Here is a 144,179-nt window from a genome sequence, read left to right as displayed (position 1 = left end):
TTCCGTGTAGGCTTACAGTGAGCTGCGAAAGTATACACCCCCCCTTGTCATTTTTCCTATTTTGTTGCCTTGCAGCCTGGAATTAAAATATATCATTTAATGTACACAACATGCCTACCACTTTGAAGATGCTAAATGTTTTATTGTGAAACACACAAAAATTAGACAAAACAACTGAAAACTTGAGCGTGCATAACTATTCACCCACCCCCCAAGAGAGCCACCTTTTGCAGCAATTACAGATATAAGTATCTTCCGGCATGGCACATCTAGCCACTGGGATTTTTGCACATTCTTCAAGGCACGTCTGCTCCAGCTCTTTCAAGTTGGATCGGTCCGCTGGTGTACAGCAATCTTTAAGTCATACCACAGATTCTCAATTGGATTGAGGTCTGGGCTTTGAGGCTAATCCAAGACATTTAAATGTTTCCCCTTAAACCATTTGAGTGCTGCTTTAGCTGTATGCTTTGGGTAATTGTCCTGCTGGAAGGTGAACCTCTGTCCCAGTCTCAAATCTCTGGAAGACTGAAACAGGTTTCCCTCAAGAATTTCCCTGTATTTAGCACCATTCATCATTCCTTCAATTATGACTGCTTTCCCAGTCCCTGCCGTTGAAAAACATCCCCACAGCATGATGCTGCCACCACCATGCTTCACTCTGGGGATAGTATTCTTGGGGGTGATGAGAGGTATTGGGTTTGCGCCAGACATAGTGTTTTCCTTGATGGCCAAAAAGCTCAATTTTAGTTTCATCTGACCAGAGTACCTTCTTCCATATGTTTGGGGAGTCTCCCACATGCCTTTTGTTTGCTTATTTCTTTCTTTAAGCAATGTTTTTTTTTCTGGACACTCTTCCATAAAGCCCAGCTCTGTGGAGTGAACAGTTTAAAGTGGTCCTATGGACAGATACTTCACTATCTGCTGTGGAGCTTTGCAGCTCCTTCAGGGTTACAGTAACGGGCGGCAGGTAGCCTAGTGGTTAGAGCAGTGGACTAGTAACTGAAAAGTTGCAAGATCAAATCCCTGTGCTGAAAAGGCAAAAATCTGTTGTTCTGTCCCTGAACAAGGCAGTTAGCCCACTGTTCCAAGGCCGTCATTGAAAATAAGAATCTGTTCTTAACTGACTTGCCTAGTAAAATAAAGGTAAAATAATACATATTTAGTCTCTTTGTTGCCTCTCTGATTAATCCTCTCCTTGCCTGGTCTGTGAGTTTTGGTGGGCGGCCCTTTCTTGGCAGGTTTGTTGTGGTGCCATATTCTTTCCATTTTATAATAATGGATTTAATGATACTCCGTGGGATGTTCAGTTCAAAGATTCAGATATTTTTTTTACACAACCCTGATTTGTACTTCTCCACAACTTTTTCCCTTACCTGTTTGGAGAACTCCTTGGTCTTCATGGTAGCTCTTGCTTGGCGGTGCCCCTTGCTTAGTGGTGTTGCAGACTCTGGGGCCTTTCAGAACAGGTGTATGTATGTATACTGAGATAAGGTGACAGATAATGTGACACTTAGATTGCACACAGGTGACACTTTATTTAACACATTTTGTGACTTCTGAAGGTAATTGGTTGCACCAGATCTCATTTAGGGGGTCCATAGCAAAGGGGGTGAATACATATGCACGTACCACTTTTCCGTTTAAAATTATTACATTTTACTTCACCAATTTGGACTATTTTGTGTATGTCCACTACATGAAATCCAAATCCATTGAAATTACAGGTTGTAATGCAACAAAATAGGCAACACTCTGAGGATGAATACTTTTGCAAGGCACTGTACCCTTGTGTGACATGTTGATAACCATTTAAATCTCATACAAGGTGATTTTCATCAATATATTCGGCAGTATTTACTCTCAGATTCGAAAAATGCTAATTTGCGTCAAAATAGGCATCATGCCAGACTCCAAATATACTCCTGTACGTCATCTCTCTGCTAACAGGTATTGTGTCAATTTACACAAGACAGTTCACATAATTGTCCATTTAAAGAAAGGTAGCCAATGTATTCATTACTACATTTAGCTATCATTAGATAGTTAATCCAGAGATTCTTATATGTGCCTCGATTCTGCAGTCTCGTCCAGAACATCATTGCATTTGTAGTTCTTTACGCTAGTCACATTAGCAGATAATTAGCATTTCCTTTTTTTGGGGGGTAAATACAGGCGTATATATTGATAAAAGTCACCTTGTCTGAGAGAGATTTACATGGTTGTCAAAACTTCATGCCAGGGTAAGCCTACACAAAACACGGCCCTTGTTTTATGTGTTTCTAAAATCCCATATGGGAAAAATGAATTGTGAAAAAACTATTGGTACCATTTCCTTGTTTGACCGCTAAGTTTAATGGGTATTATGACTCATAGTGTGGTACTCTATAGCTTGTGCCCCACACATCTGCTCTGCAGGAACAGGAGAATTTCAGCAGCACAGACAGCAGCCCAAATGCCACCGAGTAGGCCTACTTGTAGATAGCGCTACACACACAAAATGCCTAGTAGTCAGTGCTACATGTAATGTGCAAGGGCGCTACTGTAAATTAACACTTGCTTGTAAACAAAGTCCATCCGTCTATCCTTCTGGGTAAAGACATCAGTGACTGTAAAACTTCTTTCTGTTTGCCCTCAGTTTTAAAAGTAAGATATGCGATGGAGATGATGGCTAGAGATGAGAGTCGTTCTTGATAGGTCCGGTTTTGACTGTATGTCTTTATCCGATTCAGCACAGAAAATGACATCTCAATGGATGCTGCTGTGACTGACGGTGAGGACCAGCTGCAGTAACTGTGTTGTCTTGGGACAGTCTGTGTCAGGTCATGCTGGAACTAAAAGCTGAGGAGCTGTCCAGGGGCCTCATTTATAAACCGATCATAAGTACAAAATAGACCCCTTAATGTGCGTGCGCAAGTTTTCACACAAAAGTTAGAATTTATAAAAACTGAACTTGACTTGAGAATGTGCTTTCCTCCACGCAAACTTTAAACCATGCATACACAGTTGAGTGTAGTGTCTGTCCATAGGATCACTTTAAGCCCTACACTCCACAGAGCTGGCTTTACGGAAGAGAGGCCAGAAAAAAAGCCCATGCTTAATTAAGGAACAAAATAAGCAAACACATTTGGTGTTTGCCAAAAGGCACGTGGGAGACTACATAAACATATGGAAGGTACTCTGGTCAGGTGAATATAAAATGTAGCTTTTGGGCAATCAAGGAAAACGCTATGTCTGGTGCAAACCCAACACCTTTCATCATCCCGAGAAAACCATCCCCACAGTGAAGCATGGTGGTGGCAGCATCGTGCCGTGGGGATGTTTTTCAATGGCAGGGACTGGGAAACTGGTCAGATCTGAAGGAATAAATGAGCTTGATACAGGGAAATTCTTGAGGGAAACCTGTTTCAGTCTTCCAGAGATTTGAGACTGAAATAGAGGTTCACCTTCCAGCAGGCAATGACCCTAAGCATACTGCTAAAGCAACACTTGAGGTGTTTAAGGGGAAACATTTAAATGTCTTGGAATGGCCTAGTCAAAGCCCAGACCTCAATAGAATAGAATAGTTATGCAGGCTCAAGTTTTCAGTTTTTTTTTGTCCTTATTTCTGTTTGTTTCACAATAAAACATATTTTACATCTTCAAAGTTGTAGGCATGTTGTGTAAATCAAATGATACAACCCCTCAAAAATCCATTTTAATTCCAGGTTGTAAGGCAACAAAATAGGAAAAAATGCCAAGGGGGTGAATTCTTTCGCAAGCCACTGTACATGTAGAAATTACCTTGACTAACCTGTACCCCACACATTGACTGTGTCACGGAAACCCATGTATATAGCCTCATTACCGTTATTTTATTGTCTTTCTTTTTATTACATTTTTTATTTTTGTTTATTTAGTAAACATTTTCTGAAACTCTTTTTCTTGAACTGTATTGTTGGTAAAGGGCTTGTAAGTAAGCATTTGACACCTGTTGTATTCAGCGTGTGTGACAAATTTAATTGCATTTAATTAGATTAAATTGAAGGCATGTGTAAAGGTTTTCCTCCTCTTCCTTTGAAGAGGTGTAGCAAGGATCGGACCAAGATGCGGCAAGGTACGTGTCCATGGTTTTTAATATGAAAAACTCAACATGAACACAAATACAAAACAATAAACGTGAACAAAACCGAAACAGTACCTTGTGGCGAACAAACACAGACACGGAAACAATCACCCACAAAACAACAGTGAAAACCAGGCTACCTAAGTATAATTCTCAATCAGAGACAACTAACGACACCTGCCTCTGATTGAGAACCATACTAGGCCGAACACAGAAAACCAACTAAAACAAACAAATAACACAAGAACTATGGTCAGAACGTGACAGCATGGCTTTCAGCTAGTTATTTTTGATCACCCGTTAGCGTAAATGTCACTCCTGTTCATCATGTTAAGTTTGTACACGGTAAATGAAAGGTCCCTTGAAGATTTATGCATATTCCAATGTAATATTAACATTGCTTATTACAAACATTAAGAAAGTGGTAGGTTTTCCAACTCTGAGACTTGCAAAGCCTCTTGAGGAAGTCATGCAATTCTGTTAGCCTCATTGAAGCTGCAAAACAGCATTCAACCTGAATATGTGACAAAAAAAATAAAACAGAACAGATGACTTAACAAAAATATAAATGCAACGTGCAAAATAATAAATATTAAAAGGAAATCAGTCAAGTGAAATAAATGCATGAGGCCGTAATCTATGAATTTCACATGACTGGGCAGGGATGAAGCAATGGATAAGCCTGGTAAGGCATAGACCCACCCACTGGCGAGCCAGGTTCAACACCCTCCTCAGAAGACAATCCTTCTGGTCAAGAAGCCAGATGTGGAGGTCCTGGGCTGGAGGTCTGCGCTGGTGAGGCCGGTTGGACCTACTGCCAAATTCTCAAAAAATGTGTTGGAGGCGACTGAGGGTAAAAAATAAACATGTACATTCAATTCTCTGGCAAAAGCTCTGGTGGACATTTCTGCCAATTGCACGCTCCCTCAACTTGAGGCATTTGTAGCATTGTGTTGTATGACAAAACTGCACATTTTAGAGTAGCCTTTTAATGTCCCCAGCACAAGGTGCACCTGTGTAATTATTATGCTGTTTAATCAGCTTCTGGATATGCCACACCTGTTAGGTGGACAGATTACCTTGGCAAATGATACATGTTTACTAACAGGGAGGTAAACAAATTTGTGCACAACATTTGAGAGAAATATGATTTTGTGCATATGGTACATTTTTTAAATATGGGAATTTTTATTTCAGCTCAAGAAACATGGGACCAACATGTTACATATTACGTAAACATTTTTGTTTAGTATACATTGAACCATTGAAGGTTCCTTCCTCCAAGAACTCCTCAACTAACCAGAGGTGTAAATATGAACCATAGCAATGGTTTCTTTAGGAACTTCAGGGGTTTCATGAGGGTTCCTCGAGTCACAACAAATTCTGAGTGTAGGTAGCATTAATTAGCTAGGTCTTTCAAAATCTCACTTTTCTCTTTTACCTTTGCATTGTGCATGTGATTTTCAATCTCAATGCCAGATCTATCCTTAAGCTGCCAAATGTCTTAGGAGCTATCTGGTTTTGGATTTCAGACACAAATTTCTCATGCTTGTTGAGTGCTATAGGAAAGTGCTAAATCTTTCAAGTCACAGAAGCCGGCTCTTGTCCACACGTTGTCGCTGTTGGTGAACAGCAGGCAGGGGAAGCAGTAGAGTCGGATGCTAGTAGCTCAGCCACAGTCTTCCCGTTGATATCACTCAGGTTTAAATTATTGTGTTATTTTCTGTCCCTTCCTTTGATGTTGGTCCCAAAGCTCAGGTGTCCATCCCTTATCACCCACTGTTTCGCTTGAAAATTCAACTTTGAAAACTGTTTCAGATGCATACGTTAGCCATCCTGATCAACTTTAGCTAGCAGTGAAACTAACGTAACCGCCAAAAGGCAGCAGATGACACATAACGTCCACAGGCAAGAGCGAGCTCTGCCTATCCTCCTGTCTGTCTATCTCAATACTTTTTTCACGCCAATACGCGTTCACATTTAAAAGGAATGGGACATGTTGACACATAAAATGCAGTAAAGCCCTATGCCTGCCTTTCGGGCATCTATTATCTAACAGTATAACGTAGAAACATGCATTCGCAAGCCGTTTCAACGCCTTGCATTGAGATTGGAGTTTGAAAGGCCCGAGAAAGGCGCACAAAGCGGCATCCTTTCCCCTTGCCTTTGGGAAGTAAGTACAAAACTCAGCAAAAAAAGAAACGTCCCTTTTTCAGGACCCTGTCTTTCAAAGATAATTCGTAAAAATACAAATAACTTCACAGATCTTCTGTGTAAAGGGTTTAAACACTGTTTTCCATGCTTGTTCAATGAACCATAAACAATTAATGAACATGCATCTGTGGAACGGTCGTTAAGACACTAACATCTTACAGACGGTAGGCAATTAAGGTCACAGTTATGAAAACGTAGGACACTAAAGAGGCCTTTCTACTGACTCTGTTAAACACAAATAAAAAGATGACTAGGGTCCCTGTTCATCTGCGTGAACATGCCTTAGGCATGCTGCAAGGAAGCATGAGGACTGCAGATGTGGCCAGAGCAATAAATTGCAATTTCCGTACTGTGAGATGCCGAAGACAGCACTACAGGGAGACAGGACGGACAGACCACGTGTAACAACACCTGCACAGGATTGGTGCATCTGAACATCACACCTGTGGCACAGGTACAGGATGGCAACAACTGCCTGAGTTACACAAGGAACGCACATTCCCTCCATCAGTGCTCAGACTGTCCGCTATAGGCTGAGAGAGGCTGGACTGAGAGCTTGTAGGCCTGTTGTAAGGCAGGTCCTCACCAGACATCACCGGCAAGAACGTCGCCTATGGGCACAAAACCACCGTCCCTGGACCAGACAGGACTGGCAAAAAGTGCTCTCCACTGAAGAGCATCACGACCATCAACCCTGGTTTTGTCTCACCAGGGGTGATGGTCGGATTTGGGTTTATCATCGAAGGAATGAGCATTACACTAAGGACTGTACTCTGGAGTGAGATTGATTTGGAGGTGGCGGGATCGTCATGTTCTCGAGCAGTGTGTCACAGCATCATCGGACTGAGCTTGTTGTCATTGCAGGCAATCTCAACGCTATGCCTTACAGGGAAGACATCCTCCTCCCTCATGTGGTACTCTTCCTGCAGGCTCATCCTGACATGACCCTCCAGCATGACAATACCACCAGCCATTCTGCTCGTTCTGTGCGCGATTTCCTGCAAGACAGGAATGTCAGTGTTCTGCCATGGCCTGCAAAGATCCCGGATCTCAATCCCATTGAGCACATCTGGGACCTGTTGGATCGGAGGGTGAGGTCTAGGGCAATTCCCCCCAGAAATGTCCGGGAACTTGCAGGTGCCTTGGTGGAAGAGTGGGGTAACACCTCACAGCAAAACCTGGCAAATCTGGTGCATTCAATGATGAGGAGATGCACTGCAGTACATAACTTCTTGGTGACAGGGGGCAGTATTGAGTAGCTTGGATGAATAAGATGCCCAGAGTAAACTGCCTGCTAATCTGTCCCAGATGCTAATATATTAATAATAGTAGTATTATTGGATAGAATACACTCTGAAGTTTCTAAAACTGTTTGAAGGATGTCGGTGAGTATAACAGAACTAGTAGGCGAAAACCTGAGACAAATCCAACCAGGAAGTGGGAAATCTGAGGTTTGTAGTTTCATTTAAGTGATTGCCTATCCAATATGCTGTGTCTATGGGGCCAGATTGCACTTCCAGCAGATGTCAACAGTCTTTAGAAAGTTGTTTGAGGCTTCTACTGTGGTAGGTTGTCGAATAAGAGCTGTTTCAACAAGTGGACTAGGCTGAGGCCAATCAGTTGTTTACTGCGCGGTCACGCAGGCGCGCCGTTCCCTCTTTTTCCTCTGTAATGAATATGCTATTGTCCGGTTGGAATATTATTGAAGATTTAGAAACTGACTGTTGCTTTTGATTTTGACCCCCCTTTGTTCAGGGACACATTATTCCATTTCTGTTAGTCACATGTCTGTGGAATATGTTCAGTTTATGTTTCAGTTGTTGAATCTTGTTATGTTCATACAAATAATTACACATGTTAATTAAGTTTGCTGAAAATAAACCAGTTGACAGTGAGAGGATGTTTCTTTTTTTGTTGAGTTTAGTTCAGAAATGAATTTCATTATGCAGAAAAATACATTATTATTGATAAAATGTATGTTCATAGATTCTTCATTACAGTTATTTTTCATTAATTTCATAGGGTATGCGCTGCCTACCCTGACCGCACGTCACTAGAAAACATGTGTTTTTGGAACACTTTGCGTGTGATCACATTTGAAATAAGTGTTGGAGAGAGTGAGGCAAATTGTGATACATGACAAGGTGTCATTGTGCACTGGATTGCTGTTCTTTAGAACAGTCATATGAAAGGCATACATTTTTTTTCTGAGAACAGGTAAATGTAAATTTGACCTTTCTCAATTTTTCCAATCTTGTCTTGTTTAATATAGTTATTTTACGTAACATTTATCTGCATTCAGAAACGACCTTCATCCTGCTACATGAGAAAAATACAGAGAGCTGTTTTGCAACTCTACTTGCAGGCCTGATGTGTCCTGTATTAATGTTACACTAAGCATAAAAGGTATTTGTGAGATCTACTCTACTCTAACTCTGATAACTCACTCGGTGAAGGCCTTGAGGTGAACCTTGTTCCCTGACTTAGTTTTTTTTCTTCAGCTGCCCTCCTCAGGCCACAATTGACCAGACCAGGACCAGCAGACTGCCAAACACCTGGCGCAGACCAGACAGCAGAGTCACCACAAGAACTAGAGGCGAGGAGTAAGGACCAAAGACACCAACTTACATCTGAAGCGAGCAGACCACAGGGGAGTCCCTCCATTGACTTACGGGTCCCAGTCTTCTAGGTGTGTTTGTCCGCTCTGAGGTTTGTTCTCTCTGCAGGACCGGAACGGACCAAAAAACCACCAACACCCAGCTGAACAAGATGACCTGGCTGATCCCATGAGCAATACGACGCGGTAAGGCTAACGCTAATCTCAAACGAGGAGGCTGCCGAGGACAGAGCCACCAATCACCTGGGAGCAACAACAACTACTACCACCAGACCTGAAAACAGTACCCACCTGGAATTCAGCAGGGTAGTTCTCCAGAGATGTATGGGCTTTTCTCAGAGCATACCTTCTCTCCAAAACAGAATCCAAGGTAGTTACAATACAGTTTCACAATGAATGCATACAGGACTACGACATAAACATTTGGTTAACCGATTCTAAGCCAGGTCTGGGGGTGAATGCTTTTTTTCTTATTTTTTTCTCTAATCAATCTACACACAATACCCCATAATGACAAAGCAAAAACAGTTTATTTTTATTTTTTAAATATTCAGACCCTTTACAGCCTTGAGTCTTTTTGGGTATGACACTGCAAGCTTGGCACACTTGTATTTGGGGAGTTTCTCCCATTCTTCTCTGCAGATCCTCTCAAGCTCTGCCAGGTTGGATGGGGAGCATCGCTGCACAGTTATTTTCAGGTCTCTCCAGAGATGTTCGAAGTCTGGGCTCTGGCTGGGCCACTCACGGACATTCAGAGACTTGTCCCGAAGCCACTCCAGCATTGTCTTGGCTGTGTGCTTAGGGTCATTGTCCTGTTGGAAGGTGAAACTTCTCCCCAGTCTGAGGTCCTGAGCGGTCTGGAGCAGGTTTTCATCAATGATCTCTCTGAACTTTGCTCCATTCATCTTCCACTTGATCCTCATTAGTCTCCCAGTCCCTGCCTCTGAAAAACATCCCCATAGCATGATGCTGCCACCACCATGATTCACCGAAGGGATTGTGCTGACGTGACCCTTGGGATTCAGGCCATAGAGTTCAATCTTGGTTTAATCAGACTAGAGAATCTTGCTTGTCATGGTCAGAGTCCTATAGGTGCCTTCTGGAAAACTCCAAGCAGGCTGTCTTGCCCTTTACTAAGGAGTTGCTTCTGTCTGGCCATTCTATCAAAAAGGCTTGATTGGTGGAGTGCTGCAGAGATGGTTGTCCTTCTGGAAATGTCTTGTGAGGGAAAAATCGGTGCTAAGCTCCTTATGTTTATGCACCTATGCAAAGTATTGAAGGACCTCTTTAATGGTTTGATAAGCTTGTTTTATTGGAACTTTCTTGTGTGTGTGTGTGTGTGTGTGTGTGTTAGCACGAATGCGCTAGGCGAGCTGCTAAGAGCACTGCCTCAGACTTTAGAGGAAAATGCATCTAGAGTGGTTCCTGTTGTTTTGACACCTGTTGTTCTCACTAGAGACTAGAATATCCAGCTGTTGCTGCAGTGTACCCTTTACAAATGGTGCAATTGCACCCCAGTTTCGTCTCGTTTTCCACACACGTACACATACCAAGATGACATTTTATATGCTTGCACAAGAAGTTTGGCTATATAAGCTGTGCCCCAACATTATTCGTTGAGCTCTGTCTTCCACCCCACCTTAGAGTGTATGGTTATTCAGTTTCATTATTGCAAATATTATTGAAGACTAATTGTTTGAAGAGTTTATTCTAATTGATTAGAATTTCCACCACATTCTCCATTCTCCACAAAGGAACTCTGGAGCTCTGTCAGAGTGACCATCTGGTTCTTGGTTACCTCCCCGACCAAGGCCCTTCTCCCCCAAGTTCTCTGTTTGGCCAGGCGGCCAGCTCTAGGAAGAGTTTTGGTGGTTCCAAACTTCTTACATTTAAGAATGATATAGCCCACTCTGTCTTGGGGGCCTTCAATGCTGCAGACATTTTTTGGTGCCCTTCCCCAGATCTGTCTCGGAGCTCTACGGACAATTCCTGTCAACTGTGGGACCTTATATAGACAGGTGTGTGCCTTTCCAAATAATTTCCAATCAATTGAATTTACCACAGGTGGACTCCAATGAAGTTGAAAGATCAGGATGCACCTGAGCTCAATTTCGAGTCTCAAAGCAAAGGGTCTGAATACTTATGTAAGTAAGGTATATATATTTTTTTTAAATAATACATTTGCAAAAATGTCTAAATCTGTTTTCGCTTTGTCATTATGGGGTACTGATGAGGAAAACATGTAATTTAATACATTTTAGAATAAGGCTGTAACTTAACAAAATGTGGAAAAGGGAAAGGGATCTGAATCCTCCATACTGCCCCTCACTTCTCCAGCCTGCTCCCTAGCGATTCAGATACAGACCCCTCGGAACCTCCCGAAACACCTTCACCCCTCCCAGCATCTCCCATTTCATCACCAAGACTATACAGGTTTTCAACAGGCAGTATGCGGGGAGGCATGTCTAGACCAGTGAATAGCCAAGAACCACCCAACACAAATGACCCACTAGAGGCACTCCAAATCTGCAATGGCATAGCCAACACCAGACATGGGCATCTCCCCCAATAACCCATCACCATGACCTTGAGAATACACTCCAAACAGAAGGATTTTCCCCTTATGGCTGTTCATAGTTGCCTCCCCACTAGGGAATCCATCTATAGATGCCACAAAGTACGTACAAAGATCTGCCCCCATTTAGGCATTGAACACACCTACCAACTGTTTGTGAGTTCACCATGGCCAGGTGGATCTGGGCCCCATCCATTGTTCCCTCTGTCTTCCAGCGCCAAGCCTTTCCGACACATAGCTCCTTCTCCAACACCAGCTTAGGCCGATGGATATACCACCCCCACCCCCCTGCTCCCACTCAATCCCTTTCCCCCTTTCTTCCTGTACACTTAGAACCAGAACCGGGAACCATTCATCACCACACCAGAAGAGGCGCGGAGGAAGGACCAACTCTCTAGACCAATGCCCGGATCGAGCAGGCCACAGGGGAGTCCCATCACTGACCTCTGAGTCTTGTGCTTCTAGGTGTGTCTGCTCGCTCCGCAGGTTTCCTTCCTCCCCTCTGCAGATCCAACACTAGTCCCATTCACCAATCCAGATCCCAATGGCCAGTCCCAGGAACAGACCACCAGACCAGGCGCGAAGGAGGGACCAAAGATCAAATCTTCACCCGAGTGAGCTGGCCACAGGGTAATACCACCATTGACCTCTGGGTCTGTGGCTCCCGATAATGTCTGCTTGCTTCTCAGGTTGTCATTCCTCCCCTATACAGACCCAGATCCAGCACCTGCAGTAGTCCCGGTTCCTGGTTCCCGGTTCCTGTTTTTTCCCCGGTTCTCAGCACCACATCCAGCAACAATCCTTGGCCTCCAGTCCTGGTCCAAGCCACAACATCAGCACCAACCCTAGACACAGCACCGAACAACCACAAGCACCAATTCCTTTTAGCAACTACCAGCCCAGACCTCACCCCTTCCCCTCCCATACATAAACACACAAACACATTGTGGACAGACAGACTAATGGACTGATTGACTGACTGAATGGACTGAGTTTGCAGATAGTTTTTGATTGACTGCTTTTGTTTTGTTTTTGTTTGGATGACCATGTGCTTTGCCTAATTTGAATTGTTTACTTCTATTTGTCATTTTAAATGAATAATGGAAGTTGTATAACATTGTAAACTGTAATGAATTTTGGAAAAAGCAAATAAATTGACATAATTCAGATTGCAATCATGTTAAAACATTTAAAGCAAGGCATTCAATAAATGTTGAGTCAATAAATCATAAGTGATCAAATCAGTTATTAAATCAAAAATAGACAAGGAAAAAAAGGCAACAAAAGCAAGCATAAGGTATGTGTGGTCACTGTAAATTATTTTAACCAGCAGGTCAAAAGTGTACACTGTGTTGATCAAAGCCTTGAGTAATGAATGTATTTTCAACAGAATTGTCAGGAAAACCTCAACGTGTCAGGAAGTTTCGATTCACCATCACTATTATATGTATTTATGATAACATATTCACTCTGGATCTCACTTGGTGAAGCTCGTAAGATTGGAAATTGATGAACACCACAATCGTGTCTCTGTCACTGTCAGAAGGTGAGGGTAGCTGGTGCATGAAGTCGGGCGCAGGAGAGTAAAATGAGTGAGCAACGTGCTTTACTCAAACAATAAAGGCACAAGGTAAACAAATACACTTGACCAAAAAAACAACAGTAATATTTACACCCGGGTGAAAAAAGTACCCATCGAAAAACCAGCCATCAGGAACCGAACATAGAAATAATCACTCACAACAAACATGGGGGAAACATAGGGTTAAATACATGAACATGTGATTCGACAATGAAAACCAGGTGTGCAGAAAATAAAGGCAAAACCAATGGAAAATGAAAGATGGTTCAGCGATGGCATTGCTATTTTAACACTGGTTCCAGTGTGTATATGGTCCCACTCTTTCAGTGTTGTCTTAACACTGGACAATTTGCCTTATGGAAACTCAAAGGATAGGCCATAGTTTATGTAAAAAAATACTGCCCTCGGTAAACACACATTTTGCCAAAATAAACATTTTAAGAGCACAAAAACACTTCAAAACTGTGCCAGCCTCTTCTGGGCTAACAAGGGCACCTTTTACATGAGGCCATGATGGGTAATATGTGGATTCAGGATTAGCACCCAGTGACCTAAATCCTGTCATCAACAGGTTAATGCAGAATCTCTGTGCTACATGGCTGTGCTGAGGGGATTACAGTGGAAGCTCTATGACAGCTCATTAGAAACAACCAATCAGTTTCTTTTAATATGCCTTCCATTGAGGTTGTTAGAGCATTGTTGAGAACTGTCAATGTAAATGAGGATAAAGAGGAGGGCAGCTTAACTTTAGAAACAAATATATATATTTTTTTTTTTTCGTTACTTTGCGTTTCCTGAATGATCGAACTGACAGGAGTTCTTTATGTCCGACGTTTGAAAAGAGTATTGGAGAGTGTCTGATATCATTTGCATGATACTTTTTCAATTCTTGGGACTTTTCGCTCTCTTCCAAGACTAGTAGCAATGAGAAACGTTTAGACATTCAGTGTGCCCTCACACTGAGAAGGTCTTCTTAGCTCTCTGCAAATGAACAAAGGGGTGAGTCTGTCTGCACACACAGTGAATTCTTTGAACAAAGTCACATTTGTGGATTTTTCTTTAGAAGGAAACCAATTATTTGTGAATAGTCAATGAGTTTGTGAGAAAGATCAGCAAACAATAATCCATAAAAAGACAGGCAGAGAGATGTCTCCACCGGAAGAGAGCCAAGAGAAACGTAATTAGTCTGTCAAATTTAAGCCAGCTAGCTCTCAGTCCTTCTAGTGAAAATTATGCACCACGCAGGATCAGTGTCATGAGTGTCTTCAGTGTCTTTTTGATTGCTGCATGAATGATACAAATACAGCTTACTTTAGACGTGTCCATGGTGGCCTTCAGAACCTCTTTCTACCCATTTGGAACTACCTTAAGCACTGCTTATTATTGGGAAATACAATTATATGTGGGGGCATTTCCATTATCAATACTTTTAATCCATGTTCTTTAGAAATGTTTTAATTTACAATGTGAATAAAAATGTATCCCCCCCCCCAAAAAAAAACACCCTAATAGCTATCAGGATAGCCTATTACAGGTTTATCCGTCTAATCACCATTTAATCAAAATCTGGAAATGTATGGGTGAATGATCCCATCAATATTCCAATTACTGTATGTGTCTACATAGATAAAACATTACTGTAACAATGTGTTGGAAAACAATATTTCCTCTCTATCCTGCTCTCTCCAGTGTCCCCTGCTGGATCTCCTGCAATAAGGCACAAATCAACACCTCCTGCACCTCGGACATGACACACGCACGCACGCAAGCTCGCACACATGCACACACGCTCGCCCACACACACACACACACATATGCCCGTACACAATCAACTCTACTGGCCCTCTGCGCCCCGTCTGTTGGAACCTGTGGATGTAATCATCCACAGGCAAACATGGCAATGATGTATGAGCAGCCATCTAGGACACTTATGTTGCCATCTCGCATTATGATGAATTACCCGCCGTTAACTCTACACAATCCAGTCATCTGGCTGGGGCAATAAAGATGTGTATACAAAAATAAAGCAAACGTGACACGAGGAGTAGGGAGGGGAAAACAGAAATTGACTATTGTTTTTCGAGGGAAGGAACTGTAGCTTGGGCAGTGATCTATGAGTGTATTTCTCCAGCACACTCATGTATTAGTCGTCTGGTTGTACACTGCACTTATCTGTCTGGCTGCCACAGGTGCTATTTTCTCTGTATAAAGCCAGGGGAGAGAACAATGCCTATATTAGGCCTGCAGATTTGTTTAAAGTTTTAAAAAATATAAAAATGTACTCAATTGAATCTATATACACTACCATTCAAAGGTTTTGAGTCACTTAGAAATGTCCTTGTTGAAAGAAAAGCAAATGTTTTGTCCATTAAAATAACATCAAATTGATCAGAAATACAGTGTAGACATTGTTAATGTTGTAAATGACTATGGTAGCTAGAAGCGGCTGATTTTTTATTCTGCGCATATATACTGTAGATATTCCATAAGAGGCCCATTATCAGCAACCATCACTCATGTGTTCCAATGGCACGTTGTGTTAACTAATCCAAGTTTATTATTTTAAAAGGCTAATTGATCATTAGAAAACCTTTTTGCAATTATGTTAGCACAGCTGAAAACTGTTATGCTCATTAAAGAAGGAAAAAAACTGGCCTTCTTCAGACTAGTTGAGTATCTGGAGTATAGGCATTTGTGGGTTCGATTACAGACTCAAAATGGTCAGAAACAAATAACTTTCTTCTGAAACTCGTCAGTCTATTCGTCTTCTGAGAAATGAAGGCTAATCCATGTGAGAAATTTCCAAGAAACTGAAGATCTCGTACGACGCTGTTTACTACTCCCTTCACAGAACAGCGCTAACTGTCTCTAACTAGAATAGAAAGAGGACTGGGAAGCCCCTTGCACAACTGAGCAAGAGGACAAGTACATTAGAGTGTTTAGTTTGAGAATCAGACGCCTCACAAGTCCTCAACTAGCAGCTTCATTAAATTGTACCCGCAAAACACAAGTCTCAACTTCAACAGTGAAGAGGCGACTCCGGGATTTTGGCCTTCTAGGCAGAGTTCCTCTATCCAGTTTCTGTGTTCTTTTGCCCATCTTCAAATTACATTTTTTGTTGGCCAGTCTTAGAAATGGCTTTTCCTTTACAACTCTGCCTACAAGGCCAGCAAACCCGGAGTTGCCGTTAAGACTGGTGTTTTGCAGGTACTATTTAAAGAAGCTGCCAGTGGAGGACTTGTGAGGCGTCTGAAATTTTGAACGGTAGCAGCGATGCTGCGCCTTCTTCACCACGCTGTCTGTGTGAGTGGACCAATTCAGTTTGTCCTTGATGTATACGCCGAGGAACTTAAAACTTACTTCCCTCTCCACTACTGTCCCGTCGATGTGGATAGGGGGGTGCTCCCTCTGGTGTTTCCTGAAGTCCATGATCATCTCCTTTGTTTTGTTGACATTGAGTATGAGGTTATTTTCCTGACACCTTTCTCTGAGGGCCCTCACCTCCTCCCTGTAGGCCGCCTCGTTGTTGTTGGTAATCAAGCCTACCACTGTAGTGTCATCTGCAAACTTGATCATTGAGTTGGAGGCGTGCATGGCCACACAGTCGTGGGTGAACAGGGAGTACAGGAGAGGGCTCAGAACGCACACTTGTGGGGCCCCAGTGTTGAGGATCAGCGGTGTGGAGTTGTTGTTATTTACCCTCAACACCTGGGGGCGGCCCGTCAGGAAGTCGAGTTTGGAGGGTACTATGGTGTTAAATGATGAGCTGGTCGAACAGCAGTCTCACATATGTATTCCTCTTGTCTAGATGGGTTAGGGCAGTGTGCAGTGTGGATGCGATTGCATCATCTGTGGACCTATTGGGGCGGTGGGTGGTAGGGTGGAGGTGATATGGTCCTTGACTAGTCTCTCAAAGCACTTCATGATCATGGAAGTGAGGGCTACGGGGCGGTAGTTGTTTAGCTCAGTTACCTTAGCTTTCTTGGGAACAGGAACATTTGTGGCCCTCTTGAAGCATGTCGGAACAGCAGACTGGGATAAGGATTAATTGAATATGTCTGTAAAAACACCAGCCAGCTGGTCTGCGCATGCTCTGAGGATGCGGCTGGGGATGCCGTCTGGGCCTGCAGCCTTGCGAGGGTTAATACGTTTAAATGTTTTACTCACGTCGGCTGCAGTGAAGGAGAGTCCGCATGTTTTGGTAGCGGGCCATGTCAGTGGCGCTGTATTGTCTTCAAAGCGAGGAAAGAAGTTGCTATGCAGTGACATACAGTAGCTGTCTTCATTACTTTAGCATCATTATTTGATGTTCAGTCTTTTCCTCCCGTTTAATATGGAAAAAAAGCAGCCATTACTTGGAACCGTCTCCGAAGGAGATGTCTCACCATGACTAGCAGGCGGTCCAAATGATAAAATAAACACTTGTATCTGCTAATTAACAAGAATGCTCTCTGTTGATAAATATTTGGATGATTCATTTCCTTATGTAATTGGAGAGGCACTAGCTGTTTTTTACACATTGTATAGGGCTACCACATTGGTAATGACTGAGACTGTTCCCAGTGGGATGGGGACTGTGGTGACTGTGGCTTTGTTGCAAATGTAACCCAAATTACTAGTCCACTACTTTCCATAGGGTTCTGGTCAAAATTTGTGCACTAAGTAGGGAAAAGGGTACCATTTGGGACTGAACCTATGTATTAAGTCTCATGCTGCTTGGAGGGTTGCAGTGGCTTAAGGACCAGAGGTGAACTCTGTCTGCAAGCAACGTTTTTATAGCCGAGGACACAACTCTGGAGCTGTCTTACTCTTAATTTACTTGAACAATAATGTTGTGTCATTTTCTTCCAAGACAAATCCACAGCAGTAGTTTATTAGCTATCTGACAGTATGAGGCAAACTCTCCCTATCTCTCTGAAGGCTCTAAGAATCAAGGCTGTGAATGATAATGTGCAACATATCATTATATAAAAGCCTGAGTTATTCCAGTAGTACTGGTGCAATATTCCTCAGCCAGAGAAAGCATCTGGTGTAGGAGTGAGGAGCCTTAACCCTCCCAGCAGGCATAGTCTGTGCCACACACACACACACACACACACACACACACACACACACACACACACACACACACACACACACACACACACACACACACACACACACACACACACACACCCCATTTGGGAGGTCCCTCTGGGGTCTGTCTCTAAGCCAGTGATAGACATCCAGGATCCGACAACACCTGAGTACCTTCTGTGGTTAATACAGGATTCACCCATAATCAGGGAAGCACATTTGACAGAAAACTATGGCACAATAGGCAATAATTGGGTCGTTCCAAAAAAAGAGTGCCTTCTGCATCCCTTTGATATTTTAAGCATGTGTCCCTATGGAATTTTAAAAGCATGTCATAAAAAAAAATTAAGTGCCTTTTAACATAGACCACAGGGGGAAATCAATAAATCAGATTTTCAATATGAAAAAAGTGCACCTCCTTGCACCCTCTGTGACTTCTAGGAATATTTTAACCCTCTGAACCCCACTATTTCTGAGTTTTCACCATCATCGTAGAGCTGTAGTTGAGTATAACATGTCAACCCTGTTGCCTATAGATAGACAGGCTTGAAATGTTTGTGAAGCTTGCATTCGATTGCCCCTACTTGTTGCACACAACACGTTTACATTCCCTCTGTCACAAGGGGATTTATGATTGATTTAAGATGAAATCATCAACACTGTTGTCAACCCTGTTACTTTATTTGTTACTTATAGGCACTTACTATTGTCTTTTTTTTTTATCAAACTCACGGTGGCAAACATGTTTTAATGAAGTTGATTATGTGCTCTTTACGACAGAATGTTAAAATGAGGTGAAATCAAATGTTTTTTGGAGCACGTAACACTCTCAAAAGGCACCGATTTGGTGGAAATTAAACCAAATTAATATAAGGCTATTGGTGTACTTTGTTTTAGGCTACAAAAACAGAAGATAGGCTCCTGCGCTGTGGGCTGTTCTGGCTTGGGCCAAGTGTACTTTTTGACCAAAAATTGACTATAATATTTTTTACATGTATTACACAGTATTAGGTTACACGTGAACATGGATCATGGATCTCTTCCAGATCTTGGTAAAACAAAATATTTGTACCTATTTTTTGTATTATGTTGAAGGATGGCATTTCAGCCAGCATGAAAGAAACAATAGTTTTGTTATTTTGATTTACATTAGGTACAGTGCTTTTGGAAAGTATTCAGACCCCTTGACTTTTTCCACATTTTGTTAGGTCTTATTCTAAAATGTATATTTTATTTTAAAATCTCATCAATCTACACACAATAGCCCATAATGACAGAGCAAAAACAGGTTTCTAGAAATTTCAGCTGTTATTACAAAAAAACTGAAATGTCACATTTCCACAAGCATTTAGACCCTTTACACTTAGACCCTTTAAGCTTCTTTGGCAGCGATTACAGCCGTGAATATTTTGGGTAAGATGCTCAAGCTTGGAACACCTGTATTTGGGTAGTGTCTCCCATTCTTCTCTGCAGATCCTCAATCTCTGTCCGGTTGGATGGGGAGCGTTGTTGCACAGCTATTTTAATCTCTTTAGAGATGTTCCATCGTGTTCAAGTCTGGGCTCTGGCTAGGCCACTCAAGGACATTCAGAGACTTATCCCGAAGCCACTCCTGCATTGTCTAGGCTGTGTGCTTAGGGACGTTGTCCTTTTGGAAGGTGAACCTTTGCCCCAGTCTGAGGTCCTGAGGGCTTTCAAGGATCTCTCTGTACTTTGCTCCATTCATCTTTTGCTCGATCCTGACTAGTCTCCCAGTCCCTGCTGCTGAAAACCATTCCCACAGCATGATGCTGCCACCACCATGCTTCACCGTAGGGATGGTGCCAGGTTTCCTCCAGATGTGACACTTGGAATTCAGACCAAAGAGTTCAATCTTGGTTTCATTAGACCAAGATTAGATATTCTGGAAGGATCTCCTATCTCCACAGAGGAACCCTAGAGCTCTGTCAGACTGAAAATAGGATTCTTTGTCACCTCCTTGACCAAGGCCTTTCTCCCTCAATTGCTTATTTTGGCCGGGTGGCCAGCTGTAAGAGAGCCTTGATGATTCCAAACTTCTTCCATTTAAGAATAATGTTCTTGGGGACCTTCAATGCTGCAGAATTGTTTTGGAATCTTTCCCCAGATCTGTGCCTCGACACAATCCTGTCTCGGAGCTCTATGGACAATCCCTTCAAACTCATGGCTTGGTTTTTGCTCTGACAAGCAATGTCAACTGTGGGACCTTAAAGACAGGTGTGTGCTTTTCCAAATCATGTCCAATCAACTGAATTTACCATTGTTGGACTCCAATCAAGTTGTTGAAACATTTCAAGGATGATTGACAGAAACAGGATGCACCTGATGTAAATTTTGAGTCTCATAGCAAAGGGTCTGAATACTTCCATATTTCAGTTTTTTATTTTCAATACATTTGCAAACATTTCTAAAAACACGTTTTCACTTTGTCATTATGGGCTATTGTGTGCAGATTGCCAAGGACATTTTTTTTATTTAATCCATGTTAGAATAAGGCTGTAACGTAAGAAAATGTGGATCCGAATAGTTTCGAGAAAGCACTGTACCTATGCAAATCAAAATAACGAAAAAGTTGTTTATTTCAGGCAGGTTGGAATGCCATCATTCAACATAATACAAAAAAAGGCACTGTCTCTGAGGTCTCATCCAACACAAAACCCAGCCTCTATCTATTTTTTAGTCACTCCACATCTTTCTTCTTTATGCTCTCTCTCTCTATATGCAGTGCAAGGGAAGTCTTTTTCATAGCCACCTTCTGTTCCACTAGTAGACATGCCATGCACACTCTTTCCTAGCTTGTCTCCTGCATTGTCAGAGCAGCCAGTGTGAAAGAACAGTGTAGTTCGATACTTCCTGATTTGATTTATCTGTATATGACTTCTCAAAGAAAATACTAAGAGCAGAATTCTGGCAGCCCATAGCGAGGACATTTGCAACCCTCTTATTAATGGGTGAGACAGGATTGGCAGTCTCTTGTCACTGCTAGTCAGACAGGAAAGTGGAAAGGTACATTGCGGAAATTGAGTTGTTCTGAAAGTAGTTTTATATGCTACTCTCTGCTGCTAGCTACAGTGCCTTTCGTATTTTGTTGCCTTACAACCTGGAATTAAAATACATTTTCGGGGGATTGTTTCATTTGATTTACACCATATGCCTACCACTTTGAAGATGCAAAAGACTTGAGCTTGCGTATCTGTTCACCCCCCAAATTCAAAACTTTGTAGAGACACCTTTTGCAGCAATTACAGCTGCAAGTCTCTTGGGATATGTCTCGATAAGGTTGGCACATCTATCCACTGGGATTTTTGCCCATTCTTCAAGAAAAAACTGCTTCAGATCCTTCTAGTTGGATGGGTTCCACTGGTGTACAGCAATCTTTAAATCATACCACAGATTCTCAATTGGATTGAGGTCTGGGCTTTGACTAGGCCATTCCAAGACATTTAATTGTTTCCCTTTACACCACTCAAGTGATTCTTTAGCAGTATGCTCAGGGTCATTGTCTTGCTAGAAGGTGATCCTCCGTCTCAGTCTCAAATCTCTGGAAGACTGAAACAGCTTTCCCTCAAGAATTTCCCCATATTTAGCCCCATCAATCATTCAATCACATGTATTTATAAACCCCTTCTTACATCAGCTGATGTCACAAAGTGCTGTACAGAAACCCAGCCTAAAACCCCAAACAGCAAGCAATGCAGGTGTAGAAGCATGATGGCTAGGAAAAACACCCTAGAAAGGCCATAACCTAGGAAGAAACCTAGAGAGGAACCAGGCTATAACCAGGCTATGAGGTGTGGCCAGTCCTCTTCTGTGGAGATTATAACAGAACAAGGCCAAGATGTTCATAGATGACCAGCAGGGTCAAATAATAATAATGGTTGTAGAGAGTGCAACAGGTCAGCACATCAGGAGTAAATGTCAGTTGGCTTTTCATAGCCTATCATTCAGAGTATCGCTACCGCTCCTGCTGTCTCTATAGAGTTGAAAACAGCAGGCCTGGGACAGGTCATGGTTCAGGTCAGGGTTCCATAGCCGTAGGCAGAACAGTTTAAACTAGAGCAGCAGCACGACCCGGTGGACTGGGGACAGCAAGAGTCATCAGGCCAGGTAGTCCAGAGGCATGGTCCTAGAGCTCAGGCCCTCCTAGATAGAGAGAGAGAGAGAGAGAAAGAAAGAGAGAGAAAAATAAAGAATTAGAGAGAGAATATTTAAATTCACACAGGACACCGGATAAGACAGGAGAAATACTCCAGATATAACAGACTGACCATAGCCCCCCGACACAAACTATTGCAGCATAAATACTGGAGGCTGAGACAGGAGGGGTCAGGAGACACTGTGGCCCCGTCTGACGATACCACCGGACAGGGACAAACAAGGCAGGATATAAGCCCACCCACTTTGCCAAAGCACAGCCCCCACACCATTAGAGGGATATATTCAACCACCAACTTACCATTCTGAGACAAGGCCGAGTATAGCCCACAAAGATCTCCCCTTCGGGACAAACCCAAGGGGTGGCGCCAACCCGGACAGGAAGATCACGTCAGTGACTGAACCCACTCAAGTAATGCACCCCTCCTAGGGACGGCATGGAAGAGCACCAGTAAGCCAGTGACTCAGCCCCTGTAATAGGGTTTGAGGCAGAGAATCCCAGTAGAGAGAGGGGAACCGTCCAAGCAAAGACAGCAAAGGCGGTTCATGCTCCAGTGCCTCTCCGTTCACCTTCACACACCTGGGTCAGACTACACTCAATCATAGGACCTACTGAAGAGATGAGTCTTCAATAAAGACTTACTGTTTGAGACCAAGTCTGCGTCTCTCACATGGATAGGCAGACCATTCCATAAAAATTGAGCTCTATAGGAGAAAGCCCTGTCTCCAGCTGTTTGCTTAGAAATTCTAGGGACAGCAAGGAGGCCTGAGTCTTGTGACCGTAACGTACGTGTAGGTATGTATGGCAGGACCAAATTGGAAAGATAGGTAGGAGCAAGCCCATGTAATGCTTTGTAGGTTAGCAGTAAAACCTTGAAAGCAGCCCTTGCCTTAACAGGAAGCCAGTGTAGAGAGGCTAGCACTGGAGTAATATGATACAAACATTTGGTTCTAGTCAAGATTCTAGCAGCCGTGTTTAGCACTAACTGAAGTTTATTTAGTTCTTTATCCAGGTAGCCGGAAAGTAGAGCATTGCAGTAGTTTAACCTATAAGTGACACAAGCATGGATACATTTTTCTACATAGTTTCTGGACAGAAGGTTTAAGATTTTTTCAATAGATGGAAAAAAGCTGTCCTTGAAACAGTCTTGATACGTTAGTCAAAAAAGAGATCAGGGTCCAGAGTTGTCAGATTCAACAGAATATATCTTTGTTTCTTGGGACCTAGAACTAGCACCTCTGTTTTGTCCAAGTTTAAAAGTAGAACATTTGCTGCCATCCACTTCCTTATGTCTGAAAAACAGGATTCCAGGGAGTACAATTTTTGGGCTTCACCATGTTTGATCGAACTGTACAGCTGTGTGTCATCCGCATAGCAGTGAAAGTTAACATTATTTTTCCGAATGACATCATCAAGAGGTAAAATATATAGTGAAAACAACATTTGTCCTGTAACGAAGCCTTGAGGAACACCGAAATCTCAGTTGTTTTGTCAGAAGACAAACCATCTACAGAGACAAACTGATATCTTTCCGACAGATAAGATCTAAACCAGGCCAGAACTTGTCTGTGTCGACCAATTTTGTTTTCCAATCTCTCCAAAAGAATGTGGTGATCGATGGTACCAAAAGCAGCACTAAGGTCTTGGAGCACGAGGACAGATGCAGAGCCTCGGTCTGATGCCATTAAAAGGTAATTTATCAACTTCACAAGTGCAGTCTCAGTGATATGATGGGGTATAAAACCAGACTGAAGCGTTTCGAATACAATGTTTGTCTTCAGGTAGGCAGTGAGTTGCTGCGCAACAGCTTTTTCCCAAAAAATTGAGAGGAATGGGAGATTCATATAGGCCGATAATTTTTATATTTTCTGGATCAAGGTTTCGCTTTTTCAAGAGAGGCTTTATTACTGACACTTTTAGTGAGTTTGCTACACATCCGGTGGATAGAGAGCCATTTATTATGTTCAACATAGGAGGGCCAAGCACAGGAAGCAGCTTTCAGTAGTTTAGCTGGAATATCTGCTGTAGTGAAAGCCATCCTCTCTTGGGGAATGCTGCTTTTTAGTTAGCTTTGCGACAGTATCAAAAATACATTTTGGATTGTTCTTATTTTCCTCAATTAAGTTGGAAAAATTGGATGATCGAGCAGCAGTGAGGGCTCTTCGATACTACATGGTACCGTCTTTCTAAGCAAGTCGGAAGACTTCCAGTTTGGTGTAGCGTCATTTCCGTTCCTATTTTCTGTATACCATGGAGATGACAAATGTTTTTTGTTTTTAGGTTAAATTGAGTTCCTCAGTTAGGTGGTTAAATTATTTGTGTACTCTGACGTCCTTGGGTAGGTGGAGGGAGTCTGGAAGGGCATCTAGGAATCTTTGGGTTGTCCAAGAACTTATAACACTGCTTTTGATGATCCTTGGTTGGGGTCTGAGCAGATAATTTGTTGCGATTGCAAACGTAATAAAATGGTGGTCCGAAAGTCCAGGATTATGAGGAAAAAACATTAAGATCCACAACATTTATTCCACTTGACAAATCTAGGTCCAGAGTATGATAGTGGCAGTGAGCAGGTCCGGAGACATGTTGGACAAAACCCACTGAGTCGATGCTGGCTCCGAAAGCCTTTTGGAGTGGGTCTGTGGACTTTTCCATGTGAATATTAAAGTCACCAAAAATTTGAATATTATCTGCCAGGACTACAAGGTCCGATGGGAACTCAGTGAGGAATGCTGTATATCGCCCAGGACGCCTGTAAACAGTAGTTATAAAAAGGTGATTGAGTAGGCTGCGTAGATTTCATGACAAGAACCTCAAAAGATGAAAATGCAGTCGTTTTTTATTGAAATTTGCTGTCGTAAATGTTAACACCACCTCCGTCTTTGCAGGATGTGCCAGATATATGGTCACGAGTGTAACCAGGAGGTGAGGCCCCATTTAACAAAGTAAATTCATCAGGCTTAAGCCATGTTTCTGTCAGGCCAATCACATCAATATTATGATCAGTGATTAGTTATTTGACTATAACTGCCCTGGAAGTGAGGGATCTAACATTAAGTAGCCCTATCTTGAGATGTGAGATATCACAATCTCTTTCAATAATGACAGGAATGGAGGAGGTCTTTATTCGAATGAGATTGCTAAGGCGAATACCGCCATGTTTAGTTTTACCCAATCTAGATCGAGGCACAGACATGGTCTCAATGGGGATAGCTGAGCTGACTACACTGACTGTGCTAGTGGCAGACTAAGCTGGCAGGCTGGCTAACAGCCTGCTGTCTGGCTATTCGACAGGGGAGTTACAGGGGAGTTAGTGCCCAGTCTATGTTTTTAGATAAGATGAAAGCACCCCTCCAACTAGGATGGAGTCTGTTACTCCTCAGCAGGCCAGGAACGGTCCATCCATCATTCCTTCAATTCTGACCAGTTTCCCAGTCCCTGCCAATTAAAAACATCCCCACAGCATGATGCTGCCACCACCATGCTTCACTGTAGGGATGGTGTTCTCGGGGAGATGGGATGTGTTGGGTTTGTGCCAGACAGGCTATGACAGGCTTTCCTTGATGGCCAAAAAGTTACATTTTAGTCTCATCTGACCAGAGTAACTTCTTCCATATGTTTGGGGAGTCTCCCACATACCTTTTGGCGAACACCAAATGTGTTTGCTTATTCTGCAATGGCTTTTTTCTGGCCACTCTTCCGTAAAGCCCAGCTCTCGGGCGTGTACGGCTTAAAGTGGTCCTATGGACAGATACTACAATCTCCACTGTGGAGCTTTGCAGCTCCTTCAGGGTTATCTTTTGTCTCGTTGTTGCCTCTGATTAAAATGCCCTCCATCTCTGGCTTGTGAGTTTTGGTGTGTGTCCCTCTCTTGACAGGTTTTTGTGGTGCCATATTCTTTCCATTTTTTAATAATGGATTTAATGGTGATCCGTGGGATGTTCAAAGTTTGATATTTACTTCTCCACAGCTTTGTCCATGACCTGTTTGGAGAGCTCCTTGGTCTTCATGATGCCGGTTGCTTGGTGGTGCCCCTTGCTTAGTGGTGTTGTAGACTCTGGGGCCTTTCAGAACAGGTGTAAATATACTGAGATCATGTGACACTTAGATTACACACAAGTGGACTTTTTTAATTCATTATGTGACTTCTGAAGGTAATTGGTTGCACCAGATCTTATTTAGGGGCTTCATAGCAAAGGGGGTGAATACATATGCACGCACCCCTTTTCAGTTTTACATTTTTTGAATGTTTTGCAACAAGTAATTTTTTTCATTTCACTTCACCAATTTGGACTATTTTGTGTATGTCCATTACATGAAATCCAAATAAAAATGGGGGTGAATACTTTACAAGGCACTGTATCTGCTAAATCAGTAGCAGAGAATATGTTGAATTGAAGGAAGGATAAAGTATGATCATGGCAACAGAAGAATAGCAAAAGGACATCAAGGTAGTAGACAATGGATGGCATTGTGGAAATGTAGTTGTAAGGGAATAAGTCATTCTGGATATGCGTGTGCTAAATTATCAAAATGGCAAGTGTGAATGTAAGGGTAATTTTGGAGGATGTGTATGACCATGGCAACAGAAAAATAGCAAGAGGACATAATGGAACTAGAGAATAGACTCCATTGAGGGGATGTTGTCTTCAAGGTAATGTTGAAGTTATAAATCACTAATTGTAGCAGCGATAAGACAGCATGACTAGAATTTTATCAGCTTTCTTATCTTGCCAGTCCTGGAGGTGAGCGTAATTGTGGGAGATGAGAATGATTTTGCATATGCCACTTGCCCAGCATCCTTCAGCAAAGTTACTTCACCTTCTCATTGCTAACTACCTGAAAAATATGGGATGCCAACGACGGATTTTATAAACTCATCTATTTGTATTTATTCTGAGTTATGGAGATAATTTCATATTACAAAATACCACAGATTGAACAGATTGCTAATGTTAAACTGATGTGGGAAATCAGTGCTAGAATGTATACTCATCTGACTCACTGTGTCCATTCAATTTTATATCCGGTTTTACACCTAATGTGACATGAAATTATTTGTGAAACAATTTGTGAAACAATATCATATCTTTCCAGATCTGTTGCTGTATTTCACTCATGGTCCAGTGAGGGGATGAGAGTTTTTTCCCTCTTAGAAGTCATGCAGTCAACAGAGTATAAAATACATTATCACATCATTTTCAGATGATACAATTGTTTTTGTTTTTCTCATGATCGGCATGAGAACAAGGACTTCAGAATTCATTAACGTGTCATAGTATAAACAATCTGCTTCAATTTGTTCCATTCCTACACCATTGCTCACATCCTCCTTGTGAAAACAGCCTATCCACACATTATTTGATTTATTTCATGCATGCTTGCAGTCCACGAGACTGAATTATTCAAAATGCACAGTTACATTTAAACTAAAGCTTCAAAAACACAGGATACTCAAATACATCAGAAAAACTAAATACAGGAAGCAGTAAGGAGGCATGGATGCAGCAGAGGGACTGGGGATGTGTCCAAAATGGCACCCTATTCCCTACATCAGTGTTACTCACAACTTGTTGAAAGGGGGCCATTTTGGATTGAGATAGTCATTCAGAGGGCCGCACAGATCTTTAATTTGTTGTACTTTTTCTTCCAATATTATCAATTGAGACCAAATTTAGTGCAAGAGCACATGCACTTGATTTGATGTGCAACATATCACAAATATATACATACACACATCAAATAGACTACATCACATGTTTAAGACTCATATTTAGGGTTTCCTCAGTAGTTGAGGATGAGTGAAAATGTCCCTTCTGCTCCTTGACTAAATTCATTCTAAATTGTGACTCACAGCCTGGATTCGGTCTTACGTAGCAAAATGTAAAATGGTGCTTTTTACTTTGGATAAAAGTAGAGAAATGATATATCATACACTGCATTTGAGGAACAATGGGAAATTCATTCTACTTTAAAAGTTGATCAACTTGTAAACTCACTTTTGAGAAAATCGCCTTTGAATATTTATGGTTTCTAGTGAAGAGCTCTTCTTTGTCTACACCCATTCAGCATTGTTCACACCCTCTTATTAAGCTTTAGACCCACCCATCTTGTTTCGCTCTCGGAGCACATACTTGATGCTCTGGCCGATGATTTGTTTACGTCGGGAAAACATGAAAACAGCCTAACCAGCTCTGCTAGCAACAATTTCATTACACTTTTTTGCAGACGTTTACTGACACTGGCCATATTCAACTGGTGTTGTACACACGTCAGGTAATGTTAGCTAACGAGCCAGCCAGCTAACGTTAGCTAGTTAAACAACAATGAAGAAAGTGCCAACACTGCCTAATATTAGGCTCTATCTAGAAAAGCAACCAGCTCTGAGAAACGAATAATAACGTCCACTATAGAGCCAGCCAGTTAACATTAGCTAGCTAGCTAACAGTACACTTTATCTTATGACATATAGCTAGCTAGCGAGGTAAACAATGAACTTAACGAGGTAAACAACATTTAAGCTCACACACGTTATGCAACGTTAGCTAACGAGCCTGCCAGCTAACATTATCTAGTTAAACAAAAATGAACAAAGTGGCAACAATGCCACAGTGCTGGGAGCTAACCAACCGTGAACAATCTTAGCTAGCTAAAATTAGACTATAACTAGAAAATCAAATGGCTCTTGGAAACAAATAATGTCAGCTAGGGAGCCAGCCAGCTAACGTTTTCTAGCTAGCTAGCTAACAGTAAGCTTTAGCTTGAAATGAAACCACTTTCTGTCAAAATTAGAATATGAAAATGTAGCTAGCTAACACTAGACTATCCTACCTGCATACATCAACATGCATCATGGATGTGTCTCCCTGTCAGGAATGCCATACCATGGTTGCCCTTAGTCTGAAGATGTAATCCAGAGACAGGTGTTTTCTCCATATTTTTAGATATCATACTCTAATTCCACTGATTTAAAAACTTCAAAAATGTGTGTCTCGACGTGATTTTCGTAGTACAGAACGATGATACAATTTCAATTTAATGTGTTTAAGGCTATGCGTCCCGCCAGCGGTACACCTGTCGACAACTTCCGGTGAAAATGGAAGGGCATGCAATTCAAATAAATAATCATAAAAAATATGGAAATTAAACATTTAGGTACATACAAGTGTCTTATATCGGCTAAAAGCTTAAATTATTGATCATCTAACTGCATCATCCTGTTTACAATAGGCTTTAGAGCGAATACATGCCATGCGATTGTTTGAGGAAGGCGCCCCATATATTTTTCAACCAGCACAGGTTTCATAAATTCACAAATAGCGACTAAATATTAATTCACTTTTTGAAAATCTTACTATGATTTGCAATCCAAAGGTTTCCAGCTACAACATGTATATCCTAAAAAGTATATTTAGTTGGCGCCATCAATTTAAGTAATCCACTCGTTCAACATGCAGAGAAAGGAATCCAAAAAACTACACCTGAACTTTGTTTCAACAAGTCAAAATACGTTTCTAATTATATCCAGGTACCCTAAAATGAAATTGAACTACAATATTTCATATGGAAAGAAGTATGTTCAATAGGAAAGCAAAATTAGCAGATGCGCAGATTTCCAAACTGGTGTCTTCATACTAAAACTCATACTTCTTCATTATTCAAGTTAGAAGGCTGAAACCTTGAAAAGACTGTTGATGTCTAGTGGAAGCTATCGGAATTGCAATCTGGGAGCTGGAATTGCATATGCCCCATTGTATGCTTTCCATTGTAAGAGCATAGGCTCTCAAAAACAAAATACATTCTGGTTGTTTTTTCTCCTACCATATCTATTGTGTTATAGTCTCCTACATTATTTTAACATTAATACAAACTTCTGAGTGTTTTCTTTCCAATGTTACCCATTATATGCATATCTTGACTTCAGGGCCTGGGCAACAGGCAGTTTACTTTAGGCACGTCAGTCAGGCAAAAATTGAGAAAAATAGACCCTAGCCTAGCTGTTGTGGCTGAATGGAGTCCCAGCAGCAATGTCCCAGCAGCAAGTCCCAGCAGCAATGTTGCTACATCTAGTGGAAAGCCATCCCATAAGATCGGAGGATGTTAAATCAGCAAAGGGGCGGCCAACTCCATATTAATGCCCATGATTTTGTGATGAGTTGTTCGACGAGCAGGTTTCCACATACTTTTGGTCATGTACAGTGCCTTGCGACAGTATCAATTTTGGTCATGTACAGTGCCTTGCAAAAGTATCAAATCACAATCAAATCAAATTTTATTGGTCACATACACATGGTCAGCAGATGTTAATGCGAGTGTAGCGAAATGCTTGTTCTTCCAGGTCCAACAGTGCAGTAACATCTAACAAGTAATCTAACAATTTCACAACAACTACCTTATACACACAAGTGTAAAGGGATTAATAAGAATATGTACATATAAATATATGGATGAGCGATGGCCGTGCGGCATAGGCAAGATGCAGTAGATGGTATAGAGTACAGTATATACATATGAAATTAGTAATGTAGGGCATGTAAACATTATATAAAGTGGCATTGTTTAAAGTGACTAGTGATACATTTATTACATCCAATTATGAATTATGAAATTGGCTAGAGATTTGAGTCAGTGTGTTGGCAGCAGCCACTCAATGTTAGTGATGGCTGTTTAACAGTCTGATGGCCTTGAGATAGAAGCTGTTTTTCAGTCTCTTGGTCCCAGCTTTGTTGCACCTGTACTGACCTTGTCATGTATTGTCATGTTGTGTCTTGTTTCTGTCCTTTCTCTTCACCCTGTCTCCCTCTGCTGGTCGTATTAGGTTACCTTTTCTTACCCTCCTTCCCCCAGCTGTTCCTTGTCTCCTCTAACTACCTCGTTCACCCCTTTTCCCACCTGTTCCCTTTTTCCCTCTGATTAGGTCTCTATATCTCTCTCTGTTCCTGCTTCTGTCCTTGTCGGATTCTCGTTTGTGTTTCCCATGCCTGAACCAGACTATCGTCGTGTTTGCTGCAACCTTGTCCTGTCCTGTCGGAATCTGCCAGTTCATCTAACCTTGTCCTGTCCTGTCGGAATCTGCCTGTCCATCTGAGCCTACATGTGTTTCCTCATTAAAGAAACGCTGTTTTGTTAATTCGCTTTTGGGTCCTCATTCACGTACCGTAACAGACCTCATATTCTGGATGATAGCGGGGCAGTGGCTTGGGAGGCTGTTGTACTTGATGATCTTTTTGGCCTTCCTGTGACATCGGGTGATGTAGGTGTCCTAGAGGGCAGGTAGTTTGCCCCTGGTGATGTGTTGTGCAGACCTCACTACCCTCTGGAGAGCCTTACGGTTGTTGGCGGAGCAGTTGCGTACCAGGCTGTGATACAGCCCTACAGGATGCTCTCGTAAAAGTTTGTGAGTGTTTTCGGGGACAATTCAAATTTCTTCAGCCTCCTGAGGTTAAAGAGGTGCTGTTGTGCCTTCTTCACCACGCTGTCTGTGTGGGTGGACCATTTCAATTTGTCCGTGATGTGTACGCCGAGGAACTTAAAACTTTCCACCCCCTCCACTACTGTCCCGTCAATGTGGATAGGGGGGCGATCCATCTGCTTTTTCCTAAACTACACAATCATCTCCTTTGTTTTGGTGACGTTGAGTGAGAGGTTATTTTCCTGACACTACATGCCGAGGGCCCTCATCTCCTCCCTGTAGGTCGTCTGGCCGTTGTTGGTAATCAAGCCTACCACTATAGTGTCATGTGCAAACTTGATGATTGAGTTGGAGGCGTGCATGGCCACGCAGTCGTGGGTGAACAGGGAGTACAGGAGAGGGCTGAGAACGCACTCTTGTGGGCCCCAGTGTCGAGGATCAGCAGGGTGGAGATGTTGTTTTTTCTACCCTCACCACCTGGGGGCGGCCAGTCAGAAGATCCAGGACCCAGTTGCACAGGGCGGGGTTGAGATCCAGGGTCTTAAGCTTAATGATGAGTTTGGAGGGTACTATGGTGTTAAATTCCGAGCTGTAGTCAATGAAGAGCATTCTTACAAAGGTACTCCTCTTGTCCAGATCGGTTAGGGCAGTGTCCAGTGTGATTGCGATTGCGTTGTCTGTGGACCTATTGGTGGGGGGGGGTAAAGCAAATTGGAGTGTATCTAGGGTATCAGGTAGGGTGGAGGTGATATGATCCTTGATAGTCATTTAGCTCAGTTACCTTAGCTTTCTTGGGAACAGGAACAACGGTGGCCCTCTCGAAGCATGTGGGCACAGCAGACTGGGATAGGAATTGATTGAATATGTCCGTAAACACCCCAGCCAACTATTCTGCGCATGCTCTGAGGACTCAGCTAGGGATGCCGTCTGGGCCAGCAGCCTTGCAAGGGTTAACACATTTAAATGTTTTACTCACATTGTCCATGATGAAGGAGAGCCCACAGGCTTTGTCATCAAAGCGAGCAAAGATTTTGTTTAGTATGTCTGGGAGCAAGACGTCGGTGTCCGCGACGGGGATGGTTTTCTTTTTGTAATCCGTGATTGACTGTAGACCCTGCCACATACGTCTCATGTTTGAGCCGTTGAATTGTGACTCTACTTTGTCTCTATACTGACGCTTAGCTTGTTTGATTGCCTTATGGATGGAATAGCTACACTGTTTGAATTCGGTCATGTTTCCGGTTGCCTTCCCATTATTAAAAGCAATGGTTTGCCTTTCAGTTTTGGGCGAATGCTGCCATCAATCCACGGTTAGGGAAGGTTTTAATAGTCTCCGTGGGTACAACATCACCGATGCACTTGCTAATAAACTCGCTCGCCGAGTCAGTTTATACATAAATGTTGTTATCTGAGGCTATCCGGAACACATCCCAGTCCACGTGATCAAGCAATCTTGAGGCGTGGAATCCAATTGGTCGGACCAGCATTGAACAGACCTGAGCACGGGCCTTTCCTGACTTTAGTTTCTGTCTATGGACAGGGAGCAACAAAATGGAGTTGAGGTCAGATTTGCCGAAAGGAGGGCGGAGGAGGGCTTTGTATGCATTGCGTAAGTTAGAGTAGCAATGATCCAGAATGCCGCCAGCTTGAGTCGCGCATTCAATATGCTGATAACATTTAGGGAGCCTTGTTTTCAGATTAGAATCTGAAAAAGAAATCCCCAGCTTCAGTAAATGCAGCCTCAGGATATATGGTTTCCAGTATACATAGAGTTGTCAAGGTGTTTGCTTGGGGGGGATATACACGGCCTTGATTATAACCGAAGAGCATTCTCTTGGTAGATAATGCTGTCGGCATTTGATTGTAAGGAATTATCGGTCAGGTGAACATAAGGCCTTGAGTTCCTGTATGTTGTTATGATTACACCACAAATCGTTAATCATAAGGCATACACCCTCGATCTTCTTCTTACCAGAGATATGTTTGTTTCTGTTGGTTCGATGCTTGAAGACACCGGTGGCTGTACCAAATCTGATAACATATCCCGAGTGAGCAATGTTTCCGTGAAAAAGAGAATGTTACAAAATCTGATGTCTCTCTGGAAGGCAACCCTTGCTCGAATTCCGTCTACCTTCCTGTCAAGAGACTGGACATTGGCGAGTAGCATACTCGGGAGTGGTGAGCGATGTGCATGTCTACGGAGCCTGACCAGGAGGCCGCTCCGTTTGCCCCTTCTGCGACGCAATTGATTTGGGTCGGCTACTGGGATTAAATCCATTGTCCTGGGTGGTGGTCCAAATAGGATCCGTTTCGGGAAAGTTGTATTCCTGGCCGTAATGTTGGTTAGTTGAAGTTGCTCTTATATCCAATAGTCCTTCCCGGCTGTATGTAATAAGACTTAATATTTCCTGGGGAAACAATGTAAGAAATAATACATAATAAATTGAAATACTGCATAGTTACCTAAGAATGCAAAACGAGGTGAGCATCTCTGTCGGCGCAATATTATTATCATCCCCTTGGCGTTTTTCCTATGTTGGCCTGATATGGTTCCCAATCAGAGACAGCTGTTTATCGTTATCTCTGATTGGGGATCATATTTAGGCAGGCCTGTTTCCCACTTTCTGGTGTCGGATCTTGTCTATGTGTAGTTGCCTGTCAGCACTCGTTTGTATAGCTTCACGTTTGTTCAGTGTTCAAATAGGAATGTACGCATACGACGCTGCGTCTTGGTCCGATCTTTATAACGAACGTGTCAATATGTTTCAACACAGATCCCAAAAATGCTTGTACGCAATTGAGAAACTGTAAATACTGTATAAATCACCACCCCACGTATATAAAAAAGAGTTATGATTTGTTGAGGTGTACTCACTTGAGGACATAACTGAAGTACATGGTACAAACAAATATTATAAAAATATTCCTATTCAACAAATGTGGGGCAATAGGGCTTGGAATTACTGAAAACCTTTTGAAATATAGTAAAAGATTTCACATTTCATATAACTGTAAAATAATGTAATCAAACTTAGTGACAGTACAATATTGGTCACTATTTATTATAACCAACGACATCATTTTCTTCTAAATGTCCACTGAGAGGCACAGAGACACCATTCAAATGTGTGCAGACTCGTACCAACTTTAGCTTTAAGCACAAAGTGGTTTAGTGCGTGTGTCACCAAGAGAAAGTGGTATTTTTTTTAAAGTCTATGAAATTATTTAGTATTTTTTCATCTTAAGAGCTCTAAATTTGTTTGAGAAAATCACAGCGAGATGGTTTTGCTAGACTGCCACCATCCATATGTTGTTTTCTTGGCTCACTCGCTCAGAGGAAGAGAAAATCGAATCTTTGTTTGGATAAGCCAGAAAATGTGACACATCACTCCCTATGCAAATACGAAGTCTGAAACCTGACACTTCAAGTCAGCTCTGCTGAGACAGTGGGAGAGGAGAGCATACAGATGGGGCTTTCTTGAACTATAAGGCACAGGACCGTACGACGTTCACTTTGTACATCAAAAAGACAGTCGGAACTGGTCCAGAACTGCTTAAATGCAAGCAAAACTAAATGCATGCTCTTCAACCAATCTCTTCCCTTCGCCCGCCCGCACTTCTAGTATCACTACTCTTGACGGTTTTGACTTAGAATATATGAACAACTACAAATACCTAGGTGTCTGGTTAGACTGTAAACTCTCCTTCCCGACTCACATTAAGCATCTCCAATCCAAAATTAAATCTAGAATCGGCTTCCTATTTCGTAACAAAGGATCCTTCACTCATGCTGCCAAACATACCCTCGTAAAACTGACTATCCTGATCATTGACTTCGGCAATGTCATTTACAAAATAGCCTCCAACACTCTACTCAGCAAACTGGATGTAGTCTATCACAGTGCCATCTGTTTTGTCACTAAAGCCCCATACACTACCCACCACTGCGACCCTCGCTTCATATTTGTCGCCAAACCCACTGGCTCCAGATCACCTGTAAGTCTTTGCTAGGTAAAGCCCCGCCTTATCTCAGCTCACTGGTCACCATAACAGCACCCACCCGTAGCACGTGCTCCAGCAGGTATATTTCACTGGTCACCCCCAAAGCCAACTCCTCATTTGGTCGCCTTTCCTTCCTGTTCTCTGCTGCCAATGATTGGAACGAATTGCAAAAATCCCTGAAGCTGGAGACTTATATCTCCCTCACTAACTTTAAGCATCAGCTGTCAGAGCAGCTCACAGATCACTGCACCTGTACATAGCCCATCTGTATATAGCCCACCCAACTACCCCATCCCCATGTTGTTCTTTTTTGTTCTTTCTCTACTTGCACATTCATCTTCGGCACATCTATCACTCCAGTGTTTAATTGCTAAATTGTGATTATTTTTCCTCTATGACCTATTTATTGCCTTACCTCCCTAAACCTACTACATTTGTACACACTGTATATATACTTTTCTGCTGTGTTATTGACTGTACATTTGTTTATCCCATGTGTAACTCTGTGTTTTTTATGTCACACTGCTTTGCTCTATCTTGGCCGGGTCGCAGTTGTACATGAGAACTTGTGAATTTAAAAACAAAAATTAAGAATTATATCCTGTAGCATTAAGATTTCCTTTCACTGGAAATAGGGGGTCTAGCCCGAACCATGAATAACAGCCCCAGACCATTTTTCCTACTTCACCAAACTTTAAAGTTGGCACTATGCATTGGGTTAGGTAGCATTCACTTGGCATCCACCAAACCCAGATTTGTCCATCGAACTTCCATATGGTGAAGCGTGATTCATCACTCCAGAGAACGTGTTTCAACTGCTCCAGAGTGCTTTACACCATTCCAGACGATACTTGGCATTGCGCATGGTGATATTAGGCTTGTGTGCAGCTGCTCGGCCATGGAAAGCCACTTCATAAAGCTCCCAACGAACAGTCATTGTGCTAATGTTAATTCCAGAGTACGTTTGGAACTTGGTAGTGAGTGTTGCAACCGAAGACAGACTATTTTGTGTATGTCCATTACATGAAATCTGAATAAAAATCTATTTAAATTACAGGTTGTGCAACAAAATAGGAAAAACACCAAAGGGGGTGTATACTTTTGCAAGGCACTGTAGCCTATCACTTGTGCACCAGTGATCTCTGAAGAGGAAACGGTAATATGTAAGCTAGTCTAACAACATCACTCGCACTGGTCCTCTGAGATTATAATTCCAAATGACACATTCAAATAATTAGGGTCTTATGACGGTATGCTTATTCAGCTACACCCGTTGCTGACAGGTGTAGAAAATCAAGCACACAGCCATGCAATCTTCATAGACAAACATTGGCAGTAAAATGACCTTACTGAAGAACTCAGTGACTTTCAAGTCAGTTCTTCAAATTTCTGTGCTGCTAGAGCTGCCCCTGGTCAACTGTAAGTGCTGTTATTGTGAAGTGGAGGCGTCTAGGAGCAACAACGTCTCAGCTGTGAAATAGTAGGCCACACAAGCTTACAGAACGGAACCATTGACTGCTGAAGCGAATAGCGCGTAAAAATCGAATTTCATGCTGTGGACATACACAAAATAGTCCAAATTGGTGAAGTGAAATGAAAAAAAAGACTTCTTACAAAAACTTTTTTTTAAATAACTGAAATGTGGTGGGTGCATATACAGTGCCTTGCGAAAGTATTCGGCCCCCTTGAACTTTGCGACCTTTTGCCACATTTCAGGCTTCAAACATAAAGATATAAAACTGTATTTTTTTGTGAAGAATCAACAACAAGTGGGACACAATCATGAAGTGGAACGACATTTATTGGATATTTCAAACTTTTTTAACAAATCAAAAACTGAAAAATTGGGCGTGCAAAATTATTCAGCCCCTTTACTTTCAGTGCAGCAAACTCTCTCCAGAAGTTCAGTGAGGATCTCTGAATGATCCAATGTTGACCTAAATGACTAATGATGATAAATACAATCCACCAAAAAAAATAAACACATTAGATGTTTGCCAAAAGGAATGAGGGAGACTCCCCAAACATATGGAAGACGGTACTGGGGTCAGATGAGACGAAAATCACAGCGTCATGCTGTGGGGATGTTTTTCATTGGCAGGGACTGGAAAACTGGTCCGAATTGAAGGAATGATGGATGGTGATAAATACAGGGAAATTCTTGAGGGAAAGCTTTTTCAGCCTTCCAGATATTTGAGACTGGGACGGAGGTTCACCTTCCAGCAGGACAATGACCCTAAGCATACTGCTAAAGCAACACTTGAGGTGTTTAAGGGGAAACATTTAAATGTCTTGGAATGGCCCAGACCTCAATCCAATTGAGAATATGTGGTATGACATAAAGATTGCTGTATACCAGTGGAACCCATCCAATTTGAAGGAGCTGGAGCAGTCTTGCCTTGAAAAATGGGCAAAAATCCCAGTGGCTAGATGTGCAAAGCTTATAGAGACATTCCCCAAGAGACTTGCATCTGTAATTGCTGCAAAAGGTGGCTCTACAAAGTATTGACTTTGGGGGGATGAATAGTTATGCATGCTCAAGTTCTCAGTTTTTAATTTGTCTTATTTCACAATACAAAATATTTTGCATCTTAGAAGTGGTAGGCATGTTCTAGGTTGTAAAGCAACAAAATAGGAAAAATGGCAAGTGGGGTAAATACTTTCGCAAGCCAGTGTACATTTTGTAATTTCACTGTATGTTCTAAAAGGTTTGTATAAACTTAAAGTGTGTAGGCTAATACATATCACTGGAGTAGCCTATTGGCTTACTGTAAAAAACAAAACACAGTGTCAAAACTCATTGGATCCACCTCACCTATTGAATTAATGCACTATACAGCACAAACCCCACCACATCACCCACCAATATACTCCAGCCTAGACCACCCACTTTACCACTGCTTTGATCTCCCCTCAGCTCAAAGAAATCAGACAATTAAATGAGGAGCACTGCACATTTCGGAAGGAGTTTCATTCCAGTGGCCAGCACTATAGGGGTGGTGTGGGATTGGAGGTTAGGAAAGGTATGTGTTTCACTGTCGCTGTTTGGTTCCTGTTGTGTTTTCTATATGTTTTGTTTAGGCCTATGTGATCTGTGAGAAGTGTTAAGATTTCCTCTTGTCGGACAAACATGAATCTGCATCAGAATTATTTTAACTTTTACGATGTCATGATTCAAAAGTTTAATATTGGGATTATTTTCTCCTTCATGGCATAAGGAGTGCTAGCTCATAAACTGAAGAATATTTATAGGATAAGATTGATTGGCTTCTTTCTCTCGTTGATATGTTTCACACTTTGCCAATCTAAACCAAAACACACATTTGAGTGACAGACATGGGAACTGAATTACTATAATCTGGGATGTCATGGGTATATGCTCTTGTAAAGCAATAACATTAGGAAACAAGAATTTCAACCTACAGCTGTCAAATGGTTTGGTATAAGTTGAAGCAAGCACCAACAGCTTGATAAAAAGTGTAAAACATGTGACTCAATTTCGTGAAACTAGGTGTGTGTCGCGCGTCACCACTTCACAGGAGATACTATTGAACGTAAACATTTTTATTTTTATTGAATATTTAAAGCATACAATATACCTGCAGTGAAGCCGCTCAACAACTACATCACATTAGTCATCTAACAGCCTCCCATCCAGAGCGACATACAGAAGCAACCAGGGTCAACGCCCTGCTCAAGGGCACGTCGACAGATCTTCCGCCAGCCCTCCAAGATTCCCAATAAAGTTCCCCAAGAGCTGTCCCTCAACCATCCAAGACCCCCTCCCACAGCCCCCCCCCCACAATAAAAATAAATAAATACAATAATTCCATTCCCCAAGACCCCCCCCCTAAATCACCAATAACCAACAAAACGAACAAAAGGGAAAAAAAGACAAAGGAAAACAGAAAACAACAATGCAAAAAACTAAAAACATCAAGGACAACAAAATAATTTTGCCACGACTTTGAAAGTTTGCTTGGTGTCATTGTCTATTTGGAAGACCCATTTGCAACCAAGCTTGAGATGTTGCTTCAATATATCCACATAATTTTCCTACCACATGATGCCATGTATTTTGAAAAGTGCACCAGTCCCTCCTGCAGCAAAGCACCCACACAACATTTTGCTGCCACCCTCGTGCTTCACGGTTGGGATGGTGTTCTTCGGCTTGGAAGCATCCCGCTTTTTTCTCCAAACATAACAATGGTCATTTTGGCCAAACAGTTCTATTTTCGTTTAATCAGAACAGATGCAAACCGTAGCCTGTCTTTTTCATGGCAGTTTTGGAGCAGTGGCTTCTTCCTTTCTGAGCAGCCTTTTGTTTTAATGTGGATATAGATACTTTTGTACCTCTTTCCTCCAGCATCTTTACAAGGTCCTTTGCAATGGTTCTGGGATTGATTTGCATTTTCACACCAAAATATGTTCATCTCTAGGATACAGAACGCATCTCCTTCCTGAGCGGTATAACAGCTGCTTGGTCCCATGGTGTTTATACTTGCGTACTATTGTTTAGACAGATTAATTTGGTACCTTCATGCGTTTGGATATTGAACCAAACCAGGATGAATCAGGCTTGTAGAGGTCTACATCTTTTTACTTAGTTCTTGGCTGATTCCTTATAATTTCCCATGATATCAAGCAAAGAGGAACTGAGTTTGAAGGTAGGCCTTGAAATACATCCATAGGTACACTTTCAATTGTCTCAAATGATGTCAATTAGCCTATCAGAAGCTTCTAAAGCCATAACATGCTTTTCTGGAATTTTCCAATTTGTTTAAAGGCACAGTCATCTTATTGTATGTAAACTTCTAACCCACTGGAATTGTGATACAGTGAATTATAAGTGAAATAATCTGACTGTAAACAATTGTTGGAAAATTACTTGCGTCATGCGCAAAGTAGATGACCTAACCGACTTGCCAAAGCTATAGTTTGTTAACAAGAAATGTGTGGAGTTTTAATGACTCCAACCTAAGTGTTTGTAAACTTCTGACTACAACTGTAGTCAGTGGATTAAATAAATAAGTCATCAGATGAATGAAAATAAATTCACAACCTTGTCACAACATAACTGATGGACTCAAACGCATTAAGAAGGAAAGAAATTCCACAAATTAACTTTTAACAAGGCATACCTGTTAATTGAAATTCATTCCATTTGACTACCTCATGAAGCTGGTTAGAGAATGCCAAGCGTGTACAAAGCTGTCATCAAGGCAAAGGGTGGCTACTTCTAAGAATCTAAAATATATTTTGATTGTTATAACACTTTTTAGGTTACTACATGATTCCATATATCTTATTTCATCGTTTTGATTTCTTCACTATTATTCAACGATGTACAAAAAAGTTCAAATAAACAAAAACCATTGAATGAGTAGGTGTTTCCACATTTTGGGCTGGTACTGTATATGGGGACGTGTGTGTAGTGTTTAATCAAGTGTTGTTTTTTGTATCAGTTCATATACTGTACCATGTGCCACAGAATCGGAACATCAAAAATGTCTTCCTAATTATTTTGCAACATGTATGGCGCAGCTATCATTTCAGACAATTGTATCCCTAATACTGTATATTTCAGACAAATAAGTTTTCTACTTTCTCCCTCTTCCATCTGCCTCCATTTTTGTGGTAATGCAGCAATCAGTTGGTTGTAACTTTGGATTGAGCAAGCATTCCCATATATTTTCGATAGCTGCATATGTGACAAATGTGACATATTACACATCTCTTTATTCCAATTAATATTTTTTTAAATCTATCAGTATATTTGAGTTAACCATAATATTTGTTCTGGCCTTTCTGGAGGATAAAATTGAAATTGGACCTAGTTATGTATGGTTTCTTTAAAACTTATCTAGGGTAAGGGGCAGCATTCGGAATTGTGGATGAAAAGCATGCCCAAATTAAACTGCTTGCTACTCGGGCCCAGAAGATATGATATACCATATAACTGGTAGATTTGGATAGAAAACACTCTCAAACTGTTTCAGGGACACACTCTTTCCAAAACTGTTAAAATAGTGTCTGTGAGTATAACAGAATTAATTTGGCAGGCAAAAACCTGAGAAATATCCATTCAGGAAGTTTTTTTTTCTATTTCTTTTTTCTATTCAATGCCACTACAGTATCTATTGACTTAAGACTCAAATCACAGTTCCTATGCCTTCCACTAGATATCAACAGTCTTTAGAAATTGTTTCAGGCTTGTATTCTGAAAAATGAGGGAGTAAGAGCAGTCTTAATGAGTGGACCCTGCCGTGTCAAAGAGCTTTTTCATGCACAATCCCGAAAGAGGGCCTTTCTTGTAAACCTTTTATATTGACGACGTTATTGTCTGGTTTAAATATTATCGATCTATTTAGGCTAAAGACAACCTGAGGATTGAATATTAACATCGTTTGACATGTTTCTATGAATTTTACGGATACAACTTGGTTTTTTTGTCTGCCTGTTTTGACTGCGTTTGAGCCTGTGGATTACTAGAGAAAACGCGCAAACAAAACTGAGGTTTTTGGATATAAAGAGACTTTATCGAACAAAGGCAACATTTATTGAGTAAATTAATGTCTTCTAAGTGCAACCATATGAAGATCATCAAATGTAAGGGATTAATTGTATCTCTATTTCTGACTTGTAACTCTTCTACTTGGCTGGTTACTGCTTGTAATGATTTGTCTGCTAGGCTATGTTCTCAAATAATCGTAAAGTATGCTTTCACCGTAAAGCATTTTTAAAAATCTGACACTGTGGTTGGATTCACAAGAAGTTCGTCTTTAAACCTATGTAAAATATGTTTTGTTTTCTGAATTTTTATAATGAGTATTTCTGTATTTGAATTTGGCGCTCTGCAATCTCACTGGGTGTTGGCCAGATGGGACGCTAGCATCCCATTAATTGAAAATGAAACTTTGTTAAAAGTAATGGGACATTTTTATTTATCTTTATTTAACCTGCTGAGTACCTGATAGCATTTCTATGTTGAAGATTTAAGAAAAATGCAGTGCTTTTTTCACAATTTTCAATCCATTTCACTGAGTTTTTGTAATAAATTCTTGAATAAGTTCCTCCAATTATTTTCGATTTAACTTATTAAAAGGCTAATTTACATTGGGATCCTAATGACTGTTCGGGACCTTTTAAAGCGTAGGAAGCATGAGTCTTTATTCACCAAAGTAACAACACAGTGTGGTCATAGACTTTGCAACTTAGTTGTAGTCACGATCTGGTTACCTATAACTACAAACAAAGTTATGTTTTTGGGGCTTTACATATTTATTTGCTGCTGCACTCAACAATTTCGGAAAGGTTCTGACCAGAGAATATACAAAAGTCCCCATGCAGCAGAAATAGGTGACTGAGCAACCAGAATGGCAGGGACTATTGTACAATCTGTATACTATTGCAAATCCATATGTTATACTGTATGTAGTTATACACACACATACACATTGACAATGTCACACACAGACACGGAAACAGTCACACACACATACACATACACTGAAACACACAAACACATACAAATTAGAGAGGAGTATTTAAATGAATCTACTAACTTAGATGTTATTAAGAGCAGTTGGAGAACACGGAAGGAGTGTTGTATAGGAGGACACATAAACCCTCACGTCCTTGGCTAAAGTGGACCACCAGTACTTCCCACTAAGACATCGCACCGTCCTACCGATCCCCGGGTGACCAGAGGAGGGGGACGTGTGAGCCCACCAAATTAACCTGTCTCTAACCTCCAGCGGAACATACACCCGTCCCGCTGGACACTGTGGTGGCTCAACACGCGATGCTCGCTCAATGTCTGCGTCCACCTTCCACCTCACAGGTGCCACTAGACAAGAAGCCGGGAGGATGGGCGCAGGATTAATGGCCCGCTCCTCCGTATCATATAGTCGGGACAGTGCGTCTGCCTTAGTGTTCTGGGAGCCTGGTCTATAGGAGATGGTAAACCTAAATCGGGTGAAAAACATGGCCCACCTTGCCTGACGAGGGTTCAGTCTCCTCGCTGCCCGAATGTACTCTAGATTACGGTGGTCAGTCCAGATGAGAAAAGGGTGTTGGGCTCCCTCAAGCCAATGTCTCCACACCTTCAGGGCTCTGACAACAGCTAGCAGCTCCCGATCCCCCATGTCATAGTTTCGCTCCGCCGGGCTGAGCTTCCGAGAAAAGAAAGCACAGGGGCGGAGCTTCGGTGGCGCACCCGAGTGCTGGGAGAGCACGGCTCCAACCCCAGCCTCGGATGCGTCCACCTCCACTATGAATGCCAAAGAGGGGTCCGGATGCGCCAGCACGGGAGCCGAGGTAAAAAAGAGCCTTCAGGCGACCAAAAGCCCTGTCCGCCTCAGCCGACCATCGCAGACGCTTCGGCCCCCCCTTCAGCAGTGACGTAATGGGAGCAGCCACCTGACCAAAACCTCCGGTAGTAGTTGGCAAACCCTAAGAACCGCTGCACCTCCTTTACCGTGGTTGGAGTCGGCCAATTACGCACGGCTGCAATGCGGTCATCCTCCATCACCAACCCCGATGTGGAAATGCGATACCCAAGGAAGGAGACGGCCTGTTGGAAGAACGAGCATTTCTCAGCCTTGACGTACAGGTCATGCTCCAACAGTCGCCCAAGTACCCTGCGTACCAGAGACACATGCACGGCATGTGTAGCGGAATAGACCAGAATATCATCGATGTAAACCACCACACCCTGACCGTGCAGGTCCCTGAGAATTTCGTCCACAAAAGATTGGAAGACTGCTGGAGCATTCTTCAACCCGTACGGCATGACGAGGTACTCATAATGGCCGGATGTGGTACTAAACGCTGTCTTCCACTCATCTCCCTTCCGGATGCGCACCAAGTTATATGCACTCCTGAGATCCAGTTTTGTGAAAAACCGTGCTCCGTGAAATGACTCAATCGCTGTGACATTGTGAGGTAGCGGGTAACTATACCACACCGTGATGGAATTTAGACCTATATAGTCAATGCACGGATGCAGACCTCCCTCCTTCTTCACAAAAAAATTAACTCGAGGAGGCAGGTGAGATGGAGGGCCGAATGAACCCCTGCCCCAGAGATTCCGATATGTATGTCGAGGGCGTTCACGCTCTCACCCCCCGAAGGAGCCGGACGAACGGTCGCCAGGTATAAGTCCATCTGGAGTAAGAAGCCCTGGTACCCGGCCGCCGTCCCATCGTACTCCCTCGGGAGGGCGAGTCGAATCCCACTGTGCTCAGGCAATGAAGGAGAGGGTAGTGGTACTGGTTGGGGGGTGGCTGATAACGGTTTGGGACGCCCACCTCTCTCCATCGTCGCCATCACCTGATCCATGGCGGTCCCCAGCCGGTGTAACACTGCCGTGTGGTGTTGAACTCGCTCCTCCACGGACCCTGGGAGTGCGTCTGCTCCTGCTGACTCCTTAATTACGGGTGCAGGATTCTGTGATAACGTGCGTCTCGGTGAGAGGTGTAGGAGTCAGGCGCAGGAGAGCAGGGATTTCTGAGAAGCGTGTTTAATATAGATATATGTATACATAGTCCACCAATACAAAATTGGCCCAGATGAATATCCAAACTGCACTCTCGAAGGAACTCGTGTCAATACACGGACACTACATACACGTACGTAAATGCGAAAACAATAAACAGCATAGAATACCGAACGCAAATACACACAAGCTTAATCCTGCACGAATTAAGGCAGGTAATAGGTGCCCTATATACACACAGAAATAAAAGCAATTGAAACCAGGTGTGAAAAGGAACACAGACAAAACAACCAGAAAAGGAAAAAGGGATCGGTAGCGGCTAGTAATCCGGCGACGCCTAGAGTTACCTTCGGTAAAAGTCGTGACACATATCTTTTGAACTGCTAGAAACAAGACATTTTGTCTGTAGTAATGGTGAAATCAGAACGGTCATGAATCTATGCTCAGTTTATTCTCTATGGCACTCAGAGGCTGCAGACCAGATTTTTTTTCTAGGTTGCACAGCAAGATATTTACAAGCAATTTAGAGCAGGCTAGCTAAGAAAACATGCAGTAATTCAATGTTGGCTAGCAATAATGTTATTTACTGTATAAATAAGTCAAGGTACCTACCCAGAAGCTGCTGAAAATATTCTTCCATTTCACTGCAGTGCCCTACGAGCATACATAAAAAGTAGTGCACTATAAATAAGGTGCCAACAATGGTCTGTAGATATTTCACTGAAAGCTCAGTTCGTTGTGTGGTTCTATATTTTCTCTACAGACCCTTTTTGTGTCCCAAATGGAACCCCTTTCCCTACATAGTGCACTACTTTTGATCAGAACCCTATGGGTCCTGGTCAAATAGGGAATCGAGTGCCATTGGCCCTTACACACTACCTCCTGGCATATACTCCTGGCGAGGTCTGATGAAAGATCACAGCTTCAATAAGGATCAGGGAGCTCTGTGGAGGTGAATGGGAGTGCAAGCTGATAGGATACTGATAGGAGCAGACACAGCGTCTGCTACCCAAATGGCACCCTATTCCCTTTATAGTGAACTACTTTTAATGTAGGCTCATAGGGCTCTGGTCAAAAGTCTTGCATTATATAGGGAATAGTGTGCCATTTGAGTTGTAGAGGACAATTGGAATAGCATCCCTGAAATGCACTTACTTGAGATAGCTGTTGCTGCCCCTGGAATAAAAAACATTGATTAAATGCAACAAATACTCCTCACTACGTAGTAGTAAGTGAAGACACTGTACCAAGAGGTGTTAGAAGAGTAGAGGGCAAGTGACATGGATTGGAAAAGAAAACTGTTTGCCAGGCAGTGGAATACTTTTACTAAGCTAGCTACTGATGTACTTAGAGCTATACTGTAAGTACTGCACCAAGGTGAGTGATTTGTTGGCGGTGTGTGTGAGAGAGTTTTGGTATATTGCAGTTTTTTTTATTTTTTTTGTTTTTGCATGTACATTGATTGATTAATTAATGTTATGCTGCTCAAATATCAGTAACACGTATTTTTCTAAACTATTCCAATCTGTAACTTGGGTTTATTGCACCCGTTACTGAAATTGTTGTTCCAGTTTAAATGTTTAATCAAGGTAGTCCCATATCTTAGTCTTCCCAACCCTGGCAGTCATTTTGAGTGCAGGTTGCAGGTGATTTATTTCCTCCAGATGTTGGATATCCCAACTCTGGCTGGATTCCAATAAGATGAGTTTCAGGGCACTGTATTAGGGTAAAACTATGCACATAAAATAAGGCCTTATGAAATACACATTCTATTGTCTTAAATAATTCAATTTTAATTACAAGGTATTCAAGTAGAATCTCATTTGGGGAAGGGCACAGACTGAAAATGAATGAATTCATCAACCATGTCTCTGTCACCAGTAAACATAGTAATGGGTGGTACTGATAACAACATATTTAAGGATGTAAATGACAAGACAATTAAAACAACTATGCTGTTTATGTACAAAATAGCCTGTTTTTTACACTGGCTTGTTACATACACACACAAATGGGCACACATCGATACGACATGCTCAGGCACACGTACGTACGTACGCACACACACACACACACACACACACACACACACACACACACACACACACACACACACACACACACACACACACACACACACACACACACACACACACTTACCCTATATATCTCTCATGACAGCAGAAACGACACAACTGTAAATGATGAAGGATGTGGACCTGGCTTCACATCAGAGAAAGGCTACCTCAGTGCCTGTGTTAATTAGTTTAGCCTGTTTGCATTTGTATTTATTTATGTATTAGGTACAATTTGTCTGCATCTCAAGTGGCACCCTATTCCCAACATAGTGCACAACTTTTGGCCCATAGAGACGTTGAGTTAATCATCTATCCACACTGATAGTGGGAGATACAACTTGTGCTAGGATGATGGCTAGTGGACTGTCTGCAGATCCTGAGGGACATCCCATGCATTTCAAAATTTCTCCATCACATCATTTATCAGCTCAAGATACATGTATGTGTATTGGCATGTAATGCCTTTTCTCTCTCACTCTCACTCTCTCTCCTCAGCATCAAACACCACTGTGATGGTATATTATCTCTCTCCATTTCCCTCTACTAAATTAAAATGCTGTATCACTTTCAAAAGGGAAATAATGAAAATATATGATGGAGTGCTGCCTGCCTGGACAGACTTCCTGCTCGCACGCACTAAGTTTCATTGCTGGCCGGTTGGCCAAGTCACCAGGCGGCGATGGAGATGGAGGAACATCCTCCCTCTGAGAGGGTTATTTACAACTCATGCCTGGTTTCTCCTTGATTCCACTGTCATTGAAAGGAGATTAGATCGGGACGATTGCTTTAGACATCAAACATCACAGATTCAATCCATAAGAGTAGCTTACAACATCCTAGCTTAGACTAGTGATCCTCCTCTCCACAAAGCTGCCTTTCCCCCTTTCTCCCTGCGTTCACATGGAGATCTTTCTGTGCCACCCAGGAGTCCACCCCCCTTCAGCCTCCTAACCTCCCCATCCTCAATTCTACTGCTGCTATAGTCAACTGTTGGGAGTAAGGTCATTCTCCTTTCCTTGTCCCCTTGTTGCCATTGCTCCTTTTTCTTTTCTCTCTTTTTTCTTCTCCGCTTCAGTCTTCCCGACATCCACAGCAAGATGTGATGCGAGGGGAGAGAGAGGCAGAGAGAGAGAAAGAGAAGTTGGAAAGACAGGGTGGGGGGAAGAGAAAAAAGAGAGGAAGGGGGTGGAGAAATAGAGGAAGGGAGAGGGAGAGTAGCAGGCTGGACAGAGACTTACGCTCACACTCGCTCTCGCAGCACTGTTGTCAGTCTTGGAATGTAAGTGCAGCCGAGAGGATTCAGAATAAGCGCCACCTCTAAGCACTGCTACGTGAGGAGTAGGGACACAGTAACACGACACTCAGAAACACAGATGGACACTACTAAGCTGTAAATACAAAAGGTAAGGTTTCGGATTTTCTGTTCTCTGTTTTAAAGGATATTTTGTCTCACTTTTCTGGATGGTGTGGTGAAATAACCCACCTGCAATAGATAGGTGCTGGATTGTTGCGAACAGGTAAATCAATGCATTACATGTTGTTAACGTGCAGAATTCTTTACTTTGGGCACCTGCCATGCTACAAATAACATATAATCAAGGGGTTGATATCTGGAACCTCTGTGTTGAATATTTTATGAAGTTTTAATCCGACCAAATCTCTGTGGTCAACTTTCCTCTCCATCTCTGTAAAACCACTGCAGTCTTAGGAAACTCCAAAATAGAAAGTGCTAGAAGAAGGACAGTAGCTACATGTATTCAGATACTTTTCTTAAACAAAATCGGATGGACACAGTGCTCGTGTGACAGATTTACAGATGTGAAGGGCAGTAGCTACACACATTCAGATTATTTTCCTAAACAAAATAGGACTGGCAATGTGTTTGCGCATGCAGGGGATTTAGAGATGTGAACGCTAACGGCAGTTTTCTTCCTCCAGTGTATCACTCTGATTAGAAGTGTTTAATGAACGGCCTTTCACCAATAAGCTAAGTGATAACCAGACTTATGTCAGCTGCCAGAGGGATTTGTGTGTGTGTGTTTGTGTGGTAGAGATGGCAAAACGTTACCTGTAATTAAGTGTGAGCAGAATTGATGGTGAGGCACTGTACTACTGATCCTATCTCAGCTCAAATGCATGGAAGGGTGAAGGGGTTGATCATGGGGTTTTGAGCACTGCACTTAATGAGTATGTTAGGATGTCATATGTACCCTGAAGCAAAGAACGCACTTCTCTGTCCGTCCGTCTCTGTCTCCCTCTCTCTTTTTTGCTCTCTCTCTCCCTCTCTTCCTCTCATTCTCTCTGCTGCTGTGTTTTGTGGGGCTTGGTGGAGACAGCTTTATAGTCACACAGGCGATTTATAAGGGTGCATTTTGTACTCGGTCGTTTGTGTAATGCCATTATTGTTTAACACAAATTAAACACTAACATGTTCCCTAAATTATTGTCAGATATGTAATGGCCTTTCAGTGTTGGAATAAAAAATAGCAAATCCCTGTCCTCCCACACACAAAAACTGCATGGCTCTCATACAAACACTAAACCAAATCTATTAACAGCCTCAAAAGTAAACATAACGGATGATCCCTAAATTAACATGTTAGATATAGTTAGGAAAAAACCTCTGTAAAAAAGATATATCATGTGGGATGTCATTGTTCGAAATTGCTGGGATCCTGTAGTGAATTTTGTGTACTGGGGCTCATTCAAAACACATAAAACATTAAAATATGATCAATAAACTCATAAATAGACTGGTAAAGAAAATTTGAATTAAATTATAACCTTCCCCTTATTGTGTCACATTCGGATCAAAATTACAGCTCTAACTATAACTATCTACAGTGATGATTTATTCAATGGGAATCATAATGTCTGTTTATGGCCTCACATATGTTAGAAGTCTACCCCCAGTCTTCAAGTTACAAAGTGAAGAGAGCATTTCAAAATTGCGGCAGATTTCAGAGCATCTATAAAGGGCTGTCAAGCCTTGCCAAAGACTGCAGCCGGCAGCCGTGATGCTAGCGATGTTGGAAAGGTCTAGGGCTCCACCAAGTGGGCACTTTTACAGGTCTGCTGCTTTTTCACAGCTGCATCACCGCCCTACTGTTAGACTAGGCTCTGTGGTGGTCTGTGAGTGTGCAATCAGTAGGCAAGAGCCACTCAATCTGTAAATCACAAAACAGACATTAATAGTTATTATAAATATCCCTTGACCTCAATAGACCACAACTGCCTAAACCTCAAGTGCACATTTTTTATAAATGTTTAGATTTTCAAGTACCACATTTGGTTTTTGTCAAATATGTATTCAAAACATCCACAGGGACATCATATAAACCAAATATCGAATATGTTGTATTTGACCAATTTTTTTTTTATGACGTAATGTCATAAACACAACATTCTCAAATTTGGGGTCATGGGTCCCTTAGTGCCCTTCAATGAGTTTGTTGATGGCAAAGTAAGATACAGTATGTATGATATTAAGTTTGATTATTGCAGAGGGAGATGTGATCATCAGTGTCCACATTATTGTAAAGGTCTAGGGAGCAGTCGATTGTAAAATGGAATGGACCGAGCTGGGCTACAAGTGGTTATATATTCCCAATTAAGGCTGCTGTTGCAGACAGGTTTTTGGATTTCAGGAGAAACGCACCCAGGATACTCATACAGTATAAAGGGAGAGTGCAATTCCACTGACCATGTCTGTTAGGAGTCTAAAAACTTCCAAGTGTGTGTGTGTGTGTGTGTGTGTGTGTGTGTGTGTGTGTGTGTGTGTGTGTGTGTGTGTGTGTGTGTGTGTGTGTGTGTGTGTGAAATAGTGTTTATTCTACTTGCTTTTGCCAGAATGGACAACCACAAATTAAACGCTCTACTCAAAGACTTAACTTGTAAGAGCATATTTAACGATTTTGTCCTTTCATGCCTCTCTCTGTCTGTTTGCATGCCAAGCCTCTCAAGCTTTCTACCACCTAATCTAATCATAAACAACTTTTTTATACACTGTAGGCATTTAATGGACTAATCAAGTCTAGATAATTCAGTGAGCGGAGTCTATAGCATCTGGACAAGAAATCCAGTCAGTACACTCTGCTCATCCTTTAATGGAGGGTTTGGAGGAATTCTAAAAAGACACACTGGCCTAATGCTTAATAGGCATGATGCATCAAAGCTTAATATCCAGAATGCTATTAAAACTCAAGGACAGCCTTGAATGATAATTAGAAAATGCAATCACGGGAATCAGCCCAGATTAATTTCCAGCCAATGTTTCCCGATTTCTGGGATGCTGCGCCCGCCTGCCGCCTGTCATAGTCATGACAAACCCTGGGCACATAGTGAAGTGATAACAGTACATCATCATCAGTTTATGGCTTACTGGCACCCCATGACATCCCCAATGTTCTTGGTTTCATTCTGTATCTGGGGGTATGGAGGGAAAACCACAGTCAATATCAAATGTTCTTGGTTCATACATGTTATCGATCTCATGCTTTGTGAAAATTATGAATTTGTCCTCATGGATTGCCAATTTTTCTGAATTTAGGGATTTTGTATGTTCTGCTGTTTTACTGAGGTTAGACATCTGAAAAACTGGTAGATGGTGGTTTTGCTGACTCTAAATGACCATGAATGGTCTAGTCCCGCTTAATATTTTGAAGTCTTGACCTTGGATGACAGCTGAGACCGTACCAGTATTCCCAATCCTAACTGTCTCTCTCTGATATTGTCATAACCTTTTAACATTTGGATACAAGACATAACCTGTCTGTATGAGAGTCATGGTTTGATTCAGTACAGGCATTAGCTCAATCTCTAATGACATGAATTAAAGAGCTCTTTAAGACTCTTTAATATTTCATTTTTGGATCTCATTAGCTTAATTATTTGATTTGCATTCATGGGATAATATTAATTTACATGTGGCGGTGCTTCAGTTCCATCAATGAAAACCATAATACTAATTTGTTCACAGACAAAAACAGGGTCCTTTGTTCATTCAAATCTAATGCCTTCATTGATATTAGGGTTATTTTTGTTGAACAAAAGTGGGGGAATTGTAAAATCGGTCTTTGTTTGTTCAAGGTCCCTCATTAGATACACAATGAAGGCCTTGCCACCAGTCTCTCACTAAATGGGCTCCACCTACCTGTATCCTCCTCTTGTTTCCAAACTGTCTTAAAAATACCCCCCTATTTATATATATATATATATACTGTATATACACACACACACACACACACACACACACACAATGTATATATATATATATATATATATATATATACAAAAAGTATCCCATGCTTGATAAGAATAATTGGCTTGCTGGCAGTGACATCTAAAGGTACTGTATTATTGGCTTCATGGCATGTTCGATAGAGTACCTAGATGAAGTAAAGTCCCCATCAGGGCCTGACTTGATAGGTAATTTGGGGATTCATACATAATTTATGGTCTTTGGGAAGTTAATCCTAATAAATCTTGTCCTCCTTTTCTAAAAGAGCCCATTTAGTGGGAGGCTAGTGGAAAGGCCATAGTGCCAGTGCCATCCTGACAAGCATTCATTGTGTATATAACGAGGGACCGTGAACAAACAAGGACCAGATTTGATAATTCCACCACTTTTGTTCAACAATCTGAAAAAAGAACCCTAATGTCAACGAAGGCATTAGATTTGAACATACAAAGAACCCTGTTTTTTTCTGTGAACAAAAAGTATTATAGTTTCCACTGATGGAACTGAAGCACCACCACATATAAATGAATATTATCCCACAAATGCAAATGAAATAATTAAGAGAATAGAACTGTTTGGCCAAAATGACCATTGTTATGTTTGGAGAAAAAAGCGGGATGCTTCCAAGCCGAAAAACACCATCCCAACCGTGAAGCACGAGGATGGCAGCAAAATGGTGTGTGGGTGCTTTACTGCAGGAGGGACTGGTGCACTTTACAAAATTGACGGCATCATGAAGTAGGACAATTAGGTGGATATATTGAAGCAACATCTCAAGAAATCAGTCAGGAAGTTAAAGCTTGGTTGCAAATGGGTCTTCCAAATGGACAATGACCCCAAACATACTTCCAAACTTGTGGCAAAACGGCTTAAGGACAACAAAGTCAAGGTATTGGAGTGGCCATCACAACCCCATAGAAAATGTGTGGGCAGAACTGAAAAACTGCGAGCAAGGAGGCCTACAAGCCTGACTCAGTTACACAAGCTCTGTCAGGAGGAATGGGCCAAAATTCACCCAATTTATTGTGGGAAGCTTGTGGAAGGCTACCCGAAACATTTGACCCAAGTTAAACTATTTAATGGCAATGCTACCAAATACGAATTGAATGTATGCAAACTTCTGACCGACTGGGAATGTAATGAAAGAAATAAAAGCTGAAATAAATATTTTATCTGCTATTATTCTGACTTTTCACATTCTTAAAACAAAGTGGTGATGCTAACTGACCTAAGAGGATTACATGTCAGAAGTTTTGAAAAACTGAGTTTAAATGTATTTGGCTAAGGTGTATGTAAACTTACGACTTCTACTGTATATATGTAGCTAAGTAGCTAGCAAGCTAGCTAATTTCCTTTAAATTAATTCTAGCTGGCTGTATTTATTTACTTTATCGCTACCTTTTGTTTCTAGAAACTATACACGTGTTGTCATTTCACAACTGTTTAATCAAAGCAAAAAAACGATGAACAAAACCGCAAATCACGTCATCCAGCTAGCTAGCCAGCTAAATGGTTGTATGCAGGAATGAGTCAGTAACTTATGTTTGCATGAACTAAAACTACTGTGATATGTTTTTTTTACTGGAACTAGCAGGTTTGAGCTAGCATATCAGAGCAAATCCGAGATAAAATGGCAGACTGCCAGTTGAAACTAGAATTCCTTTACTAAGAGAATCAATGAACGCATTTGAAGAAATGTGTAATTTCATCTTGCAGAGCATATAATTCATAATGTTTTATCTATGGAAAAAAACAGTAGCAATTAAAATAATGGCAACGCTAAACAGCTTAGAAGCCAATTTTCTCTTAATATTGGACACAGGCAGGCGATATTACCTTTGGGCGGATATTGAAACAAATTATGTCTACCTGAATTCGATATCATTGTTGCGTTATCTCTCTGATTCACCCTCATTTTTCTTCTTCACAGGGATCAATAGGCTATCAAAGGGAAAAGGACTACAATGCATGATTTGGTGGCGTTGCATTCCAGCGTGCATCCTACCAGAAGCTCATTACCATAACACATTAGTCATACAGAACTCCTTCCCCACGTGATTGGATACCATGATAACCAATCACTTGCAGATTATATTTATGGTCTCCATTCTGCGGCCAATCACTGCCCTGCCCATGGCACCTGGAAATACTGTGAATCTGTTGGGAACATCACCGGAGAAGGATGATGGAAAGATACTCCAGCGCGCCAAACGAGGATGGATGTGGAATCAATTCTTTCTTCTAGAGGAGTACACCGGGAATGACAACCAGTATGTTGGCAAGGTAAGGGTTTTATGTGCTGTTTTTATGGGACATTCTTTGTAGGCTGCCTAGAGATGATCGATTGTGTCATAGTACACTCAGTCAAAAGGACTGTTCCTGTTGTATTGACATAACTTTCAATAGATAGGACATAGAAATTAGAGAGGAGTGCATCACCTGAGAACTCCCTTAATGTAAAGATCAGCTTGTTAAGCTCCATCTCCCAGCAACGCGCAACTAATTCCAGTCTCTCATTCACACAACAATTCAAAAACAACAGTGGAATAAAGAAATCTAAATGAAGAACCAATCACTTAAATTAGCAATTTAACATGACAGATAGAGGAGGAATAGATGTTCCCATTTGTGAGGGTTAACAACAGACAGCATTATCAAATTACATCATGAGGCTAGACAAAATCACTGACCCACTACCTCACATCGCCAATGGCCTGAGCCTCCTCTGTCATGTTGACACAGCTCTTTAACTGATAAGACAGCGCAAAAACATAAATATTTCTCAGAGCTATAACCCCCTACTTTAGATCAGAGGAGCGACTTGTCAAGCCATCCATGTTAGTGCTAAAAAGAGAGCTAGTCACAGTGTTAGAGATGACGCTACATTTATCATCCTGAGGGAGGGGAACAAGGTGACTGTCGAAAGCCTATTTTCTCAGAGGAAGCTGGCTTTCATCACATGCCTCATCCTCAAGAGTAAACAAGTGTCACGGTACAGGGTGGAGTAGAAGGATATGACTACCAGCTTGGCAGATAGCGTCGTCCTGACGCAATGGAGAGAGACAGGGGAACAACAAAAATAAAAAGATGGAGGGAAAGGGGGTGTTGGAGAGAGAAATTATGAATCAATCAAGCCAGGCCAATGATATTTCACTTCACTGTGTTATACGTGATGAGGCAACAAAACAGTCCCGGCTATCCATTGAGGCTATCCACTGATGTTGTCAGTGACTGCTGCATTCTGGCTTTCTTCCTGACTATTTGATGGTCTCTGGCTGGCATACTGGCAAGTTTCCTGGCATGACAGCAATCACATGCGCTGGCCATCGACTCACCCGGTGTCCAATATCATTCACAATCAAACTGCCAGAATGACATGAGGCCGCAATAAATAAAGGGGGAGAAAAAAAACACCCACACGCTGGCTTTACTGAAGAAGCTAGTGTTGATTGCTATCGCTAATTCCATCAGCTTCACTCTGGAATTGTTGTCTGTGAGAAGGAGCGGTGAAAAGCTTGGGCATAAGGACAGACACTTAAAGGCCAGGCACCAAGCTGGGCTTATTTATTTCACATTCAATCAAGTTTCACATGTGAAACGGCAAATGTTTTGCTGTGCTACAAAGTCTGTAGCTTTTTCAGAACTCAATATACAGATTCAATACCTATAATACATCTCTGCACAAAGCAAAAGAGTGCCAATTGCACTGCTATTTTAGTTATCAGTTAATCTGACTGTCATTGATTTAATTGACCTATTTAAGCAATTTGAGGGTTTTCTGTATGGTTGTCTAATGTTGGTGGGGCATACTATTATATTTTCAATGTTAATCCTGAATCACTATGATATTATAATAGTTTTTCTTGAGTGTATTTTTAACAAAGTCCAAAGTCTAGGAATACAGGTGAAATCAGTTATTGACACAGATATGGTGGCATAGTAGGAAGATCGGAAGGCAGTGAACAAAGAGGTTGTCAGTTCAAATCCTAGGTGAGGACATGTTGAATAATAATTACTGTATAAATAAATAAGAAACATTAAATAATGTATGTAAAGTGTGTCTAATATGAAAGCGGTGTGAGGTTCTGGGCACATCCTAACAACTAATGGTTACTAAACCATTGTATCAGTGTTCATTTTGTCAACAATAACTATGACAAAAAAATATTGTCAACAACCTATTTTTCCTGACTAAAACTATGACGATAACATTTGTTTTGTCCAATCATAAGTATGCATGCATGCAATCCTCTCAGTTGCAGAACTGATATCTTTCAGTTTTGTGATCTGATTCTGCCCAGCTCCAACACTGCTCTCAGGCTGTCACGTGAGTCATTCGTCAGTCTTTTGAACTGATGCGGAGCCAAGACCCTTCACATGTAACTAACCTCAACCTGAAACAATAATGTTTACACTCTCTTTCTTTCAAGTAGGCTATTTTTGATTTGAGCACACTGGAATCTCTATTTCCCCATGTGTTCTGTTATTCATTCATCTGTGTTGCCACTCTGGCACCACGGTCTGCAAATGCTAGTTGTGGTTGTGTTTTTACTATAGGAAAAACAAATGCTATTTGTTGAATATTAGTACATTAATACAGTACTTCTGGGATTTTTGGAAAGCTTAAATTCAATTCTCCCCTTTTCAAGGATACCCCTATAATTTAGCCCTCCTTGATGGCGATGATGGAGAAAATCAGAGCTGTTAATTGTTTAACCTGCAGCCAAGGCTTTATTATAGCCTAAATTGTTAAGTATGGTTGGTATTGGTTACAATCTGCCATAATATCAATGTTGCAAGCTAAGGTATACAAGGGAATCTGCTTTAAAGTTCTACCTGTCTTCCTAGTAGCCTACTTGGTGTTGTGAACTGCTTACTGCTATTAACTTGCAGATGATTGTTGACACATCAACCAGGATTAAGGGACAGGGCAATTTGTGACTTATTGTTTTCATAATCAGTGGCTTTATTGGAGGGGGAGTGGTTTCTCCTCTCCTAGGAAATCAGCAATTAGTACCGGGAGGTGTGCACTTCACCTTTTCAAGGCATTTAGCAATTAGTATTTGTACTTCAGTCTCCTCTGTTTTCTCAGCCGTGGCTGTGTCGCAAAACTAAGACCGTCAACGAAACAGCGATGGTTCTGCAGAGTTATTTGAGGAAGGAAAGAGAGAAAGGCTCCACACCACTCTTACTTGAGTACCTTACCTAGTGATTTTCAGAATTTCTAATTTTGCTCTGTTATAACTTTTGCAACTGTCTGTTTTCTATCTCAGTTTTCTCCTCTACATGTAGACTTTTCAGACTCCCTGCCCCCCCCCCCCCCCCCTTGGCTGCAACCCTTCTAATTTAGTGTACCCTGCAAGCACAATCCATGTGGATTTCCTGGTCTCTGGCAGCGTTTAGAACTGCCGATTCTGCGGTCAAGAACGCTAAATTAATCTCAGCCTATGCTGCATTTCAGTCCCTTGACTTTCGGGCCCTGAAGGAGACATGGATCACCCCAGAGAACACTGCTGCTCCAGCTGCTCTCTCTTCATCTGACTATGTTTTCTGTCATTATCAGAGAGCATCTGGTCATTGCGGAGGTGGCACAGGGCTACTAATTTCTCCTAAGTGGAGATATTACATTATTTCACTCTCTCACCTGTCCATCTCCTTATTTGATTTCCATGCTGTCACTGTCACTTGTCTACTCAAACTAACATTGTTCTTATCTATCACCCACCAGGTGTCTGTACCACATACTCTCACAACTGGTGTACCCCAGGGCTCGATTCTAGGCCCTCTTCTCTCTCTACACCAAGTCACTCAGCTCCGTCATATCCTCACTAGGGCTCTCCTATCATAGAATGTGGATGACACTAAGCCACTTTTCTCCTTCCCCCTTCTGACACTCAGAAGGTGATACACATCTCTGCATGCCTGGCAGATATCTCAGCTTGGATGTCGGCCCACCACCTCAAGCTCAACCACGACAAGACAGAGCTGCTCTTCCACCCTGTAAAGCCTGCCTACTCAAAGACCTATCCATTACGGTTGCAACTCTACAGTGTCTCCCTCCCAGAGTGCAAAGAACCTTGGTGTGACCCTGGAAAACACCCTGTTGTTCTCTGAAAAAATCAAAGCAGTGACTCACTCCTGCAAGTTGATGTTCTACAACATCCGTATAGTTCGAACCAACCTCACACAGGTAGTGGAGCAGGTCCTAATCCAGGCACTAATCCCAAACCCTTGCAATTTATCCAGAATGCTGCAGCCTGTCTGGTGTTCAACCTTCCTAAGTTGTCTCATGTCACCCTGCTCCTCCGCACACTCCACCAGCTTCCAGTCGAAGCTCACATCCACTACAAGACAATGGTACTTGCTTATGGAGCAGCAAGAGGAACAACCCCTCCCTACCTTCAAGCTATGCTCAAACCCTACACCCCAACCCGAGCACTTCGTTCTGCCACCTCTGGTCTCTTAGCACTATGAGAGGGCATCTCCCACTCAGCCCAGTCCAAGCTCTTCTCCGTCCTGGCATTCCAATGGTGGACCCAGCTTCCCATAGCACCCACCCCCTAAAAAAGCATTTTGCGAATGAACACTAGAACTTGACTTTTCTCCACCCCTGACTAGCTTTGACTTTGCTGATAGCTACTTTATTGAGGATTTACTATGACTGTGATGTGGTTGTCCTATTTTAAGATGAATGCACTAACTGTAAGTCGCTCTGGATAAGAGCGTCTGGTAAATTACTAAAATGTAAAAGGTTAAAAGGCCTACTTGGACAAGGCTATCTGAACATGCACATGATGGAAGTTAGAGGTAGCCTATTATTTAATAGAAAAAAATGCACGGACTGTCATGTGACTAATTGCTGTGACTCAAACTAGACGAAGGCTGAAATGATGAAAATGTGACTAAAACCAAAAGGTATTTTAAGCCTTAAACTAAATCTAAAATAGCCGCCAAAATTAACACTGCATAATATATGACATGCTTTTAGGGCTCATTATACATACTGTATGTCATAAAGGATTATATTGATGACTACAGGGTGGAACTGTACATGGAACTGAAATGGCTTCTCTTCAAGTTGAACTATATACCGTGCATAGAATGGCCCATATTCACGAAGTGTCTCAAAGTAGGACTGCTGATATAAGATCAGTTTTTCCTTTGAGGTGATAATCAATTAATATAATTACAAGGACGGGGGACCTGATACTAAATCAGCATTATGAAAATGGGCCATGTGTGTTTTTGTCAAACTCCACAAGACGCGCCTCTTGGCGTTGCTGATTCACTATCACCTGATCTTCAGCGAGCCATTTCAGACAGCCATTAGCATGAGGGAGGGCATTTAACAAGCCAAGTCCTCGTGGAGGGAGGCATACTTGTTCAGTATGGCTCTGAAGTGTGAACACTTGCAATGCAATGCAATCAGAAGGCTTGTGTCTGGAGTTTCTTTCTGTAGGGGTGCAGTGACTCACATAAAAAGCTGTTCCATCCCAGCTATTGATGTGGACAAAACCCCTTTAACCTCTTGGTAGTCTGTGATGCTTTGTAAACAAACGCTGCCGCTCTCCAGTTCCCCTGAGCACTGTACTGATCATAGGAAAAATTGAAGAAACTGAAAAAACACTACTGAATGTGTATAATCCTGGAGAACAAGGACAACTAACAATAAAGAGAGAGAGAGAATATAATTATTCTGTATCCGTTTGGGGTTCTATTTTCCTATCTCCCCTCTGCAGCACTAAACAATGCTCACTAGAGACCTGACAAGAATTGCCAATGACTTTGCTGCTTTACTGACTATTCCTCTGTGTTTGTGCAAGGGGACTTAAAGCTAGAATCCTTCATTGAAACAATAAGAAAGCCTTCTCCCAGCCCTTGTTTATGCGAAGAAGCTAAGGGATGGGGCTAGAGAAATTTCATAGGGCTATGGATGCAAAGACTGACCATCCAGTATATCAAATGTATAGTGATAACCATGTTTTGAGGCTATACAGTTTTGCTTACACTTACGTTGTTCACAAACATTGGTGTAAAACTAGCGTATATTTTGGGTTCTGATTGGGTACGACAGTTGAACTAAGCAAATGAGGCCTCTAAGTTATATTGCAGTAGTTGCTTTGGGATAAGTCTCTGAATGTCCTGAATGTCCTTCAACTCCAAGCCAGAGCTTGGAGTTGAAACTGATCGAACATTTCTGGAGAGACCTAAATACACCTGTGCAGCATTTCTCCCCATCCAACATGACAGAGCCTGAGAGGATCTACAGAGAAGAATGGAAGAATATTTTCCAAGCTTCAAGCGTCATACCCAAACAGATTAAAGGTTGTAATCGCTGCCAAAGGTGCTTCAACAAAGTTCTGAGTAAAGGGTCTGAATACTTACGTAAAAAAGACATACACTACAGTTAAAAAATGTTTCCATTTAAATAACTGATTGAAGAGAACTTTTTTTTTCTTCACAATTTAAACATTTAATCCTCGTAAAAATTCCCTGTTTTAGGTCAGTTAGGATCACCATTTTATTTTAAGAATGTGAAATGTTAATAATAGTAGAGAAAATTATTTATTTCACCTTTTATTTCGTTAATCACATTCCCAGTGGGTCAGATGATTACATACTAATTGAGTCTATTTGGTAGAATTGCCTTTAAATTGTTTAACTTGGGTGAAACGTTTTGGGTAGCCTTCCACAAGTTTCCCACAATAAATTGGGTGAGTTTTGGCCATTCCTCCTGACAGAGCTAGTGTAACTGAGTCAGGTTTGTAGGCCTCCTTGCTCACACACGCTTTTAAAGTTCTGCCAACAAATTTTCTATAGGGTTAAGGTCAGGGCTTTGTAATGGCCACTCCAATACCTTGACTTTGTAGTCGTTAACCTCTTGAGTGTAGCGGGCAGTATTTTGATGTTTGGATGAAAAACGCACCAAGGCCCAGAAGATAGAATATGCCTATATTTGGCAGATTAGGAAAGAAAACACTCTAAAGTTTCCAAAACTGTCAAAATATTGTCTGTGAGTATAACAGAACTGATATTACAGGCAAAAACCTGAGGAAAATCAAACCAGGAAGTACTGTTTTTCTGAAACCTCCCTGTTCCATTGCATGCCTTCCCTCCATTTAAAGGGATATCAACCAGATTCCTTTCCCTATGGCTTCCCCATGGTGTGAACAGTCTTTAGACATAGTTTCAGGCTTTTCTTCTGGAAAATGAGTGAGAATGATCACATCGCGTCAGTGGATAGCTGTGTCCCCCCAGAGTTTTGCATGCGCGAGCAGCTTGGAGCAGACCTTTTCTCTCTCTCTCCTATTGAAAAAGCTATCGTCCGGTTGAAATATTGTGGATTATTTATTGTAGAAACAACCTGAGGATTGATTATAATAACGTTGGAATTTTCATCTGCCCGTCGTGACCTGCACGAGCCTGTGGATTACTGAACAAAACGCACCAACCAAATGGATATTTTTGGATATAAAAATAATCTTTATGGAACAAAATGAACATTTATTGTGTAACTGGGAGTCTCGTGAGTGCAAACATCTGAAGATCATCAAAGGTAAGCGATTAATTTTATTGCTTTTCTAACTTTCTTGACCAATCTACTTTGCTGCTAGCTGTTTGTAATGTTTTGTCTGCTGAGAGAGCTGTCCTAACATAAACGCTTGGATAGCTTTCGATGTAAAGCTTTTTTGAAAAATGACATGCCAGAAGGATTAACAACAAGCTAAACTGTGTTTTGGTATATTGCACTTGTGATTTCATGGAAATTAAATATTTTTAGCAATTTAATTTTAATTTGTCGCTCTGCAATTCAGCAGATGTTGACGAAAATGATCCCCCAAAAGAAACCGGTGCGCCAAGAGGTTTTAACTTCAGATGTTGCTTCAATATATCCACCTAATATTCCATCATGATGCCATCTATCTTCTTAAGTGCACCAGTTCCTCCTGCAGTAAAGCACCACCAAAACATACATACAACATACAACATACAATTTATTTCTTAGGTCTTGGCTGATTTCTTTTGATTTTCCCATGAAAATCACAATTTTCATTTTGATATTCCCATGATGTCAAGCAAAGAGGCACTGCGTTTGAACGTAGCCCTTGAAAAACATCCACAGGTACACCACCAATTCACTCAAATTATGTCAATTAGCCTATCAGAAGCTTCTAAAACCATGACATAATTTTCTGGAATTATCCATGCTGTTTAAAGGCACAGTCAACTTGTTGTATGTAAACTTCTGATCCACTGGAATTGTGATACATTGAGTTATAAGTGAAATAATCTGTCTGTAAACAAGGTACAAGGTAAATGTCCTAAACAATTTGCCAAAACTACAGTTTGTTAACAAGAAATGTGCGTAGTGGTTGAAAAACTAGTTATAATGACTCCAACGTAAGTGTATGTAAACTTCCGACTTCAACTGTGAGTGATATATATATATATATATATATATATATATATATACACAAACATTTCTAAACCTGTTTATGCTTTATCAATATGAGGTATTGTTTGTAGATTGACCAGGAAAAAAAAAAAACATTAAATCAATTTTAGAATAAGCCAATCATTTGTTGTAACAAGGTAGGGTTGGTATAGAGAAGATATTTGGTAAAAGTCCATATTATGGCAAGAACAGCTCAAATAAGCTAAGAGAAATGACAGTTCATCAATATTTTAAGACATGAATGTCAGTCAATGCGGAAAACTTCAAGAACTTTGAATGTTTCTTCAAGTGCAGTCACAAAAACCATCAAGCGCTATAATGAAACTGGCTCTTATGAGGACCGCCACAGAAAAGGAAGACCCAGTTACCTCTGCTGAAGAGGGTAAGTTCATTAGTTACCAGCCTGCGTGAATCAGGCCTTCACGGTCAAATTACTGAAAATAAACCACTTCTAAAGGACACCATTAAGAATAAGAAACTTGCTTAGGTCAAGAAACACGAGCAATGGCCATTAGACAGGTGGAAATCTGCCGTTTGGTCTAATGAGTCCAAATTTGATATTTTTGGTTCCACCACTTTGTCTTTGTGAGACGTAGAGTAGGTGAACGGATGATCTCTGCAATGTGTTGTTCCCACCTGTAAATTATGGAGGAGGAGGTGTGATGGCGTGGGTGCTTTGCAGGTGACACCCTCTGTGATTTAATTAGTAGTCAAGGCACACTTAAACAGCATGGCACCCACAGCATTCTGCAGTGATACGCCATCTCATCTGGTTTGCATTTAGTGGGACTATAATTTGTTTTTCAACAGGACATGACTCAACACACCTCCAGGCTCTGTAAGGGCTATTTTCCAAGAAGGAGAGTGATGCAGTGCTGCATCAGATGACCTGGTCTCCACAATTACATGACCTCAACCCAATTGAGATGGTTTGGGATGAGTTGGACCACAAAGTAAAGGAAACACAGCCAACTAGTGCTCAGAATATGTCGAAACTCCTGCTATATTCCTTATACAAACACAGTATATTTTATATTAGTTATCTTGTAGTTTTTTTGTTCTACGCTTCAGCTCTACCCAACCCCTGCCATCTTTCTCTTTAATAATACAATCCATTTTTTATTTATATTTGCCATGTATTTTTCAACTGTGCTGTGATGTTTCACAAAAGTTCTGAACCGTTCTATTCTCATAGTTTCCACAGATTGTATATTAAAGATATTTTTTTTCTTCAGAAAGTTATTATATTCTTGATTGATTTGACTATTTCTTTTCATATCACCCAACAGTGCTACAGTGGGGAGAACACGTATTTGATACACTGCCGATTTTGCAGGTTTTCTACTTAAAAAGCACGTAGAGGTCTGTCATTTTTATCATAGGTACACTTCAACTGTGAGAGACGGAATCTAAAATCCATAAAATCACATTTGTATGATTTTTAAGTTATTTGCATTTTATTACATGACAAAAGTATTTGATACATCAGCAAAGCAGAACTTAATATTTGTTACAGAAACCTTTGTTTGCAATTACAGAGATCATACGTTTCCTGTAGTTCTTGACCAGGATTGCACACACTGCAGCAAGGATTTTGGCCCACTCCTCCATACAGACCTTCTCCAGATCTTTCAGGTTTCGGGCTGTAGCTGGGCAATACAGACTTTCAGCTCCCTCCAAAGATTTTCTATTGGGTTCAGGTCTGGAGACTGGCTAGGCCACTCCAGGAACTTGAGATGCTTCCTACGGAGCCACTCCTTAGTTGCCCTGGCTGTGTGTTTCAGGTCGTTGTCATGCTGGAAGACCCAGCCACGACCCATCTTCAATGCTCTTACTGAGGGAAGGAGGTTGTTGGCCAAGAAGTCGCGATACATGGCCCCATCCATCCTCCCCTCAATGCGGTGCAGTTGTCCTGTCCCCTTTGCAGAAAAGCAACTCCAAAGAATAAAGTTTCCACCTCAATGCTTCACGGTTGGGATGGTGTTCTTGGGGTTGTACTCATCCTTCTTCTTCCTCCAAACACGGCAAGTGGAGTTTAGACCAAAAAGCTCTATTTTTGTCTCATCAGACCACATGACCTTCTCCCATTCCTCCTCTGGATCATCTAGATGGTCATTGGCAAACTTCAGATGGGCCTGGACATGCGCTGGCTTGAGCAGGGAGCCCTTGCGTGCGCTGCAAGATTTTAATCCATGACGGCGTAGTGTGTTACTAATGGTTTTCTTAGACTGTGGTCCCAGCTCTCTTCAGGTCATTGACCAGGTCCTGCCGTGTAGTTCTGGGCTGATCCCTGAACTTCCTCATGATCATTGATGCCCCACGAGGTGAGATCTTGCATGGAGCCCCAGACCGAGGGTGAATGACCGTCATCTTGAACTTTTCCATTTTCTAATAATTGTGCCAACAGTTGTTGCCTTCTCACCAAGCTGCTTGCCTATTGTCCTGTAGCACATCCCAGCCTTGTGCAGGTCTACAATTTTATCCCTGATGTCCTTACCCAGCTCTCTGGTCTTGGCCATTGTGGAGAAGTTGGAGTCTGTTTGATTGAGTGTGTGGATATGTGTCTTTTATACAGGTAACGAGTTCAAACAGGTGTAGTTAATACAGGTAATGAGTGGAGAACAGGAGGGCTTCTTAAAGAAAAACTAACAGTGAGAGCCGGTCTGTGAGAGACGGAATTCTTACTGGTTGGTAGGTGATCAAATACTTCCATTTTTGCAGTAGCGCTGCAATTAGTTGGTTGTAATTTTGAATAGAGAAGACATTTCCAGATATTTTTGTTAGCTGCATGTGTGATATAATTTACAAAGATTATACCTTTTTAAACATCTATTCAGAATATGTTTTTTTTTTAAATCAATTAGTACATTTAAGCAACGCGAAGTGCCTGGATAAGGCCCTTTTGCCATAGTATATCGGCCATATACCACAAACGCCCGTGGTGCCTTATTGCTATTATAAACTGGATACCAATGTAATTAGAGCATTAAAAATAAATGTTTAGGCCTCCCGGGTTGCGCAGTGGTTAAGGGCGCTGTACTGCAGCACCAGCTGTGCCATCAGAGACTCTGGGTTCAGGCCCAGGCTCTGTCGTAACCGGCCGCGACCGGGAGGTCCGTGGGGCGACGCACAATTGGCCTAGCGTCGTCCGGGTTAGGGAGGGCTTGGCCGGTAGGGATATCCTTGTCTCATTGCGCACCAGCGAATCCTGTGGCGGGCCGGGCGCAGTGAGCTCTAACCAAGGTTGCCAGGTGCACGATGTTTCCTCTGACACATTGGTGCGGCTGGCTTCCGGGTTGGATGCGCACTGTGTTAAGAAGCAGTGTGGTTTGGTTGGGTTGTGTATCGGAGGATGCATGACTTTCAACCTTCGTCTCTCCCGAGCCCGTATGGGAGTTGTGGCGATGAGACAAGATAGTAGCTACTAAAAACAATTGGATACCACAAAATTGGGGAGAAAAAGGGGTCTAAATGTATTGTCATGATAATTTCTTTCTTTCTGGATATGAATGCCGAGTATGTCCACATCATCGTCAGACCATTTTATTGGTGAACTACACGGTAATGTAAAAGTTATATTTTTTTGTGGTCCAATATGTCCAGGATGTCTTGCTCCCAGACAGACTAAACAACTTCTTTGCTAGCTTTGAGGACAATACAGTGCCGCTGACACAGCCCACTACAAAAACTTGCGGACTCTCCTTCACTGCAGCCGACGTGAGTAAAACATTTAAACGTGTTAACCCTCAAGGCTGCAGGCCCAGACGGCATCCTCAGAGCATGCGCAGACCAGCTGGCTGGTGTGTTTACGGACATATTCAATCAATCCTTATCACAGTCTGCTGTTCCCACATGCTTCAAGAGGGCCACAAATGTTCCTGTTCCCAAGAAAGCTAAGGTAACTGAGCTAAATGACTACCGCCCCGTAGCACTCACTTCAGTCATCATGAAGTGCTTTGAGAGTCTAGTCAAGGACCATATCACCTCCACCCTACCTGACACCCTAGTCCCACTCCAATTTGCTTACCGCCACAATAGGTCCAAGGACGACGCAATTGCAACCACACTGCACACTGCCCTAACCCATCTGGACAAGAGGAATACCTATGTGAGAATGCTGTTCATCGACTACAGCTCAGGATTTAGTACCCTCCAAACTTGTCATCAAGCTCGAGACCCTGGGTATTGACCCCACCCTGTGTAACTGGGTACTGGACTTCCTGACGGGCCGCACCCAGGTGGTGAGGGTAGGTAACAACATCTCCACCCCGCTGATCCTCAACACTGGGGCGCCATAAGGGTACGTTCTGAGCCCTCTCCTGTACTCCCTGTTCACCCACGAATGCGTGGCCATGCATTTCTCCAACTCAATCATCAAGTTTGCAGACAAAACTACAGTGGTAGGCTTGATTACCAACAACGACGAGACGGCCTACAGGAAGGAGGTGAGGGCCCTCGGAGTGTGGTGTCAGCTGTTTTATCGCCTGGTACGGTAACTGCTCTGCCCACAACCGCAAGGCTCTCCAGAGGGTAGTGAGGTCTGCACAACTTATCACCGGGGGCAAACTACCTGCCTTCCAGGACACCTACACCACCCGATGTCACAGGAAGGCCATAAAGATCATCAAGGACAACAACCACCCAAGCCACTGCCTGTTCAGCCTGCTATCATCCAGAAGGCGAGGTCAGTACAGGTGCATCAAAGCAGGGACCGAGAGACTGAAAAACAGCTTCTATCTCAAGGCCATCAGACTGTTAAATAGCCACCACTAACATTGAGTGGCTGCTGCCAACATACTGACTCAACTCCAGCCACTTTAATAATTGAAAAATGTATGTAAAAAATGTATCACTAGCCACTTTAAACAATGCCACTTAATATAATGTTTACATACCCTACATTACTCATCTCTTACGTATGTACTGTACTATATACCATCTACTGCATCTTGCCATCTTTATGTAATACATGTATCACAAGCAACTTTAAACAATGCCACTTTTATATGTTTACATACCCTACGTTACTCATCTCATATGTATATACTGTACTCGATACCATCTACTGCATCTTGCCGTTCTGTACCGTCACTCATTCATATATTTTTATGTACATATTCTTTATCCCTTTACACTTGTGTGTATAAGGTAGTTGTTGTGAAGTTGTTAGGTTAGATTACTTGTTGGTTATTACTGCATTGTCGGAACTAGAAGCACAATCATTTCGCTACACTTGCATTAACATCTGCTAACCATGTGTATGTGACAAATAAAATTTGATTTGAATATGTACACTTATCATAATTTGGTTGTAATCGACCAAGCCTTACTTGGGCAAATACAATACTGTATGTTAGTTATCTGTGCCTACCTCGAATCGCATTCAATGCAACCATATTGAATTATATGTATTCTATTTTGTTGCTAAACTCATTAAACAATATTGCATTTCTGAAGGACAAGTTCATAAAAACTACAGTGTCTGCATAGCCTATGTGGGGCATTAGGTCATAGATAGGAAATATCATAGCAATTCATACTTTTATGTCACTTATTTTACTCATGGATCCATGGATCGACTCTATACTACTAGATTAATCAATAATACTGCATGAATTGCTTGATTCGATTCCATACTGCTGCAAGAATTGACTGTATAATACTTAATTAATCAATTTCATAATACTGCATTGAATAGATTCAAATTTTGCATGAATCGACTGTATAAATCTGCATAAATCACTGGACTCAATAATACTACACGAATACATGCAGCACAGGGGTATATTGCCCACTCCATACTGGTGTGCCAGCCTGCCAGTTATCCAGACTGGCAGACAGACAGTGTACTGTAAACAGCGGATTACACTGTGGCTTGTGAGATTGCCCATAAACGGACCTCCAATAATTACCTTTTAGTGTTTACCGTCTGAGCGTGTTGTGTATTTTCTGACTTGTCTAATTCAATAAGTGCTAGCAGGTATATAGTAAATCCCCTAGTCTTGTGTTGTCTGACGACTGTCAAACTCCAATTAGCTGGCAGACCTGACAGCGCATGGCTCCATTGTATGGAGTTCTCTCTTCCCTTCCATTTGATGGTCTCCTCTTTGTTTTCTTTCTGTCAATTCTCTCTCTTATTGGGGTTAACCATTGAGTCTGAGAAGCATACCATATGTCCTAAATATCCCTGGTCAGAAGTAGTCAAAATGTAGGGAACAGGGTGCCATTTGGGACACAAACAGACTGCAAGAGTCATCAGCGGAATGTGCAGTGGGAAAGTAAAGAACACTGGGTAAAAACAAAGTACTTTAGGAGATTCTGTACACAATTGAAGAGTAGCCACTGTACATTTTATGTAGAAATTATTATATTGGCTTATCATATTCTTCAATGTTCAGCAATGAACATCAGGAGTAAAACTATTCAGACTGTAGCTGTATTCATAATCAGCGTCCCAAAATGGAACCTTATTCCTACTTTTCACCAGTGTCGTGCACTAAATATGGAATAGGGACCATTTGCATATTTCTCACTTTCTTCCCAAAGTTGCATTGTTGTTGATCCTGGTTTTCAGATTGCAGAAAATAATGAGTTTCTCCCTCAGTGTGTTGATATTAATATTCATGAATATTATGATGCTGTGTCCCTCACTGCTTGTCACTTAGGATGTGATGGCCCATGAGATATAGTGCTAAATATAAGCCTATGACACTGTAGTATCAGCAGTGCAGTAATGAGCTTCAAGCCAGTCACTCATCATAGTTACTTGAAGTAATGCTAATTTATTTCAAGACGATGAATAGTCTAGAAAGAGGCACTTAGATGGTACATTGGACCAAGCTTAGCAGAAACAAAAGTACAAGAATATATGTTGTATTGTGTTCTTGTGATGCAATGATTTCCCCTATTTGGGAGTGAGAGGCACCTTTTCATTATAACATTGGAGGAAATACCTTCCTAGTGTATGATTCATGTTTTTGCTGGTCTAATAAATGCTATGCAGTTAGCTAATATTTAGAAAAACAAAAGTTTGTTAGGCTAGAAACAGTATATAGATGGTTATGCTAACCTGTTTGCAATCCCTTTAACTTTGCTAGCTAGCTTCCTGGCTAGCTACAGAGGTTATTGGGTTACAGCAGTTAGCTAGCTACTGTCAGTTGTTGTTTTGCTATTATCATATTTTACCTAAGCATCCTGGCATGTAAATATAACACCATAGACACATTTAAATGTAGGCGTAGAAGCATGATGTGTTCAGAATTCCATGATCTGAACTCAAATCAAATCTTGCAGATGTTATCACAGGTGCAGCGAAATGCTTCTGCTTCTAGCTCCCATCAGTGAAGTAATACCGAACAACATAAATAAAAATAAAAAAAATTCTAATAAAATAATGAAAATCAAGAAATATCTGAATGAGCAATGTCAGAGTCCAGAATATACAGTGCTCAAAAAAATAAAGGGAACACTAAAATAACACATCCTAGATCTGAATGAATTAAATATTCTTATTAAATACTTTTTTCTTTACATAGTTTAATGTGCTGACAACAAAATCACACAAAAAATATCAATGGAAATCAAATGTATCAACCCATGGAGGTCTGGATTTGGAGTCACACTCAAAATTAAAGTGGAAAACCAAGCTACAGGCTTATCCAACTTTGATGTAATGTCCTTAAAACAAGTCAAAATGAGGCTCAGTAGTATGTGTGGCCTCCACGTGCCTGTATGACCTCACTACAACGCCTGGGCATGCTCTTGATGAGGTGACGGATGGTCTCCTGAGGGATCTCCTCCCAGACCTGGACTAAAGCACCCGCCAACTCCTGGACAGTCTGTGGTGCAATGGAGACATGATGTCCCAGATGTGCTCAATTCGATTCAGGTCTGGGGAACGGGCGGGACAGTCCATAGCATCAATGCCTTCCTCTTGCAGGAACTGCTGACACCCTCCAACCAACATGAGGTCTAGCATTAGGAGGAAGCCAGGGCCAACCGCACCAGCATATGGTCTCACAAAGGGTCTGAGGATCTCATCTCGGTACCTAATGGCAGTCAGGCTACCTCTGGCGAGCACATGGAGGGCTGTGCGGCCCCCCAAAGAAATGCCACCCCACACCATGACTGACCCACCGCCAAACCAGTCATGCTGGAGGATGTTGCAGGGAGCAGAACGTTCTCCACGGCGTCTCCAGACTCTGTCACGTCTGCTCAGTGTGAACCTGCTTTCATCGGTGAAGACCACAGTGGCGAATTTGCCAATCTTGGTGTTCTCTGGCAAATGCCAAACGTCCTGCACGGTGTTGGACTTTAAGCACAACCCCCACCTGTGGACGTTGGGCCCTCATACTACCCTCATGGAGTCTGTTTCTGACCGTTTGATAAGACACATGCACATTTGTGGCCTGCTGCAGGTCATTTGCAGGGCTCTGGCAGTGCTCATCCTGCTCCTCCTTGCACAAATGCGGAGGTAGCGGTCCTGCTGCTGGGTTGTTGCGCCTCCTATGGCCTCCTCCACGTCTCCTGATGTACTGGCCTGTCTCCTGGTAGCGCCTCCATGCTCTGGACACTACGCTGACAGACACAGCAAACCTTCTTGCCACATCTCGCATTGATGTGCCATCCTGGATGAGCTGCACTACCTGAGCCACTTGTGTGGGTTGTAGACTCCGTCTCATGCTACCACTAGAGTGAAAGCACCGGCACCATTCAAAAGTGACCAAAACATCAGCCAGGAAGCATAGGAACTGAGAAGTGGTCTGTGGTCCCCACATGCAGAACCACTCCTTTATTGGGGGTGTCTTGCTAATTGCCTATAATTTCCACCTGTTGTCTATTCCATTTGCACAACAGCACGTGACATTTATTGTCAATCAGTGTTGCTTCCTAAGTGGACAGTTTGATTTCACAGAAGTGTGATTTACTTGGAGTTACGTTGTGTTGTTTAAGTGTTCCCTTTATTTTTTTGAGCAGTGTATATACAGTACCAGTCAACATTTTAGACACACCTACTCATTCCAGGGTTTTTCTTTATTTTTACTATTTTCTACATTGTAGAATATAGTGAGACACTACACTATGAAATAACACATATGGAACCATGCAATAACCAAAAAAAAGTATTTAAAAAATGTAAATACAAGTCCATATTGTGGCAAGAACAGCTCAAATAAGCTAAAAGAAATGACAGTCCATCATTAATTTAAGACATAAAAGTCAGTCAATGCGGAAAATGTTAAGAACTTTGAAAGTTTCTTCAAGTGCAGATGCAAAAACCATTAAGCACTATAAAGAAACTGGCTCTCATGAGGACCACCACAGGAAAGGAAGACCCAGAATTGCCTCTGCTGCAGAGGATAAGTTAATTTGAGTTAACTGCACCTCCAGATCGCATCCCAAATACATTTTTCACAGAGTTCTAATAACAGACACATCTCAACATCAACTGTTCAGAGGAAACTATGTGAATCAGGTCTTCACGGTCAAATCTCTGCAAAGCAAACACTACTAAAGGACATCAATAAGAAGAGGATACTTGCTTCTGCCAAGAAACACGAGCAATGGACATTAGACCTGTGGATATCTGTCCTTTGTTCTGATGAGTCCAAATTTGAGATTTTCTGTTCCAAATGCTGTGTCTTTGAGACGCAGAGTAGGTGAACGGATGATCTTCGCATGGTTGCCTGGTAGCATGGAGGAGGAGGTGTGATGGTGTGGCAGTGCTTTGCTGGTGATACTGTCACTGATTTATTAAAAATTCAAGGCACACTTAACCAGCATGGCTATGACAGCATTCTGCAGCGATATGCCATCCCACCTGGTTTGCGACTAGTGGGACTTTCATTTGTTTTTCAACAGGACAATGACCAAACACACCTCCAGGCTCTGTAAGGGCTATTTTACCAAGAAGGAGAATGACAGAGTGCTGCATCAGATGACCTGGCCTCCACAATTGCATGACCTCAACCCAATTGAGATGGTTTGAGATGAGTTGGACCGCAGAGTGAAGGAAAAGCAGCATATGTGGGAACTCCCTCAAGACTGTTGGAAAAGCATTCCAGATGGAGCTGGTTGAGAGAATGCTTTGTTTAGCGCTTTTCTGGTTACTACAATATTCCAAATGTGTTATTTCATAGTTTTGATGTCTTCACTATTATTCTACAATGTAGAAAATTTTACAAATAAAGAAAAACCCTTAAATGAGTAGGTGTGTCCAAACGTTTGACTGGTACTGTATTTATATACAGTGCCTTGCGAAAGTATTCGGCCCCCTTGAACTTTGCGACCTTTTGCCACATTTCAGGCTTCAAACATAAAGATATAAAACTGTATTTTTTGTGAAGAATCAACAACAAGTGGGACACAATCATGAAGTGGAATGACATTAATTGGATATTTCAAACTTTTTTAACAAATCAAAAACTGAAAAATTGGGCGTGCAAAATTATTCAGCCCCTTTACTTTCAGTGCAGCAAACTCTCTCCAGAAGTTCAGTGAGGATCTCTGAATGATCCAATGTTGACCTAAATGACTAATGATGATAAATACAATCCACCTGTGTGTAATCAAGTCTCCGTATAAATGCACCTGCACTGTGATAGTCTCAGAGGTCCGTTAAAAGTGCAGAGAGCATCATGAAGAACAAGGAACACACCAGGCAGGTCCGAGATACTGTTGTGAAGAAGTTTAAAGCCGGATTTGGATACAAAAAGATTTCCCAAGCTTTAAACATCCCAAGGAGCACTGTGCAAGCGATAATATTGAAATGGAAGGAGTACCAGACCACTGCAAATCTACCAAGACCTGGCCGTCCCTCTAAACTTTCAGCTCATACAAGGAGAAGACAAGAGGCCCATGATCACTCTGGATGAACTGCAGAGATCTACAGCTGAGGTGGGAGACTCTGTCCATAGGACAACAATCAGTCGTATATTGCACAAATCTGGCCTTTATGGAAGAGTGGCAAGAAGAAAGCCATTTCTTAAAGATATCCATAAAAAGTGTCGTTTAAAGTTTGCCACGAGCCACCTGGGAGACACACCAAACATGTGGAAGAAGGTGCTCTGGTCAGATGAAACCAAAATTGAACTTTTTGGCAACAATGCAAAACGTTATGTTTGGCGTAAAAGCAACACAGCTCATCACCCTGAACACACCATCCCCACTGTCAAACATGGTGGTGGCAGCATCATGGTTTGGGCCTGCTTTTCTTCAGCAGGGACAGGGAAGATGGTTAAAATTGATGGGAAGATGGATGGAGCCAAATACAGGACCATTCTGGAAGAAAACCTGATGGAGTCTGCAAAAGACCTGAGACTGGGACGGAGATTTGTCTTCCAACAAGACAATGATCCAAAACATAAAGAAAAATCTACAATGGAATGGTTCAAAAATAAACAAATCCATGTGTTAGAATGGCCAAGTCAAAGTCCAGACCTGAATCCAATCGAGAATCTGTGGAAAGAACTGAAAACTGCTGTTCACAAATGCTCTCCATCCAACCTCACTGAGCTCGAGCTGTTTTGCAAGGAGGAATGGGAAAAATGTTCAGTCTCTCGATGTGCAAAACTGATAGAGACATACCCCAAGCGACTTACAGCTGTAATCGCAGCAAAAGGTGGCGCTACAAAGTATTAACTTAAGGGGGCTGAATAATTTGGACGCCCAATTTTTCAGTTTTTGATTTGTTAAAAAAGTTTGAAATATTCAATAAATGTCATTCCACTTCATGATTGTGTCCCACTTGTTGTTGATTCTTCACAAAAAAATACAGTTTTATATCTTTATGTTTGAAGCCTGAAATGTGGCAAAAGGTCGCAAAGTTCAAGGGGGCCGAATACTTTCGCAAGGCACTGTATAGACAGTAAAGACAGTATATGAATAGAAAGGTGTGTACATCAGTAGTGATATAGGATGAGCCTCGACTAGAATGCAGTATAGACACATGCAATGGGTAAAACAGTATGTAAACATTATTAAAGTGACCAGTGCTCAATAACTATATACATAGGGCAGCAATCGCTAGTGTGCAGTGTAGAGTACTGGGTGGTAGCATACTAGTAACAGTGACTAAGTTCAGGGCAGGCTACTGGGCGGAGACCGGCTATTGATGACTTCTAGATAGTAGAAGGGTGAATTGAATTTTTAAATTTTATTTTAAGGATACCACAGGAAAGTAAGTGTTTTCCTGCAGCATTTTTTGAAACAATTCTATAGTTTACCATATAATTTTGTAGTAAACTGTAGCATACTGTGGAAAACTATACTACCGTACACACTTTTGTATCCCTCAATCATGTAAGTGCTTACTATAGAATTTTGTAGTATACTACAAATTTCCTATAGGAATACTACAGTAGCATCCACAAAATAAAACACTGTTGTAAATACCACAGTAAAGTGTGCAAAAACACTACAGTCACCAAAAACACATCACTTTTCTAACTATACTAAATACTACAGTAATAATTTGCATATACCCTGCCCCCTCCCCCATATCCCAATTTGTGTCATCCATAAGTGAGAAACATGCCAAGTAGACCATATATAGTGTACACTACACATTATAGAAAAGTGCAGGAATGTTGAACTACCTGAATAGACCCTATTGTGAGCTAGCTACAGATTATAGAAATTGTGGACTTTGAATATTCCTCTAGGAGAAAGCTTGCACATAATAAAGCAAAAACATTATAGTAAACACTACAGTATTGTCTGCAAAAACACTACAGTATACTACAGTATTCATTCTATAGTTAACTGTAAATACTATTATAAATATAAATACTAAAATCTGCAAATACACTGGAGTGAATAGTATAGTATTTTTTTATGTGGGAGTATGTTGATGTGTGTGTTGTAACATCAAATACAGGACTCATGGGTTGTCCACTTAAAATTACCCACAGAATATGATTATTTTGATCAGACAGGGCAGGGCACACCTTCGATATATCAATATACAGTAACTACTACCAATTGGGGAGAAAAGGGGGGTAAAATAATATATCGAAGGAAATACTGTACATTTAGCGACCTGGTCAGCATGCACTGCACCGCCACAGGAGACACTAGGGCGTGATGAGACAAGGATATCCCTGATGACACTTGTGCGCTGCCCCATGGGCCTCCCGGTGTGGCCACTTCAGGGGCAAGTTACAATTAAGATAAGAAGCATTGCTAAGAATCCATTGGAATGCAAGATTCAAGATGGATGTTCTGTACCAAACAGAGCAGTCTCTGAGCAACCATTCATGTTTTTTTTTTCATTATTTTACCCCCTTTTTCTCCCCAATTTGTAGTAGTTACTGTCTTGTCTCATCGCCGCAACGCCCGTACGGACTTGGGAGAGGCGAAGGTCGAGAGCCATGCGTACTCCGAAACACAACCCAACCAAGCCGCACTGTTTCTTGACACAACGCACATCCAACCCGGAAACCAGCCACACCAATATGTCAGAGTAAACACCGTACACCTAGCGACCTGGTCAGCATGCACTGCACCACCACAGGAGACACTAGTGCGTGATGAGACAAGGATATCCCTGATGGCCAAACCCTCCCTAACCCGGACGACACTTGTGCGCCAATTGTGCGCCGCCCCATGGGCCTCCCAGTTGCGGCCGGTTGCGACAGAGCCTGTGCTCGAACCCAGAATCTCTGGTGGCACGGCTAGCACTGCCTTAGACCACTGCGCCACCCGTGAGGCCCATTTATGTTGCAATATATGGTCCATACAAGAACCAAATAAGATCCAAACAAGAACCATTGCCTTTCAGTCTCTGAGCTAACATGCTTGTGCTAGCATTCTTGTTTTTCCATTTCTGAAATTAAGTAAATATATTGTGAGGGATGGTAATCGTCAGCCAAGAGTATATTATCTCTGAAATCAAATGTTTGTGAATTGAATGTATCCAAGGCCAATATAGTGAGCAATAATCAAAATCTCAAGATAGTTGCTAAATGGCATATATTATTATTATTATTATTATTATAGCTAGCTTGGCTGTATATGAATATCTGTCCAGAGAGACTAATCCAAGGCAAATGTAAACAGATGTTGAATTTAGTGTTGAATCTGTTATTTACATAAACCTGCCAACTGTACTTGCCATTTTAGTTTTTTGTACATTTCAAATTTCCTGACTGATGCTGAATGCTCTCTCCATCTCAAAAGAAATCTCTCACATGGTTTTTCCTTCTTTCTATCCACAGCTGCATTCCAATATGGACCGAGGGGAAGGTAACGTGAAGTACATTCTAACTGGAGACGGGGTGGGGAGCTTGTTTCTAATAGATGAGAACTCAGGTGACATTCACGCCACTAAGCGGTTGGACAGGGAGGAGAGAGCCATATACACACTCCACGCTAAGGTGGTGGACAAGAGGACCAACAAGACACTAGAGGCTGATACTGAATTTAACATCAAGATCCACGACATCAACGACAATGAGCCAAAGTTCTCAAAAGACATCTATTTCGCCAGTGTCCCAGAGATGTCAGATGTAGGTGAGTAAAAACAACTGCATTGTCTGAGTTGGTCCTTTTGTGGTGCTGTATTTCCATGAAGAAATGTGAATGACAATTATTTTTTAAACTTAGTTAACAAAGGCAGAGATAATGAACTGGAAATCAAACCATGTAATTGACACCATAATATCCATATGTAATAGTGGAAGGTTTAATCTTTAGTGAAGGTTTTGCCTCATTGCACTGAACTTAATTAAGATAATATAGATGAACCAGTAGGCACAAATACAAAAAAGCCTTAAAAAGGCAAAAGGGCAAACTGGAATACATTTCCAATTATGAGCCCACAAATTAATAGAATGTGTAATTGCAAGTTAAATAAAAACCTATTTGCCAATATGGCAAATAATCGTCCTCTATCGTGTTCACATAATGATGGAATCATTAACTGATTCCAGAGAGAGGATGTTGAGGTTAACAGTGACTGGATTTGTGGCTGGAATTGCTGGAATGTTTGAAAACATTGATGAAATTGTGGCTGGAATTGCTGGAATTGTTGGAAACATTTGATGAAAGTATTGAGCAGTGGAGCTCATATACAGAACAGTTTGAATATTTTGTTCTTGTATATTACATTGATGAGGACAAAATTGTGCCTAAATTATATAGTATTATGGGGCCAAAGAAATTTAATTTACTCCGCAGTCTGCTACAGGCAAGGTAACACAACGTGTGGAGATCTTGTGGAAATACTGGAAGGACCATTTTCACCAAATCACTAGTTATTGCTGAAGGGTTCCACAGAAGGACTCAGGAATAGGGAGAATCAGAGACGCGTGTTTGCTGCTGCATTAAATAGTGCACTAAATTAAATCAGTGCACTGTGAGTTTGATGTTCTAAATGACAGCATTAGAGACAGACTAGTATGTGAGCTAAGGCATGAAGCTACACAAGAGACTATTGACTGAAAGTAATCGGACCTTTGCAAAAGCTATTACAGTCAGTGTGTCCATGGGAATAGCTGCAAAAGAGGCTCAACAGTTGGATTCATCAGGAAATGTGCACCAACTGAAAATCAGGAGAGGGAAATCAAGGCACATGCTTCCACTTTGTCAAAGCAGGATATCAGGCATCTACTTGCTGGCGTAAGGACATAGATTGATGAGCATGTGGTAAAAAAGGGCCTTGTCGAACGAGCTTGCAGAAACAAAAAGAGCTCAGAGAAAACGCGTAAAACTGAAAACAAGAAAGAGATATTCCAACACAGGAAAAATAGACATGTTTAGGCTGTTGAGCAAGTGACCAATCAGAAGAGGAAGTCACACTGAATATACTGACTGTTGCTGGGGGGCTGCACGGCTACTATGTCTCTCCCTTGCTAGAGGGGCAGCTGGTGCATATAGAGATTGACACGGGCAGTTGTATCTCTTGTGTCAGACACAGTTTGACGAAAAGACACTGGAACACCTTGCATTTCAGCCAGCATACATCATATTAAAGACTTACATGGGTGAACCTGTCGCCATGAGAGGCATCACTGAGGTCACAGTTCAGATAAAGGGACAAACTGAAAAAATGCGTGTGCATACAATGACACATGGAAACACAGGCCTATCTTAAAGAAACATGGAGAAGTATTTAATGGAGCTGGGTTTCATAAAATATATTAGAGTGAAACTCAGCATTAAGCCAGACAACAAAGTTTCTGAAAACACAACCGGTACCTTATGCCATCAGACCAAAAGTTAAGGCTGACTTGGACGCTCTAGTCCAGGGTTCCCAAACTGGCGGCCAGCAGGCAGGGTTTTGTTTGGCCCCCCAAATTTTCGGAGAAAAAAAATATATATATACACCGCATATTTTTTTAAAATATTGTTGGCCATAAAAAGCTGTAAAAACACCAGGAAATCACCCCCATGTGATTTTAATGATGATATTCTGTTACCCAGTGTTCCCACACATTAGAGAGACATGTTTGCATACAAATTTGGCAAGTTTTGAAATCATTATGTTTTAGTCAAATATTTTATCTGTTTAGGGCGACACCCATCGTACCAGTCCTTAACAAGGATTGTGGAATCAGGATATGTGGAGACTGTTGAAATTCACAGTTAACCCTGTGTTGTCCGCTGAACAGTATCTGCTACCATACATCAATTTAGCCGGCAGTCAAAAGCAAAATAAACCACTACCAAGCCTAGTTGCGGATGCATGTGGAAGAAATGTCAAAAGAGCTGCTGACTGTTCTGACACAAAATGGGCTCTTCAGGTATTGTCGTCTACCGTTCGGAATCACAAGAGCACTAGCGCCGTTCCAAAAGGAGATGGAACAGACTCTGAGTGGATTGCCAGAAGACCAATGCTACCTGGATGGCATCCTTGTTACTGGAAAGGAACAAAAAGGATCATCTCCAGAACTTGGATGCAACACTACAGAGATTGAAGGACTATGGACTGCGAGTTTATAAGGAGAAATGTGCATTCTTCCAATCCAGGGTTAAATACCTTGGACACGTCATCGACACTACAGGCTTTCACAAGGCTTTGTCCAAGGTCAAGGCTATCTTGGACGCCCCAGCTCCTCAGAACGTGAGCCAACTACATTCTTCCTGGGGTTACTGAATAACTATGGACACTTTCTCCCAAGCTTAGCAGCGAAGCTGAAGCTGCTGTATCCGTTGCTTTGTCAGGACAAAACATGGAAATGGACAAAACAATGCAAGGAAGTGTTCATGAAAACCAAGAAAACACTCCGTAAATCTGCACTGACAAAACTTTGACCCGTCATTGCCCATCCAAATAGCTTGGGATGCTGGTCCCTATCGTGTGGGAGAAGTCGTGTCCCATGCCTTCCGGTGAAAAGAAGCCTATCATTTTCGCATCGAGGACATTGAACAAAGCAAAAATGAATTATGCAGTGATAGAATAAGAAACTCTAGGCATAGTTTTTGGAGTGTGTAAGTTCCACCACTATCCCCCCCATGCACCAACAACCAACAAAATTAACAAAATATAAAAAAGACAAAGACGAAGGAAAACAGAAAACAGCAATGCAACAAAGAAAGACATCAAGGACAACAAAAATCCTAACAGCAAGGCCGACTGAATATGTTTGAGTGCATGTATGGTACTATTTACATGTGTGTTTGTGTCCATGTATGTGCACGTGTGTGCATTTGAATGAGAGTGTATGTATATGCATGTGTACAAACAGCTGTGTGGCATCAGTCTCAGGAAAACAGGCATTAGCTGTAACACTGCCCCTCAGTGTCCTTCAAACATACTTTTTATTTTGACTTAATTTTTGTACTTTTATCTTTGACTGTCATTCTATCCCGCGCCCAGCAACTCCACTCTCACTTGTCTCCAATTCCACATCCCAACCCTCAGCTTCCCTCAGACCATCCCACCTATCTCTCCTGGCCACCCTGTTCTGATTTCTACGCAACACATATCTTTCAACTATGCTCTGACGTTTAACATACATTTTTAATCTATCTGATCGAATAGAATCCACAGATTGCAAGTTTAAGATAAATACTTTTACTAAGAGTATTAGTTACTAACCCGGTCTCTCCAGAGGTTTATTATTATTTCTAAAGGTACTGCATAGATGTAAACATATATATTTGTTTTGCAAGAGATAGTACTTGTATAGCCTAAGAAAGTAGCATAAATGTGCAGAAAGTAGTTTTGAATGCATTTTATTGAAGGAAGTCTTGAAATTTTTGGCAAAAATAGTGATATATTCTTATACACTGTACAATAAGGAATTCAACTACAAAATACTAGTCTTCTCCCATTTTTTTAACCATTGCCCCCACCCACAAGATGTATAAAAAACAACACTAAATAAGAAGAAAATAAGATAATAGATGCAAATAAAAAATGTGAAGAACATAAATCAATTGACTATTAGCACATACAGGACAGTATGCAAGTGTGTGTGCATGGACTTTGCAGATGCATTTCGCACATGTGCAGCACATAGTATTTGTTTTACACTACTTGTTTGGGGGGCAGGATTGTCATCTCTTCTTGCCTGCCCCAGCTGCAGCCTCAGGCGGATTAGGACAAGATTCAGCCCCCTGAACAGCTTTCATAAGCCCTGCAAAGGCTGCTGTATGGGAGAGGCGCTCTATCCTTTGAATGTGTGGAGTTACAGGTGCCTTTCTCAGCTGCTGCAGGAACACCCTCCTCTTGTTACGCTTATCTGGCATCCAGGTAGGGTTGATCTTGTTCCATATCACAAAGGCATTGTATGAGGACACATCAATGATGTTATGGAAGATGACCAGGGGCCAGCGGGCAGTCATCCTCCTGCAGCTGTAAGTTCCAATCACCTTGTCCAGGTTTTCCACGCCTCTTTTGTTGTGGTTGTAGTCCAGGATGATGGCTGGCTTCCAGTCCTCATGATCACTGATCTCAGCCGTTTTGTGCAGTGTGCTCAAGAGGACGACATTATTGTTCCTCTTTGGGAGGTAATAAACTAGAGTGGGGTGAAGGCAAACTTTGATGGGAAGGCCTCTCTCCCCCTTGTTGCAAGGATTGCAGGGGGAGCTTAGGCTTGTTCTTTCTAACTGTGCCAACCATGTTGATCTTCCTCTTCAGGAGCTGCTGGCTGAGTTCATGAGAGGTGAAGAAATTGTCACACCTGACATTGTACCCCCTCAGTCAATCTGTCACATTAAGCAAAACCCACATCCAATGGTTCTTCCATGTGTAGACTTGCATCTTCAAGCGTAGCTGGATTGTACGTCACAGGCCACCCATATCTTGATGTCATACTTTGCTGGCTTGCAGGACATATACTGCTGGAAAGGACAGTGACTTTTTGACAAAAGAGATTACTATCAGTAATTAATATTAGTGTCCCAGAAAACAATCACATAAATCAATTATATTACAGCAATAGATAATATAATTAACAGTGAAAATCACTTACATTACAGGTATGAAAATACAAATGTACCTCTGAATGGAACCAGTTGCTCATCCACTGTTACTTCAGGCCCAGAGTTGTAGAGGTATGGCAGACGCTCCACCCACTTCTCCCAGACCACTCTTATGGCCGCCAGATTCTCTCACACGTCTTGCAGGTCTTGACAAAGTGTGAAAGACTTTCAGTGGCATCGTGGCACGGAAAATCACCCTTCCAATCTCTGCATCCCAGAGACTGCATGTAGCCTCGCTTCAGGACCTATACATACTCACTAAGATTAGTAGCCCTATGTAGGGACGCTGGTCAATCTCATCCATCCTTTTCCAATTGTATCCATGTTTACGGAAACCCTAAAAATGTGTAATCTCCAGGATTATTTTTTTGATGGCTGATGTGATGAATATGTAGAATGTTGAGGCAATGTCTGTCACGTTCTGACCTTTATTTCCTTTGTTTTGTCTTTATTTAGTATGGTCAGGGAGTGAGTTGGGGTGGGCAGTCTGTGTGTTTTTCTATGTTGGGGTTTTGAGTTCAGCCTAGTATGGTTCTGAATCAGAGGCAGGTGTCATTAGTTGTCTCTGATTAAGAATCATACTTAGGTAGCCTGGGTTTCACTTTTGAGTTGTGGGTGTTTGTTTCCGTGTGAGTGTTTGTTGCCACACGGTACTGTTTCGGTTTTCGTTCATGTTCACGTTTATTGTTTTATATTTCATAGTGTTCAGTTTAAATCTTATAATAAACGTTATGGACACTTACCACGCTGAGCATTGGTCCTACGATCCTTCTCGCTACTCCTCCTCAGAAGAGGAGGAATGCCGTTACAATGTCCTGGGCATGGGCTCCTGCATGTCTTGTGGGCCCTGGGGTCACCCTTATGACATCGTGTGATGCCATCCTGCCCTGGTTGTCATATGGTGACAAGGACCATGATGTTTTGCTGTTCTTTGGCAAAAATGTCTCTCATTCAGCTTGGGGGATTTCTTCTTCATCTGAAGATGATGCATCATGCTCTGGGTTGTATTCTTCCCCATATTCTTCTTCTTCCTCTTCTAAATCATCGTTCTCTTGTTCCTCCTGGACATCTGAAAAAAATCAGATCTATGACCTGTTGGGCCCTGAAACGTGCACATATGACTTCAGCAAAGAGAGAACTGGGGGAACTGTAATCTGACTGCATTCCCCATTAGTAAACAATGCTTTCAATAGATTTTTATTTTGTCAGAAATGTTGTTTATTTTGACTGAACTTGAGTCATGTGTGGGGAGAGGGGAGATGCTGCACAAGCACAAGACAGTTTTCGATTTGTCTGTGTTTAATCAGTAGCACGCAATCTCAATTTCTCGTGTGTGTGTGTGTGTGTGTGTGTGGTGTGTAAATTAGTTTATCACTTACTTCAAACCCTAGCTAACAACACTGAACAAAATGTAAAAGTAATATGCAACAATTTCAAATTACAGTTCATATAAGAAAATGAGTCAACTGAAGTAAATTAATTAGGCCTTAATCTATGGATTTCACATGACTGTGTAGGGGCACAGCTACTTGAGTTGGGTTGGGTTCCCCATTATAGATATGTGCATGAACTCTATCTTCTCCTCCACAGGCACGTCAGTTATACAAGTCACTGCGACAGATGCTGACGATCAAACATACGGGAACAGTGCCAAGCTTGTGTACAGTATTCTACAGGGTCAACCCTATTTCTCAGTGGATTCAGACAATGGTAAAATATAAAAAAGGTTTCCTCTCTTGTCTGAATCAAGCAATGATCATTTATTTGCGGGTTAATGTCTGCTGTGAACTGTTGGTGTGGTGTAAATAGAGCTGAAGTCGGAAGTTTACATACACGTTAGCCAAAAACATTTAAACTCAGTTTTTCAAAATTCCTGACATTTAATCCTAGTAGAAATTCTATGCCTTAGGTCAGTTAGGATCACCACTTTATTTTAAGAATGTGAAATGTCAGAATAATAGTTGATAGAATGATTTATTTCAACTTTAGTTTCTTTCATCACATTCCCAGTGGGTCAGAAGTTTACATACATTAAATGAGTATTTGGTAGCATTGTTTAACTTGAATCAAACATTTCAGTTAGCCTCCCACAAGCTTCCCACAATAAATTGGGTGAATTTTGTCCCATTCCTCCTGACAGAGCTGGTGTAATTTAGTCAGGTTTGTAGGCCTCCTTGCTCGCACACAGTTCGCAGAGTTCTGCCAACAAATGTTCTGTAAGATTGAGGTCAGGGCTTTGTGATGGCAACTCCAATACCTTGACTTTGTTGTCCTTAAGCCATTTTTCCACAACTTTGGAAGTATGCTTGGGGTCATTGTCCATTTGGAAGACCCATTTATGACCAAACTTTAACTTCCTGACTAATGTCTTGAGATGTTGCTTCAATATATCCACATAATTTTCCTACCTCATGACGCCATCTATTTTGTGAAGTGCACCAGTGCTTCCTGCAGCAAAGCACCCCCACAATATGATGCTGCCACCCCGTGCTTCATGGTTGGGATGGTATTCTTCGGCTTCAAAGCCTCCTCCTTTTTCTCCAACCATAATGATGGTCATTATGGCCAAACAGTTCTATTTTTGTTTCATCAGACCAGAGGACATTTCTCAGCATGTACAGTTGCAAACCATAGTCTGACTTTTTATGGAGGTTTTGGAGCAGTGGATTCTTTCTTGCTGAGTGGCCTTTCAGGTTATGTCCAAATAGGACTCGTTTTACTGTGGATATAGATACTTTTGTACCTTTTTCCTCCAGCATCGTCACAAGGTCCACAAGGTAGGCTTTGAAATACATCCACAGGTACACCTTCAATTGACTCAAATGATGTCAATTAGCCTATCAGAATCTTCTAAAGCCATGACATCGTTTTCTGGAATTTCCAAGGTGTTTAAAGGCACAGTCAACTTAGTGTATGTAAGCTTCTGACCTACTGGAATTGTGATACAGTGAAATATTCTGTCTGTAAACAATTGTATGAAAAAGTACTTTTCATGCACAAAGTAGATGTCCTAACCGACTTGCCAAATTATAATTTGTTAACAAGAAATGTGTGGAAATTTGTTTTAATGACTCCAACCTAATTGTATGTAAACTTCCGACTTCAGCTGTATACATTGGTGTTCAGCTTTTGATGCCTTCATTTGATAACTCAACAAGATTTGTAATATGTTGTGTTCATACTTATTACTGGCAATACTGATTATTGTTTATTCTAAATGAAGTAGATCTTGTCCTTGTAAATTATTTTTAACTCACGTTAAACCTGACCAATCATACACCAGTCATACTTATTTGTACTGATAGTAGTCTATCTTCTAACTCAGGTACTATCAGGACAGCCCTGCCCAACATGGACAGGGAGACGAAGGAGAACTACCAGGTTGTGATCCAGGCTAAAGACATGGCTGGCCAGATGGGTGGACTATCAGGAACCACCACGGTCAGCATCACTCTCTCTGATGAGAACGACAGCCCACCCCGCTTTGCCAACCGTAAGACTCAATTCCGCTCTCCTTGTTGACCTGTTTTTCATTTAGGCGCACACAATGCTGTACTGTACAGTACATGTATGTGCTTTATAACTGTGCAAAACTGTTTGAACCAAGTCAACAAAGGTTATTCTAGCTTGTAGGCCTATCAACAATAACTTATGATCTCTGTCTAGTCAATGTCAGATAAGGTTTTAAGACATAACCAATAAGCTTTTTCCTACCACTGTACTGAACCTTTAATGTCCTTTCAAAAAGCAGATGTTGTTCTATACACTGTATGTAGCCTATGGTTAGGACTGGCATCATAGTCCCAAAGAGAACCATCTGTACGAAATAATCCTTTCTGAAGGATTCCCACAACTAATGAAAACGTTGCCAAACATTTCCACACAAGGAAAATTGCACAAAAAATGGCAGTGCTTATTCTGTTCTTTTTTTAAATCATAGTTTTCCCTCATCTCCCCAGATACATTTCGTCTGAGCACTCTGGAGTCAGCTGAAGTAGGAGCTGCCATAGGCCGGATCAAGGCTAGCGATGCGGATGTGGGGCGGAATGCTGAGATGCAGTATAGCATCGTCGATCGAGACGGACAGGACATATTCACCATCATCACTGACCAAAATACACAGGAGGGCATTATCAGAGTGAAAAAGGTAGCCCCTAAACTCCTGAGTGCAACGCTCTCATGTTTTAATCGCCTATGACCCCACTGCTTCAAATCACAAGATACCACTTTGTGTGCAGACAGAGTGATCCTCTCTCTGAACTAAACCCGTCTTCTATTATTATCATCATCTTCACGAAAGTACTTAATTCTTTTCACTGTTAAGAGACCCTTATTCCTCCTTGGGATTTGAATAAAGAGTCTGAGACTTTTGAAATCCAGGTTTAGCTTTTCCTTTCTTAGCCAGGGCCATGCTTTTCAGAGCCTCAGTGAATTATGTAAATTGAAGAACCTAAGTGGTGCGTACGTACTGAATACACAGGCTCAGATGAAAAATGATAGCAGTCCTTCATATCTGAAAGTGCCATAAAGATTTTTCGACTTGACCACCAGTTATTGATACAGTACACTCACAGTTATTTGAAATACAACATGTCATCCCAGATGTATTACTTTTAACACAATCACCGTGTTGGCACAACATGATGTGTACATTTTTCAACACATTTTGTGTAAATTTCTGCAATTAATGTGTTAAAATCTGAAAACCATACAAGCCACCCTAGATGTGTTAATTGACCAATCAAATTGTGGATCCAAAGTCAACATGCATCTACTCTCTTAGAACAGATGTATTAAAAACGCCACAAGTTGAGTTATTTTTTAACACATCTCTTTGTAGTTAGGGACGACGTGTTCCTTTTAACACAGTCACTGTGTTGTCACATTTAACACGTTGTGTAAATAATTTTTCAACACAATGACTATGTTAAAAGTAATGTGACATCCCTAACTGTACACAATGAGGTGTAAAAACATGTTGTTTTTTACACAGACCGTGCATTCGAAAAGTATTCAGATCCCTTGACTTTTTTTCACATTTTGTTATGTTACAGCCTTATTCTAAAATTGATGAGAAGAATGCATGTTTTAATCCATCTACAAAAAATACCCCATAATAACAAAGCACAAACAGGTTTTTAGAAATGTTTACTAATTTCTTAGAAATAAACAACTATAATATCACATATACATAAGTATTCAGACCCTTTACTCAGTACTTTGTTGAAGCACCTTTGGCAGCGATTACAGCCTTGAGTCCTCTTGGGTATGGCCCTAAAAGCTTGGCACACCTGTATTTGGGGAGTTTCACTCATTCTTCACTGCAGACCCTGTCAAGCTCTGTCTGGTTGGATGGGGAGCGTCATTGGACAGCTATTTTCAAGTCTCTCCAGAGATGTTCGATCGTGTCCGGGCTCTGGCTGGGTCACTTAAGGACATTCAGAGACTTGTCCCAAAATCACTCCTGCATTGTCTTGGATGTGTGCTTCGTGTCATTGTCCTGTTGGAAGGTGAACATTGCCCCAGTCTGAGGTCATGAGTGCTCTGAAGCAGGTTTCCATCAATGATCTCTCTGTACTTTGCTCCGTTCATCTTTCCCTCGATCCTGACTAGTCCCTACTGCCACCATCATGCTTCACCGTAGGGATGGTGCCAGATTTCCTCCAGACGTGCCGCTTGGCATTCAGGCCACAGAGTTCAATCTTAGTTTCAACAGACCAGAGAATCTTTTTTCTTATGATCTCGGAGTCCTTTAGGTGCCTTTTGGCAAACCCCAAGTGAACTATCATGTGCCTTTTACTGAAGAGTGACTTCCGTCTGGCCACTCCACCATAAAGAGCTGATTGGTGGAGTGCTGCAGAGATTGTTGTTCTTCTGGAAGTTTCTCCCATCTCCACAGATGGACTCTGGAGCTCTATCAGTAACGTACTTCTACCATAGACCATTTAAACTGGTAAAACACTTCCACTCATGGGTGGCCAAAAATAACTTGCTGAAAAATACACCCCCCCACTAAGCCACACCTGCAATATAATGTAGATCTACCATGGTCCAGTTAAACTGGTACAACCCTTCCAGTCAAGGATGGCCATAAATAACTAATAGAAAGCCATGCCTCCAATATAATTTGTCAGTGTGCCTTTTCAAGTGAATTGTAGAGTTACCAACAATGAATGTTAATGAGAGTTTCGTAGGCAAATGTTGTCATAAACAGTTTCATTTGAATGATAATACATCTTATAAAGCCTTATTTGAGGCTGAGTTTAACATGATACATTGTCCTGAATCTCATGGTTTACAGGTAACATGAGGCTGAAAGTAGGGGGAGAAAACATGTCTTGTGGTAACTCTACAATTCACTTGAAAAGGCAAGGCATACAAATTATGTCGGAGGCGTGGCTTAGTTCGGGCATGGCTTTCAGTGCACCACTTTTATGAGAGAAAACAAAAGGTTTCCGGAGCTGCAGAGGGCTTTATTTGTCCAATAATACACTACATATATGCAAAGGTATGTGGACACCCCTTCAAATTGGTGGATTTAACTATTTTAGCCACACCCGTTGGTGACGAGCACACAGCCATGCAATCTCCAGAGACAAACATTGGCAGTAGAATGGCCTTAATGAAGAGCTAAGTGACTTTCAGCGTGGCACCGTCATAGGATGCCACCTTTCCAACAAGTCAGTTTGTAACATTTCTGCACTGCTAGAGATGGCCCTGTCAACTGTAAGTGCTGTTGTTATGAAGTGGAAACGTCTAGGATCAACAACGGCTCAGCCGCAAAGTGGTAGGCCACACAAGTGTTGATGTGTGTGAAGTGCTATAGCGTGTAGTGCATAAAAATTGTCTAACACTCACTACAGATTTCCAAACTGCCTCTGGAAGCAATGTCAGCACAACCACTGTTCGTTGGGAGCTTCATGAAATGGGTTTCCTTGGCCGAGTAGGCTGGAGATAAAATGTATGACAATGTTATGAGACAGGCACTTTTTGCATATTTTTTTATTTAACCTTTATTTAACTAGGAAAGTAAGTTAAGAACAAATTCCTATTTACAATGATGGCCTACCTGGCCAAACCTGGACGACACTGGTCCAATTGTGCTCCGCCCTATGGGACTCCCAATCACGACCGGATCTGATAAAGCCTGGAATCGAACCAGGGACTGTAGTGATGCCTCTTGCACTGAGATGCAGTGCCTTAAGCTTCGAAGACACCGACAGTGTCATTGTGCAAAATAGCACGTAGCATCATCTGGAAATGTATGCAACAAAAGTTTCACCTTCACCAACATTCACCTTCTGCTACCATTTCTGTCAAGCCGTCTATGCATTCAGTTTGACGCAAACTTTCAATAAATCTAACATATGCACCACACCGAACGCACTGCAACTGCCTCGACAACTCAATACTGCAAGGGAAACACAGCGTTTCATTGGAAATGAATGTAATTCTGGTGTACCAAAATGCAATGACGCTGTCGGTGTGTTCGAAGCATTAGACCACTGCGCCACTCGGAAGCCCATCATACAGTTTGCACCATTCAAATAGACTTACACCTAAATGGCACCCAATCAAATCAAAAATGTGCTGACATGTCAACAAACAACATATTCTAAAAACAGGATACTTTGAAGTAAAATGGTCAATATTTAATGGATAATCAGGCTACTCACAACTGCTCTCCAGGAGTTTCACCCCGTGGGATAAATTGTCATGATCATTGGTTTCTAGTTTGTTTCCGTCAATTGTTGATGATCTGACACAGTGAGGAAAAAAATTACTTCTACATTTCCTGCTATGTAAACACATTGCAAATATGCTCAGGATAACTCCTGATGTACAGTAGCTGGGTAGCTGATATTCAGAGCTTGAACAGCCAAATTGATTGGTCACAGGAATCAGCATCAACATCTTTTGGACGTCTTTTTTTGGTCCTGTCCAAATTAGCATTCTTTTTTTGGTCCTGTCCAAATTAGCATTCTTTTTTTGGTCCTGTCCAAACAAGCAGTCTTTTTTTGGTCCGGTCTGGACAAGCCTTGGTTTGACCCAAACATAAACATCTACAGTATGTTTAGTTCAGATTTGGTCCAAACAGATAAATGACTTGTTTTCAACTTTCATTCAGAGCTGAAAATGTACATAATTTCAACATCCGGAAAATGCATATTTTCAACTTCGATTCAGAACCGAAAATGAACCTGATTTCAATGTCTGAAGACGTCTTTTCGACTTTCAATAAAAACCTAAATTGAACCTAACTTCAATTTCTGGAAAATTAGTATTTTAGAAATCTTTTTAACGTAATTTGCTTACTGAGACTTTTCTTGTTTTGCAAGATACGGCAATAATTTTGTCTCGCCTAGGGTGGCAGATAAAAGTCAACTTGTCCTAGAGATATTTACACGGTTATCAAAACGTCCCACCATGGTTAGCCTACACGATACAAAGCCTTTATTTGAAGTGGTTCTAAAATCCCCTATGGGAAAAATTTATGGTGGAGAAACGATTGGAACTATTTCCTTGTTTGACCGCAAAGTTTTATGGGTATTATGACTCGTACTGTGGCACTCTATATTGGTCCATTAAAACAGGAGTTGCAAAGGTCCAGTGCACTTATTTTGTGAGTATGAACAATATAAACCTGAATAGTGTATAAAGATACAGTGCCTTGCAAAATATAAATCCCAATTGGCGTTTCTCCTAATTGTGGCATTACAACCTGTAATTGAAATGGATTTTTATTTGGATTTCATGTAATGGACATACACAAAATAGTCCAAATTGGTGAAGTGAAATGTTAAAAAATTACTTATTTCAAAAAATTAACCCCCTTTAATATGAATCCCTCAAATAAGATCTGGTGCAACATATTACTTTCAGAAGTCACATAATTAGTTTTTAAAAAGTCCTACTGTGTGCAATATAAGTGTCACATGATCTGTCACAGGATCTCAGTATATATACACCTGTTCTGAAAGGCCGTAGAGTCTGCAACAGCACTAAGCAAGGGGTACCACCAAGCAAGCGGAACCATGAAGACCAAAGAGCTCTCCAAACAGGTCAGGGACAAAGTTGTGGAGAAATACAGATCAGGGTTGGGTTATAAAAAAATATCAGAAACTCTGAACATCCCACAGAGCACCATTAAATCAATTTTTTTTAAAGAACATGGCTCCACAACAAACCTGGCAAGATAGGGCCGCCCACCAAAACTGACGGACCAAGCAAGGAGGGCATTAATCAGAGATGCAACAAAGAGACCAAAGATAACCCTGAAGGAGCTGCAAAGCTCCACAGCGGAGATTGGAGTATCTGTCCATAGGACCACTTTAAGCCATACACTCCACAGAGCTGGGCTTTACGGAAGAGTGGTCAGGAAAAGCCATTGTTTAAGAAAAAAAACAAGGAAACATGTTTGGTGTTCGCCAAAAGGCATGTGGGAGACTCCCCAAACATATGGAAGAAGGTACACTGGTCAGATAAGACAAAAATGTTGCTTTTTGGCCATCAAGGCAAACGCTATGTCTGGCGCAAACCCAACACCTTTCATCACCCCGAGAACACTATCCCCACAGGGAAGCATGGTGGTGGCAGCATCATGCTTTGGGGATGTTTTTCATCGGCAGGAACTGGGAAACTGGTCATAATTGAAGGAATGATGGATGGAACTAAATATAGGGAATTCTTGAGGGAAACCTGATTCAGTCTTCCAAAGATTTGAGACTGGAACGGCGGTTCACCTTCCAGCAGGACAATAACCATAAGCATACTGCTAAAGCAACACCCAAGTGGTTTAACTTCTTATGGCAGTATTGAGTAGCTTGGATGAATAAGGTGCCCAGAGGTGCCCAGAGTATACTGCCTGCTACCTGGTCCCAGAAGCTAATATATACATATCATTAGTATATTTGGATAGAAAACACTCTGAAGTTTCTAAAACTGTTTGAATGTTTAACAGAACCCATATGTCAGGCAAAAGCCTGAGAAAAAATCTAACCAGGAAGTGGGAAATCTGAGGTTGGTCGTTTTTCTACTCATTCCCAATTGAAGATACAGTGGGATATTGGTCATGTTGCACTTCCTAAGGCTTCCACTAGATGTTAACAGTCTTCAGAACCTTGTTTGATGCTTCTACTGTGAAGGAGGGGGGAATGAGAGGGGAATGAGTCAGAGGTCTACCAGAGAGCCATGAGCTGGTGACGCTCGTTCACTTGAGAGCGAGCTCTGTTCCATAGCATTTCTACAGACAAAGGAATTCTCCGGTTAGAACATTATTGAAGATTTATGTTAAAAACATCCTAAAGATTGATTCTATACTTCGTTTGACATGTTTCTACGGACTGTAACGGAACGTTGACTCTTCGTCTGTTCCTAGTGAACGTGCTTCATGAATTTTGATATGTGAACTGAACGCGCTAACAAAAGGAGCAATTTGGACATAAATGATGGACATTATCGAACAAAACAAACATTTATTGTGGAACTGGGATTCCTGGGAGTGTATTCTGATGAAGATCATCAAAGGTAAATGAATATTTATGTTATTTCTGACTTCTTTTGACTCCAACGTGGTGGATATCTGGTTGGGTTGTTTTGGTCTCTGAGCGCCTTACTGAAAGTTTTTTTAAATTTGACACAGCGGTTGCATTAAGGGGGAAGTGTATCTAAAGTTCCATGTATAACACTTGTATTTTCATTAACATTTATGATGAGTAATTTCTGTAAATTGATGTGGCTCTCTGCAAAATTATCAGATGTTTTTGGAACTACTGAACATAATGCGCCAACTTATACTGAGATTTTTTATATAAATATGATCTTTATTGAACAAAACATAGTCCTATGAGTGTCATCTGATGAAGATCATCAAAGGTTAGTGATTAATTCTATCTCTATTTCTGATCTTTGTGACTCCACTCTGGCTGGAAAAATGGCTGTGTTTTTCTGTGACTTGGCTCTGACCTAACATAATTGTTTGTGGTGCTTTCACTGCAAAGCCTATTTGAAATCGGACACTGTGGTGGGATTAACAAAAAGTGTATCTTTAACATGGTGTGAAATACTTGTATGTTTGAGGAATTTTAATTATGAGATTTCTGTTGTTTGAATTTGGCGCCCTGCACTTTCACTGGCTGTTGTCATATCGATCCCGTTAGCGGGATCTCAGCCATAAGAAGTTTTAAGGGGAACATCTAAATGTCTTGGAATGGCCTAGTCAAAGCCCAGACCTCATTCCAATTAAGAATCTGTGGTATGACTTAAAAAGATTGCTGTACACCAGTGGACCTATCCAACTTGAAGGAGTTGGAGCAGTTTTGCCTTGAAGAATGGGCATAAATTCCAGTGGCTAGATGTGCCAAGTTTATAGAGACGTACCCCAAGAGACTTGCAGCTGTTATTGCTGCAAAATATGGCTCTACAAAGCATTGACTTTGAGGGTGAATAGTTATGCACGCTCAAGTTTTCAATTTTTTGTCTTATTTCTTGTTATTATTCACAATAAAAGATAGTTTTCATCTTCAAAGTGGAAGGGATGTTGTGTACATCAAATGATACAAATCCCCCCCAAAATCTAAATGGGAAAAATGCCAAGGGGGATGAAAACTTTTGCAAGCCACTGTGGGTGGGGGAACTCCACTGTACTTTACTCATTCACTCATTTTTTTACTTCAACCAAGAATCCACCAAGTTTATCAATTAAAGTATAAACCTACAGTTATGAAAGGACTTACGGTTAGGATAGTATATTCATTCTATTGAATAATTATTGTTTCATCTGTTTCATTTTCTTCATAGCAACTGGATTATGAGAGAAAAAAGACATTCTCATTTAAAGTGGAGGTGACCAACACTTATCTGGATCCCAGGTTCATGTACAGTCCCAACCCTCCATTCAAAGATGACGCCATGGTGCGGGTGACAATAGAGGATGTGGACGAGCCGCCAGTGTTCAGCAGGAACCCTTACATCATCGAGGTGCATGAGGATACAGCCGCAGGTAGCTTTGTTGGTGTGGTGTCAGCTAAGGACCTCGATGCTGACAACAACCCAGTCAAGTAAGTGATTGTGTGATGAGGGTCACGCTGCTTGCTTAACAGTATAAAGCTAACAATTCAATGGCACATGTGGAGGAATGTCATGCAGAGGAGCGATGCTACTAATCCAACTCGGTTACACATATTATACTGAACTAATCTGTATCAGCATCTTTTTTTTATATATGCTGTTCATTCAGAGGATTAAGTTCACATACACCTTAGCCAAATACATTTAAACTCAGTTTTTCAAAATTAATACTTGTAAAAAATACCCTGATTTAGGTCAGTTATGATCACCACTTAATGTTATGAATGTGAAATGTCAGAATAATAGTAGAGTGATTAATTTCAGCTTTTATTTCTTTCATCACCTTCCCAGTGGGTCAGAAGTTTACATAAACTCAATTAGTATTTGATAGCATTGCATTTAAATTGTTTAACTTGGGTCAAACATTATGGGTAGCCTTCCACAAGCTTCCCACAATAAGTTGGGTGAATTTTGGTCCATTCCTACTGACAGAGCTGGTGTAACTGAGTCAGGTTTGTAGGCCTCCTTGCTCGCACACGTTTTTACAGTTCTACCCACACATTTTCTATATGATTGAGGTCAGGGCTATGTGATGGCAACTCCAATACCTTGACTTTGTTGTCCTTAAGCCATTTTCCCACAACTTTGGAAGTATGCTTGGGGTCATTGTCCATTTGGAAGACCCATTTGTGACCAAGCTTTAAACTTCCTGACTGATGTCTTGAGATGTTGCTTCAATATATCCACATAATTTTCCTACCTCATGACGCCATCTATTTTGTGAAGTGCACCAGTTCCTCCTGCAGCAAAGCACCCACACAACATGATGCTGCCACCCACGCGCTTCACAGTTGGGAGGGTGTTCTTCGGCTTGCAAGCGCCCCCCTTTTTCCTCCAAACATAACAATTTTTATAATGGCCATTTTTGTTTCATCCGACCAGAGGACATTTCTCCAAAAAGTATGATCTTTGTCCCCATCTGCAGTTGCAAACCGTAGTCTGGCTTTTTTATGGCGGTTTTGGAGCAGTGGCTTATTCCTTGCTAAGTGGCCTTTCAGGTTATGTCAGTATACGACTCTCATTTTGCTGTGGATATAGATAGTTTTGTACCTTTTTCCTCCAGCATCCTTTGCCATCCTTTGCCGTTGTTCTGGGATTGATTTGCTCTTTTCTCACCAAAGTAATTCATCACTTGTAGACAGAATGCGTCTCCTTCCTGAGTGGTATGATGGCTGCGTGGTCCCATGGTGTTTATACATGCATATTATTGTTTGTACAGATGAACGTGGTACCTTCAGGCATTTGGAAATTGCTCCCAAGGATGAACCAGACTTGTGGAGGTCTACAATTGTTTTTCTGAGGTCTTGGCAGATTCATTTTGATTTTCCCATGATGTCAAGCAAAGAGGCACTGAGTTTGAAGGTAGACCTTGAAATACATTGACAGGTACACCTCCAATTGACTCAAAGTATGCCAATTAGCCTATCAGAAGCTTCTAAAGCCATTACATAATTTTCTGGAATTTTCCAAGCTGTTTAAAGGCACAGTCAACATAGTGTATGTAAACTTCTGACCCACTGGAATTGTGATACAGTGAATTATTCTGTCTGTAAACAATTGTATGAAAAAGTACTTGTCATGCACAAAGTAGATGTCCTAACCGACTTGCCAAATTATAATTTGTTAACAAGAAATGTTTGGAGTTTTTGGAAAAAAAATGTAATGACTCCAACCTAAGTGTATGTAAACTTCTGACTTCAACTGTATTTGAGAATCCTATACATTGACTACAGCTCAGCATTTAACACCATAGTGCCCACAAAGCTTATCACTAAGCTAAGGACCCTGGGACTAAACACCTCCCTCTGCTACTGGATCCTAGACTTCCGGACGGGCCACCCCAGGTGGTAAGGATAGGCAACAACACATCTGCCACGCTGATCATCAACACTGGGGCCCTTCAGGGGTGCATGCTTATTCCCCTCCTGTTCTCCCGGTTCACCCACACTGCAGTGTGGTGCCAGGACAACAACCTCTCCCTTAATGTGAGCAAGACAAAGGAGCTGATCGTGGACTACAGGAAAAGGAGGGCTGAACAGGTCCCCATTAACATCGACAGGGTTGCAGTGGAGCGGGTCGAGAATTTCAAGTTCCTTGGTGTCCACATCACCATCAAACTATCATGGTCCAAACCCACCAAGACACTTGTGAAGAGAGCACGACAACACCTTTTCCCCCTCAGGAGACTGAAAAGATTTGGCATGTGTCCCCAGATCCTCAAAAAGGTCTACAACTGCACCATTGAGAGCATCCTGGCCCATTGCATCACCACCTGGTATGGTAACTGCTCGGCACCTGACCGTAAGGCGCTACAGAGGGTATTGCGAACGGCCCACTACATCATTGAGGCCAAGCTTCCTGCCATCCAGGACATATATACTAGCCGGTGTCATAGGAAGGCCCAAAAAATTGTCAAAACTCCAGTTTCACAAGTCATAGACTGCTCTCTCTGCTACCGCACGACAAGCGGTACCGGAGTACCAAGTGTAGGTCCAAAAGGCTCCTTAACAGCTTCTACCCCTTAAGCCATAAGACTGCTGAACAAATAATCAAATGGTCAACCGGACTATTTACATTGACGTTATCTATGCATAGTCACTTAACCCCTACCTACTTGTAGAAATTACATTGACTAACCTGTAACCTCACACATTGACTCTGTACCGGTACCTCCTCTACATAACCTCGTTATTTTTACTTTTTATTTTGCTTTTTACTTGAGTTTATTTAGTAAATATTTTCCTAACTCTATTTCTTGAACTGCATTGTTGGTTAAGGGTTTGTAAATAAGCATTTCACAGTAAGGTCTAAACCTATTGTATTTGGCGTATGTGACAAATAAAATTTGATTTCATCCTTTTTTGCATTCACTCTCTTGCACTGACTATACACTCACTGGATTCTACCCAAACATTCACATATACTTAAATTCTGAGGATATACCCGTCCTATATCAGCTTTCTGGTCACCATAGCAGCACACGCTCCAGCAGGTATATCTCACTGGTCACCCCCAAAGCCAATTCCTCCTTTGGTCGCCTTTCCTTCCAGTTCTCTGCTGCCACTGACTGGAACGAACTGCAAAAATCACTGAAGCTGGAGATTCCCACCTCCCTCACTAGCTTTAAGAACCAGCTGTCAGAGCAGCTCACAGATCACTGCACCTGTTCATAGCCCATCTGTATACAGCCCATCTATCTACCTCATCCCCATACTGTATTTATTTATTTAGCTCCTTTTGCACCACAGTATCTCTACTTGCACATCCATCTTTTTCACATCTACCATTCCAGTGTTTAATTGCCATATTGTAATTACTTCGCCACCATGGCCTATTTATTGCCTTAACTCCCTTATTTGACCTAATTTGCACTCACTGTATATTGACTGTATCTTTTGTTCATTCCATGTGTAACTCTGCGTTGTTGTATGTGTCGAACTGCTATGCTTTATCTTGGCCAGGTCGCAGTTGCAAATGAGAACTTGTTCTCAACTAGCTTACCCGGATAAATAAAGGTGAAAAAAAATTAAAAATACTTACACTCCAACACACACACACACAAACACACACACACACATCAAAATGATTCTCCACAGAGACACACACACACTTCACATACACTGCTGCTACTCTATGTATTATCTATCCTAATTGCCTAGTTATTTTCCCCCCACCTACATGAACATATTAACTCGTATCCCTGCACAACGATTCTGTACCGGTACTCCTTGTATATAGCCTTGTTATTGTTATCTATTGTGTTACTATTTTTATTTTTTACTCTTTGTACTTTTTTACTTTGCATTGTTGGGAAAAGGGCTCTTCAGTAGATTTGATGTTCTGCTGCTGAATAAAGCCGTTTGAGGTCATTTGATTGTTTTATGACCTAATGGATGGATATGGTGTAAGAATAAACGCAGCAAGAGAAACACATTATTATTGGTGTGGTATCAAGTCTGTAACAACAATTCAAAGTTTCCTCTAATACGTTTTTTGGGGGGGTGGAAATATGGTTTGCTTGGCTAAATCTAATCCATCCGTGTATCCGAGTGTCAGTGTGGAGTGAGGGAGAGAGGAAGGGAGGTTGGAAGAAAAGCAAATTATTCATGGGTCCCTCCTGGTGATTTCCCAGCGGAAGTTTGTGGCACTGTGAAGAGAATACAGACACTGTTTATATCCACATAATTATGTAAACTAGCCCAGTGCGGTAGCGGCACAAAGTCAAACTGAAAGAGCCTCATTTGCTCTATCAATTCACACTGCTCTGTTCTGCCATTCCACACATATCGTGTCTGTCTGTTTGTGTATTTTTCTGTCTGTGTATCTGTCTGTCTGTCTCCCTCATGGAGACAACCCGGTCTCTGCTTGTGCAGCATGGGAGGATTGTGTTGCAAATTATGAAATGTCAGTGGAATATGTAAGTTGACAGTGATAAATGAGACAGCAGTATATAAGGATTCATAATTTCTTGACAAAAGAAACAGAAGGAGAGGAATGATATGTACTGTGGGGACCAAAAATGTGTGATTTGTAATGTATTTTCTCATAGAGTCTTGTGTTATTATTCTCTAATGTAATGGATCACAAGAAACAGGGACAGCCTTGTGCAAATAGTGTACTGTATGGGGAAATAAATAATGTCCAGATTATTTCCAGATTATGTGTATATAAAAAAATATAGATATTTTTACACAATCAAAATTATGTATTTGTATTTCTCTGCAGATACTCCATTGACCGCCATACCGATCTGGAAAGACTGTTCAACATTGATTCTGTAAATGGCACCATTACAACACTGAAAGCCCTCGACAGGGAGATGTCCAAATGGCATAACATCTCTGTTGTTGCAACTGAAATAAGTAAGATTATAATCCCTTTTCTTTACCTTCTTTTGCAAAAAATGTCTATGCATGTGTCAGGCAGCCGAGGTCTAAATGTAATGTGGCCAAACGACGCCAACTAGGTGTGGTTATAAGCCCAAGGAACTCAGATAAATTAGGATAAGACAACAAGACATCCGCAGCCCAGTAGCGATTGCGTGCTCTAAAACGCAGAGAAAACTGGCCAGCGACTTGTCCCACAGATATGTGCACACTGGCACGAGTGTGCAAAGTTGGCAAAAGTTTTTAAATGTATAAAATCAAGAAAAAAAAAGAAAAAAAACAAGGGCATCTGTGCAATATTCAAGTAAAAACGGTGCAAATAACACTAAATCACCACATAACTAATGTTAGCCACTATAGCTAACCAACCGAGCCCAGCAGCCAATCCTGCAAGGACCCCTTAGCCGGCACTATAATCGGTTCATCTTCCACTACATAGAATTGACAAAGTCTACTTACAATTTTCCTGGGTAGCTGGCTCCAACCGATCGGACCAGGATGTGTGTAGTTTGCCTTCATACACAAGTGCTGATACACTTCAGGCTACAGGATGGCTGGCTTGCTTGGTCAATCTGGCGTCGGCTCCGAGTGATGTCCAAGGCATTCCACTCCAGTCGTTCCACATCCGCATATATACAGTCACAACCAGGATGGACAATCCTTGTCCCAACCCAATAGGTCCACATCAAAGAGTCACTTATCAGACCCAATTGTCTGATGGGATTCTCATTAGGAAGTTCAGTGTTCACGGCGGGAGCGAGTATTTGGAAGAACTAAAATAAACATGCAAATACAATGTCATGGATTCATCAATGTTTCAGTGTAGGATAATCAGTCTGCAACAATGTGAGTCTTTCCAATTCCACAGTAAATCAAAGTTTATTGTTCACAGCAGCATGACATCCACCCCAAAACTTTAATGTAGCCAGTCCCTGGCACATTCCATGTCTTGTTCTCTATAGTGAGCTGGTGGATGTCCAAGGTTAGCCCGAGCAGGTGCCGGTTTATAACATCTGCTTCATCTGGTCTATGGGGCTCAGCAGCAGGGACAACATAAAAAAAAATATAGAATGGCGGTCTACTCCAGCCTCTGCCTCAACTATGGGTGTAGGTTCCTGTTCAGGTGCTCACCCTGTCCCTTTCTCTTCCTGTCTCGCACCCACACCCACTCACTTGGAAGTAGAGATAAAGCTTGTGTTTCACAGTCATAGTCCTTATTGTGTTGCTAAGCTGGGTCCCCCATTTTCTTTTTGGCTAAGTCATAATCAAAAGGTCAGCCTTTGGTGACAGTCCCTCACATCAGAGTGCTCACATCAGAGTGGAAATGGGAGGGGCAACAAAAATGTCTCGACTACATGGGAACATGCTGTTCCGACTTTGGTTTTTGCTGTCTGATCACGAGTAGGGACAGCCCATGTATATCAGGTAAACATGTCAATCATGACCAATATGTTTTGATAAGTAACTAGGGGCATACTGAGGGAAGGGAAGTCTAGGACAATCACTTCCAGGGGGAAGGACACTGGAATGCGGTTTAAGGGGGGCCCTGGCATCTACTCTGTATTTCTGCAGGCTACAGACAACACATCCTTGAAATTATGTTTTTACATTGGATAAAAGTAGAGACTCAGAGCTACAAAATGGTATATAACACACTACAGTTGAGGAACAACGGGAAAGTAATTTTGCTTTAATAGTTGATGAACTTGTAATCTTCAGCATCTATTTAAGGGTTGATCCGAGAGTTCTGTACTAACAACAGCAGTCAAGCTGCTAGCTACTTCCAGACACAAATGAGAGAACAGCTCACTGAACATTACTCGCCCTAAGAGAGCTGGTTAGGCTGTTATGTTATCCAGCAGCATACCAACCTGCATACCAATGCTGGCTTGCTTCTGAAGCTATGCAGGGTTGGTCCTGGTCAGTCCCTGGATGGGAGACCAGATGCTGCTGGAAGTGGTGTTGGAGGGCCAGTAGGAGGCACTCTTTCCTCTGGTCAAAAAATGTCCCAATTCCCCAGGCCTGTGATTGAGGACACTGCCCTGTGTAGAGTGCTGTCTTTCGGATGGGACATTAAACGGGTGTCCTGACTCTCTGCGTTCATTAAAGATCCCATGGCACTTATCGTAAGAGTAGGGGTCTTAACAACAGCAGGTGAGAACCCAAGCTAACATTGGCCAGGTTGCTAGCTACTTCCATGCACAATGACATAACACTGACCATTTTACTCGCCCCAGCAGATCTGCTTAGGCTGTTTTCATGTTATCCAGAGCATTGGTGACTGTAACTGTGCTGCTGGCAACAATTGAATTACGCTTTTTGCCAACGTTTACTGACACCGGCCATATTTAACGGGTGTTAAATTAACCATAATCCCAACTCATGACATTACTACCCCACATGCAGCTGCAGGTAGCTAACCAACCAGGTTCAAGCTAGCTAACATTAGGCTATAACTAGTGGCTCTGAGATACGAATTACCAGAACATACATGTACCGTTAGCTAGCGAGCCAGCCAGCTAACGTTAGCTAGCAGTACACTTTAACTTGAAATGAAAAGACTATGTCAAAATGATAAACTTGCAATATCTGCAAATGTAGCTAGCTAGATTATCTTACCCATACATATTATGGATGGAGGCGTCTCCTGTCAGATGCCATGGTTGCCCTTAGTTTGAAAATGTAATCCGGAGACAGGTGTTTTCTCCATCTCCTTAGTTAACATACTCAAATTCCACTGACTTCAAAACTCTGTCCTCCAGAAAGTGGAGAGCACACACGTAACGTTAGCCAATGAGCCAGCAAGCTAACATTAGCTAGCTAACTTAATTTGACATTAGGTTTATGCAGTTTTACTACACAATACATTTTATAAAAAGCCGCGTTAGACAGGATTACCTAGACTTACTGATCAGCTCAAATAGACGGAAGTGTGCTATATGTTAGACCAATCCAAACTCATCTCTCGGCATGTCCAGCCCTTCATTATCTCAGCCAATCATGGCTAGCGGGAAAGTTGCTGACTTTTTCTGTGGCTAAACCAACTAGGCTCGTAATTTAACAATTTGATTCGTATTTACAGATGGTATACACGTTCACATGTTCTAGAGGGCATTTCTGCCAAAAAAACACATTTTGATAAAAATAAAGAAGTTTGCGTTCAAACGGCTCCCCTGTGAAGTATGGTAAAGAGATGAACATTCAATTCTCTGTCATCAGCTCTGGTGGACATCCCTGCAGTCAGCATGCCAATTGCACGCTCCCTCAAAACTGTGGCATTGTGTGACAAAACTGCACATTTTAGAGTGGCCTTTTATTGTCCCCAGCAAAAGGTACACCTGTGTAATGATCATACTGTTTAACCAGCTTCTTGATAAGCCACACCTGTCAGGTCTTATGGATTATCTTGGCAAAGGAGAAATGTTTGACATATATATGTGCTATGTTTTCGCCGTAAAACATTTTAGAAATCTGACTTGCTGGCTAGATGAACAAGGTGTTTATCTTTCATTTGAGCTATTGGACTTGTTAATGTGTGGAGGTTAAATATTTGTAAGAATATTGTTGCGTTCCATGCGCCACCGTTTCAGCTGAACGTGGGAGGGTTGATTCCCAATTGGAAACCAATATCTTAGACAGGTTATACTCTTTCCATTAGCCATACTTGAAATCACCATTAGGACATTTACACTTAGGCACCCAGCGTGCCCTGGGGTAAAATGGCATCATCATATTTGTTTTCCTAAAACCTGTCCTTTGAGTAACTGAACACTGCTTCCAAAAACACAATCCTGCCAACTATTGCCAAATGTCAGGCAGCTGAGGGCCACCTGGCCAGCCCCTTGTCCCACAGATTTGTGCGCTCCGGCAAGAATGTGCAAAATGATCAATAGTTTTAACTTTATAAAATAACAACAACAAAGGGAATCTATGCAATATTGAAGTAAAAATGGTGAAATGTGCAAATAACGCTAAATTACCACATAACTTAGCTAATATTAGCACTATAGCCAACCAACCAAGCCCTTCAGCAAGTCCAATGTGGAACTGTAGCCGGCACTATAATTGGTGTATCTTCCACTACATAAAATAGAGTAAGTCTGCTTAAAATCTTCCTGGGTAGCGGGCACCAGCCCACTGACCTGGGATGTATCAGTGCTGCTACACTTCCTGGCTTCGTCAACCTGGCATCGGTTTGGGTGATATACATAGTGTTCTGCTGCAGCCTTTCTGCATCTGCATATACAGTGCCTTGCGAAAGTATTCGGCCCCCTTGAACTTTGTGACCTTTTGCCACATTTCAGGCTTCAAACATAAAGATATACAACTGTATTTTTTGTGAAGAATCAACAACAAGTGGGACACAATCATGAAGTGGAACGACATTTATTGGATATTTCAAACTTTTTTAACAAATCAAAAACTGAAAAATTGGGCGTGCAAAATTATTCAGCCCCCTTAAGTTAATACTTTGTAGCGCCACCTTTTGCTGCGATTACAGCTGTAAGTCGCGTTTTGCACATCGAGAGACTGACATTTTTTCCCATTCCTCCTTGCAAAACAGCTCGAGTTCAGTGAGGTTGGATGGAGAGCATTTGTGAACAGCAGTTTTCAGTTCTTTCCACAGATTCTCAATTGGATTCAGGTCTGGACTTTGACTTGGCCATTCTAACACCTGGATATGTTTATTTTTGAACCATTCCATTGTAGATTTTGCTTTATGTTTTGGATCATTGTCTTGTTGGAAGACAAATCTCCGTCCCAATCTCAGGTCTTTTGCAGACTCCATCAGGTTTTCTTCCAGAATGGTCCTGTATTTGGCTCCATCCATCTTCCCTGTCCCTGCTGAAGAAAAGCAGGCCCAAACCATGATGCTGCCACCACCATGTTTGACAGTGGGGATGGTGTGTTCAGCTGTGTTGCTTTTACGCCAAACATAACGTTTTGCATTGTTGCCAAGAAGTTCAATTTTGGTTTCATCTGACCAGAGCACCTTCTTCCACATGTTTGGTGTGTCTCCCAGGTGGCTCGTGGCAAACTTTAAACAACACTTTTTATGGATATCTTTAAGAAATGGCTTTCTTCTTGCCACTCTTCCATAAAGGCCAGATTTGTGCAATATACGACTGATTGTTGTCCAATGGACAGAGTCTCCCACCTCAGCTGTAGATCTCTGCAGTTCATCCAGAGTGATCATGGGCCTCTTGGCTGCATCTCTTATCAGTCTTCTCCTTGTATGAGCTGAAAGTTTAGAGGGACGGCCAGGTCTTGGTAGATTTGCAGTGGTCTGATACTCCTTCCATTTCAATATTATCGCTTGCACAGTGCTCCTTGGGATGTTTAAAGCTTGGGAAATCTTTTTGTATCCAAATCCAGCTTTAAACTTCTTCACAACAGTATCTCGGACCTGCCTGGTGTGTTCCTTGTTCTTCATGATGCTCTCTGCGCTTTTGACGGACCTCTGAGACTATCACAGTGCAGTTGCATTTATACGGAGACTTGATTACACACAGGTGGATTGTATTTATCATCATTAGTCATTTAGGTCAACATGGGATCATTCAGAGATCCTCACTGAACTTCTGGAGAGAGTTTGCTGCACTGAAAGTATAGGGGCTGAATAATTTTGCACGCCCAATTTTTCAGTTTTTGATTTGTTAAAAAAGTTTGAAATATCCAATAAATGTCGTTCCACTTCATGATTGTGTCCCACTTGTTGTTGATTCTTCACAAAAAAATACAGTTTTGTATCTTTATGTTTGAAGCCTGAAATGTGGCAAAAGGTCACAGGATCGAGGGAAAGATGAACAGAGAAAAGTACTGAGAGATCCTTGATCAAAACATGCTCCAGGACCTCAGACTGGGGCGAAGGTTCACCTTCCAAGAGGACAACGACCCTAAGCACACAGCCAAGAAAACGCAGGAGTGGCTTCAGGACAGGTCTCTGAATGTCCTTGAGTGTCCCAGCCAGAGCCCGGACTTGAACCCGATCAAACATTTCTGGAAGCACATGAAAATAGCTGTGCAGCGACACTCCCCATCCAACCTGATAGAGCTTGAGAGGATCTGCAGAGAAGAATGGGAGAAACTCCCAAAGTACAGGTGTGCAAAGCTTGTAGCATCACACCCAAGAAGACTCAAGGCTGTAATCACTGCCAAAATTCAAGTACTGAGTGAAGGCTCTATATACCTATGTCAATGTGTTTTATATACCGTAATTGCTGGACTATTAAGCGCACCTGAATATAAACCGCACCCACTGAATTATTAAAAAAGATGTATTTTGTACATAAATAAGCCGCACATGTCTATAAGCCGCAGGTGCCTACCGGTACATTGAAACAAATGAACTTTACACAGCCTTTAAACGAAACACGGCTTGTAACAAAAATAAATAGGCTTTAATGAAACACGGATTGTAGCAAAAATTAAACAGTAGCCTACCAAGAAAGTCATTGGTCACTATCTTCCTCCTCCTGTGCACTGAAACCACTGAAGTCATCTCCTTCGGTGTCGGAGTTGAATAGCCTCAGAATTGCTTCATCCGATGTTGGATCGCTGCCCTCTTCAACACGCAGCAGTCCAGGCTTTCGAAACCCGTTGATGATAGTGGATTTTTTGACAATGCTCCACGCTGTCAGCAGCTCTATTTCCTTTTCCAACAGCCAGATCGATCGCCTTCGGCATGAATCTTGTGAAAGCGGGAAAAATCCATAAATTAGCCGCGTCATTGTATAAACCGTGAGGTTCAACGCGTGGGAAAAAAGTTGCAGCTTATAGTCCGGAAATTACGGTATATATAAATTTGCTAACATTTCTAAAAACCAGTTTTTGCTTTGTTATTATGGGGTATTATGTGTAGATTGATGAGGGGAAAAAACGAGTTTATCCTCTTTGAGAATAAGGATGAAACGTAACAAAATGTGAAGAATGTCGGTGTCGGAATACTTTCCTGTACGTTGTTTTTTTGTTAACTTTCTAATGTTAACTTCAGGGATATTTCAATTTTACCCTACGAGCTCCGGACTACTTCTGTTTTTCTGTTCTACCTGATAATGAATTGCACCCACCTGGTGTCACTGGACTAAATCAGTCCCTGATTAGAAGGGAAGAAATTTTTAAAAAGCATTGTAACTGGCTTTGAGGTCCAGATATGAATTTGAGGGGGTCTACTCTATGGGCCAACTAACACATTTTCAAACTTCTTGTTTAGGTAACCCTCGCCAAACCACTCGAGTCCCAGTGTTCATACGGGTCTTGGACGTAAACGACAATGCACCTGAATTTGCCATGTATTACGAGACATTTGTCTGTGAAAATGTCAAATCTGGACAGGTACAGTAGATGTATGACATCATAATACTACAAATGGCGAAGAAAAGCCTGAAGAAACATGTGTTTTCCCATACCTTTTTGTTTCACTATCCACAGCTGATTCAGACAATAAGTGCGGTTGACACGGATGAGCCCCTTGTTGGACATAAGTTTGTCTTCAGTATGAGCTTCTCCAATCCAAATTTCACCATCATTGACAATGAAGGTAGCTAATGTTAGCCTTGTGCTTTTTATCTGGCCATTATCTGGTCTTAGTTGTGTGAGTTGTATTGACAATTTTACTTTTTTGTAACCTATGGAGCTGCAATGTCACAATCATTACTGGGAACATTTGTTCTAAACATTAGAAACACCCTTAAATTTCTCATATCCCCTTTTTCTTCCCTCTGCGATCCACCCCTTAGATAACACAGCCAGGATCATCACCCGAAGGGGAGGATTTAGCCAGCGTGAGATGAATACATACCTACTGCCCGTGGTGATCTCAGACAATGACTACCCTATCCAGAGCAGCACCAGCACTTTGACTGTGAACGTGTGTGCCTGCGACAGCCGGGGGAACGTGCAATCCTGCAACACAGAGGCTCTGCTGTCTGCCGGGCTGAGCACTGGAGCTCTGGTGGCTATCCTGCTCTGTGTCATCATCCTCTTGAGTAAGTATCACTATCAATCACACTGGTAAAGTAAACCGTTGCATAACAAATTTCACCCTATTCCCTGTTGTTACGAACCAGCTCGTAGCCAGTAACAAAGAGAGAGACAACACAGAAATAAAGAAATGACAAACGTATTTATTAAACAAAGTAAACTATGTCCAAATAACAATGGTGTGTGTGTAGTCAGTAGTCAATAGTGTAAGTGAGAGGATGTGTTCAAAGATTGTGATAATAAGGGGTGTTGAGGGGTGTTCACGCACGCAAGAAACACCACCCAAAAATGCCACAACAAAAAACACCAGTGTGTTTGAGGAGACTCTCCCACACAATCTATGGGGAGAAAGGTGTATTTATCCCCGGGACACACCCGGGACCAGGTAGTGTCCCATTTCGCTGACAACCCTCCCGGCTCCACCCACCGACATCCTATTAGGGAAAACAAGAGCAAAGAGAAAGAATTCGGCAGACAGAGTGGGAAGGTCGTCACACTGTGTTGAGCCCGTAAGGCTTTGGTCAAATGTAGTGCACAATATAGGGAATATGGTGCCATTTGGGAGACGCCCAAATCAAAGTCAGAGAACTTAAGTACTATTCTTAATTCTGAACATACAGTACTGTACAGTAGCACACAGCAATCCAAGTCACTTATTACAAAGCTGAAGCAATTATTCTAGGCTGTGTTGGACTCTACCACAATAAACTACACTGCACGTGTAACGAACTGGTCTGTAGCCACAAATATCCTGGAATATAATGTGATAACACCCTATGGAGTGAGAAAGGACTTCATTTGCACCCGGTATGCACTGGCTAGCTCCTTCTTTTTCTCTGCTGTGAGTCCTTCGACAGCACTTAAATCCTCTGTGCTACTTCTGTGCTATTCTTTTGTGTTATTCCTTTCATCATCAAACTTCTTCAACTAAAGAAAGTTTAAATTAGGGCCACTCACTGAGACATTACTTTGCTGGCTGCATGTGTAAATAGTGTTTCTCCTCATGAAAATGGTGCAGCAGGATGAAAGCTTTTATTATTGGTTATATCCACTTGACAAAAAGGTATTTGTGTTTTTCCCTGCTAAAGTAGGTCACATCCTATTTCCTGGCATCCTAAAGCACCACTTCAGCCTCCTTTGTGAGCTAATGCAGTATGTAAAAGCACAAAGTGCAAAACATAAAGTGTGCATGTCTTTTTCCCCGGCAAAAAGCAAAAGATACGTAGTGCTTATGTTCAAGGGGATATCAATAAGTAATGGGCAAAAAGATTACTTTGAACCTGGTATTGCACTTGGCCAAGCATAACCCCAGTGCCATCTAAACAGCATAATCCATGAGCCTATTAAGGATGTTGAAATATTAAATTATCCAATTAAAGGTCATGAGTGACTTAATAGCAACATAAATACCAATCCACTGAGTTTTGTTTGTGTACTCTGCTTTGCGTTATGGCTAAGAACAGCCCTTAGCCCAGTGTTATTCATGATAATGCACAGGTTCTCATGTTTTATTGCTTAAATGAGTGTGTGTGCTATTCCTCCTCCTCACTCAATAATGCAGACCCAGTTCATCTGTTGATGTGTTCACCTGTTCATCTGTGCTCTCTTCCTTTCTCTTCCTGTTCCATGATCTCCACCCAACTTGAATCTTGCTCACATCCTTGCCTAGTCACTGATCCCTCGCTAGCAAATTAACTATTGACATTTCTTCCACTGCATGCTGTGCTTGTTCCTTCTCACAGTCCCCATTCACTTTTCTGTCTGACACTGGAGAGAGCTCTACTGTAGCTCTGGCTTCTGGCTCACTCAGATTGGAAGTGCTGAAGGTTGAACCCCATGTTCGCCTCTTGAGTGAAATATCATGACATCTGCTCATTATCCAATGGTTTTCTCGCTTGAACCCCTCTGACAGGCTGTCTAATTCACCTCCACTACGCCTCTGACAGGCAGGCAGTAGGCGCTGAGCTGGAACAGTTTGCGCTCCTCCTCCACACTGCACCACTCCCCTCCATGCCAACCCACACCACCCAACACTGGGGTATCAGTCAGAAAGGCCTGGTAACTGGGCCTCTAAAGAGCCACTCCTTCAGAGACCTTTGTAATTAACACCTGGGTGGGAGGCAGGTAGAGTACTACAGCACCTGCTGAGGGGTGGGAAAGAGGAGGAGGAGGGGGATGAGGAGGAGGCCCAAATGTAAGGGAATTGTTTTTCCTCTCGATTTGCTCCTTTTTCATGAAAATAATGAGCAACAACATAAATCCAATGCTCTCATAGTGCCACTGGATGCACATTCCTCCTTCAGCTGGCAAGTTTGGATTTCAAGTCTTGCTCAGAAATTAAAATTGAATAAGATGCATTTAATTATGTGAGTAAGGGTAGCCTGTCTTGAGAATGAGAAAAACAAAGGGCTAATTCAAGTGCTACAGATTTTCAACAGTGAATTTGATGTTAAGGGGAAAAGCGAAAGAAAAGCTTGTTCTGCTCAATCTTTAATAAAAGGAGGTGAGTGCCCAAGGCAGTGCAGCGTATTTATCACTGATAGCAAATGTCTTTCTCTCTGGTGTGTATTCCTGAGTTTACTTAATGAATGACGGAGCACACTCCTCTTCTCTCCCATCTCATACTCAAGTTTTAATCTCTCTATCTGTCTGTGTGTGTAGTGATCGTGGTGCTGTTCGCTGCCCTGAGGAGGCAGCAGAGGAAGAAGGAGCCTCTGATTATCTCCAAAGACGATGTGAGAGACAATGTTGTCAGCTACAACGATGAGGGGGGCGGAGAGGAGGACACCCAGGCCTTTGATATTGGCACACTGCGCAATCCAGAGGTGATGGACGCTAAGAAGCTGCGCAGGGACATCATCCCAGAGATGCTGTTTCCCTTCGGGAGGACATCACCTATAAAGGATAACGCCGACGTCAGAGACTTCATTCACGGGAGGCTCCATGAGAACGACTCAGACCCCACCGCGCCCCCGTACGACTCCCTTGCCACCTACGCCTACGAGGGGAGCGGCTCGCTAGCCGAGTCACTCAGCTCCCTGGAGTCTGGAGCTACGGAGGGGGACCAGGAGTACGATTACCTAAGCAACTGGGGACCGGCGTTCAAAAAACTAGCGGATATGTATATAGGGAAGGACACAGAGAGAGAAACCTAGATTACAGTTAGGGCTGTACTACCGGAGCCCATCATCAATGACATGTATTGATAATCTCTCTCACACACTATCCTGCAACCGATCCATTGATTCATATGGCTGGTCAAGTAGAATTCATAAATTAAACATTAAACTCACTACTGGTGGTGATATTCCTCACAGTTTTACTGTTTTTGGTTATAATCAGTAAAGATGCCTTTGAATTTTAAGAAATGTTGTGAACAATGGTATGGACAATGTGTTTTGTAACTGAGGAGTGAGATAGTAGTCTTGTATACTATCAATGTTTATTGGAGAAAAAAATGCTTTTCGGGCAAAGTAAATTTGAAATAGATACATGTATGAACTGCTTTTCCATGATGGACATACTATATCCTATTCGCCATCTTTGTTTGGCAAGCAATGTTCATGTTAATGGTTGGTTAGGTTTATTCTGTGGATCCATTTCATCATATACTGTAGGTGTATGATGTAATAAGGACGTGTACGTTGTAGGGTAACTGTCACACACTGAATTCATGTTGTTTGAATGCCAAGTTATATTGTTTTATATTTATATTTTTATACTTCTTTTCTTAATAAAAAAATTAAGAAACTTCACATTTTCATAAATTTTTCATAGAGTTTCAAGTTTTATTAGTAGTATTTTATGAATCACACAGTTGTATAAAATACAAGTTGATACATCATATCAGTGGAATTTGATAATATAGAAGTTCCACAATATTCAGCTGACAAAACACATTGTAAATGTAACGTTTTCACATCTGAAGTATGGGAAACTAGGCATGAGCTACAACCACCACCTCAATTTATTGTTAGCCACTATGGTGCAATGTAAATCAGATGGCAGTAATATATTAGCAATATGAATATTGCTAGGGAGGTTCCACTTTACATATACTGTAATGATCAATAACTCTCAACTTTCTCTTTGTGGACAAAAAAAATACTTCATTTAATTTATTTTCCCAATTATGGATAATGTATCTGCATGCATATTTTGAGACGAGTGGAATGAAATCCAATACAGCCAGTGCTTTTGACCCAAAATGGCACAATATTCCCTACATAGTGCAGTACTTTGACCAGAGCCCTATGGGCCTAGGTCAAATGTAGGGTACTAATGTACGAAAGTATTCGGCCCACTTGAACTTTGCGACCTTTTGCCACATTTCAGGCTTCAAACATAAAGATATAAAACTGTATTTTTTTGTGAAGAATCAACAACAAGTGGGACACAATCATGAAGTGGAACGACATTTATTGGATATTTCAAACTTTTTTAACAAATCAAAAACTGAAAAATTGGGCGTGCAAAATGATTCAGCCCCTTTACTTTCAGTGCAGCAAACTCTCTCCAGAAGTTCAGTGAGGATCTCTGAATGATCCAATGTTGACCTAAATGACTAATGATGATAAAAACAATCCATCTGTGTGTAATCAAGTCTCCGTATAAATGCACCTGCACTGTGATAGTCTCAGAGGTCCGTTAAAAGCGCAGAGAGCATCATGAAGAACAAGGAACACACCAGGCAGGTCCGAAATACTGTTGTGAAGAAGTTTAAAGCTGGATTTGGATACAAAAAGATTTCCCAAGCTTTAAACATCCCAAGGAGCACTGTGCAAGCGGTAATATTGAAATGGAAGGAGTATCAGACCACTGCAAATCTACCAAGACCTGGCCGTCCCTCTAAACTTTCAGCTCATACAAGGAGAAGACTGATCAGAGATGCAGCCAAGAGGTCCATGATCACTCTGGATGAACTGCAGAGATCTACAGCTGAGGTGGGAGACTCTGTCCATAGGACAACAATCAGTCGTATATTGCACAAATCTGGCCTTTATGGAAGAGTGGCAAGAAGAAAGCCATTTCTTAAAGATATCCATAAAAAGTGTCGTTTAAAGTTTGCCACAAGCCACCTGGGAGACACACCAAACATGTGGAAGAAGGTGCTCTGGTCAGATGAAACCAAAATTGAACTTTTTGGCAACAATGCAAAACGTTATGTTTGGCGTAAAAGCAACACAGCTCATCACCCTGAACACACCATGCCCACTGTCAAACATGGTGGTGGCAGCATCATGGTTTGGGCCTGCTTTTCTTCAGCAGGGACAGGGAAGATGGTTAAAATTGATGGGAAGATGGATGGAGCCAAATAAAGGACCATTCTGGAAGAAAACCTGATGGAGTCTGCAAAAGACCTGAGACTGGGACGGAGATTTGTCTTCCAACAAGACAATGATCCAAAACATAAAGCAAAATCTACAATGGAATGGTTCAAAAATAAACATATCCAGGTGTTAGAATTGCCAAGTCAAAGTCCAGACCTGAATCCAATCGAGAATCTGTGGAAAGAACTGAAAACTGCTGTTCACAAATGCTCTCCATCCAACCTCACTGAGCTCGAGCTGTTTTGCAAGGAGGAATGGGAAAAAATGTCAGTCTCTCGATGTGCAAAACTGATAGAGACATACCCCAAGCGACTTACAGCTGTAATCGCAGTAAAAGGTGGCGCTACAAAGTATTAACTTTGGGGGCTGAATAATTTTGCACGCCCAATTTTTCAGTTTTTGATTTGTTAAAAAAGTTTGAAATATCCAATAAATGTCGTTCCACTTCATGATTGTGTCCCACTTGTTGTTGATTCTTCACAAAAAAATACAGTTTTATATCTTTATGTTTGAAGCCTGAAATGTGGCAAAAGGTCGCAAAGTTCAAAGGGGCCGAATACTTTCGCAAGGCACTGTAGATAGAGAATAGGGTGCCAATTGGGATGAATCCAATGTATAGCTCTCAGAGTTACAAACATAAATCACTCCAGTAACAAACTCAATCATCCCCTTACACCAGCCACAATCTGAAACTTTGAAGGTTATCTGTGGGGTTGGTCATGGATAGTTTCACAATAGAATAATTTGTAATCCTATTGAAGTGCCATTGCTTATGGGGTGGCAGGTAGCCTAGTGGTTAGAGCGTTGGGTCAGTAGCTGAAAGGTTCCTAGATCAAATCCCTGAGCTGACAAGGTAAAGATATGTTGTTCTGCTGCTGAACAAGGCAGTTAACCCACTGTTGCCAGGCTGTCATTGTAAATAATAATTTGTTCTTATCAGACTTGCCTAGTTACATAAAGGTAAAATAAAAACAACATGGGTAGATAACATTCTCATCTAATGCTAACACTATTCCTCCAGCAAGATGGTATATTGATTTAGCATACACATGTTGACTGCTATGGACCTTGTGGGAGTCATATAAACTCAGCAAAAAAAGAAATGTCCTCTCACTGTCAACTGCATTTATTTTCAGCAAACTTAACATGTTTAAATATTTGTTTGAACATAAGATTCAACAACTGAGACATAAACTGAACAAGTTCCAAAGACATGTTACTAACAGACATGGAATAATGTTACCCTGAAAAAGGGGGGGCAAAATCAAAAGCAACAGTCAGTATCTGCTGTGGCCGCCAGCTGCATTAAGTACTGCAGTGCATCTCCTCCTCATGGACTGCACCAGATTTGCCAGTTCTTGCTGTGATATGTTACCCCACTCTTCCACCAAGGCACCTGCCTTACAACAGACCTACAAACCCTCAGTCCAGCCTCTCTGAGCCTATTACGGACAGTCTGAGCACAGATAGAGGGATTGGTGTAACTCGGGCAGTTGTTGTTGCCATCCTGTACCTGTCCCGCAGGTGTGATGTACAGATTTACCGATCCTGTGCAGGTGTTGTTACACGTGATCTGCCACTGCGAGGACGATCAGCTGTCCATCCTGTCTCCCTGTAGGCGTCTCATAGTACGGACATAGCAATTTATTGCCCTGGCCTCATCTGCATTCCTCATGCCTCCTTGCAGCAAGGAGCTGTTAGTGTCTTAATGACCGTTCCACAGGTGCATGTTCATTCATTGTTCAGCGTACGAAACAGAGTTTTAACCGTTTACAATGAAGATCTGTGAAGTAATTTGGATTTTTACAAATTATCTTTGAAAGACAGGGTCCTGAGTTTATAATGTGTTTCATTTACTTGTAAACACAGTGAGTAAAAATCAAGTAACAATCTACCTTTGCCTTTTAAATTGAACTGATGACTGCTATATCCAGGAATGTATTATCTCTGTAGCACAATCTGAGGTGTAGGCTCAGGATAAAGAGGGGGACTCCATGACTCTACTGAGAGACCGGACCATACTAGAGTATGTTCGGGCAGAGAGACAAGCCAAGGTGACTTCAAAGACTTAACACGGTGTAACGCTGGAAGAGTGATGGGTGTGGAGTCAGGCGCAGAGAGCAGAGGTTTTGGGAAAAACACTTTAATGTCCAACAGGAAAACGTACAATGGGTGACACCGAACACAGGCGTAAATACACATACCCAAGTACAAACTGGTACCTCACCTGCCAGCGGAAAAACCCAACAATAATCAATAACACCTCTTAACGTAAACAGTAACAAGCCCACACAAACGTAGGCGGGCTAACCGAACTTAAATAACCCCAACCCAAAAACCACAACAAGGAACAGGTGAAACAAATTAGACAAAACCAAACGAAAAGGGATCGGTTGCAGCTAGAAGACCGGCGACAACGACCACCGAGCGCCACCCGAACGGGAAGGGGAGCCACCTTCGGTGATATTTGTGACACACGGTTACTGGCCATTACCTTAAGATTTGTACTAAGTCACAAATGGAACCCTATTCTCTATACTGTATAGTTTACCACATCAGGTCAAAAGTATTGCACTACAAAAGGGAATAGGGTGAAATTTGGGACACAACCCTGGTAATATGGGGCACAATGAATTGTCCATGGCTTGATTTTCAAATAGCGATGGAAATCCACCTTCGGAAAATATGTAAAAAAAATTTAACACATCTGTGTCTAATTAGGGATGACACATGTTGTGTTACTTTTAAGACAATCACTGTGTTGGCACAACATGATTTTAATAAATGTTTCAACACATTTCGTGTCAATTCCTGGAATTAATGTGTTAAAAGCTGAAAACCATACAGTATCAACCAGTCAAATTGCAGATCCAAAGTCATCATGCATCTACTCTCTTAGAACATATGTTGTGTTTTTTATCTATGTGTCTAGTCAGGGACGGTATGTTGTGTTGCATTTATGTACATTCTTTAACACAATCATTACGTTAAAAGTAACACGTGTCATCAATAACTAGACAAACAGATGTGTTAAAAAAATGTGTTGATTTTTACTCAATGTGTTGCATTCCACTTAAATCCACTTTAACTTTCTGCAAATGACTGAGGAAGACATGTAGAAATAAGTTGCCATTTAATTAATGAATACAGTGCTACTCCACATACCAAATCTTACATGAAACAAATTCTGTACATGCGAGATATCATTAACGAAAGACTTCAAATGTGTTAGTGCTAGTTAGATATGCAGTCTAGGGAAACCAACTCAGACAATTTTTGTACCTGAGATAAGGACTCAATCATCAAGTTTGCAGACGACACTATAGTGGTAGGCTTGATTACCAACAACGACGAGATGGCCTACAGGGAGGAGGTGAGGGCCCTCCTCGGAGTGTGGTATCAGGAAAATAACCTCACACTCAACATCAACGTCAACAAAACAAAGGATATGATCGTGGACAGGAAACAGCAGCGGGAGCACCCACCAAATTACTCATCTCATATGTATATACTGTAGTCTATACCATCTACTGCATCTTGCCTATGCCGTTTGGCCATCGCTCATCCATATATTTATTTGTACATATTCTTATTAATTCCTTTACACTTGTGTGTAAAAGGGAGTTGTTGTGAAATTGTTAGATGACTTGTTAGATATAACTGCATGGTTAGAACTAGAAGCACAAGCATTTTGCTACACTCATGTCATTAAAACTAAATGTCATGAACTGTTTTTCTGACTCCCAAGTAAAATAGCCTTTTTGTAACTATAATATCACCTATAATAAAAATAAAAAGGTATGCATCTGTTTGACATGTCTCTTGTGATACAATTCACAGCAGCACTGACGGATGTGTTGACGTTACTGTTTTAGAGTTTTGAACATCGTGGCCCCTTCTTTTGTTCCGTGCTGACTGAAGACCTAGCTAGCCAGTAACTAGATAACACCAGACACAGATGAAAGGGGTAAAACATTACACAAATAATTACACAACTCAGTATTTATTATGATTTTAGTGGCAAAGCAGATAAAAAAAAGACAAAGATGAGATGAACTCCCAGCGTGTTGATGTTCTCTGTTTCCACAGCCAGAATGATTTTGCAGTGCATGGTGATAGAACAGGTTTCCTGTTATTTTCATAACAGGTGTAGGGAGGGTGAAGTCTGTGAATTCAAAAAATAGTAATTATACAGATGTTTAACAAAACATGCACACAACAGATTTAGTATCTTGGTTTTTGTGATAAATGTGGAGCATTGGACTAGTAACCGAAAGTTTCCGAGATCGAATCCCCGAGCTGACAAGGTGAAACGAGCAAGGCTGTTAACCCACTGTTCCTAGGCCATCATTGAAAATAAAAATTTGTTCTTAACTGACTTTCCTAGTTAAATAAAGGTAAAAATGTACATCATTCAAGGGACAAAAATTAAATTGATGATATCTTTTCATTTTTCAGTTGTGCCTGCACCTGCTGACCTTTGAAATCCAAATCCAAATGTTTCAGTTGGGCAGTTAGGCTCCTGCAAGAACCCCACCTCCTATGGGGTTCTTGGAAGAACCCTTTGTGGGCAATTTTCAGTGCCAAGAACCCTAAGGTTCATTGTTGAACCCCTATTTTTTTTGTATACTGTACATACACAGTGAGTAGACAACAGTATATAAACAGAATATGAAGTAACCAATGTTCAATGACTATATCAGTGTTTCTCAAACTTTTTCACTCTGGCCTCACTTACATCACATTGTGCATTTTACTATTACAACTTTCAAGAGTAGGTTGAAATCCCAACTGAGGTCTTTAAAAAAGGGGGGAGCGGGAATACCACACCCCTACTGCTTCCCAACTGTTTGGAAACCACTGGTCTATATATATGGGGAATTAGTCTCAAGGTGCAGGTAGGTCCAGTCAACAGTCTGGTGGCCTGGTGATAGAAGCTGTTTCTCAGGCTTGTGTTCCTGGCTCTGATGCGCCTGTACTGTCTCTGTCCACTAGATGGTAGCAGAGTGGAGGGAAGGCAGTGTGCCCCCTGTGATGCATTGGCCTGACCGCACCACACTCTGGAGAGCCATGCGGTTGAAGGCAGTACAGTTGCCATACCAGGCAGGGATGCAGCCCGACAGAATGTTCTCAATGGTGTATCTGTAGAATTTGTGAGGGTCTTAGGGGTGTTGGACCTTCTGTAGTGCCTTCTTCACCACGGTGTCGGTGTGGGACCATTTCAGGTCCTCAGTGATTTCAGGTCCTCAGTGCACTGCGACCCCGTCGATGTGGATGGGGGCATGCTCCCTCTTCTGTCTCCTGTAGTCCACAATCAGTTGCTTTGTTTTGTTGAATTTGAGGGAGAGGTTATTTACCTGCCACCACTCCGTCAGGGCTCTAACCTCCCTGTAAACTGTCTCGTCGTTGTTGGTATTCAGCACATATCCCTGGGGGGCCCTCATGTTGAGGATCAGCGTGGAGGCGGTGTTGTTGCCTACTCTGACCACCTAGGTTCTAGCTGTCAGGGGTCGGCCTGTCAGGAAGTCTAGAGCCCAGTTGCACAGTGAGGAGTTCAGTCTCTAGGTCCTGAGCTTATAGTAACGAGCTTGGAGGGCACTATGGTGTTGAAAGCTGAGCTGTAATCAATGTTGATGAACAGCTTAGGTATTCCTCTTCTGTGTTATCCTCCCCTGTTTTTTTCTCACAGTTTGACCTACCTTACACAGCGTAAACAATAGACCACAAGCACGTTGAAATAACTACATCCAAAACTTTCTTCATTTGGGATGCTATTATACCTACTGTGAAGTTGACGAGAACAAGCGATTGTCAGTTTCCATGTCACATTGTATAATACATCAGGTTCAAGAATGGCAGAGGGAAACAATGTTTTCAGAGATGGGTAAGGACCCCCTAGGCCATATTTATCAATAATTCAGGTAAAGTATTGGCATGTGGACGGGATGTGACAGGCTGTGTCAGGTAAGGCGGACCACCTGAGGCATGGAGGGGTCCTATGGGGAGTGGGAATGCCTCTCTCCGTCAGTGGTAACTTAAAAAATTACATCCCATTCCCTATTTAGTGCACTACTTTTGACCAGGGGCCATAGGACTCTGGTCGAAAGTAGTGCACAATTTAGAAAATAGGATGTCATTTGGGATGCAACCTTTGTTCCCCCTGTTAAGAGGTTGAACTCACACTTGAGTGGAGCTAAGAGGTGCGTCCAGCGATGCGTCCTGGAGGAGGAAATTAACGATGAATCAAGCGAGTCATCATGGAAGCCAATGGTCCTGTTAAACGCAAGACTCATCTGTTCATAAGAATAAATGCATTCTTAAAGACACTGCCGTGCTAGTCATTGGGAATGTTGAGTTATGGGCTTTTCTGAGGTTGGTTGGTTTTTAGAAGGACCAGTCAAGGTAAGAGAAGCGTTTGGTTTACTAGGAAGGGGGCATTTTTGCAAGCAAGGTGCACAAGCATTAGCTATCAGTTTGGTGGATAGTCTAATCTCTCCTTATTGCATTTTGCATTGACCATGGTTTTCAATATTCTGAGAATAGAACATTTTATTTTCTATTTGCAGCTCTGAGGTAGCCCTTTATACTTTAAACTGTCACATTTTAGGGATATGGCGCACTAGTAAAACATAGGCAACATATATTGACTCTTTCCTAACGCTACCCCTCTAAACTTCACAGTGCCTTCTCAGTGCTTTTCATACCCCATGACTCAGCTAAGCCAATTTTCTAACACCCAGGGATGCACAGTCAGGATGAAGATACTCAGTGTCCTGATGAAAAATAGCCCCAGCAATTCTACGGTCACCTTCGGATTTTACAGTGCGAGAGAGCTGAAGACTGAATCTGTGCCAGGTTGAGAAAAACATACTCACACACCACAACTGTTTAAACCTCATATGCTGCTTTGCAACCTCTCTTTCAAAGTCACTGCGATCTCTTCCACTAGCCATGGTAGTTTGATTACAGTGCCTTTGGAAAGTATTCAGACCCCTTGACCTTTTCCACATTTTGTTACATTACAGCCTTATTCTAAAATTCCTCGGCATTCTACACACAATACCTCAAAATGACAAAGTGAAAACAGGTTTGTAGAAAATGTTGCAAATGTATTACAAATAAAAAACAAATACCTTGCATAAGTATTCAGACCTTTCGCTATGAGGCTCGAATTTGAGCTCAGGTGTTTCAGGTGTTTCCATTGATCATCCTTGAGATGTTTCTACAACTTGATTGGAGTCCACCTGTGGTAAATTCAATTGATTGGAATGTACTTGAAAAGACACACACCTGTCTATATAAAGTCTCACAGTTGACAGTGCATGTCAGAGCAAAACAAAAAACAAGCCATGAGGTCAAAGGAATTGTCCGTAGAGCTCCAAGACAGGATGGTGTCGAGGCTCAGATCTGGGGAAGGGTACCATTGACTGCCTCCAAGAACACAGAGGTCTCCATTATTCTTAAATGGAAGAAGTTAGGAACCACCAATACTCTTCCTAGAGCTGGCAGCCTGGCTAAAGTGAGCAATCGGGGGAGAAGGGCCTTGGTCAGGGAGGTGACCAAGAACCCGATGGTCACTGACAGAGCTCTAGAGTTCCTCTGTGGAGATGGGATAACCTTCCAGAAGGACAACCATCTCTGCAACATTCCACCAATCAGGCCTTTATGGTATTGTAGGATTGTCGTAAAACTGAACATCCTAACGATCCTCGACTTCGGCGATGTCATTTATAAAATAGCCTCCAAAACCCTACTCAATAAATCGGATGCAGTCTATCACAGTGCCGTCCGTTTTACCACCAAAGCCCCATATACGACCCACCACTGCGACCTGTGCGCTCTCGTTGGCTGGCCCTCGCTTCATACTCGTCGCCAAACCCACTGGCTCCAGGTCATCTACAAGACCCTGCTAGGTAAAGTCCCCCCTTATGTCAGCTCGCTGGTCACCATAGCAGCACCCACCTGTAGCACGTGCTCTAGCAGGTTTATCTCTCTGGTCACCTCCAAAACCAATTCCTCCTTTGGCCGCCTCCCCTTCCAGTTCTCTGCTGCCAATGACTGGAACAAACTACACAAATCTCTGAAACTGGAAACACTCTCCCTAACTAGCTTTAAGCACCAGCTGTCAGAGCAGCTCACAGATTACTGCACCTGTACATAGCCCATCTATAATTTATCCCAAACAACTACCTCTTCCCCTACTGTATTTATTTACTTTGCTCCTTTGCACCCCATTATTTCTATCTCTACTTTGCACATTCTTCCACTGCAAATCTACCATTCCAGCGTTTTACTTGCTATATTGTATTTACTTCGCCACCAAGGCCTTGCCTTTACCTCCCTTATCTCACCTAATTTGCTCACATTGTATATAGACTTATTATTCTATTGAATATTGACTGTATGTTTGTTTTACTCCATGTGTAACTCTGTGTTGTTGTATGTGTCGAACTGCTTTGCTTTATCTTGGCCAGGTCGCAATTGTAAATGAGAACTTGTTGTCAACTTACCTACCTGGTTAAATAAAGGTGAAGTGTCACGTCTTGAGGGAACTTGGTACCATCCCTACGGTGAAGGATGGTTGTGACATGCTGTGGGGATGTTTTTCAGCGGCAGGGACTGGGGGACTAGTCAGGATCAAGGCAAAGATGAACAGAGCAAAGTACAGAGAGATCCTTGATGAAAACCTACTCCGGAGTGCTCAGCACCTCAGACGAGGGTGAAGGTTTTACCTTCCAACTGGACAATGAAGCTAAGCACACACCCAATAAAATGCAGGACTGGCTTTTGGACAAGTCTCTGAATGTCCGTGAGTGGCCTAGCCGGAGCCCGGACTTGAACCCAAACGAACATCCCTGGAGAGACCTGAAAATAGCTGTGCAGCAATGCTCCCACTCTAATCTGACAGGGCTTGAGAGGATCTGCAGGATCTGCAGCAGTCTAAGGCACTGCATCTCAGGCTACATCACATCCGGCCGTGATTGGGAGTCCCAAAGGGCGGTGCACAGTTTCCCGGGTTTGGCCGTGGTAGGCTGTCATTGTAAATAATAATTTATTATTAACTGACTTGCCTAGTCAAATAAAGGTAAAAAATGAAATATGGGAGAATCTCCCCAAAAGAGGTGAGCCAAACTTGTGGCACAATATCCAAGAAGACTTGATTCTGTAAGGTGCTTCAACTGAGTAAAGGGTCTGAATACTTACATAAATGTGATTTCATTTTATATATATACATACATACATACATACATACATTTACAAACATTTCTAAAAAAAACTGTTTTTGCAGTGTCATTATGGGGTATTGTGTTTAGATTGACGAGGAGAAAAAAATATTAAATAAATGTTAGAATAAGGCTGTAACGTAACAAAATGTGGAAAATCTTTATACTTTCTAAAGACCCTGTAATTATTTAATTTCCTTCATTTTGGCAGTTAACTGTACAACTGATTTATGTTTGGACATTTTTACAAATTGTGACTCGTTTCAGAAAACTAGCCATATGTCGCAAATCACAACTTCACAGGGGATGCATTTTTTGGCAAAAATGCCTTCTGGAACATTTTAACTGTCATGTGCCTTAATAACAAACTTGTACGTCATCTGAGATATTAATACAGTTGTTAAAGTATCCTTACAATCAAGTGCCTGCTATTTTACCTACCAAGATAATTCTTGTCAGTTATAGTCACAGAGGTGTACATTCCCCCTCAAGCAGACACCATGACGGCCATCATGAACTTCACTGGAATAGAGTGCCTTGCGAAAGTATTCGGCCCCCTTGAACTTTGCAACCTTTTGCCACATTTCAGGCTTCAAACATAAAGATATAAAACTGTATTTTTTTGTGAAGAATCAACAACAAGTGGGACACAATCATGAAGTGGAACGACATTTATTGGATATTTCAAACTTTTCTAACAAATGAAAAACTGAAAAATTGGGCGTGCAAAATTATTCAGCCCCCTTAAGTTAATACTTTGTAGCGCCACCTTTTGCTGCGATTACAGCTGTAAGTCGCTTGGGGTATGTCTCTATCAGTTTTGCACATCGAGAGACTGACATTTTTTCCCATTCCTCCTTGCAAAACAGCTCGAGCTCAGTGAGGTTGGATGGAGAGCATTTGTGAACAGCAGTTTTCAGTTCTTTCCACAGATTCTCGATTGGATTCAGGTCTGGACTTTGACTTGGCCATTCTAACACCTGGATATGTTTATTTTTGAACCATTCCATTGTAGATTTTGCTTTATGTTTTGGATCATTGTCTTGTTGGAAGACAAATCTCCGTCCCAGTCTCAGGTCTTTTGAAGACTCCATCAGGTTTTCTTCCAGAATGGTCCTGTATTTGGCTCCATCCATCTTCCCATCAATTTTAACCATCTTCCCTGTCCCTGCTGAAGAAAAGCAGGCCCAAACCATGATGCTGCCACCACCATGTTTGACAATGGGCATGGTGTGTTCAGCTGTGTTGCTTTTACGCCAAACATAACATTTGGCATTGTTGCCAAAAAGTTCAATTTTGGTTTCATCTGACCAGAGCACCTTCTTCCAAATGTTTGGTGTGTCTCCCAGGTGGCTTGTGGCAAACTTTAAACAAAACTTTTTATGGATATCTTTAAGAAATGGCTTTCTTCTTGCCACTCTTCCATAAAGGCCAGATGTGTAATATACGACTGATTGTTGTCCTATGGACAGAGTCTCCCACCTCAGCTGTAGATCTCCGCAGTTCCTCCAGAGTGATCATGGGCCTCTTGGCTGCATCTCTGATCAGTCTTCTCCTTGTATGAGCTGAAAGTTTAGAGGGACGGCCAGATCTTGGTAGATTTGCAGTGGTCTGATACTCCTTCCATTTCAATATTATCGCTTGCACAGTGCTCCTTGGGATGTTTAAAGCTTGGGAAATATTTTTGTATCCAAATCCGGCTTTAAACGTCTTCACAACAGTATCTCGGACCTGCCTGGTGTGTTCCTTGTTCTTCATGATGCTCTCTGCGCTTTTAACGGACCTCTGAGACTATCACAGTGCAGGTGCATTTATACGGAGACTTGATTACACACAGGTGGATTGTATTTATCATCATTAGTCATTTAGGTCAACATTGGATCATTCAGAGATCCTCACTGAACTTCTGGAGAGAGTTTGCTGCACTGAAAGTAAAGGGGCTGAATAATTTTGCACGCCCAATTTTTCCGTTTTTTATTTGTTAAAAAAGTTTGAAATATCCAATAAATGTCGTTCCACTTCATGATTGTGTCCCACTTGTTGTTGATTCTTCACAAAAAAATACAGTTTTATATCTTTATGTTTGAAGCCTGAAATGTGGCAAAAGGTCGCAAAGTTCAAGGTGGCCGAATACTTTCGCAAGGCACTGTATATGCAAACTGGAAACCATACATCCTGAGGATGCATTTATTGTAACTGGGGATTTTAACAAAGCAAATTTGAGAACAAGTCTACCTAAATTCTTCCAGCATATTGCGCAACACCCTTGACCACTGCTAATCTAACTTCTGTGATACATACAAAGCCCTCCCCCGCCCTCCCTTTGGCAAATCCAACCATGACACCATCTTGCTCCTTCCGTTGTACAGGCAAAACCTCAAAACAGGATGTACCTGTCACGAGAACCATTCCATGCTGGTCCGACCAATCGGAAGACAAGCGTCAATATTGTTTTGATCACGCAGACTGGAATATGTTCCGGTCAGCCTCAGAGAACAACAGCAACCTATGCACTGACTAGGTGAGTGCGTTTATAACTACTATGCGTTTATAACCCTATTACGGATAGGGGGCAGTATTTTCACGTCCGGATGAAAAGCGTGCCCAAAGTAAACTGCCTATTACTCAGGCCCAGAAGCTAGGATTTGGATAGAAAACACTCTAAAGTTTCTAAAACTGTTAAAATAATGTCTGTGAGTATAACATAACTGATTTGGCAGGCGAAACCCAGAGGACAAACCATCCAGGGCAAAAAAATTGAGGTCACTGTTTTCCATTGGGTTTCTATGGGAAGCCCTATTTAATAGGAATCTGATGCAGTTCCTATGGCTTCTACTAGATGTCAACAGTCTTTAGAAATTGTTCGACGTTTTTCTTTTGAGAAATGAAGAAGTAGGGCTGTTCTTTGTAGGTGTCACTCTGAAGGGCTTTAGTCTTTTGGTGCGCGTGAACTGGAACGTGCATCACGTTGTTTTTATCCGGTATTAGAAACAGTTTATTCCGTCTTCAATTTGATTAATTATTTACATTTTAGGATACCTTAGGTTGGATTAGGAACATTGTTTGAAATGTTTGGACCAAGTTTACAGGTAACTTATTAGATACTTTGTAGTCATGTTGGGCGAGTTGGAACCAGTGTATTTCTGAATCAACCGCGCCAAATAAATGGACAATTTGGGGATATAAAGAAGGATATTATTGAACAAAAGGACCATTTGTGATGTTTCTGGGACATTTTGGAGTGCCAAAAGAAGAAGATCTTCAAAGGCATTTATTATATCGTTTTTTCTGACTTTTGTGTAGCCATCTGCATGGATGCAAATGATTTTCATGTGTTTGTATGCAGGGCGTTGTCCTCCGATAATCGCATGGTCTGCTTTCGCTATAAAGCCTTTTTGAAATCTGACACTGCGGCTGGATTAAGTTAAGTTTTATTTTGATGTGTTAGGGTTAGGGTTAGGGTTCGTGAATCTTGAATATTGATATTTCTGTAGTTTGAATTTGGCGCTCTGCAATTTCACTTGACTTGTCAATTCGATCCTGCTAAAGGGATTGGCGCGCAAAGGGATCACTAACAGGATAAAGAAGTGCATTGGAGATGTTGTAACCACTGTGACTATTAAAACCTACCCTAGCCTGAAACCGTGGATGGAGGCAGCACAGGGACAAGTTGGAGTCGTAATTCAACGACTCAAACATGAGACGTATGTGGTAGAGTCTACAGGAAATCACGTACTACAAAATGAAATCCAGCCATGTCACGGACACCAATACCATGCTTCCAGACAAACTAAACACCTTCTTTGCCCACTTTGAGGATAATACAGTGCCACCGTCGCTTCTCCGTGGCTGACGTGAGTAAAACATTTAAAGGTGTTAACCCTCGCAACACTGGGTGTTGACATTAGGTGCTGCAGGTGTCCTGGAGGTAGTTTGTCCCCGGTGATGCATTGGGCAGACCGCACCACCCTCTGGAGAGCCCTGTTGTTTCGGCCGGTGCAGTTGCCGTGCCAGGTGGTGATACAGCCAGACAGGGTGCTCTCAATTGTGCATCTGTAAAAGTTTGTGAGGGTTTAAGGTGCCAAGCCAAATTTCTTCAGCCTTCTGAGGTTGAAGAGGCACTGTTGCGCCTTCTTCACCACACTGTCTGTGTGGGTGGACCATTTTAGATCAGTGTTGTGTATGCCACGGAACTTGCAGCTTTCCACCTGCTCTACTGCGATCCCATCGATGTGGAAAGGGGTGTGCTCTTCTGTTGTTTCCTCAAGTGCATGATCAGCTCATTTGTTTTGTTGACATTGAGTTAGAGGTTATTTTCCTGGCACCACACTCCCAGGGCCCTCACCTCTCTGTCGGCGGTCTCTCATTGTTGGTAATCAGGCCTACTACTGTTGTGTTGTCTGCAAACTTGATGATTGAGTTGGAGGAGTGACTTGCCACACAGTCATGGGTGAACAGGGAGTACAGGAGGGGCTGAGCATGCACAGTTGTGGGGCGCCTGTGTTGTGGATCAGCGTAGTGTAGTTGTTGTCTCCTACCTTCACCACCTGGGGGTGGCCCGTCAGGAAATCCAGGACCCAGTTGCTCAGGACGGGGTTCAGACTCTGGTCCCCAAACTTAATGATGAGCTTGGAGGATACTATGGTGTTGAATGCTGAGCTATAGTCAATGAACAGCATTCTTACGTAGGTATTCCTCTTGTCGGAGTGTGCCGAGCAATGGTGATTGCATCGTCTGTTGCTCTATTGGGGTGGTAAGAATATGATATGATATGATCATGATCCTCTCAAGGATCATGATCCTCTAGCCTCTCAATGACAGAAGTGAGTGCTACCCGGCGATAGTCATTTAGTTCACTCACGCCGCCAAACTTACCCTAGTAAAACTGACTATCCTACCGATCCTCAACTTCAGCGATGTCATCTACAAAATAGCTTCCAATACTCTACTCAGCAAACTGGATGCAGTTTATCACAGTGCCATCAGTTTTGTTACTAAAGCACCTTATACCACCCACCACTGCGACCTGTATGCTCTAGTCGGCTGGCCCTCGCTACATATTTGTCGCCAGACCCACTGGCTCCAGGTCATCTACAAGTCTATGCTAGGTAAAGCTCCGCCTTATCTCAGTTCACTGGTCACGATGGCAACACCCACCCGTAGCACGCGCTCCAGCAGGTGTATCTCACTGATCATCCCTAAAGCCAACACCTCATTTGGCCGCCTTTCCTTCCAGTTCTATGCTGCCTAGTGACCTGAACGAATTGCAAAACTTGCCGAAGTTGGAGACTTATATCTCCCTCACCAACTTTAAACATCTGCTATCTGAGCAGCTAACCGATCGCTGCAGCTGTACATAGTCCATCGGTAAATAGCCCACCCAATATACCTACCTCATCCCCATACTGTTTTTATTTATTTACTTTTCTGCTCTTTTGCACATCAGTATCTCTACCTGCACATGGCCATTTGATCATTTATCACTCCAGTGTTAATCTGCAAAATTGTAATTATTCGCCTACCTCCTCATGCATTTTGCACACAATGTATATAGACTCTTTTTTTCTACTGTGTTATTAACATGTTTATTGTTTACTCCATGTGTTACCCTGTGTTGTTGTCTGTTCACACTGCTATGCTTTATCTTGGCCAGGTCGTAGTTGTAAATGAGAACTTGTTCTCAACTAGCCTACCTGGTTAAATAAAGGTGAAAAAAAACATCTGCAGGGTTATCACAATGTTAACAGAATCTGTTAAATCGTTGGTAAGGGAGTGTCGAAATGTACACAATTGTTACCCGGAGGAAAATGTGAGAAGAGCCATCGTTTTTCAATTTCAGTCAAGGGGAGGGTTTAGTGTTTTTTTATTTAGTCCAGAGGACAGTCATGTAACTTACATTACAATGAACCGTCAGGCACAGAGGCAGGGGTGCTGAAAGTAGGATAATTCGTGAAGGCCTAATTAATTTAAACCTCTTGGAACTCTAGGGGCAGTATTGTCATTTTTGGAAAAAAACGTTCCCGTTTTAAACAGGATATTTTGTCAGGAAAAGATGCTAGAATATGCATATAATTGACAGCTTTCGATAGAAAACACTAACGTTTCCAAAACTGTAAAGATATTGTCTGTGAGGATAACAGAACTGATGTTGCAAGCGAAAGCCTGAGAAAAATCCAATCCGGAAGTGCCCCAGGTTTTGAAAGTGATGCGTTCCAATGACTCCCTATATGGCTGTGAATGTATCATCAATGAAGTTACGCTTTCTACGTATTCCCCAAGGTGTCTACAGCACTGTGACGTAGTTTTACACATTTCTGTTGCGTAAGTGGTCACATGGTGGCTCCGAGAGAGATTCTCGCTTAAAGTACAGAGGTAGCCATTACTCCAATCGGCCCTAGAGAAAAAGGAATTGTCCCGACGGATATATTATCGAATAGATATTAGAAAAACACCTTGAGCATGGATTCTAAACAACGTTTGCCATGTTTCTGTCGATATTATGGAGCTAATTTGGAAAATATTCGGCGTTGTGGTGACCGCAATTTCCGGGCGATTTCTCAGCCAAACGTGAAGAACAAACGGAGCTCTTTCGCCTACAAAAATAATATTTTGGGAAAAAATGACCTGAAGGAGGCTTTGTTGCGGCATAGAAAGCCGACTCTTGATTTGATTTTAGATTGGAGATGTTTGATATGAGTCTGGAAGGAGAGTTTACAGTCTAGCCAGACACCTAGGTACTTATAGATGTCTACATATTCTAGGTCGGAACCATCCAGGGTGGTGATGCTAGTTGGGCGTACGGGTGCAGGCAGCGAATGGTTGAAAAGCATGCATTTGGTTTTACTAGCGTTTAAGAGCAGCTGGAGGCTACCGAAGGAGTGTTGTATGGCATTGAAGCTCGTTTGGAGGTTAGATAGCAAAGTTTCCAAGGAAGGGCCAGAAGTATACAGAATGGTGTCGTCTGCGTAGAGATGGATCAGCGAATCGCCCGCAGCAAGAGCAACATCATTGATATATACAGAGAAAAGAGTCGGCCCGAGAATTGAACCCTGTGGCACCCCCACGGAGACTGCCAGAGGACCGGACAACATGCCCTCCGATTTGACACACTGAACTCTATCTGCAAAGTAGTTGGTGAACCAGGCAAGGCAGTCATTAGAAAAACCGAGGCTACTGAGTCTGCAGATAAGAATATGATGATTGACAGAGTCAAAAGCCTTGGCCAGGTCGATGAAGACGGCTAAACAGTACTGTCTTTTATCGATGGCGGTTATGATATTGTTTAGTACCTTGAGCGTGGCTGAGGTGCACCTGTGACCGGCTCGGAAATCAGATAGCAGAGTGGAGAAGGTACGGTGGGATTCGAGATGGTCAGTGATCTGTTTGTTGACTTGGCTTTCGGTGACCTTAGATAGGCAGGGCAGGATGGATATGGGTCTGTAACAGTTTGGGTCCAGGGTGTCTCCCCTTTTGAAGAGGGGGATGACTGCAGCAGCTTTAAAATCCTTGGGGATCTCAGACGATATGAAAGAGAGGTTGAACAGGCTGGTAATAGGGGTTGCGACAATGGCGGCGGAGAGATTCAGAAATAGAGGGTCCAGATTGTCAAGCCCAGCTGATTTGTACGGGTCCAGGTTTTGCAGCTCTTTCAGAACAACTGCTATCTGGATTTGGGTAAAGGAGAAGCTGGGGAGGCTTGAGCGAGTAGTTGCGAGGGGGGGGGGGGGGGGGGGGGGAGCTGTTGGCCGAGCGGAGCTGTTGGAGGAAGGCATGGCCAGCCGTTGAGAAATGCTTGTTGAAGTTTTCGATTATCATGGATTTATCGGTGGTGACCGTGTTACCTAGCCTCAGAGCAGTTGGCAGCTGGGAGGAGGTGCTCTTGTTCTCCATGGACTTTACAGTGTCCCAGAACTTTTGGGAGTTGGAGCTACAGGATGCAAATTTCTGCTTGAAAAAGCTAGCCTTTGCTTTCCTGACTGACTGCGTGTATTGGTTCCTGACTTCCCTGAACAGTTGCATATCGCGGGGACTATTCGATGCTATTGCAGTCCGCCACAGGATGTTTTTGTGCTGGTCGAGGGCAGTCAGGTCTGGAGTGAACCATCTGTTCTTAGTTCTGCATTTTTTGAATGGAGCATGCTTATCTAAGATGGTGAGGAAGTTACTTTTAAAGAATGACCAGGCATCTTCAAATGACGGGATGAGGTCAATATCCTTCCAGGATACCCGGGCGAGGTCGATTAGAAAGGGCTGCTTGCAGAAGTGTTTTAGGGAGCGTTTGACCGTGATGAGGGGTGGTCGTTTGACTACGTAGCGGATATAGGCAATGAGGCAGTGATCGCTGAGATCCTGGTTGAAGACAGCGGAGGTGTATTTGGATGGCCAGTTGGTCAGGATAATGTCTATGAGGGTGCCCTTGTTTACAGATTTAGGGTTGTACCTGGTGGGTTCCTTGATTATTTGTGTGAGATTGAGGGCATCTGGCTTAGATTGTAGGACTGCCGGGGTGTTAAGCATATCCCAGTTTAGGTCAACTAACAGAACAAACTCTGAAGCTAGATGGGGGCGATCAATTCACAAATGGTGTCCAGGGCACAGCTGGGAGCTGAGGGAGGTCGGTAGCAGGCGGCAACAGTGAGAGACGTTTCTGGAGAGATTCATTTTTTAAATTAGTAGTTTGAACTGTTTGGGTATGGACCTGGAAAGTATGACATTACTTTGCAGGCTATCTCTGCAGTAGACTGCAACTCCTCCCCCTTTGGCAGTTCTATCTTGACGGAAAATGTTATAGTTTGGTATGGAAATCTCAGAATTTTTGGTGGCCTTCCTAAGCCAGGTTTCAGACAAGGAAAGGACATCAGGGTTGGCAGAGCGTGCTAAAGCAGTGAGTAAAACAAACTTAGGGAGGAGGCTTCTGATGTTGACATGCATAAAACCAAGGCTTTTTCGATCACAGAAGTCAACAAATGAGGGTGCCTGGGGACATGCAGGGCCTAGGTTTACCTATACATCACCCGCGGAACTGAGGAGGAGTAGTATGAGGGTGCGGCTAAAGGCAATCAAAACTGGTCGCCTAGAGCGTTGGGGACAAAAAATAAAAGGAGCAGATTTCTGGGCATAATGCGCAGACAGGGGTATGGTGGGGTGCGGGTACAGCGGAGGTAAGCCCAGGCACTGGGTGATGATAAGAGAGGTTGTATCTCTGGACATGCTGGTTGTAATGGGTGAGGTCACCGCATGTGTGGGAGGTGGGACAAAGGAGGTATCAGAGGTATGAAGAGTGGAACTAAGGGCTCCATTGTAAACTAAAACAATGATAACTAACCTGAACAACAGTATACAAGGCATATTGATATTTGAGAGAGACATACAGCGAGGCATAAAGTAATCGCAGGTGTTGATTGGGAGAGCTATCTAAAACAACAGCTAATCAGCTAACACAACAACAGCAGGTAAAATGGCGTTAACTAGGCAGAGAGGGTCGGATTAACTACACACAGAGCCTGAGTTCGCGGCTGAGGCCGACAGATAAAAAATAAATAAACAGAATGGAGTACCGTGATTATTGGACAGTCCAATAGGCATCAGCTATGTAACCAAGTGATCATAGTGTCCAGGGGACAGCAGTAGATGGAACAGGGAACCCGCCACTACGCTAGCAAGCGACAAGGCATTTAAAGTTAGTAGCCCTCCGACGGAGGCCGGTTGAAGGCACAGCGGATGGAGTATTCGTCGGCAGACCAGTCGTGGTGGTGCGGTGGGGCGCCGTGTCGACAGAGAATCCAAGCCAGATGACGAAAGAGGTATTGTAGAATTTAGTTTGCTGGCCGGGAGATGCTCCTGGCTCATGGCTGACTGGTGCTAGCTTCGTGGCAGTGGCGTTAGCCACTATAGCCAATCGGTAGCAGTGGTTATCCGGTGCCAAGGTCCTGAGTTTACAGCAAGGATCCGGTGGAGTATCGGGCTCTAGCCATGTATGAATGGGTTTCGGGTGAACAGCTGAGTAGGCCGGGAGGTGGGCCTCAGGGATAGCTTCGGTACTGGGTGTCACAGTGAGCTAGCTAGCTGCAAGCTGTGAGCTAGCTAGCTCCAAGCTAGCTGTGAAGATCAGAAGTAGTGGTCCAGGGATTACGGCAGGAATCCGGCGTTATTGTGAAGAGACAGTCCGATACTGGTAGGGAATTATCCAGGCTAAGAACAGGGCTGGTATCTGTGCAGAAGTTAAAAGCCACTAGCAGTGGCTAACAATGACTGAATAGCTAATTAGCTGGTTAGCTTCTGGAGGTTCTTGAATGTGTTCTAAAATTTAAAATAATAGCGATACCGTATCACATTGGGTGAGGCAGGGTACCGGAAGGTATAATCGAATTAAAAATCAAAAAGAGATGGAAAATAAAATTGAAATATATACGAAAAATACAAAAGTACACAAGACGCGAACAAAACACTTCTTCACTGCTACGCCATATTGGGAATAATCCTCATTCAGTGTAATTGAAAGTGGTAATTTCCCACAAATGAACCCTATTACATTATGAATCCCCTGTATTTGACACTGAGCTAATTCTCTATCTGAAGTAACTGTATGAATCATATAGCCCTTGGAGTACTCTATTGCATTCGATGTGCCCTAGTTAGAGTAGTCCACTAATATAGGGAATAAGGTGCCAATTGGGACGTATATTTGGTTATGTTATGTACAAACATTACTAACATTGAAATCACCTGATTCTTTCAGGTATGTGCGAGTGGAAAGGACATGACGAGAACGCTAAAAATAAATAAAAGACACTACTCTCCAATACAGAGGGACTATATCAATCGTGGGCACACTGAGTGGTTTGTTATAATTACAGGCATAAGAAACTTCTGAATAGGCGTCTTAGTTACCAAACCAATTGGTGCCCATCTGGGCAATTTTCTTAGGGGGAAGATTGTAATTGCTGTTTTTGTAGTGTGTGCTGCTCTCCATGCAGGAGTGATATGTATTCATCGCATTTCAGATGATTACGGAGACAATTACATGCCAATCATGCCATTCCCAGCTAAAGCTGGTTGCACATTATTTTGACAGGGAGGATGTCATGCTGAAAGTGTATGAAAAAAAAAGAGGGGGAACAAGAAAATAAAGGGAATATAATATGAATGGGGGAGAGATGCAAATGGATGAATAATGAAATTGCTGTTTAAATAGCCAAAACATTGCTTGGCACAAATTACCATGCAACCTCCATATCTAGTCCCACAGCTGCAAATATCACTAGCTGGTCCAATAGCAAGAGCCCGTCATTGGCAAGTTGATGACAGGCAGTTTGTTGCAGAAAAATCAACAACCTTAATTGTAAATTACTGTATGTGTTTAGGTGAACACATATAGCCTATGCCTAACAGCCTGCCTTTTTCTTTGTTATGGTAAGGTAACACAATTATACTGTACTAATCTCAGTAATACTTGGTATTTCTATCAGATGATAGGCCTAACCACAGTTTACAGTGTGGGAATAACGGCAATGCTCAGTATGTGGCACCATCTTCTGGGAAGGACATGCTATTGCTTATTAGGGATAGCCCCCTTTTTTTCAATTTTAAACTAAATGACATACCCAAATCTAACTGCCTGTAGCTCAGGCCCTTGAAGCAAAGATATGCATATTCTTGGTACCATATGAAATGAAACACTGAAGTTTGAGGAAATGTGAATTGAATGTAGGAGAATATGACACAATAGATCTGGTAGAGGAAAATACAAAAAAAAAAAAACGTTTTTTTTCTACCACCATCTTTGAAATGCAAGAGAAAGGTGTCTGTTCTAACCATCACTCTAGTTGTATTTCAAATAGTGTCCACAAGATGGCAGCAGTGTATATGCAATGTTTCAGATAACTTGAACTATGAGTGAACTACAAGACTTAGTGTGAAGTCCCCAGGTACATTTGGGCAGTCGTGAAGGAGACATTCGCATTCATATTACATTTTTTTCTGCAAGAATATCATCAAATCTGTATACTTGGACTTTGATTTAGCTTTCCAAGTATTAGTAGCCATATTATAAGTTCAACATTTGCAAAACAACCAATTTTCATAACTCTGAATATCCTTATTTTTGTCAAATGAAAAGGAATGCTGTTGTACAAGTTTATTAGCTACATTTTACGACATAAACATGGTTTACGGATACTCCCGTAAAGCCCAGCTCATTGGCTATCTAGCTAGATTTGTTTTACTCCGATTGGTGCTTATTTGACAAAGATAGTCATTCAAGTGATGACCGTCCGCGTCAACGGCGTGCCATGAAGGCGTTGCTCTCTGACCAAATATGGTGTCTTATAATATTTACTACACCCCTAATGATGTAGTGAAGTCTTGTTACGTTCTAGGATCTCTGAGGAATACATACGGACATGATTTGGCTTGTTGAAACAACGTTTAGGGTGAGATTTTCACAGAATCCTTTCTTAGCATTTTGAAAGAGTGGAAATACAAAATCAATCATGCATGCAATATGGACCTTTTTAAGATATGAAATAGGATTTGATTTAAAAAATGACACATCATGTTATCTCCGGGACCCTTTGTATGATAAATCAGAGGATGATTTCAGAATATATGTACACATTTCACCTTCAGAGGTGAATTTATCAAACCTATTGCGGTGAACAAAGTGTTTTGTTGTTAGGAGCTGTCCTCAAACAATGGCATGGCTTTTTTTATCTCAGTAATAGCTACTGTAAATTGGACAGTGCAGTTATATTAACAAGAATTTAAACTTTAAGGCAGTATAAGACACCTATATGAACCGACATTTGATGTTTCTCTAAAATCCGCGATCTTGACATAAGACACTGCATGATTTACAACTGTCCCGTTGATGGGACGCAGATTCCTAAGATGCTGGACACTGAGTGTACAAATGACTTGTTAACAAACTATAGTTTTGGCAAGTCGGTTAGGACATCTACTTTGTGCATGACACAAGTAATCTTTCCAACAATTGTTTACAGACAGATTATTTCACTTAAAATTCACTGTGTTTCAGTTCCAGTAGGTCAGAAGTTCACATACAATCAGTTGATTGTGCCTTAAAACAGCTTGGAAAATTCCAGAAAACGATGTCTTGGCTTTAGAAGCTTCTGATATGCTAATTGACATTATTTGAGTCAATTGGAGGTGTAGCTGTGGATGTATTTAAAAGCCTACTTTCAAATTCAGTGCCTCTTTGCTTGATTGTCACGTCCTGACCTTAGTTCCTTTTGTATGTTTCTATTTGAGGTTTTTCAGGGTGTGAGTTGGGGTGGGCATTCTATGTTTTGTTCTTGTGTTTATATTTCTATGTGTTTGGCCTGGTATGGTTCCCAATCAGAGGCAGCTGTCAATCGTTGTCTCTGATTGAGAACCATAGGTAGCCTGTTTTCGGGACTGTTTCGGTTTTTCTTTATTCGCTTGGTTTCATTAAATAAATATGACGAACACTAACCACGCTGCATATTGGTCCGATATTTCCTTCTCCTCAGAAGAAGAGGACGACAACCGTTACATTGACATCATGCTTAAATTAAAAGAAATCTGTCAAGACCTCAGAAAATAAATTGTAGACCTCCACAAGTCTGGTTCATCCTTGGGAGATATTTCCAAATGCCTGAAGATACCATGTTCATCTGTCCAAACAATATTACACAAGTATAAACACCATGGGACCACACAGCCGTCATACCACTCAGGAAGGAGACGCATTCTGTCTCCTAGAGATGAAGATACTTTGGTGCAAAAAGTGCAAATCAATCCCAGAACAACAGCAAAGGACCTTGTGAAGATGAAGATGGGTACAAAAGTATCTATATCCACAGTAAAACGTGGCTACTTTGAATTATCTCAGTTATAAAATATTTTTTGATTTGTTAACACTTTTTTTGGTCACTACATGACACCATATGTTTCTATTGTGTTATTGGCTGTACATTTGTTTATCCCATGTGTAACTCTGTGTTGTTGTTTTTGTCACATTGCTTTGCTTTCTCTTGGCTAGGTCGCAGTTGTAAATGAGAACTTGTTCTCAACTGGCCTACCTGGTTAAATAAAGGTGAAATAAAAAAATATTTTAAAAAATGTGTTATTTCATAGTTTTAATGTCTTCACTACTATTCTACAATGTACAATAATAAAAAATAAAGAAAAACCCTTGAATGAGTAGGTTTGTCCAAACTTTTGACTGGTACTGTGTGTGTGTGTGTGTGTGTGTGTGTGTGTGTGTGTGTGTGTGTGTGTGTGTGTGTGTGTGTGTGTGTGTGTGTGTGTGTGTGTGTGTGTGTGTGTGTGTGTGTGTGTGTGTGTGTGTGTATGTATATATATATATATATATATATATATATACACATTTATTTATTTAAAAAGTTAAATGAAATATCATGATTTAAACAATCGACCCAACACCCGTATGTAGAATCAAAATTGACCCTGCAAATTGTTTTTTTGCTAGTCGCCAGCGCGTTCCCATGGTAATGCGACCTAATGCATGAATCGAGGCCTACACACTCTGGGTTGGGAGGCATCGATAACAATAAAAAAATTGTAATCAGTTATGTTACCAACAAAAATATTTTAAATCCGATTACAGATACTTTTTAAAAATGAGATATTTACTTGCAGGATTACTTTCAAATTTAGAAAGGATGTTTGTGCAACAATTATTTGACACCTTTTTAATTTTCTCAATGACATTCAAATCAACATAAAAAGGTGTACGTTTGAAATTGTTCTGCTTGAGCGAGTCTGATCAGAGACCACTATGATGACACACCATATGTGTATGATGGATCATGGGAAAAGAGCTGGAGTAGGCTTATGTAGGCTACATTGTAAGTAATACCCTTACGACACAGATTGCATCGTGTGCGCGAGCATTGCAAAATACATTTTGTAATCTATATTATTCATTATTGCACCCACACTGCTCAAGAGCGTCTGTGTTGTCAAGGGCTAAAATAGAAGTCAGTTCTATTTGTGATGCGGATTGCGCTGCAAATCCTGCCTCTACCATCTCCTCATTGGTTTATAGAAGCAAGTACCCATGTGCCATCTCCTCATTGGTTATACCCATGTGGGTGATTGAAAAGACGAACGAGGTCGATGGCGGTAATGCACCTAATTTATGAAAGTTGCCAATCCCAGTCCAGAGAAGAAAAAGCCTGGAAGGAGGAGAGACGACTAGAAACGATTTTATGTGTGGATTAATTGTCGGAGTGGAGGACCTTGTGTATTTCAGGTAAAATAACAACTCAATGTTTATAACGTAAACTCACACACTTTTGTACATCGCCTTGGTCCGTACAATTGACCTTATTTTAGCGCCCAAAAAACGTATCATCAGCATCATTTCTCCTCTTTCCAACAAAATCCATGCCGAGAGCTCCACGCTGCCAGTTTCTGCATGATTCAAGAAGGCAATGAGCTCTGTCGGGTATTTAAAAAAAATGGCGGATGGGGAAGCGGAACTAACGCGTGATAGAGAAGGAGAGACGTAGTGTGGGGAAATGGCTTTTTTTCCCTCGATCTGTCTAACTTATCACCTTATCACCTCTAAAATGTAAATAAAACACTATAAAGAGTTTATATAATGTGTCATTACATACCTATTTGAAGGTTTGTTGAATTTGAATCGGGTTTTTAGGGCGTTGCTAAAGTGATCTTCAGAAGTAAACAGAAGGCTTTTGAGAGTCACGATCGCTTGCAGTGATGACGCAAAAAAATGACTAGATATCCACCTTACCCCGTCATTGTCCATTTCTTGTTTTAAACGATGAGAGAAGTGGAGAGAGATTGTAAGACAGAAATAGTTGCTTTATGCGTGCTGTATGTTACAGCATGACACGTCACGATGTAACGGAGGGTCAGTTTTTTCAACTTTTCTCCAATACTATAGAGCCATTGCCATGTCGATCAATGCTTGAATAGGAACGTAGTTCACACCCCAGATTTTGAACTCAACACAGTCACTACAGTCCGATTAGTTTTCTTTGCAGCCTCGTTTGAATGTCGCGCTTGCGCACATTTGTATGGAATGGGGTGAAATTACATTATATCCCAGGACAAATTAGCTAGCAACAGCAAGCTAAGCTAGCTAAATAGGACAAATTAGCTTGCAAGTGCAAGCTATATTGCCATAACTGTTTATTAATGCTTTTCGACCTGTCCCCAAATTATTGCAATTGGATCAGAGTTTGTTTTGATATTTTAACCTGCGTGTCATGATCACGTTTGGTTTGGGGGGACAAAATAAATGTATGCCTGACTGGTGTGCGCTCAGCCTGATTGAGTTCTGTGTAAGATATGTCTTCCAATGGTGCAAATGCTGTAAACATCCAAAGATTATTCAACTTGAATAAACTTGTATTTTAACCCAATAATGGTAGAATTGAAAAAGTTTAGACTTCCTAACAACCATTGTTTTTGTGAACAATGGACAGCCAATAAAAAATGCGCTCTTGCAACAGCTGCATAGTGCAGATTCCAGCCTATGGAAATGTTTGAGGGAGTTCCTGCCTGCTAAACTCCTCCGTGGTGTTGTACCTCAAACGGTAAAACATTTTATTTTATTTAAGAAGACAATGAGTTGGGCTTTTATTGCTCAATCTAATTTGTGCTGTTTAAAAAAAAATCCATAGACCTAACGCAGTTCCATAGACACATGCTCAAATGCGTACACTTTTGATAGACTTAAACAGACCTACATTTTCGAGATATCAAAGTGTTGACATCAAAAACATGAGAAAAAAAATAGGCTTATGGCAAATGCTAACCCACTATTCCTAGGCTGTCATTGAAAATAAGAAATTGTTCTTAACTGACTTGCCTAGTTAAATAAAGGTGCAATAAAAAAATAAAAAAATAAAAGGGAAACTTCAAATTAATCAGATTACCTTAATGAATACAATTTTGGACACACACATGGAGGCCTCAGAACTATTGGAGACCAGCAGAGCTCTTTATCTGGCATTAAAGCCTGGCAGGAAGGCAACATTGTCTTGGCTTTCTGTCCACATGACTGGCCTCTCCTCTTGGCTGCTGGCCCACAGACATTTGGCTTCCCCACAGCAGACACCAAACTCTCTTTCTCTCTCCCCCTTCTGTCTCTCTCCCTCTGTCTCTCATTATTTAAGCTCTCTCCCTCCATCTTCTCTCTCTCGCTCTCTCTTATTCTCTTTATCTCTATTGTCCCCTTCTCTCTCTCTCTCCCCCACCCCCCTCCTCTCCTCCAGTCTTTTATTCCTCTCGGTTTGGCTCTCCCACCAAATCCTTTTTATCCCCATGCAAACCCCTTCTTTCCCTTACTCTCATTTGCCTCTCGCTCGCACTGGCTAGTTGCCTGAAGAACACTGCAGTTCTTTGTGTGCCCCAGTCAATCTGTTCCTTCATTTTGGCTCAGTTTGGTCTGTAGGAGGTGGGCTTCATGATAGGTTAAGGACAGCCGCACAATAAAATAGCTTACACAGAAGGGTGGCAGGTTATTTTGTGCACGGGTTGATGATAGCCTCTTTGATTTGAGTTGGGGTGGGGGTGGTTAGGGTTATTGGCTCGATTCAAAATGGTGGGGGGTGGAGGGAATCACTGGCTCAAGTCAATTGCGGTGACGGCCTTGAAAGGTGCATACCGAGGGGCATATGACAGCTTATTGTCCACTGTTTTCAGTGTCTATATAATTGATGGCTCTCAGCTCTGCCAGCTCTGTGCACAGTGATATTGTGTGGTTTGTGCTCTGTCTGGCCTGGTTAATTGAACACATAATGGCCCTATTTGGATACGCTAATGAGAATGAAGCTTAACTACTGTCAGAGATGGAATCAGAGTCAACCTCTGGAACACAATATGCTGGTAATGGCCAGAAGGTGTAGTTGCAGGCATTAGCTGTAGAGGGTGGTAACCCTTTGTCATTGTGTAGTCTAATATATGACACTGGCATCATAAAAAAGGCACCTCAGAATTTAATGTGTGGGGGGGTAATTCTTTCATCCCCATTTGAATTTGTGATCTTAACACTCGGTCTGCACCTATGCACACACACCACACACTTGAGTCTTTTGTGTACCACTGGCGGTATGAGTTTTGATGAGGCAGGATAGATGTTGACATTTTCCCTTAGGCTGTGAGCACTCGTACTCTGACATAAGTGTTCTCTGGTCGGTTGTTTGGAAAAGGGCTCTCTTTTATGGGTTGAAGGAAAGGTCAAGTCTGATTCAGGAATGTAATTCCAGGATATAGTAGTAGTAGTAGTAGTAGTAGTAGTAATGTGCATGTATGTCAAAGTAAGCAGTTCAAGTTAGCTTTTGGATGGGTGAACTGTTGACACTCGATTAATGAAATCAAATTCATTCATTTATTCATAATATTAATGATACCATTAATACAAATTGGATCAGTGATGCAAGTCACATTTTCGCCCACGGAGTCCAACCTAAAGTTTTTAGCTGTTTAGGTATGGTAAACTAACTGCAAACCTGCTTGAACAGGTCATTTTATCATTAAGATTAACTTTGCTTCCCTCTAAAGTTGATACAGTACTATGCTTTTATTTTCTACCAAAGAGTTTTTTTATTTGAATGTGTGTTCCTTGCCATCTTTGCTGACATTGATTTATTTAAATGCAGTCATTCAGAGCCTCGAAGGTCCACCCTGCAGGATTTATGCTGACTGGCCCAATCTAAAAAGTACCATTCTTCTCTAGGACCCCTTCACAAAACTCCTCAGACAATCATATCAACATATGCTTGAGTAAATATTGAACAGCCTCACTGCATGTTCTATTAACATATTTCCAGAAACCAAGCCCACAGCCTAAATAATGAGTATATGACATTATTGGGCAGTTCTTAATGACCTTAATTTGTTTCCATTGGTCATGTACCCAGGTTGACAGCTCCAAATCAACAATTTTGTAAATGATTAGCATAATTAGAAATGCTCAAACACATCTGTGTGTTTAGTTAGGGGTGACACGTGTTGCAGAAAGAGAAGGAAGAGGGGGCTTAGATTCCCTGAGTGGTTCTTCCCTGGAGTTTTTCTGGATTCGGGTCGCAGTCGGATTCTTCTCCCTGAATATGCTACAATACAAACTCAGCAAAAAAATAAAAATCCTCTCACTGTCAACTATTTTTATTTTCAGCATGTGTAAATATTTGTATGAACATAACAAGATCACTGAGACATAAACTGAACAAGTTCCACAGACATGTGACTAACAGAAATTGAATAATGTGTCCCTGAACAAAGGTGGGGTCAAAATCAAAAGTAACATTCAGTATCTGGTGTAGCCACCAGCTGCATTAAGTACTGCAGTGCATCTCCTACTCATGGACTGCACCAGGTTTGCCAATTCTTGCTGTGAGATGTTACCCCACTCTTCCACCAAGGCACCTGCAAGTTCCAGGACATTTCTGGGGGGAATGGCCCTAACCCTCATCCTCCAATCCAACAGGTCCCAGACGTGCTCAATGGGATTGAGATCCGGGCTCTTTGCTGGCCATGGCAAAACACTGATGAAATCACGCACAGAACAAGCAGTATGGCTGGTGGCATTGTCATGCTGGATGGTCATGTCAGAATGAGCCTGCAGGAAGGGGACCACATGAGTGAGGAGGATGTCTTCCCTGTAACGCACAGCTTTGAGATTGCCTGCAAAGACAACAAGCTCAGTCCAATGATGCTGTGACACACTGCCACAGACCATGACGCACCCCCCACCTCCAAATCGATTCCGCTCTAGAGAACATGGCCTCGGTGTAGCGCTCATTACTTCGACGATAAACGGGAATCCGACCATCACCCCTGGTGAGACAAAACCGTGACTCGTCAGTAAAGAGCAGTTTTTGCCAGTCTTGGCTAGTCCAGCAACGGTGGGTTTGTGCCCATAGGCGACGTTGTTGACGGTGATGTCTGGTGAGGACCTGCCTTACAACAGGCCTACAAGTCCAGCCCCTCTCAGCCTATTGTGGACAGTCTGAGAACTGATGAAGGGATTGTGTGTTCCACACTTCAAGATTGCTTTGATCACGTGGACTGGGATATTTTCACCATACCATCGGACAACAACATTGATGAATACGCTGATTCAGTGAGCGAGTTAATTAGAAAGTGTATCAGTGATGTAGTACTGTCACAGGCCAGCTCATAGCCTGTGGCAAAAATGAGGGGACACGAACAGGTATAGGCCAATCAAAAAGGTTCTTTATTATAAACCAAACTATTAACCTTAAACAAATAAAAAGGAATTAGGTGTGAAAGTATCCTAATATAAGGTGTATGTAAAGTGCAGGGATGCGTGAATCTGTGCGTGGGAATGACTGAGTGAAAACTATGCAAAACTACAAAGTAACAAACAAAACAGAGAGGAGGAGAGAGAGAGAGAGAGAGACAAGAGTGATTAGTGAAGCAGTTTAAATACCCTGAGCCCAGGTGACTCCAATCACTAACGACCCTCCTCTGCCTGCAGGAGGAACCGCCCCTGCAGTGCAGAGGAGGGGCCGTGACAGTACCCACGGCGTCTATTAAAACATTCCCCAAACAGAAACCGTGGATTAATGGCAGCATTCGCACAAAACTGAAAGCGGCAACCACGGCTTTTAATCAGGGAAAGGTGACTGGAAACATCACGAAATACAAACAGTGTAGCTATTCCCGCCGCAAGGCATTCAAACAAGCTAAGTGTCAGTATAGAGATAAAGTAGAGTTGCAATTCAACGGCTCAGACACAAGAGGTATGTGGCAGGGTCTACAGTCAATCACGGACTACAAAAGGAAAACGAGCCGAGTCGCGGACCACGAAGTCTTGCTCCCAGACAAACCAAACAACTTCTTTGCTCGCTTTGAGGGCAATACAGTGCCCCTGACACGGACCGCTACCAAAATCTGCGGGCCCGCTACCAAAACCTGCGGGCTCTCCTTCACTGCAGCCAACGTGAATAAAATACTTAAACGTGTTAACCCTCGCAAGGCTGCCGGCCCAGACGGTATCCCAGCCGCATCCTCAGAGCATGCGCAGACCAGCTGGCTGGTGTGTTTATGGACATATTCAATTAATCCTTATCCCAGTCTGCTGTTCCCACATGCTTCAAGAGGGCCACCATAGTTCCTGTTCCCAAGAAAGCGAAGGTAACTGAGCTAAATGACCATCGCCCCATAGCACTCAATTCCTTCATCATGAAGTGCTTTGAGAGGCTAGTCAAGGATCATATCACCTCCACCCTACCTGACACCCTAGACCCACTCCAATTTGCGTCCCGCCCCAATAGGTCCACAGACGACGCAATCACAATCACACAGCTCACTGCCCTAACCCATCTGGACAAGAAGAATACCTATGTACGAATGCTGATCAATGACTACAGCTCAGCATTTAACACCATAGTACCCTCCAAACTCGTCATCAAGCTCGAGACCCTGGGTCTTGACCCCGCCCTCTGCAACTGGGTCTTAGACTTCCTGACAGGCCGCCTCCAGGTGGTGAGGGTAGGTACCAACATCTCCACCCCGCTGATCATCAACATTGGGGCCCCACAAGGGTATGTTCTCAGCCCTCTCCTGTACTCCCTGTTCACCCATGATTGCGTGGCCATGCACATCGCCAACTCAATCATCAAGTTTGCAGACGACACAACAGTGGTAGGCTTGATTACCAACATCGACGAGACGTCCTACAGGGAGGAGGTGAGGGCCCTCGGAGTGTGGTGTCAGGAAAATATCCTCACACTCAAAGTCAAAACAATGGAGATGATTGTGGACTACATAAAACAGCAGAGGGAGCAGCCCCCTATCTACATTGACGGGACAGTAGTAGAGAAGGAGCAAAGTTAAGTTAATCGGCGTACACATCATGGACTAACTGAATTGGTTCACCCACACAGACAAGTGAAGAAGGCGCAGAAGTGCCTCTTCAACCTCAGGAGGCTGAAGAAATTCGGCATGTCACCGAAAATACTCAAACTTTTACAGATGCACAATTGAGAGCATCCTGTCAGGCTGTATCACCGCCTGGTATGGACACTGCTCCACCCACAACTGTAAGGCTCTCCAGAGGGTAGTGAGGTCTGCACAACGCATCACCGGGGGCAAACTACCTGCCCTCCATGACACCTACACCACCCGATGTCACAGGACGGCCAAAAAGATCATCAAGGACAACAACCAATC

General features: G+C 41.9%; 1 protein-coding gene across 2 annotated transcripts; it reads left to right on the top strand.

Annotated features, from left to right (window-relative positions):
• Positions 1–48,564: 48,564 nt before the first annotated feature.
• On the top strand, positions 48,565–111,204 carry LOC110535566 (cadherin-10-like). Of its 2 annotated transcripts, XM_021620631.2 has the most exons (12): positions 48,565–48,731; positions 54,498–54,850; positions 77,240–77,534; positions 84,042–84,161; positions 85,777–85,944; positions 86,411–86,598; positions 94,251–94,510; positions 99,306–99,442; positions 106,680–106,801; positions 106,898–107,006; positions 107,206–107,454; positions 110,111–111,204. In XM_021620631.2, exons 2-12 carry the CDS (start codon positions 54,635–54,637, stop codon positions 110,602–110,604), a joined length of 2,358 nt encoding a protein of 785 aa, XP_021476306.2. In that variant the 5' UTR covers positions 48,565–48,731; positions 54,498–54,634; the 3' UTR covers positions 110,605–111,204. The 2 variants fall into 2 exon arrangements, with proteins under 2 accessions (XP_021476306.2, XP_036791191.1); XM_036935296.1 differs by lacking the exon at positions 84,042–84,161.
• The last annotated feature ends 32,975 nt before the right edge of the window (positions 111,205–144,179 follow it).

Source organism: Oncorhynchus mykiss, chromosome 11 (genome assembly GCF_013265735.2).
Source record: "Oncorhynchus mykiss isolate Arlee chromosome 11, USDA_OmykA_1.1, whole genome shotgun sequence".
Classification (NCBI taxonomy): domain Eukaryota; kingdom Metazoa; phylum Chordata; class Actinopteri; order Salmoniformes; family Salmonidae; genus Oncorhynchus; species Oncorhynchus mykiss.
Note: the sequence above shows the minus strand (reverse complement) of the source record. Positions and strands in the feature narration are given on the sequence as shown.

Bases quoted from the DNA above. Each gene is read 5' to 3' on its own strand.
- LOC110535566 (XM_021620631.2), top strand. From the start codon at position 54,635: ATGATAACCAATCACTTGCAGATTATATTTATGGTCTCCATTCTGCGG. The intron at 77,535-84,041 runs GTGAGTAAAAAC...TCTCCTCCACAG, and splicing joins CCCAGAGATGTCAGATGTAG to GCACGTCAGTTATACAAGTC. The intron at 94,511-99,305 runs GTAAGTGATTGT...ATTTCTCTGCAG, and splicing joins GCTGACAACAACCCAGTCAA to ATACTCCATTGACCGCCATA.